This window comes from Argopecten irradians, chromosome 12, assembly GCF_041381155.1.
Source record: "Argopecten irradians isolate NY chromosome 12, Ai_NY, whole genome shotgun sequence".
Lineage (NCBI taxonomy): Eukaryota > Metazoa > Mollusca > Bivalvia > Pectinida > Pectinidae > Argopecten > Argopecten irradians.
Genome location: NC_091145.1, coordinates 4,337,668 through 4,456,740, shown reverse-complemented (window position 1 = coordinate 4,456,740; position 119,073 = coordinate 4,337,668). Strand labels below are relative to the sequence as shown.

General features: G+C 35.8%; 7 protein-coding genes and 1 pseudogene across 11 annotated transcripts in view; 3 read left to right on the top strand and 5 right to left on the bottom strand.

The window, feature by feature from the left end:
- Window positions 1–10,610: 10,610 nt before the first annotated feature.
- On the bottom strand, window positions 10,611–15,648 carry LOC138335840 (BTB/POZ domain-containing protein 6-B-like; annotated as a pseudogene).
- Window positions 15,649–17,921: 2,273 nt separating this feature from the next.
- Window positions 17,922–25,708, bottom strand: LOC138335842 (tRNA-dihydrouridine(20a/20b) synthase [NAD(P)+]-like). The gene is made up of 8 exons (XM_069284995.1): window positions 25,420–25,708; window positions 24,605–24,726; window positions 23,429–23,504; window positions 22,571–22,612; window positions 22,182–22,322; window positions 21,285–21,493; window positions 20,307–20,392; window positions 17,922–18,164 (listed from the first exon to the last, which is right to left on the bottom strand). Exons 1-8 carry the CDS (start codon window positions 25,521–25,523, stop codon window positions 17,997–17,999), a joined length of 948 nt encoding a protein of 315 aa, XP_069141096.1. The 5' UTR covers window positions 25,524–25,708; the 3' UTR covers window positions 17,922–17,996.
- A 194-nt stretch (window positions 25,709–25,902) lies between these two features.
- Window positions 25,903–43,074, top strand: LOC138335843 (conserved oligomeric Golgi complex subunit 5-like). Its single transcript, XM_069284996.1, has 21 exons — window positions 25,903–25,966; window positions 26,893–27,032; window positions 27,498–27,555; window positions 28,611–28,665; window positions 29,088–29,157; window positions 29,995–30,115; window positions 31,182–31,312; window positions 31,874–32,045; window positions 33,052–33,164; window positions 33,646–33,723; window positions 34,267–34,354; window positions 34,653–34,827; window positions 35,648–35,815; window positions 36,439–36,538; window positions 36,971–37,081; window positions 37,501–37,563; window positions 39,329–39,432; window positions 39,805–39,933; window positions 40,505–40,690; window positions 41,429–41,638; window positions 42,113–43,074. The coding sequence occupies exons 1-21, from the start codon at window positions 25,930–25,932 to the stop codon at window positions 42,225–42,227; spliced, it is 2,424 nt and encodes an 807-aa protein (XP_069141097.1). The 5' UTR covers window positions 25,903–25,929; the 3' UTR covers window positions 42,228–43,074.
- A 921-nt stretch (window positions 43,075–43,995) lies between these two features.
- LOC138336124 (4-hydroxybenzoate polyprenyltransferase, mitochondrial-like) lies at window positions 43,996–52,553 on the bottom strand. Of its 2 annotated transcripts, none has more exons than XM_069285437.1 (7): window positions 51,967–52,553; window positions 51,353–51,519; window positions 50,496–50,617; window positions 49,876–49,961; window positions 49,417–49,547; window positions 44,766–44,954; window positions 43,996–44,280 (listed from the first exon to the last, which is right to left on the bottom strand). In XM_069285437.1, exons 1-7 carry the CDS (start codon window positions 52,511–52,513, stop codon window positions 44,113–44,115), a joined length of 1,410 nt encoding a protein of 469 aa, XP_069141538.1. In that variant the 5' UTR covers window positions 52,514–52,553; the 3' UTR covers window positions 43,996–44,112. The 2 variants fall into 2 exon arrangements, with proteins under 2 accessions (XP_069141538.1, XP_069141537.1); XM_069285436.1 differs by lacking the exon at window positions 49,417–49,547 and adding an exon at window positions 46,962–47,095.
- Window positions 52,554–53,568: 1,015 nt separating this feature from the next.
- Window positions 53,569–60,871, top strand: LOC138336121 (uncharacterized). The gene is made up of 9 exons (XM_069285429.1): window positions 53,569–53,739; window positions 54,470–54,728; window positions 55,042–55,292; window positions 55,691–55,768; window positions 56,162–56,299; window positions 56,552–56,660; window positions 57,875–57,960; window positions 58,369–59,853; window positions 60,533–60,871. The coding sequence occupies exons 1-9, from the start codon at window positions 53,701–53,703 to the stop codon at window positions 60,623–60,625; spliced, it is 2,538 nt and encodes an 845-aa protein (XP_069141530.1). The 5' UTR covers window positions 53,569–53,700; the 3' UTR covers window positions 60,626–60,871.
- A 2,395-nt stretch (window positions 60,872–63,266) lies between these two features.
- On the top strand, window positions 63,267–83,629 carry LOC138336123 (universal stress protein in QAH/OAS sulfhydrylase 3'region-like). Its single transcript, XM_069285435.1, has 4 exons — window positions 63,267–63,558; window positions 81,438–81,518; window positions 81,996–82,084; window positions 82,364–83,629. Exons 1-4 carry the CDS (start codon window positions 63,483–63,485, stop codon window positions 82,571–82,573), a joined length of 456 nt encoding a protein of 151 aa, XP_069141536.1. The 5' UTR covers window positions 63,267–63,482; the 3' UTR covers window positions 82,574–83,629.
- A 1,406-nt stretch (window positions 83,630–85,035) lies between these two features.
- LOC138336122 (copine-8-like) lies at window positions 85,036–110,171 on the bottom strand. 4 transcript variants are annotated; one of them, XM_069285431.1, is made up of 22 exons: window positions 110,067–110,171; window positions 107,943–108,030; window positions 106,833–106,936; window positions 106,000–106,039; window positions 105,444–105,520; window positions 103,078–103,109; window positions 102,626–102,654; window positions 101,736–101,839; window positions 100,770–100,872; window positions 100,276–100,319; window positions 99,505–99,574; window positions 98,925–98,939; window positions 96,549–96,602; window positions 96,108–96,169; window positions 95,422–95,574; window positions 94,726–94,798; window positions 93,976–94,103; window positions 93,608–93,710; window positions 92,938–92,995; window positions 91,586–91,659; window positions 88,659–88,914; window positions 85,036–88,239 (listed from the first exon to the last, which is right to left on the bottom strand). In XM_069285431.1, exons 1-22 carry the CDS (start codon window positions 110,150–110,152, stop codon window positions 88,106–88,108), a joined length of 1,887 nt encoding a protein of 628 aa, XP_069141532.1. In that variant the 5' UTR covers window positions 110,153–110,171; the 3' UTR covers window positions 85,036–88,105. The 4 variants fall into 4 exon arrangements, with proteins under 4 accessions (XP_069141532.1, XP_069141533.1, XP_069141534.1 ...); XM_069285432.1 differs by having other exon boundaries at window positions 99,505–99,571; XM_069285433.1 differs by lacking the exon at window positions 98,925–98,939.
- Window positions 110,172–116,323: 6,152 nt separating this feature from the next.
- The window catches only part of LOC138336120 (protein SSUH2 homolog), a 15,350-nt gene continuing 12,600 nt past the window's right edge, over window positions 116,324–119,073 (bottom strand). The window contains exons 9-11 of the mRNA XM_069285428.1: window positions 117,855–117,957; window positions 117,266–117,370; window positions 116,324–116,718 (exon numbers count right to left, since the gene is read on the bottom strand). Of these exons, the coding sequence (XP_069141529.1) occupies window positions 116,572–116,718; window positions 117,266–117,370; window positions 117,855–117,957 (355 nt within the window). The 3' untranslated portion in view covers window positions 116,324–116,571. The remainder of the gene's footprint in view (window positions 116,719–117,265; window positions 117,371–117,854; window positions 117,958–119,073) is intronic.

Sequence of the window (119,073 nt, the reverse complement as noted above, 5' to 3'; positions counted from 1 at the left end):
AACACGCTTGTCAATATTTACCTTCAAGAATTTTTTGAAATTATTCCAAGATGTTTATCGAATATATTGTAGTTATTTGAAATTTTCAAAAATGAAAAAATGTCTATGAAAACAGTAACTATATTTCAGGCATTGGATTATTTCATTTAAGTAATTAATACACATTAAAAACTGAATAAAGATAGGAAGAAATTACAAGAATGGGATATACTGGGTTTAAATGATTGAATTCAACTATGATGTGCTTTATGTATTGTAGCTACGAAAATATGAAAAACAATCCTTTCCGATTGATAAATTATCTTTTAAACTAATTATTTCTCAATTGTTTATTGGAAGAACTAGTCCGATAATTAAAATTTTAATTTCGGTGATCTTCTATGGACACCTTTCTCAGCGATTTAATGGCACAAAAAGTGCAAAAAATGTGCAATTCATGAAACTTGCAAATATTGTATGATGTAAATGAAAAGTAAAGAGATTTGAGGATGATGATAGGGAGAAACCTGTTTGTCCCAGAGTTTATGTCTTTGTAGTAGAGAATACTATCTCTACATGTGATAATTAATAAATGCTGGAGATTGTACAGTTTTGTTGCTATGTTATATTTTTTGAATCTTTCATGAACAATGCAAATGGAAGCTTTTTTGCAGTAAAGAGTGCCAGAAACTTTAATTCCTGTTGTTGTTGTCTTTGATTTTTTGTTCATTTTTCATTCATTCTGTAATTGGATGGATGCAAAAGGTAGCACTGGATGGAACAGAAAGAACCCAGAATAGGAAATCCTCTTAAGAAATACTTGTTTGTAGCTCACCTGGGCCAAATGGCCAGTGAGCTTATAATTATGTCATGGCGCGGCGTCCGTCGTCTGTCCGTCAACATTTCCTTTAAATCGCTTCTAGTCATAGAGTTCTGCACGGATTGTAACCAAATTTGGTTAGAAACATCCTTGGGGGAAGGGTAACAGAACTTGTATAAATTTTGGCTCTGACACCCCGGGGGCAGGAGGGGGCGGGGCCCAATAGGGGAAATAGAGGTAAAATCCTATAAATCGCTACTTGTCCTAGAGTTCTGCATGGATTGTGACCAAATTTGGCCACAAACATCCTTGGGGGAAAGGGGAACAGAACTTGTATAAATTTTGGCTCTGACCAAGAAACAATGAACCTGTATTCAGAACATTACTTGGCATTACAAACCAGGTGATCGATACAGGCCCTCTTGGCCTCTTGTTGTTAGATATGAATTTGCTAGTTCAACTGATATTCCCTCTTTTTTAACAACTTCTAAAAAATAAAAAATGAGCGGTGGGTGACGCTTTTGCTGTTTTCGGAAGTGACCTAATCGGATGTTATTTGCTGAAAACGACATTTAAGGTTCATGTAATGGCTTTAACCAGTGATATTTTGCAAGCCTAAAACTCATTACTGTGCTGTAATTGAACAGAACTAATTTCATTAATTGTTGGTATATACCCTGGCTAACTGTCAGTCTTACTGTTGATATGTAATTTGTGAAGCTGCGTGTAAAATACAGTAAAATATGAGAAAAATGTATATTTCTGGAGAAGACATATAACTCGTGTGAATTGCATTGATGGCACCAAATAATCATGCCATCGTGTTCAGTTGTGAATATGCCAGGTACTCCAACAGTTTGTTTGACAAAATCGGACCAGCAAATAGCGCAGGAGCCTAGTGCAGTAAATGCATATGGCTGCTATAAATGGCGGATCGAAAATATCGCATATTAGAAGCCATCTCAATTGATACCAATGTTTTTATAGACACCATAAGGTACTCTGAACATAACAAGAAGACTCTTCACGGAAAACATAGTTCAAACAATCTGTTTGGGGCGAAAAATGCAAATTTCCGGAAAGAGCCTCAAAGTCCACATTTTAACTATTTTTTTTTTGTAAATATTCTTCTTGTCATGTTCAGAGTACCTTATAGTGTATATAAGAGCACTTGTATCAATTAAAATGTCTTCTTATATGCTATATTTGTGATCCGCCATTTAAAGCAGCCATTTGCATTTACAACAATAGGCTCCTGCGCTATTCGCTGGTCCGATTTTGCCAAACAAACTGTTGGAGTACCTGGCATAGTCACTACTGAACACGATAGCATGTTTATTTGGTGCCATCAATGCAATTCACACGAGTTCTATGTCTTCTCCAGAAATATACATTTTCTCTTATTTTACTGAAATTTACAAGCAGCTTCACAAATTACTTATCAACAGTAAGACTGACAGTTAGCCAGGGTATATACCAACAATTAATGAAATTAGTTCTGTTCAATTGCAGCACAGTAATGCGTTTTAGGCTTGCAAAATATCACTGGTTAAAGCCATTACATGAACCTGAAAGGATTTTTTAAGCGAACCAAACTGCCCGCCTTTTCCATTGTGGAAATTTGATTACAGATATCCGGGATAGCGCAGAATGCTTATATCATCCACCTAAAGGAGAAATCAGGAAATAGCACTGGGTTGTCTCTACAATAATTTATCAGTTATATTAACCTGAATTATTTAGTGTAACACAGACTTGCTCAAGTCCATATAGTACATGAGCGATGAATAGAAATTGTGCAATACAGAAACATATGTTTCTGGTACATTGTACCATGGATTTATATGGCCTTGATTGATTTAAATATATGACAAAAATGATTCAAGAATTATTCCAGTAATTTTAATAAAAATGAAATTTATTAATATGAGAAGCAATGATATTCTTATAAAATACAACAAACACAATTATTTATACGTTTTTAATGATCGTAGATATAAGATATTACATATAATATCAATTTAACTACTATAATACTCTAATATCGACATCATCATAATAGTAAAAAGATTCTATTTACAAATAACAAAAATAAAAGTTAAAAGATGCATCACCGCTGACAAATGGTATTTTTTCTCTATCAAACACAAGAGCAGACGATTTAGTATTTTTCTTCAGTTACAAAAGTTACTTACTTTATACCATAACCACCATTGAAAAGTCTGAGCTTCTAATTTTAAGATAAAAATATTTAAAATAATTAATTGCATTCCGAAAAAATTCCGTAGCATCATGTCCTATATAGAATGCAGTACTGATTGTGCATGCATCGAAAGCAAAATAAATTATTCTAAATTATTTTTTTGTGTAAATTAGAAATATATATACATACTTATATAATTCAATATGTAAAGAGTAAGCAAGTATCACTGTTGTTTCTAAGATTGAAAAGCTGTAACAAACCATTTGTGCTGAAATTCCCACCGGGAATCGAACCCGGGTCCCTTACCACATAGTGACAAGTGTGATAGCCACTTCACCATAGGAACTGCTACCAACACTACAAGATTTATCACATTTTTATTGTTATTTCTATCTTTTTTCATTGAATACAAATATTTCCCATCTACTTTTTTCAAGGGCTTGGGACCTTCTAGCAATGTTGCTAGGCAGCATTAAAATATTTATATCCCCCTGCCTTGCTGTCCAGCGCTTGGTATATGTATCTTCTCTACTTCTTGGGTTTTCTGGTGGTGTAGCCTTTAGCTTCATCGTCTCTGTCTATTCTTCAAATGATACTGTTGCAGTCCGCGCACAAAACCAGTTGCCTAGAAACTGGCTGGTTCTCCCTGTCCCTCTCCTTACCACACTTTCCAAACTGGGTTAGCTTCTTCCTCATAATCCTGCCTTTCTCGACCTCTTTGTTTTGACGTTTGCAGTACGACTTGCTGCTTCGGAATGGGCCTGGACTGGATGGTGACTGACGAAGTAGTGATGGTAGACGCGACATCGAGGATTCCATTGGTGCAATCGGAACAAACTACTGTGATGGAGTGGTGCCTTGTGGAACCACCTGACAGGTCTTCATTGAAGAGGGGATGGCAGTATCGGTATAGTGTCGAACTGCTGAGATGGAATGGTGCATTGAGGAACAACTTGGATGTGACTTTGTTGAGGAGGGGATGTCTCTATCGGTATTAGGACAAACTGCAGGCCTAACTAGGTATTTGTAACAAGAGAGGAACGGTTGTCGAAGGTGCAGACCCAAAGGATATTTGGTTTGGCCCTTGAGGAACCGTCAGAAGTGACAGAAACGGGCGTGGCAACCGCAGTAGATGTAACCGGCGGGGCGCTGCTCATTGCCAATATGGACTTCTGACGACACTGGTGGCCGACTTGTGATTTTTGGTGACAAATCAACCAGGTATGGCTGGCTTTGGGGTACCCTGACCGGTGAGGTTGCGGGGGTGACGTGGGGATGGGGTGGGGGCGGGACAGGAGCTTGTTCGCTCTGCTCCGAAATCTTGATCTGTAACCCTTGCTCCAACTCACTGTGATCCTGTCTCTTTGTTCTTCTGTTAAATTTGTAAAATACAGACATGGAAAATAAAATCAATTTGTTTTCATTGTAAGCAATAGTTTCACAATAAGCAAAATAAAATCTACTTTTCGCTTTAATGAACAATATATTACATACCAATGGTGACATAAATCTCCACAAGCTGAATGTGTGTCCGAGACATGACCTGCTGGTTGTCAAGGACCTTGTCGCAGATTGCCTTGTATGTCTGCATCACCATGGTCCACCTGGTACGAGAAACTCCCTGCTTCTTCACTGTGACGGGACAACCCTGCATAGGCGTATGGTGATTGCCACCACGTAACGGTTACAGCCGGGCCACTGTGCAGGTCACGCGTTCTGACCGTGGAAGGATCGTTTGGTCGACTCCAGCTCCAGGGGCCTCTTCTTCAACGTCTTGAATCGGCCTGTTGCTTTAGTCCAGTGACGAGAGGGGGAAGTGGTGTGACTCTTATCAAGGGGATAAAGGCCGTCCAACTGAAAAACGAACGTGGCCGCCTCTCGTCTAGTTTTGGCTGTCGTCTGATCCCTTAGGGACACAAGGTAATCGCCACAAAACCATCTATTCCATCATGTCCGTCTGACCCTGAAACAGAGAAAAGACACACGAAAGGTAATATACTGTCTAAATGCAAATATAGAACGACAGCACAACCATAGAATGAATGAATTAATTAATCAAGGATACTCACATCTTTATCGTCCAAGATGGAGGTGTCGTATGTTGTACTCTGCACTTTGGGAGCACTGGGTTGTGACTGACGAGGAACTGTCCTCAGACCTATCATCACTAGCGTCTTTTGTTAGTTACAGAAGTTCCGCTACTCCGAAAATATACTGGCGCCAAGTTGTTGCAAGAGTTGGAGGTGAATCTGTAACACGCAATATACAGATAGATAAACAAAGTACAAGCCAAGGCCGGCCACTCATAGATGCTGTGAATGAAGGACTCAAAGGGATAAAGAAATTGGGTTATGGGTTATGATTTATATTGAATTTAGTATACATGTTGTAGTCTATACTGTGAAATATTGAATTGTAACAGCAATAAATTCGGTAAGAATCTGAGTGCCATTTTAATAACTAATTAATCTGTTCTAGAATCTGAATGCAATTTCTTTAAACTAATCAATCATTTCGATTCCTATGTTAATTAAAACACACCAATTTTATCAATGTCTCTTCAAAGAAAAAAATGAAATAAATATCTATATCTTTATATTCACACAATTAAAGAATATTTTCGAAAAAAGGTGCATAATATGGTTACTTCTAACACTCCTTTCATGTAATGAAACATGACTGCTTGCATGTGTATCACTTTGCTTTGCCGACCTTTGACTTATAAATAATGGCCAGCTGTATTTGCCAAATAAAAGGTACATACATGTAATTTGGTTATTTCTAACACTCCTTTGATGTAATGAAACATTCTTGCAAATAATACACTGAATGTTTGTTTAAACAATGCTTAGCAATGTTACGGACGTACAATGTACCATGTTTTCGAAAACAAGAAAGATACAATTAATGAAGATTAGCGATTGACACCTTCTCATGTATACTTTCTACATGTGTTTTGGTTAAAAATGATCTTAGTTAAATTATAATTAAAAGGTAGCTAAAATGATATATTCCTATGAATGTTAGGCTAGGAGCAATGACGTTCAAAGGGAGACAACTCAAGTTACCAATCTCGGATAGTAATTTCATCAGATATAGTTCGGAACCTCAACCAGATATAAGACTTTTGCAAACACATTGTTTTTTCTATAAATCATTCTAAAATTGTTATTAAAACACCATTTATGATCAATTTTGTAACATTTTGGCCTAACACATTGTTTTTTTTTTCTTCCTCTAGTCTTCATTGTTCTCCAAAATTGTTACAGGCACACGGGCTCGTCTTCTGACCATCAATCTTCTTAGACCAGGAGTGTAACACATTTATATTGAATTTAGTATACATGTTGTAGTCTATACTGTGAAATATTGAATTGTAACAGCAATAAATTCGGTAAGAATCTGAGTGCCATTTTAATAACTAATTAATCTGTTCTAGAATCTGAATGCAATTTCTTTAAACTAATCAATCATTTCGATTCCTATATCAATTAAAACACACCAATTTTATCAATGTCTCTTCAAAGAAAAAAATGAAATAAATATCTATATCTTTATATTCACACAATTAAAGAATATTTTCGAAAAAAGGTGCATAATATGGTTACTTCTAACACTCCTTTCATGTAATGAAACATGACTGCTTGCATGTGTATCACTTTGCTTTGCCGACCTTTGACTTATAAATAATGGCCAGCTGTATTTGCCAAATAAAAGGTACATACATGTAATTTGGTTATTTCTAACACTCCTTTGATGTAATGAAACATTCTTGCAAATAATACACTGAATGTTTGTTTAAACAATGCTTAGCAATGTTACGGACGTACAATGTACCATGTTTTCGAAAACAAGAAAGATACAATTAATGAAGAATTAGCGATTGACACCTTCAAGAATACATATGTCTAACTTATCTTTCCGTCTAGAAAAGTAATCCCGCCCTATTATATACCAGAAACACCCTAGTTTGTGTTGACGCTTTTGGAGTGGTGCGCCGTTGTAAGTGACAAAAGCGATACACAATTTACCGTTTGATTGTCATAGAACCCGTTCTTCAATCAAATGAAACAACCATCAAAAAGCCTGACTGGATTATCGCTGTGATAATGATAATCATCTGAGGTTCGTCACTATCCTGATGGTTGTCACTATCCTGATGTTCGTCACTATCCTGATGGATGTTCGTCACTATCCTGATGTTTGTCACTATCCTGATGGTCGTCACTATCCTGATGGTCTATCCTGATGGTTGTCACTATCCTGGTGGTCGTCACTATTCCTGATGGTCGTCACTATCCTGGTGGTCGTCACTATCCTGGTGGTCGTCACTATCCTGAGGGTTGTCACTATCCTGGTGGTTGTCACTATCCTGATGGTCGTCACTATCCTGATGGTTGTCACTATCCTGATGGTCGTCACTATCCTGACTGGTTGTCACTATCCTGGTGGTCGTCACTATCATGACTGGTTGTCACTATCCTGATGGTTGTCACTATCCCGATGGTCGTCACTATCCTGGTGGTCGTCACTATCCTGATGGTCGTCACTATCCTGATGGTTGTCACTATGGTGTCACTGTGTTGTCACTGGGTGGTCGTCACTATCCTGATGGTTGTCACTATCCTGATGGTCGTCACTATCCTGATGGTCGTCACTATCCTGATGGTCGTCACTATCCTGATGGTCGTCACTATCCTGGTGGTCGTCACTATCCTGGTGGTCGTCACTATCCTGATGGTCGTCACTATCCTGATGGTCGTCACTATCCTGATGGTTGTCACTATCCTGATGGTCGTCACTATCCTGATGGTCGTCACTATCCTGATGGTCGTCACTATCCTGATGGTCGTCACTATCCTGATGGTTGTCACTATCCTGATGGTTGTCACTATCCTGATGGTCGTCACTATCCTGATGGTCGTCACTATCCTGATGGTCGTCACTATCCTGATGGTTGTCACTATCCTGATGGTCGTCACTATCCTGATGGTTGTCACTATCCTGATGGTTGTCACTATCCTGATGGTTGTCACTATCCTGATGGTTGTCACTATCCTGATGGTTGTCACTATCCTGATGGTTGTCACTATCCTGATGGTTGTCACTATCATTTCCTGATGGTCGTCACTATCCTGATGGTCGTCACTATCCGGATTGTCGTCTGATTAACTATGAATGCCAACGGAAAGGTATTCATTATAATTCCAACATCAATGATCTACGACTTTCTCGTGTATTGAATCATTTTATAACTTTAGAATGTAGCTGATAATTGGACCCAAAAATTGCATCAAATATGTTCATTTCGACAGGTTTCATTTTCCCTTTATTTTCACCTGTGCTTTATTCTCAGACATTTCTTTATTATTGTAATTTTCACATTTCCTAACCCATTCCTCCTCGTTATAGCAGAACTGGCCTACCTCATTATGGTATTAAAGGCTTCGTCGTTGTTATTTTTTCTTCCCTCGAGTCCTCCATGTGTTCTCCATTGTTACAGGTAACAGGCTTGTCTTCTTCGCCATCTGTCTTCTTAGACCAGGAGTGTTGGTATAGGATTTGAACATCCAAGCTGATTATGCCTCTTGTGACGTAGATACTTATCTCATCGAGTAAATGTTGTGTTGCAATTTTTGCATCTTGAATTTTCCGCTTCATTTAGCACTGGAAGCCGACTCATGCCGACTTACCAGCTTTGACTTGCGGAATTTGGGCACAGGTGACTTAATGATAATCCAGGCTTTCTGTGACGGCAGTTCTATTTTCTGATTGAAGGACGAATGTTCTACATCAATTACACAGTCAACTCAATGCAGCTGTTCTCAACAGCGCAACACTACCTTTAAAATTGTCCATATGAACAAAAAGTCGGAAAGGTTGCAGATAATAACCGGGACAAATTACTCATGTTCTGTCTTTCCGCCTACAAAAGTAATCCCGCCCTATTATATATACCAGAACACCCTAGTTTGTGTTGACGCTTTTGGAGTGGTGCGCCGTTGTAAGTGACAAACACTACCTTTAAAATTGTCCATATGAACAAAAAGTCGGAAAGGTTGCAGATAATAACCGGGACAAATTACTCATGTTCTGTCTTTCCGTCTAGAAAAGTAATCCCGCCCTATTATATATACCAGAACAACCTAGTTTGTGTTGACGCTTTTGGAGTGGTGCGCCGTTGTAAGTGACAAAAGCGATGAAATTTACCGTTTGATTGTCATAGAACCGTTCTTCAATCAAATGAAACAACCATCAAAAAGCCTGACTGGATTATCGCTGTGACAATGATAATCCACGCGGGCTTTCTGCGATGGCGGTTCAATTTTCTAATTGAAGAAGGGACGTTCTACACGAATCGCACAGTCAATTCAATGCAGTTGTCCCCCAACAGCACAGCACTACCCTTAATTAAAGTGTCCACATGAACTATAAGTCGGAAAGGTTGCCGATAATTACGGGGACGGATTACTCATGTTCTTTCTTTCCGTCTAGAAAAGTAATCCCGCCCTGAATCGGTACACCCTAGTTCATGTGGACGCTTTTGGAGTGGTGCATCGCAGTTGATGACAAAAGCAATGAAATTGACTGTGCAATTGTTAGGTAGAACATCCGATCTTCAATCAGAAAATTGAACTGCTATCACAGAGCCCGCCTGGATTATCGTTGTGGCACCTGTGACCAAAGCTTTAGTCACAAGTCAAACCTAATGGCCAATAATTCACTTTATCACCCAGCATCTAGGAAAATTCAGCGAATATGATTCCTCTTTCATAGGACTTTACTAAAAATTTCATTGCACACAAAAATATTTGCTGTTAATACCACAGGGGGCCAACTCAATGAAAATGGATGTTGTCATACATTTTTTGTATTTGGAGGATGGGCTGATGAGTAAATATGACAGTCATGTGATTAAAAAAAATACGAGATTTTAAAAATTATTAAAAAATCGGGATATTTACTATTTACTGTTTTATAGTAAATATCCCGATTTTTTAATAATTTTCAAATCTCGTATTTGAAAATACATTTAATTATTCAAGTATATCCTGACATAGCGCGTGTTTTTCTCATTACATGTTATCAGAGATTTATGTCAAGGTCAAGAGGTCGTTACGGGGTCAAACAAAGGTCCAAGAAGATCTGGAAGAGCCCAAAGGAGTATCTGATATTTCATATTATATACATTTCCTTGTCACTTCTACTATATAAACTAACCAAGGCAAAGTGAAGTATATGAAGGCACCCAAACGTCACTAATGTTGACGTGGTGACGTCAACTGATCATCGTCAAAATGGCTGTTTGATCTTGTGGATGAAATCGTCGTTGATAAACTGTTTTCCTGGTCTAACTTTAACAATGTTAATGCAGAGACCCTAAAATGAGTTGATAATATAAATATAAGCATTAAACTATCTTCCTATGGCATCTATGGTCTATATAGATACCAGAGCTTTGCCGACAATCATCTCATAATGCGCTATATTTAAAATAAATGCCATAGAAAAATAGTTTAATGCTTAAAAATGTGATAGATTACTTGTCACAATTCAAAAGGAGAGAGATCTGAGGTTTTGGTCGACAAAACAACATGGCACTAAATATTAAATCATTGACTCTGTGTGTTTTTATTTTTGCAGTGACAAAAAGGACGGTATCCATGGTCTTCCCAATAGAACATTGAATGATAATGTAGTTCTTACACAACTTTATCATATGTGATAATTAAATTTCATGTAAATATGTTTTAACAGGCAGAAAAAAACCTTTATTGCCTCATTTTGACTTAAACTTCTACGAAGAACCAAGAAAATTGTTTAATACTATAACCTTCCACACTTTATTCAAGAGTCTTCAGAGTATTTCTATACTATTTGGAAAATATGATTCCATAAATCTGTCCCCTGGAAACGTCTGTTCCATTTGCATTGTCACGTGCTGATGAGAATGTGAATTCAACATTTTCACTTCTTACTTTACTTTTCCCAGACTCTCCATAGTATGTTTTACGGCCATTATTTAGAAAAACTTTCAATGTGTAATTTTCGTCAGCATTGACAGCAACGGGTTCAGCAAAATTCACATGAAAATATTTATCATGTGATGATGACTCCACGGACCTGTCAACCATCTTCCCGACTTGTTTTATTTCTATGTGGACGTTGTATGTGGTACTTCCTTCACTACAACCAAAAAGGACCAGGCCTAATATGTACACGGGTTTAGAAACCCTAAAGTCCAAAACATCTGCCTCAGTACTGGTCCATTCGCTGTTGTGAATATCCTTTTCGTTAAACCTAAAACATTTGCTTACCTTAGCACGAACATGTGCGTGTCTCGTTTGTGACGAAAACAAAGATTTTGAAAAGTTTCCTGTGACGTAACCACGTAAGACATCCACTTGTTCCTCAAGAGAGAGCACATTTCCATTGTTTTCTGAGATAAATACGAAAGCCTTCTGGTTCATCAGCGGAAACCTAACCAGGTAAAGTAGATCCCCCAGGACCTGACGTCTGTTGGGGTCGTTCACTTCTAGACCCTTCTCAGTACATCGACAGTCAGCCCACGACAGAACGGCAGCAAAGATGTCCTCCTCACTGGCGGCAAGTTTGTCTGACCTGAGTACTTCACCAAGACTTTCCGGACCTAAATCTTTGAGGAGCTTGGATTGCATTATATCTTCACTGTGTTTCTCTATAAACTCCAAACATTTTTGATGTAATTCAGGATCGGAAAACAAATGAGCATTCTCCATTGCCGTACACACATTGACTGTGGACATGTTGTCCATCATGAACTGACCACACTCCTTGACCAGACGTCGGACGCTGTACTTGTGGGCTGTGTACATCAGACCGGTCACGTTGTCCGGTGTTATAGAACATTTGTCAGTGTACACATACCTACAATGGAAGATTATCAAAAGTTAAAAGTACAATTTGATTAAGATCATCTTAGCATTGTGACCAAATTGTAAAATTCAAGATTAAGATTCCGGACACCCAAATATTTTAATTGAATTGAAATAATGATTTACATTTGAAAAATATGAATCAATTGTGACTTTTTTTAAAATGTTACAAAGTGTGAGTTCATCAGTGAATGTACAGATCTACCACTGCTGGTTGAGTGTAGAATGACACATTATGTGTTCGTGGCGTTAATCATTACTTTATTGAGGTTTTGGTAAATTAAACTGATGCAAAGATGCTTCTTTTTATTTCGTACACGGAACTTTATCATCTTCAATTTTTAACGAGCCCCTTTGTCTTCAGCGTTTAATTGTAAATAGTGTACATAGGTGATAAAGTCGCCTTCTGGCTTCGCACTAAGATATTTCCCTTTAGTTTAGTCGGCAGTACGTCATTGGTCGTGGATTCGAACACTACTATGTTACATTCAGTGCCGTAGACTACTAAGAGGCTTCCTTGTTGAAAAACCTGTCTGTGTTCAAGGGAGACCACATTTGAAAGGGAGAGTAGTGTAGCAGGTTTCAATTGTAAATAGTGTATATAAGTGCAACGGTCGTCTTCCAGCTTCGCGGTACACTGCTCTTGCCCTGTTACATTAAAATGTTTCTGGAATTATCTTTGTCTTGTGATTGTATGTCCGTGTGTTCAAATATACGGTACGTATGTACAATGAACAAAATAATAAGCAGGTGAATTTCAATTGTACATTTAGTGGAAGCACGATAAAAACGCATAGATAAATAAGAATACTAACATAAACATTCACCATCTGGCATGTATCTAACCATACTTTATGTCGTAACATGGGGGGCAGTGGAGTACATTAGATCCCAATGAATAGGTATGTGTACGTTTTCCGGCATTGCATGGACGATATATTAGAAATATACCGCTGACGTAGCGTAGGCCAAATCTGTCTTACGATTTCACATTTTTAAGAGGTACCGCGAGCTGACTATATATTAGGCAAAAAGAAAAAAATGTCATGTTACATTTGGTGCCGTAGACTTCTCATCCTCGATACTCCAGGGCTTTCGATCACTTACGATCTCTACACCCCTGGACTATCTCATAGTAAAACTGGAGGCAACAGAATAGAACAGGTAACTTAGTCATTTGATGTACATCAAAAGAGCCGTATAACGGTACACTGTGTGACTTTGATGTTAGGCGTCGCTCTCTCTGTAGTCTTCAAAGGAAATGTTTGCTAGCCTGTGATTGGTCAAATGTTTTCCTCTGAGCTGCATTCAATTTCACTATGAGATAGTCCAGGGGTGTAGAGATCGTAAGTGGTCGGAACCCCTGGAGTATCGAGGATGTAGACTTCTAAGAGGCTTCCTTGGAAGAACCTGTCTGTGTTCAAGGGAGACCACATTTGAAAGAGAAAGTAGTGCAGCAATTTAAATTCAATTGTAAATAGTGTATATAAGTGCAACGGTCGTCTTCCAGCTTTGCGGTACACTACTCTTGCTCTGTTACATTATTATGATCTGGAATTGTCTTTGTCTTGTGATTGTATGTCCGTGTGTTCAAATATACGGTACATTGTATGTACAATCCGAACAAAATAATAAGCAGGTGAATTTCAATTGTACATTTAGTGGAAGCACGATAAAAACGCATAGATAATTGAGAATACTAACATAGACATTCACCATCTGGCATGTGTCTAACCATACTTTATGTCGTATATGCAATATATCGGGTTTTTCTGACGTCATATGATAAAAGCGACAAATATTTGTAATTTTTTGGTGTTTGCAATACACTTTTACATTAAGCCCATCTACGATGTAAAACATTTACCTGAGGAAACACCTGAAGATGTCACTTTCTACATCCGGTATGTCCACAGTTTGACCTTTCTCCGCCAGGGGGCCGTACAACATAGCCTTCAATACAGAGCTCCTATTGGCCAAGACAAACTTGTGGGCGGAGATGACCTCTGACCCTGATTTCTCCACCTTAAAGGAGATGTCACAGTCCACCCCATTGGTCAAAATATAGTCCATACTCTCCAGTAACGAAAGGTCGTCCTGCACGATAGATTCCATGGTGTTACTGTAAAATAGTCAAGAACATATTTCATCAAAACTGATAAGTATTGGTATCTTATTATATGTACTTTTTATACGGAAGAAAGAGGACAATGATTCATTATAATCAGATGTTAAATAGACAATTCTGTGAGACCAACTTTGTTATATAACCACGAACCAAAATATGGCAAAAATGCATTGTTCTTCATTCATTATGAAACATCAAAAGATAGTGACGAATTCCACGACATCGTTAAGCATTTTAACTGATACCATTGAAATTCCGAATCGTATATAGCATTGAGCATGTAAAATATATATGATGTACGCTGTACCTTCTCCCGAGCCAATGTCACGTACGTTAAACAAAGGCAATTCATAACCACTGAAGAGTTGATGATATTATTTTTTACACAAGAACATACACCTAATAAGGTAAAAACACTATTTTAAAAGCTATTTGAGTTGTTCTAAACAAACGTTGCTCCAATGCCAAAGGCCAGGGTTTCAAGCTTTGGCATACAAGACACGTGTCCGACCACAATGTGTAATGGGTACAGCGAGCGATTTTGAACATTTCACATACATTTCACCACCATGGACTTTTCTGGCATATCACAATAAAACCAACAAAACTAACTTCCATTAGAATTGGTTTGGTTTGGTTCCGATATACGTGCAAATTTTAATGTACTCTTAGCTTGAATTGTCCCTTTAATGGAGAGATGAGAACCTCGCGAAAATATGAAAACTGAATTTTAAAAGGCACTTAAATCGGATGATTTATCGATATATAGCTCGTATATCACCGCTTACGAAAACGGAATTTGTCGATAGTTTTATATCAAAATACTTTAATGTTGACTAAAACTACTTGTTTTTAATATGACGCTATCAAGTTTATGGAAGCGCAGGGATGCCCAGTCATGTAGTATTTTGTTTGCGGAACATATCTTAAGAATAAGAAAACGCGGATAAGATACAAGATACCCTAAACTCTCGATGATAAGCACAATTCGAAAATAGGCCATTCTTGAAAGTATGCCTGGGATAATAAGCCGGTATACGACCAATAGCTTGTAATTTAGATCAACATTACTTTTAAATGACAACTAGGAATTTATATATATATATAAAGATATTCGTTCATGTCTATTTTTAGAACTGTCGTCACTTTTATGATACTAGGTAACAAATAATAATAAAGTTTTTAAGGTGTTCAGCGAAAGAACAATTTCCTAAACAACGCCATACATCATCCACTCTCTCATATTAAAAATGACGCCCAAAATACAATCAGCCGCAGTAAACCAAAGAGAATCTCTGCTGAGTAAACCAAAGAGAATCTCTGCTGGCCTGTAATTGGTCGGGTTGTTTTTCTTCTGGACTGCCTTCAGTGTTACTTTGAGATTTCCCCATTGTCTATGAATCATTACTTAGTTTCATAGTGCTATTTGCCTTGAAAATGATTAATATTTGTCATTTGAAATAAATATCATAAATAACAAACTTACCTCCTTTGTTTCTCGCCTGGCTTTCCTGGTTTTACCCATTATCTACTTTCGGTTTGTGACAGGCGTGTTAACACTTATCTTTAGACTAGAAACATGTATATTTAATCGAAAAAATATTACCAAATTTCGTCAAATGGTAGAGTTGATATCCTTATGACGATATTTCTTAATAAAAAAATGTCGTACTTAATCAGGATTGTTGCAATGATAGGGGATTCCGTTGTTACGCTCTGTTGGTGCCACAGTCCATACGTTGGTAAACATCACATTATATGAGAACCGCTTTGTATATAACCTTTGACCCAAGATCGACGCAAATGCATTGTCATCTTATTTTCGTCTTTATTTATAAATGAGTCTCTTTAAACATTAGTTAAAAAACTTACTTCAAAAACTATTATCAGAGATTGGTCATATGAAAACAGTTAGGGAGTAAACGATGTAAAGTCAATTACTTGGTAATAAGCAAGAATTACTTACAGCGAACAAACAGTTTTGCACGAGACCATACAATGCACTCTACACAGGTAAGAGCGGAGCGGGTACACACGCTCGATTAAGAGGCAACTGAGGGTTTTCTCTACTTAGTAATACTTCGCTCTTTTGTAGTTTTGGCGTAGAAGTGCGTGTTCAAACTCGTCAGAATGGAGTATACAGTTCTACTAAAGTTTTGTGTTTTTATTTTGGAAAGAAGAATCAGTTTTATAAGGATGAACATTGTAAAACATTAAATAAATCTAAACGTGTTCTAAATTTCCCCGGGTACGTACAGGTACATGTAAAGGTTAGTAGTATGCAGTAAAGGCTATTTTCAGACATACACACCGACATTGCCATGAGCTCTGAATCATTACTCAACAAATTAACTTTTAATCGCTAATTAATTCTTAATTCTTTATAACTTATTGATATGCACATGAATTCTATCACAAATTGCAACGTGCTCTTTCCAATAGATACTTCTCCTTTGATTCTAATATATCTCAAATACTTAATTCACTTTATCACCCAACACGTAGGAAAATACAGCAAACATAATTCCTCTTTCATAAGATTTTACTACCAATTTCATTGCACACAAATATTTTAATATTAATGCAATCCACAAAATTCGTATAGCAATGCTATCCACACACTATTTGAAAGCTTCCAAACTTCAGAAAAGCTCACTTGCAGATAATCCTCCAGAATAACTTATTTGAATTCACACGTGATTTTCATTTTCATTTCACACAATCACATTAGATCATAAGCTAATTTTAAATGGATTTTCAAATATAAAATTATTCACACACACAACTCTCCAATATTCTTTAGAATTATGGTACATCATGGAATCCTTTAAATCCCATTGTCATGATGAGACTTGGTCTCCAGATTGAATCTGAATTCCATCTTTATACTTGAGAGAACATTTCTACACTCCCTTTAGAAGGTCAGTCAGGACAGAGAGAGAAAGAGTCAGTCAGACCTGGGCCGTTTTTTGTTTTACACTTTGACTAGTTTGACCTAGTTGTTTGTGAATTAATGAAAGACCTGGTGATTTTATATTGTTTTCGGACGAGTCTTTATAATGTCCCAATTAACACGTATTAAAATCTGCAGGTCTGTCAGGATTTTACTTACATTAATAACTATTACAAAATACATTTTTGTAATGTAATTTCATATGTTACACTCATTTCTATTGGGTAGATCTTTGAGATTATTTTTCCATAGACCGAAAAAATTGTATGTCAAGTATTATGACGTCATACATACAAAACGTTTACACGGGGAATTTTAAAAGCAACAAAGTCATTAGCCAAACTGAAATATTGGATAAGATATCAATACGCCTCAACTCAACTTGTTTTATTGTAAAAGTAAGTAAAATCACGGAAATTTATGCCTAATTAGTACCTGATTGAGTTATCTGAATTAAATTATAAGCTATGAAGATTGTCCTTCCGTTTTTTGTCTATGACTTCATAACCCCAAAAGATATTGAGAATAATGCTTAAAGGTTCCAACTGTATAAACGAAAACGGCCCTGGAATTGCACATGTAGCGTGCAGGGAGTATAGATTACTGTCCAAATGAATACAATATATTGATCTTCATTCAAGGACACACAGATCAAATAATCTGCCTTCAGACCTGATATTGTTGAAATGAATGACCTTGACCTGCTCTCAAGGTGACTGGTGTTAGACAGGCTAAAATACATTTTAAAAACGAATTGCCAATAACTTGCCAAGAGACCGGGGAATTGCTTGTTGAAATAAATGGCATGCGCTTCATTGAAGGGCTTCTAAGTTTGTTCAGATGAATAAATTTGACATTCATAAAGTTTAACATATGATTTTCACTTAGTCTTCCATGTAAGAATCACAAGATAAACTTGTACAGCAGTTAAAAATATCTTAATTTTAATCAAAAAGTTAATTATGTACATTAAATTCCGTAACCTAGATCACACTGTATCATACACTGATATCGTAGTTGTGGTTAAGATAGTCAAGCACTGCCGACGTGCTACACAGAGCATTGAAAATCCGCCTTTCTGACCGGGGCAAATCTTTCTCCATCATGTAGATCAGATGGTTATGGAAACACTGGAAAGGTGTGCCAACGGATACAGCCAGCTCAATCTGGAACAGAATAAACAACAAATACATTTTACTTTTTAGAGTTCATACATAAACCTTACGCATTCAAATATCAAAACAAGAGGCCCTGAAGGCATGTAATGCTCACCTGGCATGTTTAAAGTTGAAACCAAGCAATGTGATATTGCGAGGAGAGTAGAAGTAAAGCTTTGAATCTCCAACTCAACATTATGGTTGTACATAGATGTAGAGGAGAAAATGTACAAGATTGTTTTCCCTTACCCTTCAGGTCAAATTTAGTGCAGTAGTTGCTACATCAGAATGTGCATGATGCTGCATCATGCAGAAAATCCAAACGAAAAGCCACAGACTTATTTTCTGTGAACGCGGACCCTACGATCTACTGCCAAGCCCAACCAGTCTGTTTACCTGGGGCATCAATGACAGCGCGGACTGTGTACCTCTTGACCTGGCACATGTCCTCGCATCATGCCAAACTGAAGATACATATTGCGCCAAGACCTTAATGAGATACACTCATGCCATTATAAGACCAAAAAATATGTCAGTTTAGGGTTACCCGACCGACTCTAATTTTTTAACCCCGACCCTAATTTTTTTCTCACTTTTCTACGAAAAAATATAAAAAATTCGGGATTTTGATCCCTGGCTCCTGTTCCGGCCATCATTTTAGAGTGAAAACCACACAAAAAAAAAATTCCTCTCGACCGACCGACCCTATTTTTTGCCAATGTAACCCTAAACAAACATATTTTTGGCCTAATGTAAGAAGGAAGAAGCTAACATTAACGAAATGACCATAGGAAAACCAACAGTGATCCAAGGAGAGGAAAATATCTGGAGGTCAATCAGGTTTAAAAGGAAGAAGAGTCAAAATCGAGAAAACAAGAGGCCTAGAAGGCATGTATTGCTCACCTGGCATATTTTAAGACAAAGTTGAAAGTTAAAACCCAGCAATGTATGTGATATTCCAAGAATAGTACAAGTAAATGTCGACTCTCAAACTCAACATTATGGCTATATACGTAGATGAAGAGGAGGAAATGTACATGGTTGGTGCTCCTTCCCCAAGGAAGCTTCAGGCCAAATTTGGTATCAGCAAAAGTTGCTATAACGGCATCATGCAGAAAATCCAAATAAAAAGCCACATAGTTTCCTGCTGTTGATGTCGATCTACGATCTACTGCCAAGTCCAATTAACCTGTTAACCTGGGGCATTAGGACAGCGTGGACTGCGTACTTTGTGTGAAACCACATAACCTGGCACATGTCCTCGCATCATGCCAGACGGAAGATACTCATTGGGCCAAGACCTTAAGGAGTTACACTCATATCATGATAATGTAAGAAAAAGCTAACATGGCCATAGGAAAACTAATAGTGATCTTAGGAGAGGAAAATATCTGGAGGACAACCAGGCTTAAAGAAAGACTCTAGCGCTAGGTCAGTGGCATCAGGGCGTCTTGGCCTACGGACCAGTAATCATTGGGAAATGAATATGACCACAAGGCAAAGAAAGGGAAGCGCATACCAGTGGACAAGTAGGGATATGGCCAAGGCAGAAATCAGATCCATGGATGGGGATGTTATGAAGTGTAGAAAGTTTTTCAGAAAATTGTTGAGGAGGAGAAAACCGGTAATAGTGTAATCAAGAAATCCTTAATAAGGATGTGAAAACCAGGACTGAGAAAAAATATGTGGAGGTTGGTGGAGGCAGTGAATATGGGGGCAGCATGGTTCATTGGGAGGGATTAAAACAGCGGATATAATTCTGGAGCAATATACGGAAGATGGAAGGTCACTGACTTAGCTTGGAATACGTTAAAACTATTAGGAGTCATGGGAGCAGACCAGAGGAATATGATGAGGGCAATAAAGTATGGTTACACTTAAAATGTTCCACCTTGTCTGAACCTGGCTTTCCAGCTTCTTTCCACTCTAAGACCCCTCCCGCGAAGTTATTTGTATATGTTGTATTACTTGTTTTGCAATCAATGTTTTTTTTTTTTATGTAAAATGAATAAAGATTATAGTTAATCAGAAGCAGAACAAAATTGACATATGTGAATGAGTTATCTGTCCATTATTTAATAGTAGGTATCTATAAATGTAACATGCTATAAAGTCAAGAGGTTCATGCTGTAGAGTGATGAAGATGCCTACCCAGTCCTTGATACAAGACAGGGGTGTTGTTTCATATCCAGCAAACATGGCAGGGTTCTCCAAGATTCCTCTTGCGGACATCATTCCTAAAACAACAAGAATTATAAGCAAATTTTATATTTCGTTTTATTTGTAATTTTTAAATCAACATTTCGCAAAACTATTTTGTAAGATGTTTTGATATCAATACCAATTTTTAATTGATCTATATTACTAGTATCTGCATCCTCAATATTCTAGGGATTACTATCACTGCCGTCATATCCACCCCTAGACTATAGCATTGCAAACTTTATTTGCATAAGTCATTTGCTGTTTATTTGTAATCAATTCATTTCTATTTTTACATTTTCTTGAAAACCGTATTGTTGTAAGGTGTCCAGAATCATTGCACAAAATAAGCTACAAATATATGCAAAAAAAATGAACAAATTAAATCATGGTAGTCTATACACATTTTCAGTCTGCATAGATTGAACTTAAGGCCTTGCAAAGGGGGAGGGGCGCTTATAGGGACTATACCACGTAGTTGGTCAAATACAGTACATGTAACAATCTTTGTTCAAATGAAGGATATTGATCCCAATTCAATAATATTAAACAGCTTCAAATGACTGCTTCTATAGAATCAAGAGGTTCAGCAACCAAGACATGAGGCCTTAAATGGTAATCAATATTTTTCTAATTTATGACCTTGACTGTCATTCAAGGTTTTAGAACAATTTCTTTTAAATAACTAACAAAGAGGCTCCAGGATCATGAAACTTTCTTAGACTTCAGTTTTGTATCAGCAACCTTGAAAATCTCTATGTACATGTATAACAATTGTAGCTTTTAACTCATTTACCCCTAATACTTCATAATGAACTCTTCCAAACTTTGAATTAGATAAGTTCAAATGTGTCTCCAGGGGTGAATGATTTGATACTTCAATATTGACCAATCAGTAGCCTCTATTTTGTTTCCATGATGACATACCATCTACTCCAGTATGTTCTCTGACCATGTGACAGTCCTCGAGAGATTTGATGTCACCATTGGCCACGACTGGAATTCCGACATTTTCCTTGATGAGTCTGATGGCGTCCAGGTTGACGGGCTGTGAGCGTTGTGATGGTGTACGGCCGTGGACAGTTACCCAGGATGCTCCAGCCTTCTCAGCTCTTTGGCAAAGCTCTATTGTTTCCCTGAAACACATAACCCAACGTCTTGGTAAACTACACTCATAGGCACATACACATCAAAGAAATCAATCTAATTAAAATTGTACTAGTAATTCCGTTCCACTACGATGTTCTACGATACGCTCCAATACAAGACCTAACAACTCCCCGAGCGGGGTCATCTCAGCATGACCCCTGGCCTAAAATTGCAACATCTCCAGATGTACCATTAGCCATTTATACTTCCGAGAGAATCAACTACACCAAAGATTTTTTTAGGCGACACGCCGTTTGTCTAACCATAGGGATCATGCTAAGGTGACCCTGAACGGGGAGTTAGATCTTGTATTGGAGCGTATTTTAGAGCATCATAGTTTAGCGGAATGACAAGTCTAATTTTAAGTAGATTGCAGAGAAATCAGAAGGATTTCAAACTGATCAGTGTGGATAAAAGTACAGTCAAACCTGTCTCTAAAGACCACCGAAGATACTTCACTAGCACTGCAAAGCTCTGACCATAGATTTCATAAAAAGATAGTTAGTTTAAGGTTATTTACATTATATACTCATTTTGGGGTATCTGCTTTTTTGTTAAGATTAGATGTAGAAAACCATTAGCAACATTAGTCATGTCATGTAAACATTTGAAATACATGTACCTATATCTACAATCTATCACATTTATTATAAACTTAGAGAGAAGAAAACTTACTTATCGTTCTCTCTTAACCGGATCTTGACGGAGACAGAAAAGTCGCTGTTATTAATCCGGCTCCTGGTCTGGGAAACCATATCTTTGATCAATTCTGGTTTCTTTATCAAACACGCTCCATAACCCTCCTGCATGGCCCACCTGTTTGAATCAATCACATAAATATTATGTATTATATATCCAATGCTGAATTGTTGAGCGATAGTTTATCTTTATCTAGATATAAAATTTTTAGAATAACTGAAAAAATTTCTGACCTCAGCCACCATGCCAATCAAGAAATGTTCAAGTCAATCAAGACTTGTAAGAAACTGTAATTTTTACTTGTTATTTCGGAATATCTGCATTTTGTGTCTAAAATTTTGTGTTCCAAGGGAGTTAACTCTTACCTTTGAGGACATCCACAATTCAAGTCTACACCATCTGCATATCTGTAATGTTACAAGAAAACCAACAATTTCGTAATTTAAAAACTTTTTGAAAATTATTTAATCTTTTGACGAAAATAAATTTCAATCTTAATAACAAAACCAGTTAACCAAAACAATCCTTTCAAAATTAATTTAAAATATTTTACAATACGGGCAGACAAAACAAACCCTGTATTAGGGTAGCGGCAATATTGTAGCTCAAAGACTTTTGACAGATAATGGTGTCATCTTTAGAGCTACAATTGGTGCCGTTACTGCTAATGGAGCAATGACATGATTATGCAAACCTTTACTAAAAAATGACTTTATGCATTTTATTGTACTTGTTAAATAACCATATAAAACATCAAATTCACAGGGAGACCTGATTTTTTTCACTTATAAATATGAAGGTCTTTTTCAAAGAAAAATTATATGTCAAATCTACAAATTGTGAATTTGATGTCTTGTAACCGGTACGGTAGATATTTAGAATGGTTGTTATGTTTGTTTTGGACAAAAATAGCATAAAAAATGCATGTATACACATAAAATAATTGGAAACCTTCAAAAAAGTATATTGTTCTTCTGTTTCAACTGCAATTTATGAAACATTTACAAAAACTTTTGCACACTATCCATGGTAAATAGTTAGTTATTCAATTAAAAGTTTAATGTCTTGTAATCAGTTGATAATTCATTTTTACTGTGAGGGGTGTTTATATGCAATAAGTCCTGATTTAAGCTAATTATGTAAAAAGACATTATCATATGACAAGTTGCTACAGCAACTGTATTTAAACTTTGTTGGCTAAATTTTGTTAAAAGTGTACTTACGGTGCTATGATTTCTGCAGCGTCTGCTAGATCCTTCGCATTACTGGCGGCAAACTGTACAACCAAAGGGCGATCCTCTGTAAGACAAAAGAGTACAGTATGTACTATGACTTTCATACACCTGCTTTGAATTTAATTTGTTTTTTTACTTCAGTATCTACCTTGCAAGTAAAGCATTAGAATACAGTTTATAGATATGTAGAATATAGATTTGTACCTGCTGTCCCCATCGCATGATCATAAAAGGTGATGTTACTTTTGGAAATTAGTCTCTGTTCCCTTTGCTATGACAAACTATGGTCTAATAAAATCTGTTACCTGTAAGTGAACGAGATCGGGTTATCTCAGTCGAGGGCTAAGATTTTGTAACATAATCCCAACCGAGGCGTTAGCCGAGGTTGGGATGTTACAAAATCTTAGCCCGAGACTGAGATAACCCGATCTCGATCACTTAAAGGTAATAGATTTTTTTTCTCGCGCCTCTAAGATATAACAAAACCCATCTATATAAGCGTTCGGAGTGTAAAACTATCCCGTCATGGGCCTCCTGGTTCAAAGCCGATTAACCATTACATCTGCGCTTCGATTTCAGTCATTCCGCATAAAACTATAGTTCGGTTATATCAAAGACAAACGATGATCAATCGGTACATACTGTTTAATAATTAAAAACAACAACTAAACAATGCATGGTAAATCACTGAATGCACATATTTCTAATAATATTGATTATCTGACGCTAGTGACGTCACCGGTTCGAGAGTTTGACGTCACATGCGCGGACTGTTACATGAATGGCGTAAAATTCCGCCAAAATTCGCGTAAAGGTACCAGACAGATCGGACGAGATAGAAAAATCTAGCACCGGCTATCATGTGAGATTTCCCTGTCCGAGGTGCGAGAATATAAAAAGTGGTACATGTAGTTTCTGCTCCTGCTTAGCGCTCAGAATAAAGAACATGAGCCGGGATAACTGGTTTGTCAGTTTTCAGTATAGTGTTATCAGTTCTACATCAAAGAGCCCACAGATCTGCTTTTTGGATGTTTGATCTTTGACATTTGCAGAAGTACATGTACAGGGACCTGGCACAAATTTTCAGCAATGGTATATTATATAATATGCATGTCTGGTCCCTGTGGGTAATTAGTGAAATTTTGACAGTTTTATCTTTCTTACCTTTACATGTGGTAAATTCACTGTCTCTTGCCTTTACAGACTTTATAAAGGACTCTGATATTATCATTGGCGTAAAAGCTATATCACAGCCATATTTTCTTACAAGCATACGGAACGCTAATCTGCAAAAAAAAAAAAAAAGCATTTTTTATAACAATTGTGATAGAATTTTAACTACCGGTACTATATGCATTAAGTAAACCTGTTGACACTTGACAAAATTTTGGAAAGCCAGTTCTAAATCCAATTAAAAAAAAAGTAATTTTTTTTATTTTTTTTTAATGTATTCATACCTAGATTAACCTGAACACATGAAGTTCAATCAATAGGCACCTGGATAGTGTTTGGAGGTTCCTGGTTTGAACCTCAGTCTGTTACTATAATGTTTCTCTCCTGTTACAGAATTGGTACCAAACTAAATAGTAAATACACAAGTTATAGGGGTCTTATGAGTCTTTAAGGCCCATAACTTTGAGAAAGAAGGAGGACTGGAGTGTAGATACGACAAAGGATGGAAGACAGATGGTCATTAATGGAGAGAAGACACGATATGATTATTTTTCTAGGAGTGTAGCAGGATTGGACTCGGTCAATCGATCAAAAACGATTGGCAGAGCATCCAGCTACATGTATTGTTGGGAATTCCGGGTTTAATTCAGTTTGGCTGCTAATTTTCTCCCCTGTAAATATTTGGTGATCAAACAGGACGAGAGTATACGTAGTGTGCCAGGTTCTACATAAACCTGCTCATTGACAATATAGCCTGAATGCAAGTGTTTTTTGTGTTTTTTTGTTGTTTCCTATTGTATACTTACTTTGAATATCGGACCATTGGAGCACATATTTTCACAGGTTTTGTTTGACTTTCAAATAGATCTAAAGGCTTCTTCCAAGTACGACACTCTTCTTCAGATGCCATTCTGAAAATGGTATCAGCTGATCATTCTTCACAAAAAGATCGACATAAGTAGATTCATTGGCTCTGTAAAAACTATGACATGTATATTAAAAATCCTCACATTAAAGCATTTGTCAGTAATTTGACTTTTGAAATCCAAATTTATCTCAAAAGCGAAAGTGATACACGTGTGTTGGAAACCGGAAGTAAACAACATGAAACGATGTATTAGCATAGCGATTTCGTATTCAATATTTTGCTTATTACATTTCATAATTGATGCCAAAGTATTGATAAAAAATCTGATGAAAACATTTATTACAGTGCTCTGATTTTAAGCACAGTAAGATTATAGCAGTGTAACAAAAAAATCAAACCTTCATAGTTTCGTACGCTACGTTGCAAACCGGAAGTAGAAATATTCAAGATGGACGACAAGTTACTGCAACAACTCGAGTCGGATGGTAAATATGTAATGTTTAAGTCGGGTTATGCACAAAACATCCTGTTAACACTTTATTTTACCTCTGTTCATTCCTTTTTACAATTAAATTACATTGAAATTGATCTTTCCCGAATATATAGTGCCATTTGAGGTAACATGCACAAAGTTACAAATGCCCATAACCTGGCCATGGGGAGGCCGACTTATCCAACGATCTTTTCTGTTATTGGGATAAAGTAACAATTCCTGTAAAGTGAACCGATCATGAATCGAAATTGGGCATTTAGGGTGACGGCCCAAGACTAGTAGCTCTACTTACTGTAAAGTAAAGAAACAATTCCTGCCATACGTGATGTCAGATTTTGCTATTTAGTCAAATCTAGATATAAAGCCAGATTTAACGTAACTTAGCGTGCTACCGGACCGGATTACCTCACTTGAGTGACAGTGAGTTGATAGAACACTTTTTAACACTAACTTATTGACTAAGGTTATGTACAAACCACAGCGGCTCACTCCTTGTACCCTTTGTTTCATAAAAATGCTGTCATATTCTATACATTCTCAATATTCCAGAGGTTATTATCACGGACGTAGTATCCACCCTTGGACTATCTCAGTAAAACTGGAGACAGTTCAGAAGAAAAAACACAGTCCTGCAAATATTTATTTTGATTATTGCAGAGAGTAACACAGTCAACCACACCACTGTATACTAGCTGTAATTTGATTCTCTTGATGTACATCAAAGGACCACATTACCTGTATGTCCTGTTGCTTCCAGTTTTACTATGAGATAGTCCAGGGGTGGATAAAACATCAGTGATAGTAACCTCTGGAGTATTTAGAATGTATACATATACCATAATTCAAAAATTTTTAAATCCTCAAGAATTCAAAATGCCTGCAGCATGAATGAGTTTAAAATTCTTTTTATTTTCATAGATATTTTTAGTCAGTTCTTGGATGCAACTTTTGATGTGAAAGGATATGCCAACAAGACCATCCAGGGACAGGCTATTGCAGAACAGTTGTCCAAACTAGCTGAAGGAATTGCTCTGCTTGATAGGGAAATCCATTCACAGGTATAAAACCATAAAGATACACCACGGAAACATTACAAGATGCAAGAATATTTATTTTAAAGATGGTTTTAACTATTTATTATAATTTTCCAACAAATGTTACGTTGTGCCTATCCTCAAACTTTCAATAGGCAACGTATACATACCTAAAGCAGAAGGTGGTCACATTTTCAGTATTAGTATACAGTGTAGATCTAGTGCTGTCAGTATTGATATTGTGTGTAAAGTTTTTTTTACGACTTTATCTAATGTAAGATTGCAGAACATCGTTTAGAAATGAAAGATCGCAGTCAACAAAATTATGTCCAATAAGGGCTGGCTGACTACCAGGTAGTAGACTCTCATGTTATGGGGAGTGAGATAAATGATGACCATGGGGATATCACAAAGCAATTTTGATTTCTTTGTACAACCTTGATACTGCATTATAACTTAAGTTGTACTTGTGTATGTTATAAATTTCAGATTGTAGCTCATCATGATGACTTGCTTTCTCAAGCAACGGGAGTGGAAACACTGGAAGGTAAGCCAAGGCCAAAAATAAAATTTGTTTTACATAAGTCTGACCAAAAATAGATAAATTTATTTCATTCATATTCGAATTAATTTCATGACACAATCTGATTGAAATACAGATCCTTATAACCACTCCGTTCTTATCTAACATAGTGATAATAAGGATCTGTATTTTAATCAGATTATTAAGTGACATAGCATTTTTGCTAAATTTATTTCATTCATGTAAAATTTCAGATTCCAATTAATTTCATGACAAAACATTTTTGCTCAGTTATTTTATAAATAAATCAAATCTATTGAGTTAATTTGGTGGGACAGTTATAGCCGGAATTCTATTTGATGATCTGGCTATAGTTCTGTGAATTGCATAAGGGTTTGAGAGATGAAGATTTTACGTACATAGGTTTTGAATACATGCATGGAAATAAAAAAAAAATGAACCTCATTGACTTGAAATAACTCAAATCTTTATCAACACACTCACAATAAATTCATGGTTATAAATGTTGTACATGTACTTTTTATTCCCCGTGAAGATTCCTCTCATATGTTTTTAATACCTTAATCGCTGTAATTATAGCGCCCATGGTGCTTAAATAATTGTAAAAAAGGGGGTGCTTATTAATGAACCAAAATGTAAGTTGTGGACCAAAAAATTTAGCCATATTTTTAATTTTCTGTACTCGTGGTACATTAATCTGTTACAGTAAACTTGTATGCCTTTTAACCTATGAGACACATTGTCATGTCTTGATTCACATGTAAAAGACTCGCAAGTTCATGTAATATGGGATACAATGCTGAGGCATCACATGTTGCAAAACTTTGTTAAATCCGTGGGATGTGGGCGGTTATACAACTTTATTCATCTCTTCTCCAGAAAAAGGGGAGGGGCGAAAATTACGGCGAATGCGATATTTGTATGTTTTTATGATGTTTATAACAATGTAACATTTTGTTTGTCCTTCGAGGTTCAATATTGTTTTATTGGATTTTCAAACGTGAATATTTTAGAATCCTGTATGTTGTTAAGCTATCATGTGACTTAAACTGTTTCAGGGGTATTACAAATGATGCAGACCCGGATACAGTCACTACTTGCTGCGATGGACAGGTTTGTTGATTTACTCTTAAACCAGTTATTGGTCAATAAATCTCAATTTTCATTAAGAGGGATCATTTTGAACCTAAATGAATGGTTTTTTTTGTAATTCAGCTATAAACTTTAACAGTACATCTAACTCATCTATGTCTAAGAAAAATGATTATCTATATATTATAAATACAGAATTTGATATTGAATCAGTTTATTCCTGGCACAATACACTTTTAAGATAATGTTCTACCAAATTGATTTTCTTTTTTAGCCTTTAATAGTTTCACTATCATTTATCAGTTATATTGAATTTATTGAATTTCCTTGTGTGTAATTTCACAGTATGTAACTACAAATATGAAATTAATAAAACTGATTATAATGGTTATCAGTAAAAGAAAAAAGTGTGCATTTCATCTTCATTTTGTTTGCTCTTAAAGGGTCAGAACGAAGGTGTCCGAACCATTCAATAAGATTTCAGCCAGGACAACTCAACTGAGGAATTTACAAGTAAGAAATATTATCAAGAATTATGGAGGTGAAATATTATGCTATGAAGTACTGTTATATATTGCTTTTAAGTTAGTTTTGCTCCATATAAACTTTATAGACTTGGGTGATTTACAGGCCTTTGAACGAGCTTGTCATATATGCTATAAATACATCTGCATCAAGACTATACAACCTATTAGACAGTCTTGGTCAGCTTGATGTCTTACTGAACGAGGACAGACTAAGTAACTGTATAGATTATCTGAATTTTCTCTTGAACTTTACTCTATATAGTGCAACATTTTCATTTTGTAATGCAGTATCCTTGATTCTTCAGATTCTTGATTCTATAACTGTCACTATATCAACCTCTAGAATATGCCATAGCAAAACTGAAATCAGTTCAGGAGAAGGCAACTGACCAATCACAGGTCAGCAAAGGCGTCCTTTGAAGATTATAATGACAGTAGCGTTTTTTTGTTTGAGTTTTACGGTCCATCGACAACTAAAGTCATTTAGGGCCAAACTACAAGTCATGCATTAGCTGACAGTAGCGTCCAATTTCATAGCTAAACACTCAACCACAATGTACAGTGAGTTAGTCAATTCTTTTAATGTACATTAAAGGACCAAACTACCTGCTCATCCATTGCTGCTCACAGAGCCTTCAATTTTGATATGACATATTCCAAAATGATAGTGATGGTTACTTTTAGAATACGGAGGATGGTAATGCAGCAGTCTAATGTTACAAAGATAAATACGACAACAATATCTGTCGGCAAGTCTTTAGAGCTACAATATTGCAGCTAATTTTGATATACCTAAAACATGTCACAACTGTTTATTATGTAGGAGACCTGTGATTTATTAAGGAGGATTATCCGAATAATGTACCTCAGCAAGCGCCTTCACAGTCAGCTACAAGGAGGAGCAAGGGAGATAACTAAGGCAGCTCAGAGTCTCAATGAATTAGGTAGGCAGCTTAGGAAGGTTTTGCTTGACCTTGCTGAAAGAGGAAACACCATTTGTTAACTTGAACTGGCACATTTAGTATTTTGTTGATCCTAACTAGAATTTTCACAGTGTTTTTCTATAAACTTAACTTGAATAGTAGGATAGATTGAAGTGGCATGAGAGTCTTGTCATTTACAAGTTGATGAGATGTGGCTATAGTTTGTGCCATTGCTTGTTAAAATGTTGAGAATTTGGCATTGTGTTTCTCAAAAGTGGCATTTGAACAGATTCTATACTTATTCTAAACATACCTGTATTAACTGTCTTATTTTTTTCATGATTAAGAAGAATGTTGATAAAAAATCCTGTTGTAAATTATGCAGAGACAGGACTAAATCAAAGACAAGATGAGCGATAATGATTCGGAAACTTTTGATAAAAAGCATATAAATATTGAAGATCGCTAGGTGGGTCCCACTTAGTCATCAAGCTGAAGTTTGCTGACATTGTAACGTCGTTGCCGAGACCGTCATGTGACTACCGTTTCTGCAAAACATTTGTCCGAACTCTTCCGAGAACGGGTCATGAACTTTCTGACTTCTGTTCGGCAATAATCGTAACTTTATGGCGGCCAGTTTAAAATGAAGGCATGTTTACAAGTATCGATTTTCAACAACTGCTGTACCAAAGTTATTTAGAAATCATTATAAACATTCTTTGATATAACTGAACTTCAACTACATCTACAAATACTAACAATATCGGGGCGAATTTAACTTGTCTTTTTGTTGATAGTTACTTAAAGTGTGGCTTTAATGCAATTTGAAAAAATGATACATAATTGTTCTGTCAAAAATATTTTAAATTCTTTTTCATGATTGTAAACTTTCCTGAAATATCCTAGATTAAAGTTGAAAGTCAGATTTACCAAAATCTACTCCTAAATCTGTAGATGGTACACTAATTTAAAAATATTTTATAGAATTCAGAATAAGCCATCGTAATTTACAAGAAGTCATTGACGATTAAGTGCCTGTAATCATCAAGTGTACGAATTTTTAACTAACATGACCTAATTTTTGTAGATTACATCTGTGAAGGAGTGGATTTTGCTGGAATAGAGATAATCGAACAGGATCGAAGGTTTATCAAAGGAGCTCGAAAGGATGTAGAAACACAAGCACAGAAGATGTTGGACCAGGGGCTAGAAACTCAGGTACATTCAAACACATGGATGTATTGTAGTTATCGTATAACTTGTCTTATTCAGATCCCTGTGTATTCCAGCTTCATTTTCTTTCTTAATTAAAACATTATAATTCAAAACCTGCAATAGTGATAATTGAATTAAGTACTGTAGGATATTGAAAAAAAAAAGAATAAAAAAAGTAAAATACATAAATGAACACAGCTAGATAGATTTAAAACCAATTTATCTGCATTTACCGCCTACTAAAATTTCCTTTGATGCTTTTAGAATTTAAAAACATGGTATGTTTTAGCAACCACTTCGCAAAACAACCATTTACTAGTCTCAAAAGGTCGGTTTTACCATTATTTTTTACATGTTTTTGAAGACCACCCGGCTATGAGGACTATTGTTATGTCCCTTGTGTGGTCTCTATAGACAGGTTGACTGAATTTCTTTTCCATGGATGATTGATCAATGACGACTATAGTTTCTATATTTGATATTGTTATAAAACAATAAAAAATAACAATCATCCTGAATACTAGAAAGATACATGATGGTTTTGTGACATATTTACCTCCACAGAACCCGACACAGGTGGCGACAGCTCTACAGGTGTTTCACAATCTACGATGCCTCCACCACACCGTCGACAAGGTTGTTACAAGCTGTAAGGAGGGACTACACAAGAATATTCGCAGCTGTCTCGATATGCAGGCTCTCAGCCAACAACAGTCCTCAGCCATCGGCTCTAAAGGTATGAACTAATAAATATTAAAGCAATACGGATGTTATACTGGCTGGTCTAGGGTAATACACTCATGTCGCCTGAGGCTGTATTGCATGGCTACCGATGCAATAAAGCCTCGTGACGTCACGGCGTCAACAAAATTTCTATTTCCTCGGTAAAATTTTAACATTTTTTTTCACAAAATTGACTGGTTTTACTATAAAAGATGCAAGCAACGGAATTTGTGTTGAAAATACCACGTTATTTTTCATGTATGGACAATTGACTTCCAGTCGTGGATTTCTTCGAATTCATTTCAAAATGGCAGGATATTATAGTTGTAAAACGTCAATAAAACGTCGAGGTATGAAAGAAAAATACTCTTTCATAAGTGGATATGAAGGATAGGGAGATTCTACCCTCGGGATCACAAAATGTTGCAAAACCCTCGCCAAGCCTCGGGTTTTACTACATTTTGTGACCCTCGGGTAGAATATCCCTATCCTTCATATCCACTTATGAAAGAGTCTTATAATATTAAAGCAATAAACTGTTACTAGATTGGACATGTTGATATGAAGTTGATATGAAGCCCATCCGGAAGGAAGATAAATAGAATGACGCCTGCTAGGGCACCATGAATATTTATCTTTCTGACGAATGGGATTCATAAGAAGCGACACAATTAAAATGCTAGAAAACAACTGAAAATATTTATTATTTTTCTTCCATGTCTGGGGGAAAAAATCAAATATGGTCTCTTAAGTAGACTGGGATATCTGAACCATCATGTAAGATTTTGGATAGTCATCACTCATCAAGCTTTATTACATGGGAGAAGTAACTTGGTAGTCAGGCAGATTATGTGATAGATAGAATTGTTTTAAAAGTACAGGTCCACATAAGAATCAGACAGTTAGTATGTAAATAGTGATACATGCTGTTCGAACAAATCCAATTTTTAGTGCTTTTTATTATGAAGAAATATAACATTAAAATTGTTAATGGCCTAATTGTTTTTGATATTTTTTAGGTGGACCTGGTAAGGCAGCAATGCCTGTCACTGGAAACACGGCAGCTTTTCGAGCATTACTTTGGACAAACATGGAGAAATTAATGGACAACATATACGCTTCCTGTGCACAGGTAAAAAAAAAATCGCACCAGAATTTAAAATACTCATAAGTTTTCTGTTATACCTCTTAAAACTGCCACAGCAATGATTACATAGAATGTATATATTATGATTAAAATTTCAATAAAAATTCAAATAAATTGATTAATGAGTGAAAAGAAAAGTGTTCAGTATCTAAATAATTCGTCCACAGATAAAATCTGATTCTCCTGTATGAAACATACTGGTACACACACATCGGCTGTTGACTGGTACACACATCTTTATTAACAGACTGGTCAAGAATACATATATTTGTTCAATTATAATATTGCATTAAGTACTCATTTACCCCTGTAACTTTATAATGAACCATTCCAGCAATAATATTGGAAGAGTCCAAATATCTGTTTAGGGATGAATGGATAATGAAGTAATGTAAGTTCTGCTTCGAACAGACGTATACTTCACTTTGATCTAGGGCTGTTATTGAGATTATCGGTTTCTTTTCAGGTTCAACACCTACAGAAAGTGTTAGTGAAGAAGAGAGATCCTGTCACTCATGTGTGCTTCATAGAGGAACTGGCAAAGGTAATGATTAACCCCCCGCCCTCCCCTCCCAAGTTTTTGGGAGGGTCATACAGGAATCAGCTACATGTACGTAGTCTGTCTGTATGTAGAAAATTTTTGTCTGGAAAACATATTCTCCTGAACTAATGAATCAATATTAATGAAACTTGAAAGCAATGTTTGGGACCATATGCAGAATTTTGTTTGCCAAAAGGCAGGTGACTAAACAGATATTTTGTCAAAATGCCAATAACTCGTTAGGTGTGGCTTGGTTCTGATTTCAGTGAAATGAAAATTGGTACACAGGGGTGTTTGGAGTCACAAGTAATTTACTGCAGCTAAGGGTCATCTTTAAAAGGAGGGGGGGGGGGGGAGTAGGGCCTTTTCCAACAGATGATAGTTTTCTAGTTCTATTGAATTTCAACTGCCTCAGCTTGAAGTTCATTTTTAGAAGGTGACGCTTAGTATGAAGCACAAATAATTTTACCCCATATGTAAGCATGCCATTTTCATGCACAATTTAGAAATATCCTGTAATACATGTATCTATTTTATATTTCTCAGCACCAGGAAGGAAGGGTAAATATCATACAGGACTTTTGGGAGAGTATCACAAAGATGTTGACTACAGAATTTACGGAGGCAGCGGAAGGTAATAAACATAAAATACATCAGAGAGAATCAGAGAGCTGCTGAAAATTTAAAAAAAGCAGTTTGGTCAATATCAATATTAAAATACTGGTGTAGAAGTGCAGTTGATTTTTTGAAACAAGTTTATTATCATTACGGATTTGATTCTTTAATGCATAAATTGAAATCTGACTTGAGCTTTCAAGTTACTATAGAAACCTTAATAGACATACAACTATTTATCATCTCATTCAAGCCTACATACTTATGTAGATCTATGTTGATTTGATATGTCACTGGTTGATTTCTACCGTTTTCAGGATCAATGTTCCTTAAGCAGGCGTTTGAAGGAGAATACCCCAAACTTCTACGACTTTACAATGACTTGTGGCGCCGCCTACAACAGTTCAGTCTCAATGCTGCAGCCGACCACCTGACACCAGAAGAGGGGGGAGAGGACGACTTGTTCTTACAGGCCAACAGGAGGGACAAATAGAGTTAGTTACATTAAGTGTTTTTGGAGGTGTCAAATCAAAAACAATACATAAGGAAAATGTCTTCAGGCAATTTCTGATCAATTTCTCAGGTTAAATTGACCTTAAAGAACAAAACAGAAAATGAAGGTCAAAAACCTGTCCTGAAATTCACCTGCTATTCATCCAAATTTCACTTGACGATCTTTTCAGGTCAATTGGCTTGAAACTTTCTTCATGTGGAATTGACATGAGTTTCAGATAATTTTCAGGCTAATTTCAGGTCAAGATTTTTTCAGGTGAAATTGAGGATATTTTACCTGTATAGAGATAACATTGATTAGGTTTTATGGCTGACTGTAATGATACATTGATAACAAGTACCAGATAGTTGTAACCTTATACCTATAATTAATTTCAGCTTTTTGAACACTCAACATGCAGTTCAAATATCATCTTTAATTATTCAAGTTAAAAGTAAAATTCAATCCGTAAATATCTCAACTAATACTGTAAATTTCTTTCATAAACATATTTTGATAGAATTTGATATCATAAATCCATCCACGTACAATCTTTAAGCCATTCACCCCTGAAATTTTATAATGGACTGTCCTGACTTTTGAAGTAGAAGAGTCCAAATGTGTCTTCAGGGGTGAATGGGATGATTTTGTTAATACCAGTAGCAATGTCTGTTGTTTGACTATATCAGCATTTTGTTAATATATTCATCACAAAGTTTGCCATTCTTGATGATGAAAATATGTTTTCATTTTTTTTCTTAGTTCTTTTCATGTTAACACAATGCAGACAATTAGATTTTAAATGTTCTTTATTATTTTCAGTCCTGAGGCAGCTTTGAGACTGACTTTAGCTAAGTTTGAGATGGCCTACCTGTCAAAGTCTCTCTCACGACTCTTCGATCCCATCAACCTGATCTTCAGCAGCAGTAGCAATATGAACCCACCGACGGCCTCAGAGGTGGAGAGTGTTGTAAAAACTATTGTTAGGTAATACATCTGTAGAAAATAGTGTACAGTGGATACGCGATTATCCGGACTCCTGTAGTCCAGAAAACCAGATGTAAATATTACAAAATGGATCTGATTATTGACTAAGTAAACAGCAACCAACAGTCAAAAAATTTTGCAATCCGGACAGTTTGTGCTAGTGTTCAGATTACTGAGGGTCCACTGTACAACCAATTTTTTATCCCTAATTATATTTTGGTTAAAAAATAAGAAATTATTTTAAGCTAACACGATTTTTCAAATGCAGTAATAATGTTTCACCGATCGCATTGTAAATGTCTAGAAAAATAAGTCTTTGCAAATATATGGTAAAATCATCAAAATAATAGAGATGCAACTCCTGAATGGTATATTCTGGGTTCATCTGGTGCAGCTGCAGTTATTGCCCTTGTTGTAATATATGGTAAGCGTAAGAAATACACATACTAATTGAAATCGTCCTGACTTTAAATTTTTTTTTCTCCAAAATTCTCGGGATTGGTGATATTAGTCATGACAAAAATGTCACAAAGGTAGCTAGAAACTAAATATTCAACCACTGAGTACCTCTTGTATATGGTCAATAATAATATGTAATATCTGTTTTATCATTTTTTTTCCAGTGAATTGAATGTTGCCAGTGTTGACAACAAGCTATGTGTGACAGTATCCAAAAATGTGGCCAAGACCATTGAATTGTTCTGCAACAAGAGTGAACAGTTGGTAAGAATCACTATTGGAGATTAATCTGTTTTATTGTTTATTTTGAGAATCATGTAAGTTGATGTTGCTTTGCTTGCTGTATAGGATACAATTATGGTAGATGTAGGAGTTTGTGAACCAGTGTATTAGGAAACAGAATTTTAATGAACTTAATCCCTTATGTCTTCAAAATTTGAGTTATCTTAAAACAGATACAATATCAATACAGTGTTGGCAGTCTTGAAATTATCTTAGATGTGAAAAGGACATCAAAACCAGACCAAGATTTTGAGTATACATGTAGTTGGCTTCAGTTTAATGCTACCACATAAAAAATCCATTTTCACACATGATTTAGCTTTGGCAGGTATACTTAATAAAATGACTCATGTTTTTGATATGGCATTAAAACTAAAATCAGCCATTTTTAAATGAGTTACGTTTGACTTTTAGCTAGCGACTGACGGAGAAGCGAGTCAGGTGATCGGACTTCCTACTCACGGCCAAAGTCGGAACTGTTCAGTGGTCAATACACTCTACCTACTACATCAGTCTATCTCTAAGGTAACCTTCATAAAATTTTAGTTTTACTAAAAAATAGAGGAAAGGAAAAATGGTTTATTGTGAATTTATCTAAAACTCTTTGGACATTTGATAAGTTTTGCAAGAATTTAATTAAAACGAGTGAAACGTTTTAATGATTTCAATATACCTTGCCAAATCACAAAAAAAAGTGAATCTTAAAATTATCATTATCATTATTAATTAATAGTATTATTTAGAATGCAGATTGATGGGTGAGACCTCAGGCCTAAATAGCATAGATCTTGATCACGGCTTATTTCACTTGATAATTAATCCAGTAAAACCCTAAGCTTAAAGAGGAATGGTCTCAAAACGTTTTGTATTTAAAATATCAGAGAAAAAATATTACTGTCATATGACAAAACAATATAGAGCTGAGATATGTTTTTTAATTCCAGGTGTTAGCTGGTCTAGCCAATTATCCACCAGAAGCTATAGAAAGTATACAGAAAGCCTTAGAGGTAAGCTTTAGGTTCACGCTGCTAATAGCAATAATTATAATTTTCAAATTGATATTATTGAATTTGATATGTGACATAAAGGAGAACATGATATGAACAGTTGAGTGCATTTTCATTCATTCTCGTTCATCAAAACAGTAGATGTAATGTGATAATGCATGAAAAGTTGCAAATTAACCGATGATTGTTTTGATATAGAAAAACATATTACATTATTTTTTAATATCGTTAGTGGTTGTTTATTTTCTTTGAATTTTTATCAAAGAAATAGAACCAGCACTAATTAAGTTATAGTTTGACAAATCTCTTACCCAAGTCTCGCTCAGTTAGCCCTAGGCTTCCTTGTTTACAGTCGTAGCATCATGTAGCACTTCAACTGTAATTTCAGGTGACGGTAGGATTGATGAGTGCCGCTTGGAATCCTCCGTGATAATTAAAACTTTTGTTACAATTCCAGGTGACGGTAGGGCTGATGAGTGCCGCGGTGAATCCTCCATGATAATGAAAACTTTTGTTATAATTCCAGGTGACGGTAGGGCTGATGAGTGCTGTGTGAATCCTCCATGATAATTAAAACTTTAGTTATAATTCCAGGTGACGGTAGGACTGATGAGTGGTGCAGTGAATTCTCCATGATAAATAAAACTTTTGTTATAATTCCAGGTGACGGTAGGACTGATGAGTGCCGCGGTGAATCCTCCATGATAATTAAAACTTTAGTTACAATTCCAGGTGACGGTAGGACTGATGAGTGCCGCGGTGAATCCTCAGTGATAATTAAAACTTTAGTTACAATTCCAGGTGACGGTAGGGCTGATGAGTGCTGTGTGAATCCTCCATGATAATGAAAACTTTTGTTATAATTCCAGGTGACGGTAGGGCTGATGAGTGCTGTGTGAATCCTCCATGATAATTAAAACTTTAGTTACAATTCCAGGTGACAGTAGGGCTGATGAGTGCGGCGGTGAATCCTCAGTGATAATTAAAACTTTAGTTACAATTCCAGGTGACGGTAGGACTGATGAGTGCCGCGGTGAATCCTCCATGATAATTAAAACTTTAGTTACAATTCCAGGTGACGGTAGGACTGATGAGTGCCGCGGTGAATCCTCAGTGATAATTAAAACTTATGTTATAATTCAAGGTGACGGTGGGACTGATGAGTGCCGCGGTGAATCCTCAGTGATAATTAAAACTTTTGTTATAATTCCAGGTGACGGTGGGACTGATGAGTGCCGCGGTGAATCCTCAGTGATAATTAAAACTTATGTTATAATTCCAGGTGACGGTAGGGCTGATGAGTGCCGCGGTGAATCCTCAGTGATAATTAAAACTTTTGTTATAATTCCAGGTGACGGTAGGGCTGATGAGTGCCGCGGTGAATCCTCTGTGATAATTAAAACTTTTGTTATAATTCCAGGTGACGGTAGGGCTGATGAGTGCCGCGGTGAATCCTCTGTGATAATTAAACCTTTTGTTATAATTCCAGGGGACGGTAGGGCTGATGAGTGCCGCGGTGAATCCTCTGTGATAATTAAAACTTTTGTTATAATTTCAGGTGACGGTAGGATTGATGAGTGCCGCTGGGAATCCTCCGTGATAATTAAACCTTTTGTTATAATTCCAGGGGACGGTAGGATTGATGAGTGCCACGGTAAATCATCCGTGATAATTAAACCTTTTGTTATAATTCCAGGTGACGGTAGGACTGATGAGTGCCGCTTGGAATCCTCCGTGATAATTAAAACTTTTGTTACAATTCCAGGTGACGGTAGGGCTGATGAGTGCCGCGGTAAATCCTCTCCTGTCCTCTATCTCTGATGCAGTGGAGGCCATTATTCTCACCATGCACCAGGAGGATTTCTCAGGGTACACTGCTCACTATTTTTAAAAGATGATAACAAAAATAAGAAACCACCAGCTAAATTCAAATCACAATTTAATATTTGGTGCAAAAATGAATTTTTACAATACATGGATATCCAATGTAGCGAGGTGTAGTTAGATAATACAAAAATTGTTATTGCTTATCTGAAGTGAATGTCCTTGGTCCTTGAATAATCCTGAATCTTTCTTGGTTCCAAAATAAAAATATTCGCAAATCCACACGGAATACAACACAGATCAACTGAAAGAATCAAAAGTTCAAGGCAATTGTTATATATGTAAAAAGAGTTACCTCCCTTATCACATAATTGCCCTGTAAACTATTTAACACTTTCATACACAATTTGTCACCAGGGCGTTGCCAGCAGACAGCCAGAAGGAGGCTCAGTGTTCACTGTACATGCGAGAGCTCCAGGACTTTGTGTCTCGCTGTCAGACAGACTACCTATCTCAATACGACTGCCAGGATTTTATTGTAGAAAGGTACACATTTAAGTTTTGTCTCAATGTTTGTGTAAAAGAAATCTAGGTTTTACAGTTGTTGTATTTTTGTTATCTGAAGGAAAAATATTTAAACAAGACATATAATATTGTGTTCCAGGTGATACTTTTTCTTTGAGTTTACTACAATGCAACAAGACTTGTGAAAAACTGATCCTTGTCTAATCCCAGTACATTCCAACATCATTGTTTGGCATTATCCTTCTGATTCCATAATTATTAAAACCTGTACAATCTGGAACACTGGCTACACCAGCCAAATATAACGGTTATGCCATTTGGCTCTGATTTCTGGAAACAAAAGTGCAGACTAAAGCCAAAACTTAAGTTTTTCTCCTTTATATGAAAACTTTGACTTATGTCAATTTTGGACATAAGTTTGTTTCGAAAAATCGGGGGCCTTGCTAACAAGTTACACAAGCAAATAAAACAAAAAATCAGAGAGAGATAATTTTGAAATAGTAACATCAATACACATATAATTTACGCTATTTCATAGAATCAAAATATATGTACAGTTGAGATATAACTTTGTATTCTGTTATTTCCATAGCATCAAGCCGATAGCAAGTCGATGTGTCATGTTGTTTGTGAGACATGCCAGTTTAGTGCGTCCCCTGGGAGAAGGAGGGAAAATGAGATTAGCTGCAGACTTTGCACAAATGGAATTAGCAATCTCTCCGTTCTGTAAAAGAGTATCGGACATTGGCAAAGACTACAGACTCTTAAGAGCATTCCGGTAAGAAAATATTGATCATTGTTTGTTAATATCAGTGTCGCTTGATATTCATATGATCAAACTCTGATCAAAGGACAAAAGTGATTGTTTAAAAACACTAATAATGCAAAAGAACAAAGAAATTACACATTTCTGCCGAGTGTCCTGAACAGGAATTAAACCCAATGATGAACCAATGCCTCTAACAACTGAGCTAAAGAACTGAGTTGTGTCAGTTTGGCAACAGTCACAGATAACTTATTCAATACTTGTCAAACTTGTTTATAAAGACCACCCACGTTGCTAAGGAAAAGTAGACTCTATAGCCAAGTGGTCTGTATTTACACAAGTCAAAATGTGTTTTAATGGCCATTTGGGACCCTAAGAGAGTGGTCCTTTTATGCAGGTAATTGTAATACAGAGGTTGTCAGTAAGACCCGTTTCATTGTATGTATAAGCCACACTGACCCACTCTTTTTACAATAGAAATGTGTTTGCATATTACAGAGTTAGCTCCCTTGCCGGTAGGTATCAATTGTGATGTAATTATTTTGAGAGCTCAATTTATGTTTTCTCCGAAATAATGACATCACGCATGCAAACACATGATGTCACAACCAATATCTACTCACAATGCAAAAAACTCTGTAATCTGCAAATGCAGAATTACATATATATGTTTTAGATGAAGTTTATGGTTGATGAAATATATTTTTTATGTATATTACATTGCCATACCTTGTTTTCTTCTCTGTACAGGCCACTGTTGTTCCAGACCCCTGAACACATATCTCGCAGTCCGACTTTAGGAGATATAATCCCTTACAGTACCTGTCTACACTTCCTGTTTGCCAGAGGGGCTCCCCCAGAACTCCGATCTCCACATGTAGCTGCAGACTGGTCCATCAGTCGATACTCCCAATGGTTGGACAGTCATCCTTCTGAGAAGGATCGTCTCGCTCTCATCAAGTGAGTTCAGTTAGTTTGTGTCATTAATCGACTTAATTATCTGTTTGATTTTTACTCGTATGCCGTATAGGCGATAGTGTTTGCATGTCTGGATATATTCAAGTGGATATTCCATCTTTGCATTTTACAGAGTTAGCTCTCTTGTGGGTAGGTATCGATTGTGATGTCATTATTTTGTGATGCAATTTACGTTGTTTTCTCCCAAAAGTATGATGTTATGCTTGCAAACACATGACGTCACAATCACAATCACAAGGGCAGATAACTCTGTCATATGCAAATACAGAATAAAGAATACAAAATAAGCAAACATTTCCACGCCACATATACAATATGAAATTACATTTTTACAGTATCCATGTATTGATGTGAAAATATTTATGATAAAAAGTTTTTTTCTATGGTTATCAATATTAAATACGTTTTATAGAAAAAATCAATGATTTTTTTTAATCTTATTTTTCTGTTTTACAGGGGAAGCTTGGAAGGGTATGTACAACATGTAAAATCTCGACAGGGTAAAGAATTCACACCGTTATACCCAATGATGCTGGAACTGTTACAGAAAGGTCTGCAGTCAGCAACGTAGCAGTGACACCAGTGTGTGTATGTGTGGTGTACGGAAGATATGGTTGTGTGTCAAGAATTGTAATTAGGTGTGATTTTAGTTTACTGTCTATGAAAACTTGTAAGACAGGTATATAGTGAGAGACGTGTATATCAAAATATGCCAATTAAATTTGGTGAGAGAAAATGGGGAAATTAGCTAAAAATAATATATATAAAGAAACATTACTTTAAAGTGCTTTATTTTGTGATGGTTTAGACTTTGCTATTTTGAAAACCAGTGTAGTGAAAATTTTAGATCCCAGATTCGAAAACGCAAAAATTCAGACACTGCAAAATTAAAGCACTTCACAGTATTGTGATCTGAGGGCTGCTGCTATAAGGATTTTTCATTTTTTTAAAATATTATGATCATGATGCAAATACAAATATAAACACACAAATATGTTTTTGATGTATATGATTGTATACATTAATTTGTGATATTCCTACATTTTGCATCTCTTGTCTATAATCCTGCAAAGTCCTTTTGAGTTTTATTCAAACTAATACAAATTTAATGATTATTAATAGTGATTCTAGAAGAACACTATTATACAAAATAGAGAGCTAACTTATTAATATTCTGTATTTTCAAACTTCAGGATGTGTTATTTATGATAGTTAGGGAGAATTTGTAAATTGTACAATTTCTGAGGTTTTTATTTTATGTGCAAATTTTATGTATTAGCTGGAGTTTGCTAATAAGATTCAAGTGCTGAAAGATGTAAAATATTTGTTAGAAATACTGTGATAATGATTGAAATCATTTTGTGAAATTATTTATGAACTTTTTATGACAATAAAGGTGGGACCACCATAAAGGCATAAATTGTGTTGGGTATTTTTTAAAAGGGGCAGGAAAATTTATTTTTTTTAATCTAGAATATGGAAGCCCAGTTGACCATTATGCCACACATTACATTCATATTATAGTAACCTTTTGACAGGAACGAAAATTACTTCATTGTAATCATGAATTTGACTTCAGTATGTTCATTATAAAGATATGTTTTACAAAATTTTTTTTTCTAAATCTAGAAAGACATGTATAAATGAGACCTACAGTATTCCCCGTAATTAGCGCCCCTCCAATTTCTGGAGAAGATTTGTATGTTGTATAAACGCCCCCATTCCATGAATTTATCAGGTAACAATGTGTTACAACATGTGATGCCTCAAAAATCAGTATTGTATCCCATATTACATTAACTAGATTTAAAATATATGGCTTTCTGTTATCGTTCACGACTTACATTTTGTTTCATTTGTTACACTTATTTAAGCACCCTGAGCGCTAATTATGGCGAATATGGTATGTAAATACAGTGTAACCTGTGAAAACTGGTTTTTGTCCAATCTGGATCCATGTCCTAATTGTATGACATTTTCCTAATCAAAACCTGTATAATCAGGAAACCTGTCTATACCGCCAAGTATGCTGGTCCTGATGACATCTACTTTAGACAAGTTAAAATGTAGTATAAATAGATTTGCCATTTCACTAATGATGTGCTATGATTTGAGGATGGTACCTGGAGAAAGATGAATTCACTGTTGGTAATCACTCTACAACCCAATTTCAGGCTTCCAAGTAATTTTGAATCATAAATTAATTGATGTTCCCTCATGTCAAACATTTAGGTAATAGTTGACTCCAGCCAAGACAAAATTAAGGAGGAAAATAATAAGGTGAAGATGATATATATACTGTATAGGGTATTTTTAATCATCCTTTACATGTAAAAGTACTTATTAAATTCCCAATTATTATGGCACATCACAATCCTATATAAAATTGAATTCATATTCAAATAAAGTAAATAAGTATGATTTAATTTAAGTTTACAAAATATCACAGTTATACACTACGTGTATTTAGAAACTAGATCCCTTTTATCCTTTTCATCTTCCTCTTCTGCGACCTTGAGTAGAGTTCCCAAGGTCACCCCTAGGAACATGAGGAATCCCAGTCGTGTGTTGGACCGGAACTTAGCGGCACAGTCGTCTGCATTGTCAAGGTCAACAGACCAAATCTGTAAAAAAGAATTTACATACTATTATTTAGTAATTAAAGTAACTTATAATGAGTTAGATAAATTTTAACCAGATAAAATACATGATAATAAAGAGACAACAGGCATAAATTAATGTACTTCTGTTTCCATGAATGATGGATAGCATCCTGCTAATATATACTTTAAAATATTATTGACCTCTGAACAATGTTTTCTAATGACTCCTTTAAAATCCCTGAAGGATCTTCCTCACTGTATTATTCTGCTTATAAATATTTCGGAGTTATCTGCCCTTGCAGATACATGCAGGTATTGATGATGTGTCAAGCTAACATTGTATTTTTCAGAGAAAGCAACATAATTTTTGCTCATAAACTAAAGATGTCACAATCTATACCTACCCACAAGGGCACATAACTCTGTAATATGCAAAGATGGAATAACCTACTGTATAATGAAGATTATCAACTATATCAATGAAATCAGATTCTGGCCAAACTGACCTGATGTAGGAGATGACCACTGGTCAAAGCTACTGCTGCGTAGTAAGGCCACGTCTGGTCACACATATATCCTGTTGTGGTCAGTCCACTGACCATTATGGCAGCGAATCCAGCCAACCAGGGCTTTGTTTGGTCACCAAACTTCAGGGCAGTAGATTTCACACCAATCAGCATGTCATCATATTTATCCTGGAAATTTTAACAATTCATTCGGATTATAAAATCATATTACTGCCAGACGGTTATTTTCGCGATTCACCATGACATTGTTTGTGCGAACATTTTATCTGTGAAATACTGAAAAATTATTGAATCATATATTCTCTGAAAGCCATATTGTGATTTAAAAACTGAAAAAATTTATTTTCAGATTTTTAGTTAAAAATCATGGAAAATTTGACCCAAGTAAATAACTTCCATCGTAATTTTGTATACAAGTACGATACTATGTAGGAATTGATTTTATGATATTAAAACAATCAAATGTAAATTTAGCAATTTCTAACAAAATTGTTATGATATAAAACAAGAAAAGAGCTATTTTATTATCATATTTCACACTTTTTCTTAAGATTATAATACCAAAATCATGTTGAATAAGTTATCAAAAGTTATCGAATTAAAAGATCAAATTCCAAAGAATTCATGATCGATTGCCAAAAGATGTATTTTGATAGAATACTATTTCAATCTTCAATTTGTTAAAAAAATAATGTCAAGCATTAAAATCACAAAAAATTGTGTACAGCAACATGCAAAATTGCTTTTGTCAAAGAACAACATTAAATCAAGGCTAAAGAGGGAGGTGATGAGCACATGCTAGTACAATAATTTGAAGGGAAGATATAATGTAATCAAAGGCTTATCTAATTTCTAGATATTTAGTCATGCAAGTATGTTATATCTAATACACTAACAAAGCTATGTTAATTGACTATCTGGCCATGCCAGCTAACATAAATACATATAAATGTACAAGCATCTCTAATTCACCAACCAAGAGTTACGATACAGCAACTTTCTCTGTGAGAAGGAGAGTATCGACTTGAAACCCTTGGCAAGCGAAGATGATGCTAGTAGAAGTTGTTGTTACCGTTATAAGCTTTAAATGCTCAAGGGTCCAAGTGAAATGATGTGAACATACTACATGTATATAGCAGGTTACTTTCACGGTTATGATATATTTGTAATATCGCTGAACATTGCTGCAAAATTTTGAGAGGTGATTGAGTCATATAAAATTAAAAAATAAAACAGCTAAAAATTAAAAAATAAAACAGCTAAAATTTGATTTTCTCGTGTAATGATTATCACAAAAATTTTAACCTGTGAAAAAAACCCACAGTACTGTACCAAATTTATGCTTTCAAAGAATTACCTAAATATTATTTTATTGCAGCATTTACAATTTTACTGACAAAGCACTGGATAAATCTAATATACATCTCAGATTGTATACACATTTTAATATCAGACCCAAATCATCCAGATATAATTTGAATGTCTGCTTCTTTTCAACAAAGTGGATGGTTAATGAGATATTGATAGGTCTTGATTAAGCAGCTATTTCATGATTAAAGGAAGCTAGCAGTTTTGTTTTTTTCTTTTACTATGCACGAAAATGGTTTTATGAATACATATGCTCTCTTTAAGGAAGATACTATAAGAAGATGGTCTATGTTTTGAAAAGAAAGATTTCCTTAATCTCTTTATTTATCATAGATAATCCATTGCATGAGATTATCCTCACATTTGAGATGCTATACACAAGAAGACCAGGCCACATATCAATACTTTTCAGAGAGCTCTCCAATCAAAGAATCTCAATGCTTAAAGATTGATGTTATCCTAGACCAGATGTTTCCTTGGTAACAAATATATAAGTATGGTAAAAGCCAAAGGCAAAACCAGGACACTAATCTATATACAGGAAGTTGAACAGTTTTAGAGTTACAGAACTAACTTCTACAGCATGTTACTATCGTAAAACATAACAACTACATAATCATATGAGAAATTAATACGGTAGATATACATTTCTTCAAGTGGACACAGAAATCTACATATTCAAAACATTCAAGGAAGGAAATGCAATTATCTGTACTAGTAAAAGAGTTCTACCAAAGGGAGGTAACAAATACAGGTTATATACTGGTATATATACACAACAGGTAAAACCCCATATACATCACTCACTTGATGGGCATAAATGGTGTCGTACAAAAGAGTCCAAGCAAAACAACTTGTGTACAACGGCAGCACCACCGAGAGATCGACCGAGCTCTTCACAGCAGCCCAGCCTAACAGGGCTCCGAAATTGAATGTCAAGCCTGGCAACCAAAACAAAACAACAGCCCATTAATTAAACAGTAGAGAGATAAACCTAGATACTGCATGGAACCTTCATTGTACATCAGAGACTGGAAGGAGCTGGATTATAATGGTAGTATTCTGCAGAGTTATCTACTCTTGTTAGCAGGTAATAGGTATCGGTCTTCATCATTAGTTTTATCTCACTAAAATCATACTTGGTCTACTTAACACTTTAAATTAATATTTTTGTGTCCTACTTAATAATTGTATAATATAAGCCAGGGTTATTCATGTACGAGCCAACAAAGAAAAAACGAACAATAATCATTGCCAAGAGAATAATCTGATTATCACATGAATAATGACATTTCCATTACTTTGTATACCTCCACTGACTGAGGAGGGGTGCAAATCACGATGAAAACTATTTCTCACACCTTGAGACATTGCAGTCAGAATTTAATGACATACCCTAACAATCAATTCCGTCTTTGAATATTACAAATTAGCTCCTTTGCGGATAGGTATCGATTGTTATGTCAATAAGTGCAATTCAAGTCATTCTCTCCGAAATGTAGGGTGAACTTTTGCACGCAAACACATAACGTCACAATCGATACCTACCTACAAGGGCAGATAACTCTGACAGATGCTAATGACTTAACAAGTAATATCTGCTGACAAAGTAATATAACTCTACAGTATGGAGTTAGTATGGGATGAAATTAGTTAACAGCTACAGGGACATCACCAACAAACACATTACAATCAGACAGATTCGACCACGTAAACAACCTAGACAAATCATTTCAATTGAAAATACTGAAGGGAACACAAACCATTCCAACTACCGTTTCTACACTGGCTCCCACTGACAAAGTGTCCTACCCAATAAAGCCACAAGATTGTTATACCAAGACCTTGAAACTTACAAACTTTTGTGAAGACCAAACACACTATGGACCAGGAACTTTAAAACCATTATATGACAAACAAATGTTGTACCTAGGTCATGCATAACGCTCAATAATGGTAAACCTCTATCTTTTCAACATATTCAGACAATAATGCTGGTTAAGGCAGGGTAAAAGACTGAAGCTATCTAGTTATTAGTATTATGAATAACACTAAATACAGTAAACTAACTTATTTTCAAAGCAGCATAATCTAGAATTTTTTTAGTTCTGATTTCATTTTGCTTATTCTAATAATCGAAATCTAATCACATGCAAAAGTCAATTAGTTTCCAATAATGCATGTTATATATCTATTAGGTAAACTTACTTAATTAAAATATTTAGCAGACAAAGATGCAAACAGAGTTAAACTGAAACATTAGTGACTTTCTAAGCCTCAAGGAATATACACTCAATACTCTAGGTGTGTTTAAAATAAGAGGCCCAGAGGGCCTGTATCGCCCACCTGGTTTGCAATGTTAAGTCATGTTCTGAATACAGGTTCACTGTTTCTTTTCTGAAGGAATTTTAATATTTACCTCTTATTTTCCCTATTGGGCCCCGCCCCTCCTGCCCCCGGGGTGGGGTGGGGGGGGGGGGGGGGGATATTTGGGGCAAAATTTGGTTACAATCCATGCAGAACTCTAGGACAAGTAACGATTTATAGGATTTACCTCTATTACCCCTATCGGGCCACGCCCCTCCTGCCCCTGGGGGGGTCAGAGCCAAAATTTATACAAGTTCTGTTCCCATTCCCCCACGGCTGTTTGTGGACAAATTTGGTTACAATCCATGTAGAACTCTAGGACAAGTAGTGATTTATGGGATTAACCTCTATTTCCCCTATTGGGCCACGCCCCTCCTGCCCCTGGGGTTTCAGAGCCAAAATTTATACAAGTTCTGTTCCTCTTCCCCTAAGGATGTTTGTGGCCAAATTTGGTTACAATCCATGTAGAACTCTAGGACAAGTAGCGATTTATAGGATTTACCTCTATTACCCCTATTGGGCCCTGCCCCTCCTGCCCCTGGGGGGTCAGAGCCAAAATTTATACAAGTTCTGTTCCCCTTCACCCAAGGATGTTTGTGGCCAAATTTGGTCACAATCCATGTGGAACTCTATGACTAGTAGCGATTTAAATTAAATGTTGACGGATGGACGGACGGATGGACGGACGACGGACGCCGCGCCATGACATAAGCTCACCGGCCCTTCGGGCCAGGTGAGCTAAAACACCATCCGGAACTCGTCTGGGAATAGTTTTCCGCGATACTACCTGATGAGTTCAGGATGCAAACAAACATGCTTCATCACAACATCAAGCTGAGGAAGTTTTAGTGAAAGCATATGATTAGGGATGTATATATATATATCTAGGCGATACCTGATGGGAATATATGGTATCATAGATGATGGTATACATGACACAGGCCATATATAGGGGTAGGACTGACCAGTCGAGGCCACCATTGATGGCTGACCAGGCGATCAGAACGCCCCAATTTAACGTCACCCCTGTAAACAAAACAGTATGGTGTGATGAACACAAAGATCTGTTACCTGTTAATTGTTTCCATCTAAAACCAACTACAGTGACAGCATGCAATACAAAAATTGGTTGCAAATTTCCGGTATCTACAGTGCATTTAGACCATAGATGTCATATCAAAATATGCTTACATATCAATCTAATTTTTAACTGCTTTCATAATGTGAAAAATTGATTTCCTTTTAAATTTCAAAAGTAGCATGTACATAAAGTACAAAATTGAAACTGCTGATAAGGAAATAGGTACCAATTTTTTTTTTGTCTGAAGAAGACTGAAGAATATAGAGTACCTACCTAACATTGCTTGGGGCCAATAGGTGAACCTCTTAGCAAGTGGATACGCAATCACCAGTAACATGGAGGACGCTCCTAGTACAATGCTGCAAAAAATAAAGTAATGTGATGCTTTTGATAAAATGAACAGAATGTTTTGTTATTTGATGTTTATACTCACATAATTGAACAGTTTATCCTATTCTTACATTCAGAGCTCAACTCAATTTGCACTCTTCTAAGAAAAGTCTTCTCAGAAGATCTTCCACCTCATAGATGGAAGAGCTTCCAGGAGCAGAAGAGCTACAAATCAAGCGTCCGAAAGTTATATTCTAAAAGCATGCAGAAGAAGGCAAATCGAGTTAGGCTCTGGCTACTGTATTATCCAAAGTTATCTCCCCTTCCAGTAAAGCAATCGCCATGTGGTTGAAGAATTTATAATTTGCTTACCATACGTACACTTACCTGAACATATTGAGTTGACAAAGTATGGCCAGAGAGACGGATAAATTCTATAAGCATGCAGAAGAAGGCAAATCGAGTTAGGCTCAAGCTACTGTATTATCCAAAGTTATCTCCCCTTCCAGTAAAGCAATTGCCATGTGGTTGAAGAATTTATAATTTGCTTACCATACACTTACCTGAACATATTGAGCTGACAAAGTATGGCCAGAGAGACGGATAACATTCCACCCAGACAGACAAGTCCTTGGAACATGCTCAGCTCGCCGCTTGTCAGTGGGCGGAGTTTGGTCCGTTCTACCTGGTAAATCATACACATAGAAATTCATTTAGAGGGACCTCTAACTGCATGAACAGCACATGTTAAAAAGAAAATTTCATCAAAATAAGGTACTGTAAACATCACATTGTGTGATAAATTTATATTTTGATACTTGTTTAATGATAATATCACCTACTTTCCGGCTACACATTTATATACAATAAAACCTGTCTGATTTCTGTATAAAGACCATCTGGTAAATAAGACCATTTTCATTAGGTCCCAAATGGCCTGTTTTAATTACCACTTAGTTAAAAGTCAGACCATTTTTCTTTGTCTGCTGGTGGGTGGCCTTTATAGACAAGTTTCATTGTACTTTGCAATTTTGTACTATGCTATCCTTTTCTCACAGTTCCGGGGACTTCCTATTGCACATTTTATCAAATAGAAATTTCCAAAAAATGAAAAAGAATGTTTTGTTTATGAAATTCATAAACAAGTGGATATGAAAATTTCGGTTCCAAAATTATTAATGAAATATCTTTCATTCAAAGCCATATGGAATGCATAGAACAACAATTACAGCAAATGCTACTTTTCATTATTAACCCAAGAATAGGGAACTAGAAAAAATACATTATGGTTACCACCCCCCTCCCCCCAAAAAAATAACTAAAAGTCAGTCTGAAAACTGCAATTTATAAGCACTTGGAAAATTGCATCCTGTTGATATTTTTTAACATATCAGCCAGAGAAACTTTATGTATATTGTACCTTTCTGTCAAAATCTCTGTCCCACATATCGTTTATGATACAGCCAGCGCCTCGCATGAAGAAGGCACCTGTCCCAAACAAGGTCAGAAGCCAAAGGTCAGGAAAGTGACCTGGGCTTGCCGCCATTGCGATACTCCATGTACAGGGCCAGTACAGTAAATAGGTGCCTGGGGAGAGAAAAATCAAACCCTTGTTAACAAAAGTTCTATAAGCCATGTTATCTGTACTCCAGATTAAAGGAGCCCTACATAGCTGTTTGTCCATATTTGATACCTCTGGTAAGTAAAAATCTACAAAAGGTTAGAAATAACAGAAATTAGAGGTTAATAGAAAATATATACCCAGGTAATGAATGTGACACTTCAAATTAAACTTTAAATTAAATTGAACTTAGATTAAAAGCTGGATTAGCTCATTTTATGTATTTTCACACACTCAAAGAGAAGATGTGTTTCTTATAATTAATTGGATATAATTATGATGAAACCAACAAATTTTTTTTTTCAATAAGTTCAAAGTTGCAAAAATATGATAATAAATCTTCAAAGCAACTTACATCTTTGAACACAATCATTCATAGATTTATTGTATGTTTAAATAAAAGTTTAAAATACCTATAGGTTTATCAAATCTGATAAGTCTCAAGTATGGTTGAATCTGTTTTGGAGAGGCATCCAGGATTCCTTTCGGAGACATGGCCAGGCATCGATTGGAAGGGTGTCTCAAATATATGAATGGGTCCATAAGTTTTCTTTTGTTGAAAAGTTCAGAGTTTTTCATGGAATGGAAGTTACTAAAACCAGTCAAAGTGTTAGTAACATTTCTGGAATGAGCATTAAGTCCATTATGATGGGACCAAAGAGATGTTTTGAAAAGTTTTAAATGTTTATCTGGATTTCGTGAAAAAACATCTTCTCTATATCTGCGATCACAATTTGAGTCAACACATTGTTCGGATTTCATGGCACGATTTGGTACATCACAGGTAAGTGGTGTGTGATAATGAGATGAAACTACAGTTGTCACTTTGGACGATGTTAATGATAATCTTGATACCAGCTGTCCTCTTGTGATCACATCTTGTTTAAGGGAAAGGACAGCTCTTGCATTGGCATTGCACGAGTATGAAAGTCCCCGGAATAATACTTTCTGTAGTCTCATGGTTTTTAAAACATGTGTAATGTTTATTTCAATGATATGTATGCCTGCAATTAAGACAAAATCAATCATTAACTAAATAATAAAATTATAAATGAAAATACAAATCTCAACACAGAACAAGAGCTCTACAAGTCTGGGCCATAATTATAATCTATGTGTAACTGGATATCCTATATATGTTACAAATATTTACTACATCTTAGGAATGTTTTATGAAATCAATAGACTTAAGTCATTGTGTAGCCAGTAGCAGCATTGGTAAAGCACATATTCCAGCTAGTGTTTGGAGGTTCCTGTGTGTATATGACCAAACTCATATTCAAGCATTGGTGGTTATGCTTAATAGGGGAAGTTGTGTTGTGTGTTGAGTCCATAGGCAAAAACTAAAAGGGATGAAAGAGTGTCATGGTTCTGGGTCAGGTAGATTGTCGCCTGCACTCCGGATATATGCATAGTGTTTGGAGGGTCCTGTCACCCGGGTTCCAATCCTGCTGGGCTTGAACCCATGACTCTGCACTTACTAGTATATGTACCGATGTACCGACTGAACTATAGGAAATTAAAGTTCCCCCTAGAAGACGACAGTATACTATTTACACTATATATACAACTAAAACTTACAATTGATGAACAATATACATTACGTTTTCCATAAAAGGTGGAAAGCATAATGGGAAAATACATTCAGTCTGACATTTTGAATCTGCATTATAGAGATATCTTTTCATCTTTAAAATTATTCCTCGCGGGCCTGGTTTAAGATGATAAGGACATCAGACAGTAAGAAATTAAGAGGACGAGTTTAAAATTATTTGTCCGAATCGTCCTATATCATGGATGACCAGCAGGAACAAATCAATATTAGACAAATCAAAAGAGCAAAATCATATTTTGGCCATTTAGCGTTAGCCTTTCTATAATGCAAACTCACACATGCAAGCAAAACTATCGATATATCTGCATTTGAAGTATTTACCGATTGAAAAGAATGCTCTTTCTTTTTTCACATGGCCAAGGAAACCGGAAGTGTGAACTACTTCACAAACCCGTGACGTCATCATTTCCTGAGCTCAAATAACAAAAGGGCGCCTGTCATGAACGATGTAGATGGACAGCAAATAGCTAAAAATTAAGATGACAATGTTTGGTACCATTAATTGTAAACAGAAAATTAACTAATATCACAGATGTTCGAAATACCAGACGACGATGATAATTTCTGGGAGGTAATTATCTCTAAAATGGAAAATATTGGACTTTGCTGCAGTCAGCAGTTTGTTTACATCCCATTTCGTTTACCAGTTTACACTGTAGGCCTATTTGTTCCATTGGTTAGTCCTCCTACTATGTCTCGGCAGTTAGGATGCATCATATTCACATTGATACAAGTAGTAATTACCTATAAACATTTCGACTGGTACATTCAGTTACGTCGCTTATCTGTATTTCTACTTTGAGCACAAAATTAAAGATGGATAAAATTGTTATCTTCTTTCAATATCCCCAGATCAGACCTTCTTGACAAAGAAGATTACAATGACTTATCTTGTCTACATTTTTACAGTGCAATTTAAATACAATGCTGACTTGCAACTAGCTATAGGCTATAGAATTGCATTTTAACCACATGCAGACATGGATGCATAAATGTATAGGAAGAGACAGTTCATGATAAATAATTAATATGAACATATTAATCAGGTTTGATGCATTTGTTGCTGAAAAATTGTATGCAATACTTTGAGAAAAGTTGCATCATGTTCCTTAACAACAAACACTTCTACTGCACAAATTTTAGTAAATTGTAGCAAAAGTTGAGATTTCGGCGATTTAGGCTATTTTTAGTAAAAAGTCCATGCTCCAATGGGGCTTCAATTTATAGGTTTTGTATAATGTGAAAGTTGGTGGTTTTTCCCAACCTAATAATACTATGAATTATACTTTATCTGTTTTCAGGATTTACCCTTGAATGACATCAGTAATGAAAATGTGACCCCAGTCAAAGTTCAAGAATCAGATGTGCAGAAAAATCAACAATATAGCTTTAACCAGAATCATTTCAACAAGAAGAGATGTACCACCATCAATGATGACCCCATAAATCATCAAGGGAGACAATTCCCAAACAACAATGTTACTCCTGGACAAACCAATGTTGCATTGGAAAGAGGCCAAGATGGTGGCTGCAATGAGTCTAAAGACAACTCTTTACAAGGTTCGGATGTGATAATTTTGGGATAAACAAAATTCTACATTAACTGTTCTGTGTAAAGACTATAACATATTACAAATGAAGTCATTTCCCCAAGATTAATTTCACTTATATTCCCGATTTCGTGGAAATTTTCCCAAATAAAGCAAGAAAAAAATTGAGTTCCTTTTAAATTTCCATAAATTTATTGCAAGGTAGACAAATATAATAATTTTGGGTTTGATTTTTCCCAAATTCAAAGGTTGTCTGCGTATATGTTGTGTAAAAATCACTGGTCATGCATTTACAACAGATTAACTTTTTTTGTTTAATGTAGGAAGGCTGATTGACAGTTTGAGAGGACCATGTTTGAACATACCCCCTCAGCCATCCAGAGTGTTGGTACCATTCACTCAGGAGGTAGTGTTAAGTAGAGATCCACTTGTGAACAGTCCGAGGACGCCGTCGGGCGGTACATCAGATAGCGATATCAGGAATGGACATTCCATCTCCAGTAGTAAAAACGCAAGGGTATCTAACAAAAGGAAGAGGAAATTTCCTGGCCCAGCAGGTCTACTCCCAAAACTTGTAAGATATTCAGTTACAACTTGTGTGGCATATAAAAAAAATGTTTCCTACACCTCCAGTATGAAAATGAAGAAATCATGTCCAAATAGATACAGCCAGATAAAAGTAGAATAAGTTAACAATCTTTTTTTATTCAAATTATTTGACATGATTTGTGTTTGTTGTTCATTCTTAGAGATTCAGCGCTAAAATATGAACTTTATTTAAATCTAGCTTAGCTGCATTTACTATATTCATAACAATAAGTTTAGAAGTGTTAGGAATTGTAAGTTGGGAAACATAAACCCAGCACAAGCTTTAATAAATAATTTAGACATCTTAATTCTCATTAATAATATCAATTCAATATATTCAGTTATTATAATATTAATTCGTCATCGCTGAACTTCTCTGTATAGGGTCAAAGTCACACCCTGGACAGTCCAGACGTATCCAAAGTGAAGGAAGATAATGTCAGTCCAGAACAGGTGATTGAGGTAGGCCAGTTCTTTGAGAATATTGGACGATTTTTGCACGCTTATCATTTGATTAAAATCTTGTGATTTGCGATTGTTTATCAGATGTAAAAACAATTTATCTAGAAACCTTCCATGTTTTTAATTTTGTTTCTGTGAACCTCATTATTATCAATTTCTATCTTTCAATCTGATACTTTAATTGGCACACTAAGCCAAGCCTTTTTCACTCGGATAAAAGCAGGTTTAATTTTTTAACAATGTGTCCTTCGATCACTCATTTGTTAAAATGTTATGTATTCACTCATTTGTTAAAATGTTATGTATTTGAGTTTAGAACTGTATTCTTGTCAATAATAAAATGACAAAAAAAATCATAATAACTTGATATCACATACAATGATGTATTTTCAGAAAACAGATTTGATTCTGTCTTCCCAATCTGGTGAGGAGGTTTTTAATGATCGCCCCTGGCAGACTTTAATGAAGGACCTACAAGATGACGGACAGGACACACTACAGAGATTTTCTCTCGCTTCTAGTCTACAAAAGGTAAATCATCTCTCAGATTGACTGCTTGTTAATGAATGATAATTGTTTAAGATGCATATCATTCAGTTAAAACAAATAACTCGTAAGTATTTTTCAATAAAGCATTATACATGTCACTTTGAATTTTGGAAACATTACCCAGGTTAAAATTTTGCAATTAATGTACTGAATGTTCCATTATCTCATTAATCTCAACTGAAAGTTATGTTCAATGGTAAATCATCATCCGAAGAAGAAATTTGTGATTTATAGGCCAAGAAAAAGCAGCTTCCACGAGGAAAGATTCTATTTGTTATGGCAGTGATTGAGACACTAGAGTGGCCAGGGAAGGACGCTAGTGTCACGCTCAAGGATAAGTCAGGTAACTTACTCAAGGATAAGTCAGGTAACTTACTCAAGGATAAGTCAGGTAACTTACTCAAGGATAAGTCAGGTAACATACTCAAGTATAAGTAATGTAACTTACTCAAGAATAAGTCAGGTAACTTACTCAAGGATAAGTCAGGTAACTTACTCAAGGATAAGTCAGGTAACTTACTACAGGATAAGTCAGGTAACTTACTCAAGGATAAGTCAGGTAACTTACTCAAGGATAAGTCAGGTAACATACTACATAATAAGTCAGGTAACTAACTCAAGGATAAGTCAGGTAACATACTCAAGGATAAGTCGGGTAACTTACACAAGGATAAGTCAGGTAACTTACACAAGGATAAGTCAGGTAACTTACTACAGAATAAGTCAGTTAATTACTCAAGGATAAGTCAGGTAACATTGTTAGTAACTGGTGACCTCTGCTTGCTCAGATGAAAAACTGTTTGGTTTGATTCAGTCCCTATGGAGTAAGAATTTCTTAAAAAGCCAAGATCAAGCACTTTCCAAAAATAATGTGGATGTGTTAATGGGTAAGATACTTTTATCTTGAATACTCTGGCCCGATAACATTTTGTGTTTTGAGACAAGGTTGTAAATATATATGCATTTTGTCCTTTATTGTTCATTTTCTTTCATAGACAATTTATGGTTTCAAATTTCCCCCAATTACCATGATGCCCAGATGAAACTTGGTATCAGGCCTATAGAAGCATGTGTTAAAGAATTCAAATGAATTACTTTGAATATCATTTAAGATCACATTTGTGCTGATATTTAGCCTGTGGCCTTCTAAATTGTAACTAAGTTTGTTCGAATGGATGACCTTGACTTTCAATGAAGGTTATAGGGGTAAAATCTCTCTAATTTTAAGTTAATAATGTGTAGGCCTAGAGAACTGATATAGGGCATGTAGCCTATACTAGCATGTTCAATCATGTTGTTACAAAGGGCTACTGAGTTTGTTCTAATAAATCACCTTTACCTACATGTAGTTTCAGGGTCACAGTACTTTAGTCATATACATTATAAACTAACAATTTCTTGGTTTTGGGTAAATATTTGTTTTAAAGTCAAAGAGAAAATGAACATCTTTTGTCTACTTCTGTATACTTCTACACTGTAGAATTGTACCAATAGTCAGATTATCATTAATGCCCATGTGTCTCTTGTGTATAAAATAGTACTGTGTTTGTTATTTAGGTACTATCCAGGGCACCATACACGAGAGCCTGATGAAGGAGTATGAATGTGACCTACAGCCAGGCAGTGTTCTAGTCCTTAGACAGGTAGGTCTACAAATGATCGGGTAGCATGGTTTTTAAGCCATTTGCCTTTCACCAAGAGTCCCAGGGTTCGATTCCTGGCACAGACATGAAAATGTTAGAGGTCACCTGCCCGATCATGTAAATTCCTTTCAGGCCATCAAAAGTAATTTATATAAATTGCATAAATACAAATGTACAGGGAAAGTTTATATTCTTTAATTTCTACACATGAATTTTGAGTGTCATTGTAATAGCATGTATCAAGACTTTGATATGATAAAATTCAAATTTTGGATTTATTGAAATGTTCATGTTTCCTCTAGAAGATGAATGCTCTCAGAATACTAGTGCACAATGTTTTGTAGACTATTCTTTTGCCTTAATGAATAACTGTTATTTAAGACTGATAAAATTAATGTTTTTTCTCAGGTGAGTGTGATCAGCCCTACGTCTCGGAACCACTACCTGAACATCACCCCAGCCAATGTTGTCTGTGTCTATTGCAACAAGACAGAGGGCCTTAGTCGGCTGCATTTCGTGGACAAGTACAAACCGCTTCCATCCATTCTGAAAGATCTAGAGAGGGAAATGATGGCTGAACTGACCCCACAGAGGTCGGGACTCAACACTCCTCAGTCGAGGCTCAATATGGGAACACCCGATATCAGAAATCTTCAGTCAAGGTTCAATGTAGGAACACCAAATTTGGGGACACCCCAAGCTAGGTATAACTTAGCAACACCCAACATTAGAACTCCACAACCGAGGTTCAACACCAGCACACCAAATATGAGGACTCCTCAAGTGAGGCTCAACATGGGGACACCAAATATTGGTACTCCCCAAGGAAGGTCCAATATGGGGCCATCTGACACCAGAACTCCACAGTCAAGGTTCAATACAGGGACGTCTAATATCAGGACGCCACAGGCAAGGCTCAATATGGGGACGCCAGATGTGAGAAATCCACAACCAAGATTCAGTGTAGGTAATGTGGGAAATACAAATCTGCAGTCATCAACAGTGTGTCCTGTTAGAGATAGGGCTCCCGGTGTAGGTCTGTCAGGAGTACAGGGGGCTACAGTATCAAAGACTGGGCCTTCGTTTAGTATACCAAGTCCTGGAAATATTGTAGCAAATGATGAAATTAGAGCTAGGGCCTCAAAACCACAAATGAACCTATCAATACCAGGGTCTTCCACAACACAAACTGGCCCGAACTTTTCCATACCGAATTTATCAACACCTGAGCCGCAACAAAGATCTCTACAGAGTAACTCAAGTATTGTTCCTCAGATACATGTTCCAAAAAGTGGGAATGCTTCATACAATAGTGGATCAGCCACATTCAGTACTCCAAAGAGTGGAATGACATCTGGGAATAACTTTCCAAACTCTGTGAATCGGACTCCACAGGGTGTTATTACACCAGGTTGTGGAGTTGAGTCAAGTAGTTCTGCAGCACCTGGTGTACATAATCCCTACAGACTTCAACCACAAATCTCAGGACAACCGACAGGAAAATCTAAAAGTCCATCTGACTTTCAGAAATTAGAGTCTGCTATGGATAGTTCTGTTACTGGTCAGTGTCGTGTGTCCAGTTCAGACGGCTGTCCTGGTGTTTCCTCCATCGATTCTCCACATAGTGTTAACAATGGATCCAACCATAGTCGCTTAAATAATGATTCTGTTGCTTCCTTACATGGAAATCTGAACAATTCAGCATCATCAGCTGTCAATACACCCAATAGGAAAGGATTTAAGTTTAAATCAACTAAGTCGGTTACCTCCTCTAATAATTCTGTGAGTTTACAGAAACCAGACAATTCTCTTTACCAGGTAAAGGATCTGCTTCAAGTGTGCCTGATTCCTCCAGGCAGTCTAATGTTGGAGTGGACAGTTTATGGCAGGATGGTGAGTTTAGTTTGGGAAACTTCTTATTGTAGAATTGTGTCAAATGATAGCATTGACAATTGGTTTTCATGAATACTTGCTGAAAGAACAGAAAGAGCATATGTTGTGGTGAAAGGGCTGGCATTCCTCACAAATTCTTCTTCCAATACACTTAATACAATGTATATGATTGAGTGTTCTTATATTAAAGATGCTCCACTGTCGACAGAGCGTAAATGATGTTTATCATTTGAACAATGATTGGTGTTTAATCTTGTACCAAGTTAACACAAAAAATAATTTATTTTGCCTTTGGTGCGTGTGTAATCAGTACTTCATTCATATCCATATACCACGGAATTTTTTGGGATGCATTAATTATTTTTCATATTTTAACTGAAGTAAAATTAGAAGCTCAAAGAATGGTGTAAAGTAAATAACTTTTGTAAATGAAGAAAAATACTAATTCCGTGTCGCTCCTGTTTTTGATAGTGAAAAAATACCATTTGTCAGTGATGGAGCATCTTTAATTAAGGGCTTCTAAATCATATGGAAAAGAATCAGTAAAAGATAAAATGCATAATTTAATGTTTCTGAATCAAATAAGGAGTCTGAAGAAATGAATATTTTATCTATTCTGGTATCTAATCCTAACATGTTTGTTTGTTATAAATAATGAATATGTTTCTATTTTTGACAGATCTCAGCGATGATCTCTTGTCTCAGCTGTCAGAGGAACTTGTATAATTATATAATGGAGAGACTGTTGTCTAATGGAGAAGAAACGGTTTGAGAATCTTGCGAGAGGAAATTAAAGCATGTGGAAGTATTTCTGCTTGGATAACAAAAGGTGTCAGGAAAGATGATAAAGCTTTAGTGAACGTTTTGAAGTCCCAAGTGAGGAAAAGTGTAATTTATTATATGCTTTTGCAGTAAAATGTCATCTATATGGATTATATAAGTCTAGTTTTATATGTTCTGTTACCAAAATTTTTTTATATCAAGTTCTGAAATTGAAAAACTTGGGTAACAGAATAATCTCAAGTGTACATGACCTTTTTGTATATACTGAAGTGGATTAAGCTAATATCAGAAATCAAATCTATAATTATACATGATGGATATAGGATGAATGATCATGAGAAAATAAAAGAAATTATCATGTCAATATTCTTTGCTTTTTCCTTGACTGTTAAATTAAAACATGTGCTTATAATTAATTATCTCCATTGATATATAATTCTTGTAAGGCAGTGTGTCACCTAAGGCCAAACAAAAAATATGTCTGTTTAGGCAGAGATTTAAATAGTAATTACTATTTAAATCTCTGGTTTAGGGTTACCAGACCGACCCTAATTTTTAACCCTGACCCTAATTTCATTTTTCACTTTCTACGAAAAAAAAAAAATAAGTCTCGATTTCTATCTCAGACTCTGGTTCCAGCCATTATTTTAGAGTGAAAGACACTACAAAAAATAAATAAAAAACATTCCGACCTACTGATTTTTTTTTTGCGAATGTAACCCTAAACAGACATATTATTTTTGGCCTAACTCTAAAATCAGGTCACTATGATCTATATTTTAGGCCACTTTGTATAGGTCCATCTACATCTAGAGCACAGTGAGTCATTGGTCCTCTAACTCTAACATATATATTGAAGCATGGAAAATTAATTTCCTGAATTCCAATCTCTGAAAAAACAATGATTTTAATGAAACTAATGATTTTAATGAAACTATACTGAACTTTCAGTTATAGTGTTAAACCTTTCCACCAAAATAGCAACGAAAAACAAGAATTTGGTTTACATTATTGCAAGATCAATCCAAACTGTTCCCAACAAGAAATTGACTTTTAAACACTTCAAAACCTAAACATGTTGATGTATAAACGAGAATTTTAAGAACAATGATCACTGTATTCCATTTGTTGTTTATTATACTTTAATGCCTAATGTAACTATTCCAGCAGTAAATATGAACGTCCAACTTCAAATTAAACTTTCAACAGTAAAATTATTTATTCCAATTTTATTGACATTACCTACATACCTTTACATAACACCATGGCATCTATCAAACTTTATGAACACAAAGTGTTATGCATAGCATCACACTATGATACTTTGTTTGTTTGTTTGTTTGTTTTATGAGTTTTACGGCCCATCACAACTAAGGTCATTTAGGGCAAACTACAAGTCCTGCATTATTATCGCATATAAGATCAGGGTAAGAAAAAGCAGGTAAGGACTAAAACACAGACTGTAAACGTTTATTTGATAAAAAAAAGGTTTGCATGGGATAAAATAGTTTTGGCCTCCATGAAAACTCATGCACAAAGTTGATGAAAGGATGAAATTACACTATGATACTAACACACATATGTATGTATATAGGATAATCCTCCTGCGGCATTTTTCAACAATACTAATGTTATCATATTACAGCTCTTACAGCAAAATATCCGTCAAAACTTTTTTTTATTATATAACGAAATTTGCTATCCTGACGGAAAAGCGATAATGATCTATGAATCATCTTGTATGTTGTGATTCTATATCGGTCTCAATACTCCAGGGGTTACTTTCTCTGTCGCGTGGATGTTTAACGACAGTGATAATAGCCCATGGAGTAAAACAATTGACGTTTAATCAATTATGTTCAATAATATTTCTCATTAAAATAGCTTTGAAACTAGTTCGATGTTTTATTAGTATCGGAATTTAAAGAATGTGATAATTTTAAATTCGGCTGTTTCTTTAACGTGGCACCCATGTAAATCTGATTTCTAATCGCGGAAGGAATCGTTACCATAGGAACCGACTCTCTCGCACGTATACCATAGGCGTTTGACTTTAACAGTATTGACATATACATTGAGAGAGATAAAATGAAAATTATCTATAGAGCCAAACGCCTGTGCGTACACGGGCTTTTGATTCTAATTTAAAATACGGAGAAAAGATGTCCCTTTATTTGTGCGATACTGCATCTGTATTACATAAATAGAGATATCCGTGTAATTAGAATCAAAAGCCTGTGGTGTGATCTTTCGTTCGCCGTGACCTTGAATAAAAAGTCATGCATGTAGACTATAAATACTTCATCAAAGCAATGCAACATGCCCAATATATTATCTGGTGGCTGAACGTAATTCAAAAGTAAAGTTAGCTGAAGCAGTTTATTTGTTTGAACGCATGGTTAGGCCTTCGTTATAAGCATAGTACGTTATACATATATTACAAACTTGAGAGCCTATACAGTATGTACGAGAATGAAAAATGCTACGCGATATAGGCTGTAGGTATACAGTTTATTAGTTTTCCAAAATATCATCAAAATAGTGAATACTATAGCTATGCAACATCTTTATATATTTTAATTACCAATGCAATAGACCTCCCCTATCTGTATCGACCTAAAATTTGGAACGTACATAATCAATGCGATAGCGCGGGCCGAATGCGTCGTACCACCAGATACCGCTCGCATCATGTCTGAAGCTGATCACTGACTGTAATAGTCTCTAGTGAATGCGCAAGGCTCGAGGAAACTAGCCCTACTCTAATATTTAACACAACCGTTGGCAGCAAGTCGCATCGCTAGCGGTCATCTGCTGGACATCTCTCTGACGCTCGAGTCCCGAACATGGCTGAATCGGAAAACACCAGGGCTGTGGCTATTGCCATTGATGGAAGCCCATACGCCGAGCAAGCTTTTGATTGTAAGTACATGTAGATGTTTTCTGGCTCTGATATTTGCCATACAGTACGTAATCTTGTTTACGTTAAACCCCTTATAGTCATATTGCATGGTATCATTTGGTAGCGTCTGTTTCTCTCACCCTTTATCAAGGTCAAAGATCAACGGAGATAGACGTATGCATTGGCCTTCCCGAGATAATAGCAGAAATAAAAACATTACACACTACAGTATAAAGTGTTATGAGAAATGATGAGCAATCTTTTGTATCGTCTGCCCATTGCAGACGAAATCAAACTGCGGAAGGCGGCTTATTGTTGTATTATCGTAATGCTACACCCTTCACTCGGCTTTACAAAACAATGTTTTGGTCTTCTAAACTTGTGAATCTAAGTTGAACATAAGGGTTGACAGTGTACGGAACCCTGGAGTATCGAGGAGTTGACAGTACCTGATGTATAATCTATATAGGCACGGATCTCTGCATGCATTCGACTCGTACTGTTGTAATGTAAATACATTGTACATGTTGTACATCAACGGAGAAGCAAGCATGTTTTTTTTTTCTAGATTATATAATTGATTTATATCATCGAAAAATATGTGCAGTTACTGCAGTGTATAGATTTTTAATTATACAAATAGCCCGTGATATTTGCATTAATTTTGAGTTCCCCCTGGTGATAACGACGAGCTATGATATTGCTGTTGCTTTATGGAACATGCAGGAATTATTGATCATTACTGTTGTTCCGAGCATGTACACGAAAAATCGACTTGAATGAGGCACGCCAAGAACCAGATGCTTTATTGAATATTTGATTGTTTCAAAACAAAATTAGCAGGACACCTTACCATAAGACATGTCATTGAATATCAATTCCATCATGGATGCTAATAAAATCCTATCTTTATTGACATCACCTCTTTATAACATACAGACAAAGTTCAAAGTATACCAGTAATACATGTATAAGCATAACTCTCAATCAGGTATGGCACGTACTTGCTGCGTCATACTGTGATATACAAATATACTGTGATCTGGGGGTAAAAATAAAGAACTGTTCCAGGATTTTGCAAGTGTGAAATTTCCGTGATTTTGCGAGACATTGGTGTCGTCACGAAAGTCTGATTCACGAAATAGTAGTTTAAAGATCATTCTTTTGTACTCTTACAGCTAAATGACAAAGTTTGATTCGTTAAAAATAAAATTGGAATTTTCTTCTCTTAAGTCAAAAGTTCGTTTGACCCGCGGAATCAATTGTATGGATTGGTGGGAGAGACCAGAGACACCATTTCAGCTTTTCGTGATGGGTCTTGGGAATTGAGAATTGTGCCAAGTTTCCTGTGGTCTCAGAAGAAAATCAATTCATATACCAGACGATTTTTTTTTACTTTGGAACGATAGAAAATGGTCTTCGATAATAACAGACAATATTGATTTGTACAGTGTCATTGGAGCCAGAAAAGTTGTTCGCTACTTCCAACAGTGGGCACAATAAGTAAGGTTTGTTTATGTTTCGATCGACACACAAGGTCATTTACACGTTTAGGACAAGCTCTCTTGTATATCTGTAGTGTGGCTGGGAAATTGTGATAGATTGGAGTTGTCAGCCCTTGTGTTGGGATGAGGCATTTCCTATTTTATACTACACAAGGTCATTTACACGTTTAGGACAAGTTATCTTGTATATCTGTAGTGCGGCTGGGAAATTGTGGTAGATTGGAGTTATCTGCCCTTGTGTTGGGATGAGGCATTACCTATTTTATAGTGCTATCTCACTGAAGCATACTTTCCCGCAAACTACCCTTTTTGGTCATGCCGCTGAAAAAAAAAGATCAAGCAAGTTGTTGAACGTTTAAACTGAAACGATAACCCAGCCACGCGTCTGATAAGAAAATAGTAGGTTAAGTTGGATTAGCCTACGTGGATATGAAGGATAGGGATATTCTACCCGAGGGTCACAAAATGTAGTAAAACCCGAGGCTTGTCGAGGTTTTTGCATCATTTTGTGATCCTGAGAGTAGAATATCCCTATCCTTCATATCCACTTATGAAAGAGTATTTTTCTTTCATACCTCGACGTTTTATTGCAATTTTACAACTATAATATCCCGCCATTTTGAAATTAATTCGAAGAAATCCACGACTGAAAGTCAATTTTCCATACATGAAAAATTAGGTGATATTTTCAACAAAAATTCCGTTGTTTGCATCTTTTATAGTAAAACCAGATTTTTGTGAAAAATATGTGAACATTTTACAGAGGAAATAGAAATTTTGTTGACGCCGTGACGTCACGAAGCTTTATTGCATGGGTAGCCATGCAATACAGCCTCAGGCGACATCAGTGTATTGCCCTGGACCAGCCAGTATTACACATGTAGGTATGAAAGAATAAGTTGGATTGGCCTACGTTGTATGTTATAATTGCCAAGATACCAAACAATTTGTGATCATGTTTTGCAGATTATACTATGTCTCTCTATCCTCGTTACTCAAGCGGTTACTTACGTGTGAAAAGATTTCTAGTGCTATATGGGCAGATATTTTATTGGCCCCTGTGTTTACTATTTGAATGTAACTTGTGTTGTATGTTTATACTCTGATATGGGATATCTTGCATTAAAAACCAGTGCAGCGGAGTGCTTAGCAACTGCGCAGTGCAATGAACAATGTAGTGGCTGTGTAGTGCAGCCAACAATGTAGCAAGTGCGTAGTGCAGCCAACAATGTAGCGATTGCGTAATGTAGCAAACAATGTAGCGACTGCGTAGTGCAATCAACAATGTAGCGACTGCGTATTACAATCAACAACGTAGCGACTGCGTAGTGCAATCAACAATGTAGCGACTGCGTAGTGTAATCCAATCAACAATGTAGCGACTGCGTAGTGTAATCCAATCAACAATGTAGCGACTGCGTAGTGTAATCCAATCAACAATGTAGCGACTGCGTAGTGTAATCCAATCAACAATGTAGCGACTGCGTAGTGTAATCCAATCAACAATGTAGCGACTGCGTAGTGTAATCCAATCAACAATGTAGCGACTGCGTAGTGTAATCCAATCAACAATGTAGCGACTGCGTAGTGTAATCCAATCAACAATGTAGCGACTGCGTAGTGTAATCCAATCAACAATGTAGCGACTGCGTAGTACATCAACCGGGGCTCTCTAAGGGCCACTACTGTTCCGAAACGGCTTTTAATTTTTAAAATAGGAATGTAAAACGAGATCAATAATTTTGTAGAGTCGCAGAAGTTATTAACAATCGTAACCGTGGCTCTCTTAAAATGGATATCTTGTTTAAGTTATAGTTTCGTAATATACATGCCTGCCAATGAAAATAATACACGACAAAAGCACATTAATTATATAGAAATACATTTATAAAATACGTATTGCGTGATTTATCGTTGTTTTCGCACATGTTATCGAATATTTTTAACATTGGCTTCGGCTTTATGTTGGTAAACGTTCTATGACAGCTAAGCAGGCCTACACTTTGTACGTCATGTCTAGCGTGTGGTGAGTTGGTTCGTGTCTTCTGGTTATAGTATTGGATCCGTTTGATAGTACTATCTCGCAGCGAAACAGCGCATACATCCGGTTACATTATACGGAACACACTTCCTTTTAACTAAGCCTAAAGTAGGAGTAGATGATGCCATGCATACAGAGTATGCTCAACTAAAGGGCCGAAACACGGCACCATAAAGATACATAAGATGAGAAAAAATGATATTCCAAATATAGTTGCATTTAACGATTGATGCAAATGGAATAGTAGTCACAATTCTAATGCCGTATATCACAAGGACTTGACACGTTCCTCTATGATCCGGAATAAAACAAAATATCAATCTCCGGACACCTATATAACACCTAAACGTGCCTATTTACAATGACAATCAGATATAAGACTTAACGATAATTGGCGTTTTGCTTGTATCCCGTTTTAGGATCATAGAGTGTGATTTCAATTAGGAAATTATTTTTCTCATTTCTGTAATGGACATTCTTTAACCTTTTACCACAGAGATGCTTCACTTTTGACCTTTGGTTAGAACGTTTAACCTCTTGGTTCTGTCTTATGGTTGAGATATATCAGTCCATACAAAGTATAACACAGGACCATCGGAAAGGTCCTTCCGTTATTCCAGACTATTCAATGACCGTCTCCTCCAGTTAAGTGCTTCAAGCATTAATAGGAATTCCTGGTGAGAAAGAATACTTTCACCTATTGCATAACATTGTCCAACCTTTTGAGGTTTGAGGCTTATAACAAAATGTGATTGCAGTCAGAAAGAAAAACGGTCATTTTTTTGGAGGCAGAGCTTTTATTTTCAGCGATCACAAGTTTTATATAGACGGTAGTTATTCCATTTTGTATCAGTCATAGGAAATAAAAATATTTCCAGAAAGTTGGTTTCGCTGTGAGAAATCAGACTGTAGAATTAATGTTAATTTCTGAATAGTTAGCGGAATAAATACATGCATTGCATGCAGGCTTCTTAACATTTCTCATAACTGTCTTGACGGTAGAATCAGATAGAAAGGTTTGCTCTCGTCTCTACACAAGCCTGTCAGCGATGGCAGACCAGATAACAGGGTATAAATGTCACTAACGTGGTATGTTTTGTTATATCGGTCTGTGATAGGGCATCAACATTACTTCTCACTAGTATATGCCATATTGTCATGCTTTTGTGGCGTTTGGCCCACAAAGAGCAACCATATTTCAAGGGTGAATGCAGTGACTGTTCCTGAACTTGGTTTTTTTTCCATCTCTTATAGTTACCACCAAATGAAACAAAATGCTTGGATCGTTTTGTTTTACAAGTAGTAGCAAATTGTGTTATCTGCGACTATATTAATTCTTTACGCCCATTATTTTTTCCATGTAATGACGTCCATGTAATTTCAACCATTGATTCTAGCAACAGATTATATAAGAATCCCCAGAGATTCTATCCTAAAGCCATGTGTGTTTGATTTTCAATATGGAATCTATCCAGAACTGTAAGCAAATTCCGTTGTACGAGTTCTGCTTCCTCCTGTAGTCAACCTTCTCCGTTTATACAATGTACAAGACAGTTTTGCATCCAAGACTTCTGAAGAAGGTTTTTTTTTGTGTGTGTCCAAGATTATGCTAGTCAGGCTATAGATTGTGTGGATTCTGGTCATCAGTGTATGAAGGCGGCTATTGGTTTTGTCCAACGTGGGGTTGGTCAATGGTGATTGTTTGATAGACAGTGTGATACAATGTATGAGTTATGTCAACACATTCTTTCAGAAAGATAAATGATCTTGTCCTCGGTTGCAAAAGAAAAAAAAACACCGTTCGTGGCATATGTTATAGTGTTGTGGAATTATATAAATACATCGTTAAGTGGACCATTATGTTGACATTCATATGATAGGACACAAAGAATTATAAAGTATAACAAAACAATTTATTGTATTGATATTGCTCAATTTTATTGTGTTTGGCTATAAGATATAACACGTTTGTCTGTCAGTCGTGTGACAGTGGTTATATCATGTCTGTTTCTCTCACCCTTTATCAAGGTCAAAGATCAACGGAGATAGACGTATGCATTGGCCTTCCCGAGATAATAGCAGAAATAAAAACATTACACACTACAGTATAAAGTGTTATGAGAAATGATGAGCAATCTTTTGTATCGTCTGCCCATTGCAGACGAAATCAAACTGCGGAAGGCGGCTTATTGTTGTATTATCGTAATGCTACACCCTTCACTCGGCTTTACAAAACAACGTTTTGGTCTTCTAAACTTGAATCTAAGTTGACAGTACCTGAGAGTTACATGTATAATCTATATAGGCACGGATCTCTGCATGCATTCGACTCGTACTGTTGTAATGTAAATACATTGTACATGTTGTACATCAACGGAGAAGCAAGCATGTTTTTTTTTTCTAGATTATATAATTGATTTATATCATCGAAAAAATGTGCAGTTACTGCAGTGTATAGATTTTTAATTATACAAATAGCCCGTGATATTTGCATTAATTTTGAGTTCCCCCTGGTGATAACGACGAACCCTGATATTGCTGTTGCTTTATGGAACATGCAGGAATTATTGATCATTACTGTTGTTCCGAGCATGTACACGAAAAATCGACTTGAATGAGGCACGCCAAGAACCAGATGCTTTATTGAATATTTGATTGTTTCAAAACAAAATTAGCAGGACACCTTACCATAAGACATGTCATTGAATATCAATTCCATCATGGATGCTAATAAAATCCTATCTTTATTGACATCACCCCTTTATAACATACGAGTAAAGTTCAAAGTATACCAGTAATACATGTATAAGCATAACTCTCAATCAGGTATGGCACGTACTTGCTGCGTCATACTGTGATATACAAATATACTGTGATCTGGGGGTAAAAATAAAGAACTGTTCCAGGATTTTGCAAGTGTGAAATTTCCGTGATTTTGCGAGACATTGGTGTCGTCACGAAAGTCTGATTCACGAAATAGTAGTTTAAAGATCATTCTTTTGTACTCTTACAGCTAAATGACAAAGTTTGATTCGTTAAAAATAAAATTGGAATTTTCTTCTCTTAAGTCAAAAGTTCGTTTGACCCGCGGAATCAATTGTATGGATTGGTGGGAGAGAGACCAGAGACACCATTTCAGCTTTTCGTGATGGGTCTTGGGAATTGAGAATTGTGCCAAGTTTCCTGTGGTCTCAGAAGAAAATCAATTCATATACCAGACGATTTTTTTTAACTTTGGAACAATAGAAAATGGTCTTCGATAATAACAGACAATATTGATTTGGAGTCAGAAAAGTTGTTCGCTACTTCCAACAGTGGGCACAATAAGTAAGGTTTGTTTATGTTTCGATCGACACACAAGGTCATTTACACGTTTTGGACAAGCTATATTGTATATCTGTAGTGCGGCTGGGAAATTGTGGTAGCTTGGAGTTGTCTGCCCTTGTGTTGGGATGAGGCATTTCCTATTTTATACTACACAAGGTCATTTACACGTTTAGGACAAGTTATCTTGTATATCTGTAGTGCGGCTGGGAAATTGTGGTAGATTGGAGTTATCTGCCCTTGTGTTGGGATGAGGCATTACCTATTTTATAGTGCTATCTCACTGAAGCATACTTTCCCGCAAACTACCCTTTTTGGTCATGCCGCTGAAAAAAAGATCAAGCAAGTTATTGAACGTTTAAACTGAAACGATAACCCAGCCACGCGTCTGATAAGAAAATAGTAGGTTATAGTTGGATTAGCCTACGTTGTATGTTATAATTGTCAATATACCAAACAATTTGTGATCATGTTTTGCAGATTATACTATGTCTCTCTATCCTCGTTACTCAAGCGGTTACTTACGTGTGAAAAGATTTCTAGTGCTATATGGGCAGATATTTTATTGGCCCCTGTGTTTACTATTTGAATGTAACTTGTGTTGTATGTTTATACTCTGATATGGGATATCTTGCATTAAAAACCAGTGCAGCGGAGTGCTTAGCAACTGCGCAGTGCAATGAACAATGTAGTGGCTGTGTAGTGCAGCCAACAATGTAGCAAGTGCGTAGTGCAGCCAACAATGTAGCGATTGCGTAATGTAGCAAACAATGTAGCGACTGCGTAGTGCAATCAACAATGTAGCGACTGCGTATTACAATCAACAACGTAGCGACTGCGTAGTGCAATCAACAATGTAGCGACTGCGTAGTGTAATCCAATCAACAATGTAGCGACTGCGTAGTGTAATCCAATCAACAATGTAGCGACTGCGTAGTGTAATCCAATCAACAATGTAGCGACTGCGTAGTGTAATCCAATCAACAATGTAGCGACTGCGTAGTGTAATCCAATCAACAATGTAGCGACTGCGTAGTGTAATCCAATCAACAATGTAGCGACTGCGTAGTGTAATCCAATCAACAATGTAGCGACTGCGTAGTGTAATCCAATCAACAATGTAGCGACTGCGTAGTACAATCAACCGTGGCTCTCTTAAAGGGCCACTACCTTTCCGAAACGGCTTTTAATTTTTAAAATAGGAATGTAAAACGAGATCAATAATTTTGTAGAGTCGCAGAAGTTATTAACTATACGTTTACTAGCACACTTCTCATCACCTTCAGAACTGTTTAATTAGAATAAATAAAATGTTAATTTTCATAACGCGGGTCGTTTTATGTTTCCCGCCGTCGTCCTAAATACCGCGCGGTAGTTGACTATCACTGCGCCACACGGCAAAACAGCGAAATGAATCTCCACTGTTATCGTACATTAGACAGGAAATCTTGCATATGTTTGGTGTTGTAACCTCATCTTAATCCATCGATGTATATTTTCTTTTGGTATTAATGTTTTTAAGAAACCTTTAAATTTTGCTCCGGAAATGTAGTGGGCCTTTAAAATGGATATCTTGTTTAAGTTTCGTAATATACATGCCTGCCAATGAAAATAATACACGACAAAAGCACATCGGTCATATATAGAAATACATTTATAAAATACGTATTGCGTGATTTATCGTTGTTTTCGCACATGTTATCGAATATTTCTAACATTGGCTTCGGCTTTATGTTGGTAAACGTTCTATGACAGCTAAGCAGGCCATCACTTTGTACGTCATGTGTAGCGTGTGGTGAGTTGGTTCGTGTCTTCTGGTTATAGTATTGGATCCGTTTGATTGTGCTATCTCGCAGCGAAACAACGCATACATCCGGTTACATTATACGGAACACACTTCCTTTTAACTAAGCCTAAAGTAGGAGTAGATGATGCCATGCATACAGAGTATGCTCAACTGAATGGCCGAAACACGGCATCATAAAGATACATTAAAAAGAAGGTCGTTTGCGAAGATGAGAAAAAATAATATTGATGCAAATGGAATAGTAGTCACAATTCTAATGCCGTATATCACAAGGACTTGACACGTTTCTCTATGATCCGGAATAAAACAAAATATCAATCTCCGGACACCTATATAACACCTAAACGTGCCTATTTACAATGGCAATCAGATACAAGACTTAACGATAATTGGCGTTTTGCTTGTATCCCGTTTTAGGATCATAGAGTGTGATTTCAATTAGGAAATTATTTTTCTCATTTCTGTAATGGACATTCTTTAACCTTTTACCACGGAGATGCTTCACTTTTGACCTTTGGTTAGAACGTTTAACCTCTTGGTTCTGTCTTATGGTTGAGATATATCAGTCCATACAAAGTATAACACAGGACCATCGGAAAGGTCCTTCCGTTATTCCAGACTATTCAATGACCGTCTCCTCCAGTTAAGTGCTTCAAGCATTAATAGGAATTCCTGGTGAGAAAGAACACTTTCACCTATTGCATAACATTGTCCAACCTTTTGAGGTTTGAGGCTTATAACAAAATGCGATTGCAGTCAGAAAGAAAAACGGTCATTTCTTGGAGGCAGAGCTTTTATTTTCAGCGATCACAAGTTTTATATAGACGGTAGTTATTCCATTTTGTATCAGTCATAGGAAATAAAAATATTTCCAGAAAGTTGGTTTCGCTGTGAGAAATCAGACTGTAGAATTAATGTTAATTTCTGAATAGTTAGCGGAATAAATACATGCATTGCATGCAGGCTTCTTAACATTTCTCATAACTGTCTTGACGGTAGAATCAGATAGAAAGGTTTGCTCTCGTCTCTACACAAGCCTGTCAGCGATGGCAGACCAGATAACAGGGTATAAATGTCACTAACGTGGTATGTTTTGTTATATCGGTCTGTGATAGGGCATCAACATTACTTCTCACTAGTATATGCCATATTGTCATGCTTTTGTGGCGTTTGGCCCACAAAGAGCAACCATATTTCAAGGGTGAATGCAGTGACTGTTCCTGAACATGGTTTCTTTTCCATCTCTTATAGTTACCACCAAATGAAACAAAATGCTTGGATCGTTTTGTTTCTACAAGTAGTAGCGAATTGTGTTATCTGCGACTATATTAATTCTTTACGCCCATTATTTTTTCCATGTAATGACTTCCATGTAATTTCAACCACTGATTCTAGCAACAGATTATATAAGAATCCCCAGAGATTCTATCCTAAAGCCATGTGTGTTTGATTTTCAATATGGAATCTATCCCAGAACTGTAAGCAAATTCCGTTGTACGAGTTCTGCTTCCTCCTGTAGTCAACCTTCTCCGTTTATACAATGTACAAGACAGTTTTGCATCCAAGACTTCTGAAGAAGGTTTTTTTTTGTGTGTGTCCAAGATTATGCTAGTCAGGCTATAGATTGTGTGGATTCTGGTCATCAGTGTATGAAGGCGGCTATTGGTTTTGTCCAACGTGGGGTTGGTCAATGGTGATTGTTTGATAGACAGTGTGATACAATGTATGAGTTATGTCAACACATTCTTTCAGAAAGATAAATGATCTTGTCCTCGGTTGCAAAAGAAAAAAAAACACCGTTCGTGGCATATGTTATAGTGTTGTGGAATTATATAAATACATCGTTAAGTGGACCATTATATTGACATTCATATGATAGGACACAAAGAATTATAAAGTATAACAAAACAATTCATTGTATTGATATTGCTCAATTTTATTGTGTTTGGCTATAAGATATAACACGTTTGTCTGTCAGTCGTGTGACAGTGGTTATCTCAGAACCGATGTTTGTGTGGAGTTATCACGCGATCGACTGCCACAATCAGGGAAATGGTAAAAGGGTAATATTTCGTGTAGAGATTTACAGATAGTTCTCTAGTCCATCATCATCGCCAAGTCAGTGCGGCGTTCGCTTGTAAGCAATCATTATTGTCGCCATTCAACAGCATCAGCAGACGTCACTGGTCGTGTATCTATTACTCCGACAAGGATGTTATCGCCAAACGTGTTTGACATGTAAAAGGCATTTGTGTGCTTAATACAACATGCACACGAACATTTACGACAGGGACAATATGTACATGATGTAAGCTTTGAAATTACAGAAAGCATATTAACCATTTGATAAACTGCTAATGCCATGCACTCTGCAATACACTATTCTTCACCATTTTCAACTTCAATTATAAATGACTGCAGGACCATAAACTATTCTTAGACGTGAGGTTTTGTTTTGCTTTGCAATTAAAAATGACGTCAGTTTTCGTAACGGCATCTGCGATTGGCGTTTCTTGTGATCTGCAGGCTAATCCACAGTAAAACAGCTTGTCCCGCGATACTGAAGGTCTCGTCTGAAAGTTGTTTATTGAGAAATTATTCTTGTAATACGCAATGACAGGCCTGTCTCAATATTGATTAAAACTCTCCCACGTTACCAACTGTTAATGCCAATTTTCTTTTGTTGCACATGCTGCTCTTATAACGTTCCCAGGATGGCAGTATTAACTACTCTGTGTGGCATAGTAATCACTCCTTAGGTAAAAACTTCACAGTTAAAGGTTTCAATGAGTATGGAAAGAGATTCATAAACTGTTCGTCTTTGTAAATTCTACAGATCAGTAAGACTGTCTATAAGACAAAAATCTTAAAATGTAGCATTTATCATTTATTTTTTATTTTCTGTTTGATAATTTGTTCTTTACCGACCCCAAACTTTTGAGGACATCAAGCCCTTTGATCAAGTCATTCGTCGTCGGTTACCATGCTAATCACCCAGTGGATACAAGAAGACACAACATGAATATACCACAGTCTCCCAAAACACGCACCTCGCACAACATACACGCAACATACCGCATACATGGGAGGCCGTCCTTACATGACCATATCTGTTAATAGGACATTAATTAATCAAACTAACAAACAAAGGGTTTCTGAGGTGCATGCCATTATCTTCAGCTAAGGAAAGCTGGTACCAATCTGCAATTTCTTGTCGGGGTTTATGTCGATCAGAAGGTAAATCGCACACGTAAAAGTTGCTGTGGAGTATTCTATCGCCCATTCCGCCATTTTCCTGTTTGTTATGTCTGTGTCTGGTATTATTCCGGAACATTAAGCCCTATTGTGTTATCATTGTTGGTAGGGCCACGGGACCTGAGTGAATAATATGTCCTGGCATATTTAATTATCACAAGCCCTCTGCCTCTCATTTTCTAGGATGTCCGCCTCTATGTCACCAGTTCAAAACCCATATGGGGTAGTTGCCAGGTACTGACCGCTTGTCGGTGTTTTTTCTTTAGGAACTCCGGCTTTCCTCCACCATCTAATCCTGGCATGTCCTTACATGACCCTTGCTGGCTGTTCATAGGACGTAAAACTAATCAAGTCGAACTATAAACTACATTCTATCTTATGAGTTGACCATTGTGTGTTGCCGAGCTTACTCATGAACACGAGAAATCTTCCATCTGATGACGATAACAAGTATTTATAGACAATTATATACAATACATTATGAGTTGATATTGTGTATTTGGACGAGATGGAGAGATATCGTCATACAGGCTGTTCGTATACGAGTCGCAGAAGATCAATTCAGTTTTACACATTCATTTATTCATACATGGATTAAAAATCTCATTTAAAATTGTAATAAAACAATGAATATTTACAATGTTGACTAGAAATCGTGACAGAGCGACATTGCGGACTTAGAGAAAATTGCCTCGAGTGAATCCGTGATCTTTATACAGCATCTAATAGGATTCATATGGGTATACTTGGACGGTACATAGTTTAGAAACAGGTTAACCAAAGCATTACATTATATACGTGTATTTAGGCACACACGGTGTACATTTGTATACTTGTTAAATTGTTTGATAGCGAGATCAACAGGCGGTATTTTCACAATAATGGCAGAGAAGGGATGGATTTTCGTTCAAAAAGCAACAAGTACCGGAACAGTGGAAACAATCCAGGACAATCCGTATCAAAAATCGACACAGGGGCCAGGCAATATTAGTTTGACATATCCTTATAATAATGGGAATTAAGCATGCTATTGAAGTTAAAAAAACACGGTAAAAACCATCAAAATCATACATTTTTTTAATGTAAATAGAAAAGTAAACTGTCAAGTTCTACGTACACTACAGGTATTCCCCCTAATTCCCAAATCTCACACATCTGAGCAAAAAGACGTTAAAATTAACATATGTATAACAGAGATACCATCCTGGTATGGTAGCAAAAATATCTCCGTCAAACAGCCGAGTTTGCTTCCCATTTTTCGGACATACTGATTAAATTTCAAAATATATAAGCATTAACTTTTTGTTAACATTTCAAGCACATTAGTTTGACTTGCAACTATGTACTGTGTTTCTATAAACAATTGACTGAAATGAGTCATAAAATTGCCGTTTCCACTTTTATTCTATAAATGGTATAATGCAATTTGACCGATTCAATCGGTGTAACCGTCTAATCTGACCATACTAAGATCGGCTGCTCCCGGCTAAATTCGTAGAATTTATTCCATTCGGCAAACCTCGTCCGATTCCGGTAAAGGTACATACAAGTATAAATAATTATGTCCAACCGATCAAAGTGAACAGATGATTTATAATCAGGTGGAATCCCAATAACATGGCAGGCAAAACACCCGATTATAATTGCTACAATTCCATTCCAGGATGGTAGCAATAACACATGTACATGGATTGTATATATGTTTCTCTTAATAACAACGATTACTTTAGGACATTTTTCAGATTCCTTGTTGCTCCACCGCCAACACAGCATTAACAATACCCATCATTTGAACAATAATTGATGTATAATCGTGTTTCTATGTTTCTTATCAACACAAAAATGCATGTAAAATAATTTATTTTGCTTTTGGTGCATGCGCAATCAGTACTTTATACCATATAGGACATAGTGCCATGGATTTTTTCGGAACGCAATGAATTATTTTTAATTCCTTATTTTGAATTAAAATAAAAAGCTCAAACTTTTCAATGGTGGTTTTAGGCACTAGGTGTTAAGATAAAAATTTGGTGAAAACATACTCTACCAAACCTCCAAGACGACACTAGGATGGGTCTAAATATGTAAACTGCACCTAATTCTCAGACCCCTGTGTTACCGCAATTTTTTACGATATTAACGGGATACAGTTTTTGCCACAAAATTCCCCATTCCTCCCATGTTTTAACCCATTCAAAACGCCTATATGATGAGCTTTACAGGGAAGGGAAGGCTAAAATACACTCGAACAGTTGTTCTAATTTCCATGTTGGTAACAAATTGGCCAAGATGTGAGGAGGGGGTTGAGATGTATAGCTGCATTACATTTGTAGGTTCTGGTGGTGATGATGATGGAACGTTAGGCACATAACTATGAAAGTTAGTGTTTTGTAAATATACATTAACAAAATCGTATAGCATAATATGAAAGGGGCATTTTGATCTAAGCCAACCGTTAAATTTCGGTTTATATTGAAAATAAACCGGTTGAAATAAAAGTTTGGTATATGTTAGCATCCCTTTAGCCGTGACCATGCAGCATGATGCGATGTCCACTGCGGTTAGTTTGTGCAATACTAAAACAGTTCGCTTTCCAATTAACATTTATGAGTTGCATTGAGACCTTAATTCTAGTCAGACACATTTCAGATTGATTTTCGCCTGAAGCACCTTGATCTTGGATTTATGTACACATCGGGCGTTCGGTGTGTTTTGAGAGCACATGTGCTCAGCCTCCCCATAGGGGCTGCGTTTTGATTTGGTATGGACGAGAGAGTCTGGTGATATTGATGCTATTTACATGGAGCTTAGCATGTATTGCTTGATTTATAAACAAAAGGTCAAAATGTCATATGCGATGATGATTCTGTAATAGGCAATTATAGGCACTGAGGCAAATAGCCAGATACTCAGACACCAGACTTGAACATATTGACAATATATACTGATATAGATATATGTCTGGTGCTGGACAAAGAGGGCTAGGCTTAGTCTGATTATCAATTTGCACAGCTGGCCAATAATAGAAACTAAATTATCAGTGTATTGTATTGATAACCCTTGGCTAGCAAGTTGCAATTTGCCCAATACATTTGTATTGTTCTGGTCACAGGTTTACGAAGCGCAAAAAAAAAAAAAAACTAAAAATACTGTATGTTCTGGTTGACAATCGGTGCCAAAGAAGTGACATATTTAAGCATTTATGTTACTATTTTTTAACTTCATAGAGGTATGAAAGAAATTTTGTTTGCAAACTGTGTGAATGCGCGTAGTTCGCTTTAGTAACAAGGTCAAGCGGACACTTGAAATTATCTCGTATACGTGTTCATTTGCAAAGATGACACCTCGAAAACTGATCATTAATAGGCCTAACCATTAACCTATAACGTCTTATGGGCAGATGCTATATTAAACAAAGGCAGACCCAAAAAGATGCACTCTGAATATTGATTCCAAGATGTTCTACCTTAGACTAACAGACTTGTAAACTTGAAATAACCTTAGCCCAATGACAAATCCAAGGTGATGTCCGATCGATAGAAAGCACAGAAACACTCGGTACAATATATAAACACGTAAAATACAAAGTCAGGCGTACACTTATTATCCGGACAAAGGTATTAGGGGAGTAAAAGGCTTTTATCCAATACCATCAATTATCGTAAAGAGCTGCGTTATGGGAAATCAATTATTGTCATTCACACATGGTGGGAATGTTATGCTGGGATTTTTTGTTTTAATTTGCTCTCGAACCCAACCTGAGATGTGTTCTTTTCCTGTTCTGCTAAACACACATTTACTTCAGTCTGGCATATTGTTTTATATACATCTATGATCTATACGTGTACAAGTATTCACATTTTGTATGTCAAAAGGGAATAGTCATTATCCAAAATAATTACTACTTGTATCATATGTCTTTGATTTGATTTCACACCTCCTAAGACGATACCCCATGCAGGTTTTTGTCCACAAATTTCGGATTATGTGTGAAAAGGGAAAACTTACCTCGTATACTCTCAATATAACCTACTGGTATGGCTTGAATCAAATGCATGATACATGTACAACACGAGCGGGCACTTGCAAAGGAGGTATTATTTTCGTATCATATTCAGTTTTATTACTTCATCATTCACAAAACTGCGTTCTCGCACTTGTGTTTGTGAGCAGCAACTGAGATATGTAATTCGGATTACTGAGTCCATATTTATTTGGACTATATATAACGAACGTATCAATCAAACGTGATCATTATAAAAAAAACTGATGAAAAATTAATGAAATGGGCATAATTCTTGGATATGGAACTTGGTATGTCTGGCGTGAAGAACACACATTATGCAGTGAAACTTATTTTGAATCGAACTGAAATTCCCATCCAAAAATACGAATTCTTTCTCAGTTGTCCAAACTGCATGCTGGATGTATCCACAGGGGGCCAACTTAATGAAAATAGATGTTGTCATACATATTTTGTATCTAGTGGATGGACTGATGAATATATATGACAGTCATGTGATTTGTTTTAAAAGAAATACGAGACTTGAAAAATTATTAAAAATCGGGATATTTACTCTCTGTTTTATAGTAAATATCCCGATTTTTTAAAGTTGCTCCACCGCTGACAAATGGTATTTTTTCACTTTAAGAAACAGGAGTTGACGATTTATTATTTTTCTTCGGTTACAAAAGTTACTTACTTTACACCATTACCACCATTGAAAAGTTTGAGCTTCTAATTTTACTTAAGTTAAAAACATGAAAAATAATTAATTGCATCCCGAAAAAAATTGTATTAATTAGACATATATATACACGATTAAACACCAATTATTGTTCAAATGATGAATATCATTTATGCTCTGTCGGCGGTGGAGCATCTTTAATAATTTTTCAAATCTCAATTATTTTTTAAAACAAATCACATGACTGTCATATATACTCATCAGTCCATCCACCAGATACAAAATATGTATGACAACATCCATTTTCATTGAGTTGGCCCCCTGTGGATATATCGTACTACAGTTGTTGCAAATTACAAACAAATAATAATATAAAAGTAAAACTTGAGTCGCAAGAAATATGCCATATGATTCGTCTTTGGATTTGTGACATTATTCCAATGTGCCGATCGTCTTGAAAGGATGAAAATTCAGCTGGGACGTCGGGATCATTTTCGAAATTTAACATATCAACGCTTAATATTTATAACTTACTTTTAGAAAATTTCAACCCAATTTACCTGTTTACAGTTTTACAAATGTTGTTTGTCACTTTCTGCGTCTCTCCTTGGTGTCCATCGTCTTTAAAAACATTGCAACTAGCTAAAACTTTTGAATATGGCTGCCAATTTTGTGCAGACGACACTCTTTTTTAATTTCACGCATGCCCAACAGGCATTAAAATCTTCACGTGAAACAATACACGTGCACTCCATTGTGATTGACAGGCAATATCGATTTCATGGCATTGTTACTAGTAATAGCGACAGCAAGGATGAAATTAATGTTCGAATAAAAACATTTCAATTCAATTCAATATTATTGATTTTCTTGAGCACCAGAATTAGAAGACAATTTCGGAGGCTTTTGGAAATAAAACGTCAAGTCGAAATCGTGTCGTTCTCTGAAGTTCTCTAAACTGTTGCAATACAGCACACTTAAAAGTGCAGTGATTGGTCGGAACAATTTGATTGACACGGAGGGGTGGAGCCCAATCAGAACACCCCGCCCATTTCTGCGAAAGTTTCGGAGAAAATGGTGAGGTGATCCCACCTAAATATGTTAAGTTGATACCCGGCAAAGACTTCAAAGTTTTAAAATTTCTGGGCATATCCATGTTATCTAAGTTGTTTCGCTGTGTCCATCGTCAAGAAAAAAAACCCCACTTTGTTCGAGAGAAGAAGAAAACCACTTCGGTTTTTGTCAATTTTCTTTCCATTAATATTATTTCTACTTTCAGGGTATATGGAAAACATTCGACGGGAAAACGACACTCTAGTTCTGATCCACGTTCCGGAGTCATACGACCTTCATTTAGCTAGTAGGTATTATCTCTGTTTTACTAATGATGCTTTAAAGTGAACAGTCGGGCAAGGATGGCTAAAGTCGGTAAAAATGGTGTGAATGTATCCAGAATAATTTCTTATGGAATAGAAAAATAAACTTTCTTGTCAAAATCTGTCTGCGCACGTAGAAATTAATTTAAAGGATAGGAATCCTAAAACGTCCTCCCGGCTGACTATGCCCGTGGTTACATTTCCACGCAGCCTCGCTTTCAATGTTTTCACCTTTTCTTTATTTCAATGGTCAGAACTGGGGAACGTAAGCAGACCTTGACCGTCGCATTAATATGTGAGAACTTTTGGAAGGCCAATGAACGCATTTAGACTGGTTTTCTTTGCCCGACTATTCACTTTAAAATCTTAAAATGAAGAAAAAAAATATAAATGAATTTGCTGAGAAATTTTTAGCGTGAAAATGTTACAATCTATCATCATTTTCTATCTGTGCTATCCAGGTCCAGGTGTGGTACAGCAAATACTTGAAGAACTCGAAGTCAAGGTCAAGGCTATTGAGGATAAGTTCCGGGCAAAGGTCGAGGGCAAGGTGAGAGGTCAATGTCAAAACGGAAAAAAATATCCTTGATATGTAATATGAAATATATTTCAATGTTATGTAAAACGAAAAATCTAGGTACATGTACATGTGAATGATAAAAATAATCTAAATGAGGATTTTGGGAAAATATGATTTAAAAGAGGAATATGAAAGAAAGCAACTGATTACAATTCTTGCAATTAAATAAGTTTTCCCATGCAAATATGAATACAAAGATTACTAATACATTCAGTCCATATTTGATCATTTCCATCACCATGAAAACAGATCCAGGGAAAGTTTCGAACGGGTTGTGGAAAACCAGGGGAGGTAATCGTGAAGATCGCAGATGAAGAAAAGGCGGGAATGATTGTCACAGGAACCAGAGGTCAAGGGAAGTTCAGGCGGACTGTGATGGGCAGTGTTAGCGACTACATAGTACATCACGCGCATGTTCCAGTGCTCGTTTGTAGAAAGGAAAAGGACTTGAAGGCATAGAACTGTTTATCGATGTATTTGTTTGCGATGTGATGTTGAAGATTAAACTTTGAAAGTGGGCAGTTTCAGTTGAATGTTTTGAAAGTGACGTTACGTCAAAGGATCAAAGGTCAACAACTGGGCATTGGGTCAAAGGCTCAGAGGTGAAGACCAGCAACATTAGTTTAAAGGTTAAATGTCAACAAAATTACAAGGAAAACACATAACTATTTAATAAAAGAGTACATGTATCAAAAAAACATCAGGGATATAAAGTCAATTGGTAAGAGCTCAAGACCAAAAACAATAGGTTAAAGGGTAAATGTTGAATGTCTAGAAAGTTAAACTTGCCCTCGAGTATCACCTTGAAGTATAGATTGTGATGTAGAGTCATTATCAAATTCTCGTGAGTTGTTTATGTAATGGAATACTTATTGGGTTTTTTATGTTTCAGTTTGGGCCAAAAATTGTCAATCACAATTCTCATTATACCATTCCATAAAATGGAACAAGCTCTTACTATTTTAATAATTTAATCAGAATTACTATAGAAATAGGTTGGGAATAATTTTGATGATATAATTTTTAAAATTTGCAGGGAGAGGTGTAATGATTGAAACGTTCAAGAAACCAAGCAATATACATTTCATTATTCAGATTTAAGAAGAGCGATCAATTATCATTTTGGCTTTTCGACTGAATAGAGTTATCTCCCCTTAACTGATACTGCAAAAACAAAACCTCTTTGTCTAGTACATGCACTTGTAAAATTGATTTTAAAAAGCTAGAATTATGTATGATGTCTAACATTCAAGATTATTTGCTTTAAACTTTAGCTGGACCCAAGAGGGTAATGACTGTTATGTTGAAATCTGTGAATAAATGTTTAAATCTATTCACACTTTTCAGTAGTTATCTCCCTTTAGGCAACATTGATGCATAAAATGAAATTTCCCATAAAATGGTATCAATGATTTTTTTTCATTTAAGGTTTTTGTAATGATGTATTGTTGTCATATATTGGATCACAAATGCCATTACTTACATGTAACAATAAAGAAATCATATCTGCATAAATCATTGTTTATTTTTACATGTTTTAAGCTGAAAGGGCCACTACCTCTCCGAAACGGCTTTTAATTTTTAAAATAGGAATGTAAAACAAGATCAATAATTTTGTAGAGTCGCAGAAGTTATTAACTATACGTTTACTAGCACACTTATCATCACCTTCAGAACTGTTTAATTAGAATAAATAAAATGTTAATTTTCATAACACGGGTCGTTTTATGTTTCCCGCCGTCGTCCTAAATGCCGCGCGGTAGTTGACTATCACTGCGCCAGACGGCAAAACAGCGAAATGAATCCTCCACTGTTATCGTATATTAGACAGGAAATCTTGCATATGTTTGGTGTTGTAATCTCATCTTAAGCCATCAATATATATTTTCTTTTGTTATTAATGTTTTTAAGAAACCTTTAAATTTTGCTCCGGAAAGGTAGTGGGCCTTTAAAGATGCTCCATCGCTGACAAACGATATTTTTTCTCTATCAAAAGAAGACTAGACAAATTAGTATTTTTCTTCAGTTTCAAAAGTTACTTACTTTACACCATAACCATCTTATCTTGTAATTTCACTTCAAGATAAAAATATTAAAATTAATTAATGGTGTTCCGAAAAAAAATCATGTCACAATGTCCTATATGGAATGAAGTACTGATTGCAATGCACCAGAAGCATAATAAACTATTTCATATTTTTTGTGTGTTAATTAGACATATATACACACGATTAAACACCAATTATTGTTCAAAGGACGAGTATTGTTTGTGCTCTGTCGGCGATGGAGCATCTTTAAGTAACATTTGAGACAAATAAACTATTTAGCTCAGATATTTTCATGAGCTCTCGCGCTCCTTTAACAGCTGGTCAGCCGTTTTTTTATCCGAAGTTATTTTGCTGTCTGTCACACAACGTAATGTTTTAAAACTGTCTCGTTATGCTCATCCTCGATATTCCAGGGGTTACAATCACTTACAATCTCTACACCCCTGGCCTATCTCATAGTAAAACTGGGGGCAACAAAACAAGTAATTTTAGTCGTTTGATGTACATCAAAAGAGTTGTATAATGGTACACTGTGGTTTAATGTGTGGCTTTGAAGAAGATGGGCGTCGCTCTCTCTGTAGTCTTCAAAGGTTACTGGCCTGTAATTGGTTAAGATTTTTTCCTCTGAGCTGCGTTCAGTTTTACTATGAGATAGCCAAGGGGTGTAGAGATCGTAAGTGGTCAGAACCCCTGGAGTACTGAGGATGCGTTGTGCTATACCTGTAACATTGTTGGAGTAGAGCTCTCATAAAAATAGTTTTCATGAATCAACCATAACTCTTATATCCTTATAGACTAATGGTATGACATCAACCAAGGTTAGTTAACCAACTCTACTGTGGTGTGAGTGAGAAATGACAGAAACGAAAAATGCTCTTTAAATATTAATATTTAATAAGAAGAATTAATAAAGCTTTACAGAAACATGAAAAATTGGTCCAGGGTTAAAGTGACAACATGTTACGAAAATACACATATTATATTATAAACTTTAGATTTGCTTTTGTGAATCGATTGTATAATTTACATGTATTTAATCTTTAAATAAAAGACCAATAAGTTCACCATGCCCTTGTGCACCTTTATATATTTCAAGACAATTTGTTTTATCTCTGAGCTTAGGATAACAAGCCTAAATAACCCTGTTTCATTGCACTACACACATGCATACTAAAGGTGATTCATATATATTGCAAATTTAACTAATTCACCCCTGAAATTTCACAATGGACTGGTCTAATCTTTGATTTAGAAGAGTCTTAATTTGTCTTCAGGGGTGAATGAGTAAATTAACATATTTGAAATTATCATCAAGAAAATGTCAATTTAAAAAAAAAATTTATTTGACATCTGACACGGCGACAATTATCTACGATGATGGTAACCTAACGGCAGTGTATTGCACATCACTTGACATAAAATTTAGGTGATGCAAGTATTCTGCAAATTTTCATCCAGATATCAGTTTCATAATATGATGTGAAGGTCAATATATATGTACATTTTGTACATTTACATATCATTCAATATGGAGACAAAGTAAAGTTCTGTAAATGCATTTAAGCATTGATGTCACTATTTTTCAACTTCATCGGGATATGAAAGAAATTTTATTTGCAAACTGTGTGAATCCGCGTAGCAGATTCTCACAAAAGTTTGCAAACAAAACTTATTTCATAACCCGATGAAGTTAAAAAATAGTGACATCAATGCTTTTAATTATTTTTGCAGATTATTTTTTTCTAAATCAATACGCAACGTTAACGTCTCTATTGTAACGTCATGATAACGTCGGGTTTAGCGCCATTCTCAGATTTTTTTCTTCATAGTATATGAAGAAAAAGTATCTGCCAATCAAAAGTCGGATTTAGTATGAAAATAAATAAAAATCAATATTTCTTATTCATTCAAGATTTCCTCAAGATCCTTTAAAATGCCTCTTCCAAACACAACCCGGTTATTATATGAACTTATAGAAAAAACATATTCTGTAAGCTTTAATGCAATTATATTTTTACAGACATGATTATAAATAAATAGAATTATATAACAATTTTGTGTATAAAATGATACATGTTTGACTAACGACATAAATTGAGAAATTACAAACATAATTATAATCACAGGTAACTTTACATATAAATATATTTATACATATATTTTTAAATTGATAGTATATATACATGTAAAGGTAATACTTATCATTAAAAGTTACAGAATTCTAGTACAAATTATAACTGAAGAGCACAAGAATTTTTCAGAATTGTTCATTAGTTCCTGAATTTATATCAACAATCGGATTGGAAAAATTGACTGTATATATATATATATGTATGATAATGCAAATAAATATAAACCTGAGAAGGAGTTTTTAAAATCCATATGTATCTACATGTATAGTGTATTTATGTAAACTTATTATGCAGAAAAAACTTAGTACTGTAATGCATCGTTTGAATTTTGTGACATACTACCATTTTTTTTAAATTTTTTTTTTTTGCTTTTATAAACTCATGCCCAAGTATATAGGTAATGCCAAAGAATATGTCACTGGTATTCAACTTGTAAATATAGATAATAAATTTCATTAGTACTGATAGATTGTTTTGTATACAGTTGTTGATAATTAAACCCATAGCCAAAATTATTGTTTAAAATAATACACAGAAACTGAAAATAATACCATAATCATTATATATCTTGATATAGATATTCCCTAAAAGAAAAAATGTAAAATTTATTGCAGAAATCTATGTTTGCTGAATGAAATACATAGTGACATTACACATATATATACATGTATGTGGTATATTCAAGATTGACACCCATGTTGAGAATCTTCAGAAAGCACTTTTATATTCATTAGCCAAGGGTTGATTACAAATATAGTGATTACATGAATGTATAGATACTGACACAACAAAACAATGTAATGAAGTAAGCTAAAACACAATCATTTAGAATTATCTCCCTTTATCATTCACTTTTTGATCACAAAGTTGATCAATTTGTGCATTCCTCATTGTTATTTAACTATATAGCAGCAAGAAAATGCAAAGAAATCTTTCAGGCACTATTTAAACTTTGTATAAAAATATCATTGATGAGAATCAGTTCAATTAATCTCTATCAGAATCTCAACTCTTTATAAGCGATAAGTACCACATCCCTTTTTGCTTTTCCCGATTAAATACTGGTTCTCTGAATTAATTTTAGACACTTTCGCACATATAACAAACCAGAGGTGACATAAATGATCAGGGAGGCTTAAAACGCCTCCAGGTAAAAATAATACTGGAAAAATGAGAGATGTTTAATGAGCAAGTTATTCTACAAAACCATATTGATACAGACATTTGTGATAAAATTTACCAATGCCTTTTGAAATATTGCAGGAGCTTCCAGAGAAATTACAAAAAAAAGAAATTCTAGGCTCCTTATTTTTCTGATGCTACTATTATGATAATAAGGACAACTCAATTGGCGCTCTTCTCAGAATTAAAGGAAGACTTCTTAGCAGATCTCCAGAAGAAGACATACAAATCGAGCAAACTGACATTATACTCCAGAACAGTAGGATAAAAAAAGGGAAGTAACTCTTAAGAGCCACATGATCTGGCAGCACTTCAACCTGTTCTAAATCCATAATTATCCCCCTTTGTTATGATAAATAATGACAACACCATAGTCTATTGTTCATAATTGATGACAATAACAAGAAGACCAGTAGACAATACAATCAGGCAGACGTACAGGCAGTTGTACAAAAACTTGAGGGAAAATAACTTAATGTTTAGATACACAAAGTAATTTTGTACATTCTGGAAATACATATGGCCACATTTATGCAATATCCTTGAAGATCTCCCTCCTAGACTACAGTGTAAGACTTCCAGTAGCTCCGACAATTGGTTAGTTGTGTATTTATATGTTGTATTGTTCATTACATTGGGTAGGGTGGTGCACCACCGCTTCCTGGGGGTGGGGGACGAGGCGGTGGGTTCTGCTGTGATCCAGTCTGGGGGTATGCTGGTGGGGGTGCCTGTGGGTAAGGAGACTGTCCTGGGCCAGGCATTCCTGTAAAAAAAATTGAGAAGATCTTATAAAAAAAAGTCAAAACAGTGGATCAATAATGTATAGCAGTTAACTGTTATACAGTCTATATGGTTAAAGTCCCAATATCCGTATCGTCTGATTTTTTGGCTTTGATGGTGAAGGAAAGCCTGAGTATCCTGAGAAAAAATACTGACCCGCAGTCGATATCTGGCAAATGCCCACAGGGATTTAAACTCGTGACCCCGAGGTGGAGGGCTAATGGTGATATGTCGGAACATCTTAACCACTCGGCCACCGTGGCCCCGACAATCCATAAGTAAAGAGAGAGGAATTTATCCACAAAAATATTAAAGGAGGAGGAGTACTTATATGGATGGGGGCGCTTATTGGGTCAAATATGGTACTTGAGCCTTTAATTAACTGACAACATTGGTACATACCTTGTTGTGGCGGCATATTTGGAGCCCCCGGTGGAGGAACCCCTTGTGGAGCCCCAGGTGGTGGTGCCATGGGTGGCGCCCCCTGTCCAGGCATTCTGGCGTCTTCCTTGGGAGGTTTTGGTTGGATGTTGTTGGCCTTCATGTACTGGAGAAACTGGTCGGGAATTTCGGCGAGCACTTCCTTTGCTAGTGCAGCCTGGGATATCTGCATGTTGTTTCCGAATTTACCGCCCATAAAGTCTCGGAACGGAACAAACTAGAAGAGGAAAAAAAAAGAAAAAAATAATAAATAAAGCTTCTCTCAAGAACAAAAACATTTCACAATTTAGAATCATATGGTTTTATTGAGTCTATCCTTGAAGAGGCTTCAACGCCGACAGAGCATAAACGATACTATAATTGGTGATTAATCGTGTATATATGTATCTGATTCACAAAATTACGTTAAAAAATATATTTTTTTTTACTTTTGGTACATTTGTAATCAGTACTTCATACCATATAGGGCATAGTACCGTGGATTTTTCCGGGATGCAATTAATTATTTTTGATAGTTTTATCTTGAAGTAAAATAAGAAGCTCAAACTTTTCAATGGTGGTATTGGTGTAAAGTAAAAAACCATTGGGCCTTAACGGTCACCTGAGTTAGAATATATAATGAAACAAATAATGAAACAAATTTTATAAAGACATATAAACACTATATGCTGGGCCTTGAAGTTGGTCAGTGATTTATAAATTTGACCTTTTTAGACTATGAAGAGTATTTGCTTCCATCAAACCTGTGAACTTAGAGGTATTTTTTGAAATTTTAATCAATTTGACCCTGTTAAATTTGGTCCTGCCCCTCTGGTCCCCCAGGGGATCATCGAGGACGGATATGGATGTTAAAATGCTATATCTTAGGCTAATAATTCTAATCAAGTTTGACTAATTTCCTACGAAAATTGGGCAAATAATGTTCACAAATATGTTTTTCCTATATAAACTTAAGTAAACTTAACCCCTCCCCAGGGGGTAACGTGAGACCCCAAGGTCATATAATTCACAGTCTTTATGAAACACCTGAAGACCTTTCCATCTATAATTATTTGATTCTACTATATCCAGAATTTTAGAAGATTTTTGAAGTTTTAGCCTATTTGACCCTTTTTTAGCCCCGCCCCTCTGCCCCCAGGGGGTCGGCCAGGACCAATGTGGATATGATATTAAAATGCTATCTCAGGCTAATAATTCTAACCAAGTTTGACTCATTTCCTATGAAAATTGAGCAAAAAATGCTCATTAATGTTTTTTTCCTATATAAACTATAGTATACTTGACCCCCTCCCCAAGGGGAAACAGGAGATCCCAGGGTCATATAATTTACAATTTTTATAAACAAACTTTAAGACCTTTTCATCTATAAAGTGTATTTGATTATACCATTTCCAGAATTTTAAAGAAGATTTTTGAAGTTTTAGCCTATTTGACCTTTTTTTGGCCACGCCCCTCTGCCCCCAGGGGGTCGGCCTGGACCAATATGGATATGATATTAAAATGTTATCTCAGGCTAATAATTCTAACCAAGTTTTGACTCGTTTCCAATGAAAATTGAGCAAAAAATGCTCATAAATGTGTTTTCCTTATATAAACTATAGTAAACTTGACCCCCCTCCCCAGGGGAAATGTGAGACCCCAGGGTCATATAATTCACAATTTTTGTAAAGGACCTTAAGACCTTTCTATTTATGAACAGTATTTGTTTCTACCATTTCCAGAATTTCGGAAGAAGATTTTTGAAGTTTTAGCCTATTTGACCCATTTTTAGCCCCGCCCCTCTGCCCCCAGGGGATCGGCCAGAATCACTGTGGATATGATATTAAAATGCTATCTCAGGCTAATAATTCTAACCAAGTTTGACTCATTTCCAATGAAAATTGAGCAAAAAATGCTCATAAATGTGTTTTCCCTATATAAACTATAGTAAACTTGACCCCCTCCCCAGGGGAAAACGTGAGACCCCAGGGTCATATAATTCACAATTTTTGTAAAGGACCTTAAGACCTTTCTATTTATGAAAAGTATTTGATTCTACCATTTCCAGAATTTCAGAAGAAGATTTTTGAAATTTTAGCCTATTTGACCCCTTTTGACCCCGCCCCTAAGGCCCCTGGGGGTCAGTCATAGAAAATTTGTTAATAGGATTAAATGGCCATCTCATACTGATAATTCTGACAACATTTGACTCATTTCCTATTACAAATGACCAAATAATGCGCAAAAATGTGTTTTCTCAATATAAAGTATAGTAAACTTAACCCCCTCCCCAGGGGGAAACTAGAGACCCCACGGTCATATAATTCACAATTTTTGTAAAGGACCTTAAGACCTTTCTATCTATGAAGAGTATTTGATTCTACCACATCTGTGAGTGGAGAAGAAGATTTTTGAAATTTTACTCAATTTTACCCCTTCTGGCCCCTCCCACAGCCCCCTGGGGGGTGGGGACCATATAATTCACAATTTTGATTGGCCTTATGCCTTAGAAGGTTTGTGCAAAATTTCATTGAAATTGCTTCAGCAGTTTTGGAGAAGAAGTCGAAAATGTAAATTGTTTACGGACATACGACGCACGACGGACGACGCACGACGCACGACGGACGACGGACGACGACGGACAAAAGGCGATGAGAATAGGTCACTTGAGACTTCGTCTCAGGTGACCTAAGTAAAAAACCATTGTAACTGAAGAAAAATACTGATTCGGCTGTTCCTGTTTTTGATGGAGAAATATACCATTAATCATCGGTGGACCATCTTTAAATCATCTTCATAGCAATTGGTTTTTGTGTTTTTAATAACTTGCAAAATATATAAATTTAATTGCAAATGAAAGGCAGTAGGTTAACAGTATAGGGTTTATACCTATTGTTGAGTGATCGTACCTGAACTATATCCCGGACCGCCTGTTTTCCCCGACTAGATAATTTTCTGTCGTCTGCATCAAGTACATCCATAGCTACAAAAAAGAGATATAAACATTTTAAGATTCCAACCCTGCATACTCCTTTCTATTTTCATTAAAAAATAAAAATCACTTGGTCTATGACGCAGCTATCTCAATCAAATAATGTAACAATTATTGTGTTATACATCACAAGAGCAGATAACTCTAATCAATAAAAGAATAAAATGCCATCTGGCAGTAAGATTGGTAAGAAAACTAGTTCTTAAACTCACCAGAAGTTTAAGAATAAGGATATTCTGTATACAAACTTAGTATGTGACTCATAGGACAATTAAACAGCTGTCAGATCAAAGAGATATCATTTTTATTATGAATTCTCCTCACCAAGTAATAATTTTTTTTTCATGTTTTAAACCCCTAACAAGTACATGACTAAAATAGATTTTGCAGACAATTTTTTGTTTGTTTGATTAATTAATGTCCTATTAACAGCTATGGTCATGTAAGGACGGCCTCCCATGTATGCGGTGTGTTGCGTGTATGTTGTGCGAGGTGCGTGTTTTGGGAGACTGCAGTATATTCGTGTTGTATTTTCTTGTATAGTGGAACTGTTGCACTTTTTATAGTGCTATATCACTGAAGCATGCCGCCGAATACACCATGCAACACACCCCACCCAGTCACATTATACTGACAACGGGCGAACCAATTTTAGCTCTGCCACCAGACTACTTGCACAACAATGGCATCTGTCTTGACCCGGTCTTGGCTTAGTACCAGATGCATGTATATAGATACTAAATTCAATATAGCTTGAAGGAAAAGGTGCTGTGTGCCTGCATAAGATTCTTTGGTAGAATGACTTCAATCAAAATACATGCTGATTTATATCTAACTTCATTTTTACCTGATCCGACTCTTGACTACCAGTATGTATATACAATTTATATATATATATACCAAAATATATACAGAATTAAACCTACCTTCATTCATGGTTTAGAAATCATCAATGTAATTAAAATTATACCAGTAATTCCGTTCCACTACGATGCTCTATGAGACGCTCCAATACAAGATCTAACAACTCGCCTTTCAGCGCCACCTCAGCATGACATGGTTAGCCAATCATTGTGTTGCCTACAGAATCTTCGGTGTGGTTGGTTCATTCGGAAGTATAAACGGCTAACAGTATGTCCTAAGATGTTCCGATTCCAGGCCATGGGTCATAATGAGGAGACCCAGAACAGGAAGTTGTTAGATCTTGTTTTGGAGCAGAATTACAAGTCTCATTTTAATTAGATTGAGATATCATGTTTATAAACTTACCATCAAACTCAGCATTTCCTACTCCAACGATGATGATCGACAGAGGTAGTCCCGAGGCCTATAACAGAAACTTGTGATTACTTACTGGAAGTAATATGTAATATCTGTAATAGACGTACTATCTTTGCCTTATCATATAGTCATTCTGCATTTGCATATTACAGAGTAATCTGTCCTTGTGGATAGGTATCAATTATAATTATCCTGCTTTTATAAGAACAACATCAAAAGTATTTGTTTTAGGGTTTAGCTCACGATAAAGTTAAGTTACAATGGATTCCTACCCACAAGGGCATATAACTCAGCAATACGCAAAAGATATTAAAACAGTTTGTTTTATTGATTCAACAAGAAGTCATACTTTTTTAACCTACCCAAAAAACTACTTTGAAATTAATTATTTTGGCATCAAATATCAAAATCGACCCAATAAGCGCCCATGTCCCTATAAGCCCCCCTCCCGCATTTAAAGCCTCAGTTTCAATTGCCCAGGCATAAATTAAGACCAAAACTGTATAGGGTTACTATAAGTTTGTCTTATTAAGCAACTTAATTTTCATTTTTATCAATTTTTAAACGACCTGGGTGCTTATTGAGTCGAATACGGTATGTCCAGAAAGACAACTTATGAAGTGATTTGCAGTATAACTATAATGAGTCCATGACTTACATGTACGATGGCCTCTATCGTGTTGGGTAAATCGGTGATCACACCATCGGTCAGAATCAGCAGCACAAAATAGTTGTTTCCATCTCTCATGGACGAGGCAAATCTGAGAAAAACCAAACAAAACATTGTTACTTAAGTCAAGTACATACATTGTAAAGCTTGTAAAGGAGGACACCAACCAAATCCAATTTGAAGAGTTCTCTGCCCTTGGGAGTAGGTATTTCCCGTTACCCTATAAGTTTATCTAATAAAATTACATACCATAACAAGCGATATCCACTTACAAGAGCAAGCAACTCTTCAAAAACCGATGAAATCAGTATTTCTTATTACCGTACAACCACAAGCATTTTATCATTTAATTTTACCTCGTTACATGCGTTATGACAGGTGCAAAGTTGGTCGGTCCATAAAGCTGGACTTTCTGTAACGCTCCGTAGTACGCCTGCATTATACCTGGTATTCCAGCACAGTATGGATTAGCGGAATTAAAATTCTGCAAGACAACATGTTCTCTTTTAATCTTCAATGAAGTGGTAAAATAACTTCAGATGTTTTAAAAGTACAAGGTGCAGCATCTTGGATAATAGTTCATTTGATAACTGCCATAAAAGTTTTAATTGTAAGAATACATTTAGATGGATTTCAAATTCAAGGAGAAAGCATCCATTTTGTTCAAACAGCTTCACATGTTCTTATAAATCATAAACTTAAAATCATTCACCCCTAAAGACACATTTAGACTCTTCTAAATCAAAGACTAGACCAGTCCATTATGGAATGTCAGGGGTGAATAAGTTAATTAACTTATTACTGGGCACATACAGTATTTGAATCAATAAGCAACCCCTTCCCTATTAAAGTCCTTTCCCTCAAGTTAAATAATCTTGAATTCACATTTTGTGAAATGCAGAATGAAAATATAAATAATCTTTTTGTTTCTTTTTTTTCTCTTCAATTTGATCTGTCACTTAAGTAACATTAGATTATTGGGAAAGGTCTTAATTTGATACCATTTAGCACTCTAAAATGGGTGGGTAAGTTTTCTAAGAGCCCAGGATATTTATTGGCTTGAATATGGTAAACTATTTTGAAATTTGTATTTTTTCTCGACTTACTACTGGAAACTCATGAGATACTGAACCGTCTGGAAGTTTCGCTCCAAATCCCAGAACTGGAAACATTTTGTCACTATGAAAACAGAAAACCACAAAGCCTCAGATAGTATTTGTATTGCTTGACATCATGGAGTGTGTTACTTTAATAACCTACAATCACATTAAAGTCATTAGTCGGTCCAGTGGCACTAAAATTGTTTTTTCTTCAATACACTACTTCATTCCAGGAAAACAAAAGTCATATTCAGTATGTTGGTTATTTCTGCAGATACAAAAATTGTTGTGGTATTGACTTAGAACAGAATTTTTTTTTAACAAATTAAAATTCTCAATATGGTTAGAAGTCTATATGATTTATCTATTACTAATAATACTAATGACAATATTAACCTGGTTATAATAAATTGATTCAGAAGAGAAAGGAGTAGATACCGGTAGAACATATTTCAGTGGTCATCAGTGGTTGCAACATATTACCACAATTGCTCCATCTCTGGGTTGCAAGTTTGAATCCCTGGTGGGGCAGTGGCCAGGTACTGACTGCTGGTTTGTGGTTTTTCTCCGTGTACTCAGGTTTTCTTCCACCAACAAACCTGACACATCCTTAAATGACCCTGGTTATTAATAGGATGTTAAACTAACAAACCCAAGGTCACACAGAATGTAAAACACTCTCTGATTTACCACGAACATTACCTGTCGTAATCCTGTATGATCTCCCCGACAGCCTGTATGGCTGATCCGTACTGGTTTGGTTGGTATGGACTATTATAGTGGAGAGATGTGGGGGACGCAGGGTTACCATTGGAGGCCGTGAAATCTATTGCTACTGTAAAGTTAAGTTGTGTTCTGTAAAACGAGAGGTAAACAAAACAGTGATGATGTCAATTATATATAAAATACACCAAAATATGACAATTATATATAAAATACACCAAAATAAGAGATAAAAGGGGCAATAACTCCACAAAAAAAAAACACCGATGAGGAATTACTTGTATAATGGAAAATTACTGATACAATAGATAGATACAGTAAGAAAAATTGATACTAAGGAATTTCTCTCAAAATACTCATTTAATGTCAATAGATAAATCCTTGGAACATTCATTCTTCATGAGATATTACTGCCACATTTATTAAATATCAAAGGGCAATAACTCTGAAAAATATACCCCAAAAATTATATATTTGTGGAACTGGAACATAAACAATTGGCTATTAATGCCAGAACAGAGAATACCAAGCAGAAAAACAAGAAATTACTCACTTAAATATCATCAAAAGGCAATGGCTCTGAAGAATAATAATTCTCAGGGATACATTGAGGGAAATATATCTAACAGAATTTATATGGATACTTAGTGTGAACATACACTTACCCTCCTTTTACATAATCCAGAAATGATGGGTGGATCTCTATCTTACAATTCGTCAGAGTTACCTGTCGCAAAATAAATATTACATTGTTAAAGATGTCTGACTGTGATCAAGAACATAAATAACAAGGAAAATAAAAGGGGAATAACTCACCTGTCCAAAATAAAAGGGGAATAAATCACCTGTCCAAAATAAAAGGGGAACAACTCACCCGTCCAAAATAAAAGGGGAATAACTCACCTGTCCAAAATAAAAGGGGAATAACTCACCTGTCCAAAATAAAAGGGGAATAACTCACCCGTCCAAAATAAAAGGGGAATAACTCACCTGTCCAAAATAAAAGGGGAATAACTCACCTGTCTAAAATAAAAGGGGAATAACTCACCTGTCCAAAATAAAAGGGGAATAACTCATCTGTCCAAAATAAAAGGGGAATAACTCACCTGTCCAGAGTTTTTATAATTTTTCTTCTTTGCTTTCTTTTTAGGATTTATAACCTGAAATATAAAACCACTGTTATCATGCATAATCTAAATCTGGAACATTTATTGAGTTTAAACACACCATTAGTACCAAAACAATATGAAAATTTAAGCTACATTTTACATTATTATCTACAGGTACAATGTATATACAGGCCCAAATTTCTCAAAACAAAAGTGTGCAGACTTCAGTAAAAATTTGGTTTTGTTTCCTTATATAATGACTTTAATCATTTTTTGAAGAAATCAGGGCTATGTCTAAAAACATTTATTAAATTTGAAAACATTAATCTCTGTAGTTATTTCATTGTTTTTTCTAGAGAAACCCAATGACATATACAGTAAGACACTGCTATAACAAACCTCTGGCTGGGGACCAATGAAATTACTCCATTGTAAGCATACCTCTGTAGTTCGGTATTCTGTCTTTGCACGTTACAGAGTTAGCTCCCATACTAGTAGGTATCCATTGTTACGTCATTATTTTGTGAGCACAATTCTCGTTGTTTTCTCCGGAAAGTATGACGTTTCGTTCGCAAACAAATGATGTCACAATCAATACCTACCCGCAAGTGCAGATAACTCCTTTTTTTTTAAGTTTAAACAAATTTTATTTGGACAAAGTCAAAAGGAATTAGGCACAAGTTATACAACTTAGGTTGCCCTCTCCCAGATATATTATAGGAAACTTAGCGGAGAATGAAAGTTACTTAGTTATAACCATGAAATCATTGTAAGCATATTTGTTATAAACATGTTTTATTGTATAACGATAAGTCATAAGCTAACCTGTATTCTCTAAACAAGCAACAAAGAAAATTGAAAATGCTATATTTCAAGATTTTAAGTGTGTATACCATATATACCATATTCGACCCAATAAGTGCTCATATTCCTATAAGCACCCTCCTCCTTTTTGAAGCCTCAATTCTAATTGTCCAAGCATAAATAAAGACCCAAAACTACACAAAACTGTATAGGTTTGCAATAATTTTTTTCATTTTGTACTTTTTCATTTTGTCAATTTTTTAAACGCCCTGGGCGCTTTACTGGGTTGAATACCGTATATTGATTATAATATTATAGTATACTTTGTTTACTTAATTATCAAGCCAGTCCCCCTACTCTGTCTGGTGTGCATTTTGAAGCCGCCATGGCAGCCCCACCTGACTATAAAAAATTCAGAAATCGTAAGAAAAAATAAAGAAGATGTTTTACAGAAATCAGAATATTTGGATATTAAAGCGGTAGGCGGAATATCAGTCTCAAAAGCGGTAGACTTCCACCTGAATCGGTAGAATTAACATTTCTGATTATACTGAAGTCTATAACACATGCTTCCTCCCTTTCCCAGGCAATAATTGCAGCTTAATTAACTGCCTGATGACTAATTACCATGCAAGGGTTACTTGTACTTGCATATACATGGATGCTGAAGATGTTTTCTCTCTGATTGTCAACTTGCTCATTTCTCGATCAGTTTTTTTTTTTAATCTTTTTATGATAACTATACATAACAAATGAATATGATAATACATGTAAAAATTTCTTGGCTTTTAATATCATTAAAATCAATATGTCATCGAAAACAGAGAATATATTAAATACACATTGGACTTTTCTGTAGAAAACATCTTTTTCAATTTAAAGCTATAATACTTCACATAAAGCATGCAGATTTTACTGCTGAAGAATGAAAATAAAACTAGATACTTATTTTTGATGTTTATAACATTATAGTACCATGTAAAGTTCACCTTTGAATGCTTGTAAAATAGGTTTAGCCTCTAGACCAAAATGTTTGTTTTGAATACATGGCACTACATATTACATAGGTGATTCAAGTATATTCAAAATGCATGCTAAATATTGGTATTACAGGTGACTGGTAAATATTGTAAATATATATCTAATGATAATTATTTTTTTGGCGTTTTTTGTGCTAGACATTTTGCAATAAAATATGGTTGCGCTTATATTTTTTTTACATTACTTAAGCTATTATTATGAATGCCTTAATTCTTCACTAGAATTTGAATGCACATCAAAATAAGTACATTTACTGTAAAAGTATATAATAATCATAATTTAAACAAAATACTGAACATGCCAGGGGGAACATATACATAAAATAGAGACAAAAATTGCAAGGAAACATTCTGCCAAAGATTTCATGCATACCTAAAAAACCACAATTGCAGAAAAAGTCTTAATTCAAACCGAAATTTTAAAAGTGTGGTAAACTTTTGCTGAACTTTTAACAAATAATGCCTGCATGCATTAATATAACTACAGGTATTTGCACTGGTATCTAACTATTACATGTGCAATACATACCTCTCGTGTGAACGGCTTCACAAAAAGAAAAATGTGGCTCATGGATTTTTTGTTTTAAACACATGTACAAACACAATCTTAATAGCACTACACTGATGTTGTGAAACATAACATAGAAGAATTTGATGTTTAAAACAATCTTCCACCGTTGTGAGACTTGAACTGATGATAAAATATGAGTTATCTTCCCTTGAAATCACTTCTGTTACATGTAATACATACTCCATTTTTTCTCAATAGCTCTTTTAGTCATTATTCCTGCCAGTTTTCAGGAATAAAGGCATGCATAAATTTTGAGATAATCAATAATGAGATTTTCACTATCTTTATCAGGATTTATGCTGACTGAATGTCGTCATCAATTAGGGGTAAATGACAAATTCAACAAACATTTCTTTCTAAGATAGATCTTATGCATAAAATGATAGTAATAAAAACTTGACCAGATTTAAATCAAACTTTGTAAAAATTTGACTTTAAAATGACATTTCATGTATTTGTAATTTTCAAAATCCACAAAGATTTTGATTTTTTTTCTACCCCTAAAATACTAAATTAAAGTAAATTATTCATGATTTACCTGGTGACTACCCGAGCCTCGTGTCATCTCCCGTAAATTTGTGGTAAACTCCCCTATCAGGTCATGGCTGCTGAACAAGAAAATTACTTCTATTACATTTAATAAAAACTAAAATTGAGAGAAATGTTAAAGATGCTCCACCGCTGACAAAAGGTATTTTTTCTCTATCAAAAACAGGAACAGACGATTTAGTATTTTTCTTCGGTTACAAAAGTTACTTACTTTACACCATTACCACCATTGAAAAGTTTGTGCTTCTAATTTTATTTTTAAGTTAAAAATATAAAAGATAATTATTTGCATCCCGAAAAAATTCCATGGCACTATATCCTATATAGAATGAAGGACTGATTTTGCATGCACCAAAGGTAAAATCAATTATTTTATATCATTTTTAGTGTTAATTAGACATATATATAAAGGATTAAACACCAATCATTGTTCAAAGATGAATATCATTTAAGCGCTGTCGGCGGTGGAGCATCTTTAAGCATAACAAATATCTATTAATTCAAATTACTTTCATATGAATTTTTCTAATACATGTGTATTTTTTTTTTAATTTTGAATATTTTAATAGTTTAATTGTACTTTTAGAGAAAACATTTAATACAAGGTATTCATTTTTATCTTTTGGCTATGTATGTAGTATACAAATAACTAACTAAGGTTTAAAAATTTTAATAAAATGTGAGAAATATTATTGCCTAGAATGTAAAATGGACAGAGACCATTATAATACATGACAATTAGATAATGTAAACAACTTACCCTCCATCACCGTCCCAGTCAAAACATTCCACTTTGATGGTCCTGTATAAACAAAATAAATCAAAATGTCATGTACAATATACAGCCACGATTTGTCTTAAACTGTCTAACTCAGTAAACTGTTTCAAGAAAAAGGGACTTTCAAGAAAAATGTTTTTATTTTGCTTGTTTTATCCTAAATCTGAATTTCATAGGGTTTCCAAAAATAAATTGTTTGCAGATTCACACAGTATATTTTTTTTAAAATCACAAACTTGCCTTTGACCTTTGACATATCTCACTCACCTATCAGAGTCTGCATTACAATAAAGCCCGGGCAGTGACTTACATTTGACCTCTCTCACTCACCTATCATAGTCTCTCAGTTACAAAAAGCCTAGGCTATAATTGACATTTGTAATTGACATTTGACCTATCTAACTCACCTATCATAGTCTCCGTTACATAAAGTCTGGGCTGTAATTGACATTTGACCTATCTCACTCACCTATCATATCATAGTCCCCATTACATAAAGCCCGAGCTGTGATTGAAAATGGCCGCCACGTGGGATTAAGAGTATTTTTGATGACTTCTGTCTTATGGACTGTGGTAAAACTGAAATAAAATATAACATACTTAAACTGCATTTTTAATTAAAATTGATTGAAATTATTGTATTAAATGAATAGCACAAACACAAGGTATCTCCACTTATAGACTTAAGGCAAATAGTTGATATTTCGAATATTATTTATAAGAGTCATTAAAAAGTGCCTGTCTTGTTAGTGGTAAACACATTTGGTGCTGTAACCCAGAAGTTTAGAGCTATAGTAATGATAACTTTCGGACCTCAAACATATTTGGTGCTGTGACCAAGAGGTGGAGAGCAAATGATAGAATTTCGGACCTTAAACACATTTGGTGCTGTGACCAAGAATTTGAGAGCTAGTGATGATGATTTCAGACCTCAAACACATTTGGTGTTGTGACAAGAGGTGGAGAGCTAGTGATAGAATTTCAGGCCTCAAACACATTTGATGTTGTGACCTAGAAGTTGACAGCTAGTGAAAAATGACAGCTAGTGATAGAATTTCAGATCTTAAACACATTTGGTGCTTTGACCAAGAAGTTGACAGCTAGTGAAAAATGACAGCTAGTGATAGAATTTCAGATCTTAAACACATTTGGTGCTTTGACCAAGAAGTTGACAGCTAGTGATAGAATTTCAGGCCTCAAACACATTTGGTGCTATGACCAAGAAGTTGACAGGTAGTGACAAAATTTCAAACCTCAAACTCATTTGGTGTTGTGACCAAGAAGTTGACAGCTAGTGATAGAATTTCAGACCTCAAACACATTTGGTGCTGTGACCAAGAAGTTGACAGCTAGTGATAGAATTTTGGTCCAAACACATTTGGTGCTGTGACCCGGAGGTAGAGGGCAGGTGATAGAACATCTAGATTACCTTCAAGACTCACCTATTATCTTCGTTTGCTCTGTGGAATACAAGAAAAGGATCTGATTTCCCCAGGAAATCTTTTTTATCGAGATGGGTTGCACAGAAATGCATTGTTACACTTTCCTGTAACAAAACAGAGACATGATGAAATGTACACTGCAAGGTAACAAGTAGGCATGCTTTAATTGATTTCCATAATAGATATGAGTCAAAATGATTGTTTTAACACTCCTATCTACCTTATAAAGGTCAGAGAAATCATTATATTTGGAAGTAAACACGCAATCACGTGATCACTAGTTACCCATAATACACCTTCATATTTTGGCCAATGGCATGAATGAGGTATAAGCACATGACTTTTTTTACTACAAAAACCGCGTGTTTTGTACCATTTGGGGGAATATCCCCCGCTGATTATGGTTTCATTTCCAAAGTTGTGAAAGAGATAGAATTTCTTAAATATATATTTGCATTTATCTTTTTACCAAAGTGTTTGTTATATAAAGGCATAACAAATTTTTTATTATGGTTTTAATGGCCATGTACAATTAATATTGGTTCAATCTATGGGTGTTAATCCCCCGGGACGTGGTTATATCTCCAAAGTCGGAAACCGCATTGGAATTCACAAATATGAAGGTGTATTATGGGTAACTAGTGATCATGTGATTGCGCGTTTACTTCCAAATATAGTGATTTCTCTGACCTGTTATAACACATTCTGCGCTGAATTGTTTTATTGTACATGTAAAGAACCTATCAGCTATAGCCATTTAACTACTGTAAATAAATGCTCTTTGCATTATTACAATTTTTGTTTAGCAATATATATTTCACCAATTCAATTTTTAGCATTGATTACAATTTTAGTTCAAACACAGTATCAATATCATCATTAAACAATACCTTGCAGGAACTGACTTCTTCAGCTCTAACTGAAACAAACAAAATTTCACACATTTTACAAAGTCTTGTATCCGTTTGAATGTAATTAATTTTTAACATATAAATTCCAAATCTTTTTTTTTCTTTTTTTTTTGGCAATCTAGCTTAAAATTAATTTAAAAAGTTTCACAAACTATATTGTTTAGGTATTGTATTTCACGGGTTTAAAATTTAATGATTTACTTATTTGCAGGGGTTTATTTCCATGAATAATCTTTGAAGGCAGTTGAAAGAGTCATTCATGTGTTGGGCCAGGTATCAGTGAATATGATATGTAAAACTATTATAGTTGAAAAATGGTGTTATTATGTGAATTGAGGTGAACCCTTCCCCCCCCCCCCACCCCCCCACCCCCACTCCCCTTCCCCACCCCCAGTATTTATATTGTATGTAAAAGAAATAAAAATACTTACTTATAATCTGGCCAGGTGTTCCTTTTAAACCCCTGTAATGTCAGATAAAATAAAATACTGAGGTACATGTATTTTTCGGCATATCTATCCAACAAAGTTCATAACAAGAATGTATGTGCTTGTCACAAAATGGAGATCAAAGCCAAAAGGACTTTCTGGCTTCATATCTCACATGGATAATTCAGTGACAACCATGACATATTCTCGTTTGATTATTACAATAAATTTCTTCCTTAGAATTTTTCCTACTTTCAGGACTGTGTCTCCCACAACAATGGTTAAAATGAAATGTAATTTAAAATTCTTTTCATACATTCTTTTAATTTAAATCTAATTCCTAAATGGATCCCTAAATCCTTTCATTCTCTGCAAGTCATTATACACCCAGTTAAACAAAATTTGTTTTTCTTCATTCAAGGATGCTTTAGGCAAGATATAAACAAGAGGCCCATGGGCCTTTACGGTCATCTGACTCATGGCACAAAACAACAAAGTCAGAGTATAAAGTAGTGGTTAATAATTAATTAATATAAGCAATACAAGGAACTCCTTTGTTGAATATTTAAGTTTCTGAAATAGGTAAAGGTCATTTGTTGAACAAACTTGGTAGCCCTTCATCCATTTATAGTTGTAACCCATTCAAGGATTAAGGCGGAGTAAGATTTTAAAGCCAAATTTCAGCAAAGCTCCCATTTTGGACCCCCATGTTTGCATGCTGTTTGCCATCCCTTGAAACCCCTATAGATCAATTTTCGTTGAGATCAGAGACCGAAACCTGAAAACATGAAGTGGGCCAGTGGCCATCTTGGATAACCAAAATCTTTATATAAAATATGATTGTCCTTCCCTAATGATGTTTTACACCAAATATGGAAAAAAGCCACTCAAGAGTTAAGGAGGAGTAGGATTTGAAAGATAAATTTCATTGAAGTTCCCCCTTCTGAGCCCCACCCCTCTGTCCCCAGGGGTCAGACCTAACTCGTTCATATAAAATATGATTGTCCTTCCCAAATGATGTTTCACACCAAATATGGATGAAATCCATCCAAGGATGAAGGAGGAGTAAGATTTTAAAGCTTAAATTAAGAAAATTTGCCCTTTTGGGGCCCCGCACCTCTGCCCCTAGGGTCGGACCTATCTCATTTACATAAAAAATGATTGTCTTTCCCCAATGATGTATCATACCAAATATGGATGAAATCCATCCAAGGATGAAGGAGGAGTAGGATTTTAAAGCTTAAAATAAGAAAATTTGCCCTTTTGGGGCCCCACCCCTCAGCCCCTAGGGGTCGGACCAGGCTCATTTATATAAAATATGATTGTCCTTCCCCAATGATGTTTCATACCAAATATGGATGAAATCCATCCAAGGATGAAGGAGGAGTAGGATTTTAAAGCTTAAAATAAGAAAATTTGCCCTTTTGGGGCCCCACCCCTCAGCCCCTAGGGGTCGGACCAGGCTCATTTATATAAAATATGATTGTCCTTCCCCAATGATGTTTCACACCAAATATGGATGAAATCAATCCAAGGATGAAGGAGGAGTAGGATTTTAAAGCTTAAAATAAGAAAATTTGCCCTTTTGGGGCCCCACCCCTCAGCCCCTAGGGGTCGGACCTCATCATTTAATAAAAATGATTGTCCCCCAATGATGTTCATAACAAATATGGATGAAATCCATCCAAGGATGAAGAGGAGTATTTTAAAGCTTAAATAAGAAAATTTGCTTTTGGGGCCCCCCCTCACCCCTAGGGTCGACATGATTGTCTTTCCCAATGATGTTCATACCAAATATGGATGAAATCAATCCAAGGATGAAGGAGTAGGATTTTAAAGCTTAAAATAAGAAAATTTGCCCTTTTGGGGCCCCACCCCTCAGCCCCTAGGGGTCGGACCAGGCTCATTTATATAAAATATGATTGTCCTTCCCCAATGATGTTTCACACTAAATATGGATGTAATCCACTCAAGAGTTAAGGAGGAGTAGGCTTTTGTATAAATAGTCTTACGCACGACGCAGGGCGCACAGCGACGGCGCATGACGACGGACAAAACATGATGACAATAGGTCATCCTGACCTTCGGTCAGATAACCTTACAAGCAATATGCTTAAATTCAAACAGCATAAAGATGTGAAGGAATTTGCTATCACATTCCAGTAAATCCCTTGTAAGGCAAGGGCTATATATATACAAGTTCTATGGTCTATTGAGCAAAGATCAGTAATATACAATTAATGGTAGGAAAAAAAAATCCTTTCCCCAAATTTCTTCAGATTTATATAATCAAGCAGACATAATATCTTTCTTTCTATGCATACCACCGGTAAAATATTACATGTACAGTGCTAAACAATCTAACTCACGTCATTGGCTTTTCCAGTTTTCCTCCGAGGGCACTGACAATTTCTCCCAGCGTACATTCCAGCCTTCCTAAGAAGTCCTGAGGATTGGATTTCATCAAAGAGATGAGTTATTACAAAAGTTTTACATTTCTACTACAGGTCATATATAGATTGTAACATTTTCAAAATTTTTCGTAAAGGAGAGTACTTCTGTAGCTATACAAAATGAAATATGGAATTTGTTCTTTTCAAATTCTAAAACTTGATATCGCAAAAGTCTGTAGCAGAATTATGTTGCATTTCTTACATACATTTTGTATAAATATCTGTAAAATTTTAATTTGGGGATCTGGTGTTTACATTTAGAGGTCAATAATTCAATACGATGCATATAAGTCATAAATAATCGCAACAGAATGTTATTGTGTATATGTCGTATATAGTAAATATAATATTATCAACAATGGTTTACAAAATGCCTGAAGTTTTGGGAAAATTAAGAAACTTTTAACCATGCTTTGCTAGCTATAGTTTCTAACATTAACTGGTACTCACATTGAAGTATTTTAATACTTACATGTGCATCTAATCTTTGACTAGGAGAATCAACATCATATCTGAAAAAGAATAAGAATTACGTTACATACTTATTAATCACTTCTTCTACTGAGAAATTATATTCTAATAGAGAAAACACATTAAGAACTTTTAAGAGTCCAGATACCCTTATAGTTATGATATATATATATGAAATAGTGTTTAGTATGAAATTCCAACACCTCACAGGAGACTGAGACTCAGGACAAGATAATGTGCTGAAGGACGTAAAAAAAGGGTGGACGAAGGGACAAACAGACAAAATATATACCAAACTATAGACTTCTCAATTTTTTGCAAATGGTGGTAACTCAAACTAAGTGGATAACCCTTTTAGACATATCAAAGAAACACAATTTAACAAAGGATGACAAATTTATGTGCCCTATCCGGGACTCAACTCCACGATCTACGGCACCCAATCCCCTAGCCAAACATACCTGTGCCTTTTACCACCGCCTACATTCACGTCCCCAAAAAGGACGTTTCAATGATGAAATGATAGTCGGTTCGATATGCTGACATGATAATTATGAAAGTTGTCAATTAGATTATCTGAATTCCAGGATTGCATTGTATATACACGGATACAAATTGTACACATATTTATATAATCATCAATGGAGAACAACTTCAACAGAAAATTCAAATTAAATTAAGTGATAATGATTTGAGAATAACATATCTGGCCCAAATTTCTCGAAACAAACTTAAGTCCAAAACTGACTTTATATAAAGTCTTCATATAAATATAAGTTTTAACTTAAATCTGCACTTTTGTTCGAGAAATTGGAGCCTGATATATATACTTACACTTCAAATTTCAGCTTTTGGCTTTCTTCAAAGAAGTAATTCATGGTGAATTTCTTAACAAATTGTGGGTTGAGACAGTTCTTGACCATTTCACTTCTTCCATACTGAAAAAAGGATAAACATTGAAAAGATCTAACGTTAGAATTAATATAAATGAAATTCAATGACTGCATAACCTACACAAGATGAAAACTAGAATTGAAGAAATTTCGGATATATTAGAGGATAAACATTGAAAAGATCTAACGTTAGAATTAATGTAAATGAAAGTCAATGACTGCATAACCTACACAAGATGAAAACTAGAATTGAAGAAATTTCGGACATACATGTATTAGAAATAAATGACTTAGGGATCACATCCTTAAAATGTACTAGGAGGGGACAGCCATACACTCTCATCCCTTATTTTGAGGAGGGTAGGAGGAGGGAAGGAGGAGAGGGGGCACAAAACATAAATCTTGATTGAAGAAGCTTGTAAAAAATGTTGACAGCATTTGTTAGGAATTGTGGTGGTCCATGTGGGGCAGAACTTTGCCAGATAATGATGATTGTTCGGTGGTTTTTCTCCTAGTACTCCAACTTTACACACAGTGGTTTTTCTCCTTGTACTCCAACTTTACACACAGACTTAAAATATGGCTTACTTTTTTCAACAGTTTTTCGTCCACAATTTGCATTTTGGTTCTCTAATAAGCACCCCCTCTTTTTATAGTTTAAATGCCCTGGGCGCTAAATATAATTACAGCAAATACCTTACGTTTTATATTTCATCAGTATGAAACTACATACACATATGATATATGCAAACAAATTTCTTCATGATGAAAATCACCTAGAACAGACATGTTATGTACTGTATATTGAAGTCTGCATTAACTACTTCACTTTTTTTCTACTTTAGGATTATAAAATAAATTGCTTTTAAACTATGAATATATATTCATGTATATTCAGTGTATATATTCAGTTTTGTTGAAAACAATGGAAATTAAAGTTTGCGAAATCATCAGTCTACTTCATGTTGTATATATATGTGCACAATTATATATTGGACCCAAATAATAATATTAATTAGTAAAGCAAATAAGTCAATATTTGTTTCCTTACCTCATAATAGGAATTTGTTCGTACATCTTTAGTGAACACAACAACCACGGGATCTGATTTAGAGAAAGCATCTTTGTCTCTTAAGTTTCTGCAACAAAAAAACAAAAAAACTTTAATGTATTGTGATAATAAATTTTCAATAAACATTAAAAACACTGTAAAGAAACTTTGTATCATATTCATCCTAATAAACATCCAGGGCATTTATGAACATTGGAAAAATGAATAAGGGGTTACTTATAGAAGTATGAACCTGGACCAGAATTCAACTTGCAAAAGAAATCAAATAAAGAAACCTTAATTATAATACAGGGTTTTCATATTTTCAGTCTTCATTTAATATGAATTGAGGTAAATGAAATTGAAGCCTATCCTAAGATATAGGAGGAGGGCTACTTATTGGGATGGGAGTGCATATTGAGTCAAATAGAGTAGTTTATATTGTCAAATTTACATCAACATCAAGGCATACACAGCACTTGATCTATGTGTAATTTGCAATGTTAACATTGGTTTGCTTTGCTGTCTATAGCCTGAAGGGTTCTGAAGGGATCATTACTGCCTGATCCACAAGGTGCATTAAATATATACATGTACCTGTATGTTGATGACTAGAGATCGGTCCATCACAAGCACAATATCTCGTGAATTAGATCATGAAAATTACTCAGTCTCTATACAATGTATATTTTTTATGCATAGAAAATAAAAAGCACCCCCTTCTGTAAATTATCCATTCAAAATATACAGATTGGGCGATACATATTTACTTCAAAGTCATTTTATGTGATCCTACTTCTTCGGGATTTTCCACTTGGCAATAGAGAATGACAACAAGATAGGTGTACACGTACAGCTACAGTCAAGTATTTTTGCTTAAAGTGAAAGTAGACATGTTCTATACGCTATATATAATTTTTTTGTAATATCTTCAATGCCATGAATTTGACAAGGTTAATATTATGCTATAACACTTCTTTTTTGGTAATTCAATACATGCAATAAACAATAGAGAAAGAAACACATATTTCTACTTCTACATCTCGATCATAATGACCACCTTTAACAGAATGAAGATTATGTCATATGGTGGTGTGCTAAATACTAAGGATTGAGCGGATTTAAAAAAAAAGAAAAAAAGGGAATTTTTATGGTAGTTTTGTGAGGGCTGTTTTGAAAGATTCGAGTTTGGTGATTTTACAAATATCTGGAGGTAAATTTTTCCAATCTGATATTGTTGGTAGGAAAAATGACTGTTTTTTTTTTACTTGAGTTTCACATGAAGGGACCTGGAAGGTATGAGCGTGGGAGTGCCTGGAGAGACGAGTAGGAGCTACAAGTGTGTCCTTGGATATGGGGATTCGATCATGCACTATCTTGAAGAAAGTGCAGAGGCGCATATCCTTGCGTCACTTCTCTAAGGCTGGCCAACCCAGACTGCTAAGCATTGAGCTGACACTGGACATGTTCCTGTGTCCTTTGGTGACGAAGCGGGCTGCCCTATGTTGGACCATCTCTATCTGGTGTATGTCAGTCTTTGTGTATGGGTCCAAAACACAACAGGCATATTCTAAAGATGGTCTTACTAGGGCCTTGTAGGCATTTTCTTTCAGAGATGTGATTCACTAAATATTTCCTGATTGCATTAATATTGTTGTGCTGCGGTCTTAGGTTTTGCTTAAAATTAATTTATTAACATAAGTATGAATACAGCTATATACAATATTTCTTTGAGAGTTAAATCCCACGAGTTCACAGTTACGGTGATGTTAATCTATAACAACATTTGCACTTGATAATATTATTTCACAATACAAATTCTACCTGTCTACAGCTGTACAGTGTATGGAAACTGGGCATCCCCTCGTAATGTTTGATTTTAAGAATTGAAAATATTAGAATTAGATTTTATCTTCATCGCAGTTTATATCCATAAAAAATAAAAAGACAACTGAATGATAACTATGCATGAATTAGTTGACAAACTTCGTTGACCGCCGTCAAAACGTCGTTTCAATGTATAAGGAAAAGACGTTATGTCGTACCACTGATATGATCAAGATCTCTTTGTCGACATCCATAGTTTATTATTTTACAAAATAATGAATAAATGAAGCATCCTACTTGCAGGCGACGCTAATTTCCACCTGTGAAGAAGGAGCCACTGCAGTTCCTGCTTGAAAGGTAGCCATATTTGTTCTGAGTCTCATTAACGCTTCAATCTAAAATTAATAGTGAAAACGGATGAAGGAATATAAAAATCCGGATAGCATTTAGTACGGCAAAATAAATGGTTTGTTAATTTTAAAATTATTTACTTGAATATATCTATATGTTGGAGATAAATCTAAGAGCATTCTACATAAAGAGAAAGTACACTAAGATGTTGTGTGATATCTCCATAAACATAAAAATCATACATAAATCATTGGAACGTTTTTGATTTAAAATATTTTATTGCAAAATGTGCAATGGGATTGGGCTATCTAAGTACGGTTACTTCAGGTCATCTCCCTGGTGATGTATCTAAGTACGGTTACTTCAGGTCATCTCCCTGGTGATGTATCTAAGTACGGTTACTTCATTCATCTCCCTGGTGATGTATCTAAGTACGGTTACTTCAGGTCATTCCGTGTGTATCTAAGTACGGTTACTTCAGTCATCTCCTGGTGATGTATCTAAGTACGGTTACTTCAGGTCATCTCCCTGGTGATGTATCTAAGTACGGTTACTTCAGGTCATCTCCCTGGTGATGTATCTAAGTACGGTTACTTCAGGTCATCTCCCTGGTGATGTATCTAAGTACGGTTACTTCAGGTCATCTCCCTGGTGATGTATCTAAGTACGGTTACTTCAGGTCATCTCCCTGGTGATGTATCTAAGTACGGTTACTTCAGGTCATCTCCCTGGTGATGTATCTAAGTACTAATCGGTTACTTCAGTCATCTCCCTGGTGATGTATCTAAGTACGGTTACTTCAGGTCATCTCCTGGTGATGTATCTAAGTACGGTTACTTCAGGTCATCTCCCTGGTGATGTATCTAAGTACGGTTACTTCAGGTCATCTCCCTGGTGATGTATCTAAATACGGTTACTTCAGGTCATCTCCCTGGTGATGTATCTAAGTACGGTTACTTCAGGTCATCTCCCTGGTGATGTATCTAAATACGGTTACTTCAGGTCGTCTCCCTGGTGATGTATCTAAATACGGTTACTTCAGGTCATCTCCTTGGTAATGTATCTAAGTACGGTTACTTCAGGTCATCTCCCTGGTGATGTATCTAAATACGGTTACTTCAGGTCATCTCCCTGGTGATGTATCTAAGTACGGTTACTTCAGGTCATCTCCCTGGTGATGTATCTAATCTGAATACGGTTACTTCAGGTCATCTCCCTGGTGATGTATCTAAATACGGTTACTTCAGGTCATCTCCCTGGTGATGTATCTAAATACGGTTACTTCAGGTCATCTCCCTGGTGATGTATCTAAATACGGTTACTTCAGGTCATCTCCCTGGTGATGTATCTAAATACGGTTACTTCAGGTCATCTCCCTGGTGATGTACATGTATCTAAATACGGTTACTTCAGGTCATCTCCCTGGTGATGTATCTAAGTACGGTTACTTCAGGTCATCTCCCTGGTGATGTATCTAAGTACGGTTACTTCAGGTCATCTCCCTGGTGATGTATCTAAGTACGGTTACTTCAGGTCATTTCCTTGGTGATGTATCTAAGTACGGTTACTTCAGGTCATCTCCCTGGTGATGTATCTAAGTACGGTTACTTCAGGTCATCTCCCTGGTGATGTATCTAAGTACGGTTACTTCAGGTCATCTCCCTGGTGATGTATCTAAATACGGTTACTTCAGGTCATCTCCCTGGTGATGTATCTAAGTACGGTTACTTCAGGTCATCTCCCTGGTGATGTATCTAAATACGGTTACTTCAGGTCATCTCCCTGGTGATGTATCTAAGTACGGTTACTTCAGGTCATCTCCCTGGTGATGTATCTAAGTACGGTTACTTCAGGTCATCTCCCTGGTGATGTATCTAAGTACGGTTACTTCAGGTCATCTCCATGGTGATGTATCTAAGTACGGTTACTTCAGGTCATCTCCCTGGTGATGTATCTAAATACGGTTACTTCAGGTCATCTCCCTGGTGATGTATCTAAGTACGGTTACTTCAGGTCATCTCCCTGGTGATGTATCTAAGTACGGTTACTTCAGGTCATCTCCCTGGTGATGTATCTAAGTACGGTTACTTCAGGTCATTTCCTTGGTGATGTATCTAAATACGGTTACTTCATGTCATCTCCCTGGTGATGTATCTAAGTACGGTTACTTCAGGTCATCTCCCTGGTGATGTATCTAAATACGGTTACTTCAGGTCATCTCCCTGGTGATGTATCTAAATACGGTTACTTCAGGTCATCTCCCTGGTGATGTATCTAAGTACGGTTACTTCAGGTCATCTCCCTGGTGATGTATCTAAATACGGTTACTTCAGGTCATCTCCCTGGTGATGTATCTAAATACGGTTACTTCAGGTCATCTCCCTGGTGATGTATCTAAATACGGTTACTTCAGGTCATCTCCCTGGTGATGTATCTAAGTACGGTTACTTCAGGTCATCTCCCTGGTGATGTATCTAAGTACGGTTACTTCAGGTCATCTCCCTGGTGATGTATCTAAGTACGGTTACTTCAGGTCATCTCCCTGGTGATGTATCTAAGTACGGTTACTTCAGGTCATCTCCCTGGTGATGTATCTAAGTACGGTTACTTCAGGTCATCTCCCTGGTGATGTATCTAAATACGGTTACTTCAGGTCATCTCCCTGGTGATGTATCTAAGTACGGTTACTTCAGGTCATCTCCCTGGTGATGTATCTAAATACGGTTACTTCAGGTCATCTCCCTGGTGATGTATCTAAATACGGTTATTCAGGTCATCTCCCTGGTGATGTATCTAAGTACGGTTACTTCAGTCATCTCCTGGTGATGTATCTAAGTACGGTTACTTCAGGTCATCTCCCTGGTGATGTATCTAAGTACGGTTACTTCAGGTCATCTCCCTGGTGATGTATCTAAGTACGGTTACTTCAGGTCATCTCCCTGGTGATGTATCTAATACGGTTACTTCAGTCATCTCCTGGTGATGTATCTAATACGGTTACTTCAGTCATCTCCTGGTGATGTATCTAAGTACGGTTACTTCAGGTCATCTCCTGGTGATGTATCTAATACGGTTACTTCAGGTCATCTCCCTGGTGATGTATTAAATACGGTTACTTCAGGTCATCTCCCTGGTGATGTATCTAAATACGGTTACTTCAGGTCATCTCCTTGGTGATGTATCTAAGTACGGTTACTTCAGGTCATCTCCCTGGTGATGTATCTAAATACGGTTACTTCAGGTCATCTCCCTGGTGATGTAATCTAAATACGGTTACTTCAGGTTATCTCCCTGGTGATGTATCTAAATACGGTTACTTCAGGTCATTTCCCTGGTGATGTATCTAAGTACGGTTACTTCAGGTCATCTCCCTGGTGATGTATCTAAATACGGTTACTTCAGGTCATCTCCCTGGTGATGTATCTAAATACGGTTACTTCAGGTCATCTCCCTGGTGATGTATCTAAATACGGTTACTTCAGGTCATCTCCCTGGTGATGTATCTAAATACGGTTACTTCAGGTCATCTCCCTGGTGATGTATCTAAATACGGTTACTTCAGGTCATCTCCCTGGTGATGTATCTAAGTACGGTTACTTCAGGTCATCTCCCTGGTGATGTATCTAAGTACGGTTACTTCAGGTTCCCTGGTGATGTATCTAAGTACGGTTACTTCAGGTCATTTCCTTGGTGATGTATCTAAGTACTGTTACTTCAGGTCATCTCCCTGGTGATGTATCTAAGTACGGTTACTTCAGGTCATCTCCCTGGTGATGTATCTAAGTACGGTTACTTCAGGTCATCTCCCTGGTGATGTATCTAAGTACGGTTACTTCAGGTCATCTCCCTGGTGATGTATCTAAGTACGGTTACTTCAGGTCATCTCCCTGGTGATGTATCTAAGTACGGTTACTTCAGGTCATCTCCCTGGTGATGTATCTAAGTACGGTTACTTCAGGTCATCTCCCTGGTGATGTATCTAAGTACGGTTACTTCAGGTCATCCCTGGTGATGTATCTAAGTACGGTTACTTCAGGTCATCTCCCTGGTGATGTATCTAAATACGGTTACTTCAGGTCATCTCCCTGGTGATGTATCTAAATACGGTTACTTCAGGTTATCTCCCTGGTGATGTTATCTAAATAGGGTTACTTCAGGTTATCTCCCTGGTGATGTAATCTAAATACGGTTACTTCAGGTTATCTCCCTGGTGATGTATCTAAATACGGTTACTTCAGGTCATCTCCCTGGTGATGTATCTAAATACGGTTACTTCAGGTCATCTCCCTGGTGATGTATCTAAATACGGTTACTTCAGGTCATCTCCCTGGTGATGTATCTAAATACGGTTACTTCAGGTCATCTCCCTGGTGATGTATCTAAATACGGTTACTTCAGTTCATCTCCCTGGTGATGTATCTAAATACGGTTACTTCAGGTCATCTCCCTGGTGATGTATCTAAGTACGGTTACTTCAGGTCATCTCCCTGGTGGTGATGTATCTAAGTACGGTTACTTCAGGTCATCTCCCTGGTGATGTATCTAAGTACGGTTACTTCAGGTCATCTCCCTGGTGATGTATCTAAGTACGGTTACTTCAGGTCATCTCCCTGGTGATGTATCTAAGTACGGTTACTTCAGGTCATCTCCCTGGTGATGTATCTAAGTACGGTTACTTCAGGTCATCTCCCTGGTGATGTATCTAAGTACGGTTACTTCAGGTCATCTCCCTGGTGATGAAGACCACAAGTCCCTACCTATCAGTATATTGTATTTGCTATCCCATATGTACTCCATCAAATGCACTTTTAGTATCAGTACGTCATATTTAATATCTTTCCATTTTCCATTCTAATTAACAACACATTTTTTACAAAGTTTCAATTGAGAGTAAATCGAATTTTATATTGTCGATTATGTATTCTAGTTGTATCTGATATGAAATTGAAAAGGTATACCGTAAATTGGGATATTTTGGATGTAGTCATATTTTGGCTTATTTGGCGTTTGGCATGAATGCGCCAACATTTAACACGCCAAAATTTGACATCGTATTTATTGTTTGTATATATCGATCAATACATGGACATTGTGCATGCTATTCGTTAGGTATGTGAACTCCCGAATAGGTATGTTCTGTGAAAAAGTAAAACATTACCTGAGCAAGTCTTTTGTTTGTGCAAATATGTACATCATAAAAAAGTTGAAAATTTAAGAAAAATCGGATGAAAATTCAGTTTTGATTCTTACATGTAAAATATTTCATGTGATATTCATATGTATCATACGCATGTTTTTCACATGTAAATATAAATCATGCGATTCTCATGTGTGCAATAAATGACATGTAAGTCGCATGATAATCATATGAGAATGACATGAAATTTTCACGCGAAAATCATGCGTGTCAAAATATCATATGAATTACTCATGAGTTCATGTGAAAATCACATGAAAATTGCCACGCATGATTTACATGCGTGACACTTTTGCCTGTGTAAGACATGTGACTATTAATTACTTATACTGGACACCAATATTTCAGAGGGTTGTCTTTGTATCGATATGGCTTCAAAACAAATAACGTCAGTTTTTCATCGTTGAGGGATCTATGTGTATAAACAAAGTAAATCTTCAGAGTTTTTATGTTTCAATCAATCAAATTATCAGCCAAAAGTAACACGGCATAAGAAAACGCCAAATTTAAACGCACCAAATTTAACCATCCAATTCTGCTTCAAAAACGCTTAAATTTCCCGACGCGAAAATATACCAATTTACGGTATGATACTGATAGATATATTACTAAACATAAAGGGATTGACACCAACGCGTTTGTTGCAGTGCGTTGTGTCAGATACGTACATTGAAGTCCCATGGAATTTCTTAGAAATAACCACAAAGGCAGGCTTGAATTAACTAAAGATTTAATATAAAAATATACAGAATTAGGTAAAGTAATAACTGATTAATCATAGACTGACTTTATCAATTTTCATTTTAAAGTGGTTGGTATTAACTGGTAGGCAACGTATTTGGGTTATTATTATTATTTTTTTTTTTTACTTTTTCAGGTTTTTTGTGCTATTAGGTTCACATTTCTTCATACATATATATATATAGGTAAAATGGAAAACACCAGAAAAGAAATTGATATGTGTTATAATATTATTATGCAAGATGCAGGGAATTGTTTATTTAAAAAAAAAGTATATTCCACGTGTGATTGTACAGCTAGTAATACTGTTCGAATGTTTATGTAAACCGACATGGTCAAGGACAGCCACCACATATCAGCGACTTAATGAAACCAATACCACTTAGTCATTAGCAATATTATAGCATTCATTAATCACGATTGATCTGTTAATCCACGAATCCTTCTTTAACTGCTACCCGTACATTGCAGTACTTTAAACAATTACTATTGTTTGAGAATGGTAATCGGGTTCTAAAGGATTTCGCATCCCCAGCAACACTGTTGGGGGTAGTCCGGAGCCTCCACTTTCTTCTCTAGACCATAAACCCAGAACCTCGTCTTCACATCATTCCATTCGTAATGTGCTTCCGTTACAGGTACTGCTCTCAACTGTTGTCTCTATGAAAAATACATAGTTTTCGGTTAGTGCATTCAGTATTTCTATTCACATGAATTGTTAGTTCAATTGGAATACTAAATATCGTTATACACACAAAAATAATAAAGTGGCATGTCACACCCCAAACCACCCAACAGCTGCCTGTGGACATTGAAGAAATAATTGGAAGAAAGGAGTAATATTGAGATAACACGACAAGATGGATCCTTACACGTATTGATAAAAGTAGTCAATATGAAGTAAATACGGAGTGGACAGAAATTCTAGTGGATCTGCCAAAAAATACAAATGCATGAACATCTTAATAACGGTCACTACATTGTCCAAATTCCACATAAACCCAAACATATACATGTACATGTGTACTGGTACTATCGATATTTATCAGTGATATTGGTACTACTTTATCAGCGATATTGTCCCTACTTAATCAGCGATATTGGTCCTGCTTTATCAGGGATATTGTCCCTTCTTAATCAGCGATATTGGCTCTACGTTTAAATGAACGTAGTTTTGATCTCTCACTCACTAAGGTGTACATTTTACCTGCTGAAGTTGGCGTTCATTAGGGAAAGCTCCCTTGTGCTGATTGACTAAACGGACTGAGTTATCGTTGATCTCCGGAACTGGATAGGCAGTGATGGGCCAAACCTAGTAAAAAAAAATAGGTGTTTTATATTTATTTCGTCTGATAGTGTTTACTCAACTAATAGATGCAAACGCAAATATTTCGATGGTTCATTTAGTAATATAGTTTTTCTGTATCGATAAAGTGGATTGAATAGTAACATATTTGTCCATTAACATTTTTGAATCGTCCTTGTGAAAACATGTTCGTTATTCCATAATCATACATATTAATCCTATAGAAAATACACAAATCAAAGAAAAACAAAAGAAATAAATATGGCGTCGAGTTATACCTCTCGATCGTCATTTTAATGACAAACAGTCATAATATTGTAAATATCCTAGAATAAGTGTCTTGACTGTAGCTCAGTACAAACCCTGTCACACTGTCAGTTCTACAGACTGAAATCTGTGATTTAGCAATAGCTCAGTAAAACCGCACCACACTAAGATTGAGCAATATGTAAACTGGTAAGACTGAAGTCCACGTTAAAAATATACACACCTGTGGTAGAACCTGTTCGAATATGATGTCCCCGGATACATGTCTTACCAACTCATCAGGCATGTCTGATCGCTCAATGATATGGTCTACTTTATGATTAGTACTGCAATAAAATACAAATCAAACGGATTATATCGATGCAGGAATTACCTATTGGAGTAACCAGTTATAGGGGGTGATGTTTTCATTTTGCAATAATTGTGATATATGCGTAAAGAATTTGGCTTATAACCAAGAGATCATTTTCGTATACAATCTTTATCGATCTCTAAAATAAAAATGATAATTTGATGAGGATTTGATGTTTCGATACTTACAATGTTACTGTCAGTTGTATATAGGATTTGATGTTACAATACTTACAATGTTACTGTCAGTTGTATATAGGATTTGATGTTACAATACTTACAATGTTACTGTCAGTTGTATATAGGATTTGATGTTACAATACTTACAATGTTACTGTCAGTTGTATATAGGACTTGATGTTACAATACTTACAATGTTACTGTCAGTTGTATATAGGATTTGATGTTACAATACTTACAATGTTACTGTCAGTTGTATATAGGACTTGATGTTACGATACTTACAATGTTACTGTCAGTTGTATGTGGGACTTGATGTTACAATACTTACAATGTTACTATCAGTTGTATATAGGACTTGATGTTACAATACTTACAATGTTACTGTCAGTTGTATATAGGACTTGATGTTACAATACTTACAATGTTACTGTCAGTTGTATATAGGACTTGATGTTACAATACTTACAATGTTACTGTCAGTTGTATATAGGACGATGTTACAATTTACAATGTTACTGTCAGTTGTATATAGGACTTGATGTTACAATACTTACAATGTTACTATCAGTTGTATATAGGACTTGATGTTACAATACTTACAATGTTACTGTCTGTTACGATACTTACAATGTTACTGTCAGTTGTATATAGGACTTGATGTTACAATACTTACAATGTTACTGTCAGTTGTATATAGGACTTGATGTTACAATACTTACAATGTTACTATCAGTTGTATATAGGACTTGATGTTACAATACTTACAATGTTACTGTCAGTTGTATATAGGACTTGATGTTACAATACTTACAATGTTACTGTCAGTTGTATATAGGACTTGATGTTACAATACTTACAATGTTACTGTCAGTTGTATATAGGACTTGATGTTACAATACTTACAATGT

Bases quoted from the DNA above. Each gene is read 5' to 3' on its own strand.
- LOC138335842 (XM_069284995.1), bottom strand. From the start codon at position 25,523: ATGGCATCTGAAGAAGAGTGTCGTACTTGGAAGAAGCCTTTAGATCTA. The intron at 24,727-25,419 runs GTAAGTATACAA...TTTTTTTTGCAG, and splicing joins CCAATGGTCCGATATTCAAA to ATTAGCGTTCCGTATGCTTG. The intron at 18,165-20,306 runs GTAGGCATCTTC...ATTCTGTTCCAG, and splicing joins TGTCTTGTATCAAGGACTGG to ATTGAGCTGGCTGTATCCGT.
- LOC138335843 (XM_069284996.1), top strand. From the start codon at position 25,930: ATGGACGACAAGTTACTGCAACAACTCGAGTCGGATG. The intron at 33,724-34,266 runs GTAATGATTAAC...TATATTTCTCAG, and splicing joins TCATAGAGGAACTGGCAAAG to CACCAGGAAGGAAGGGTAAA. The intron at 34,355-34,652 runs GTAATAAACATA...TACCGTTTTCAG, and splicing joins ATTTACGGAGGCAGCGGAAG to GATCAATGTTCCTTAAGCAG.
- LOC138336124 (XM_069285436.1), bottom strand. From the start codon at position 52,513: ATGAGACTACAGAAAGTATTATTCCGGGGACTTTCATACTCGTGCAAT. The intron at 50,618-51,352 runs GTACAATATACA...ATGATTTACCAG, and splicing joins ACAGAGATTTTGACAGAAAG to GTAGAACGGACCAAACTCCG. The intron at 47,096-49,875 runs GTAGGTACTCTA...TTTGGTTGCCAG, and splicing joins TTGGCCCCAAGCAATGTTAG to GCTTGACATTCAATTTCGGA.
- LOC138336121 (XM_069285429.1), top strand. From the start codon at position 53,701: ATGTTCGAAATACCAGACGACGATGATAATTTCTGGGAG. The intron at 54,729-55,041 runs GTTCGGATGTGA...TGTTTAATGTAG, and splicing joins TAAAGACAACTCTTTACAAG to GAAGGCTGATTGACAGTTTG. The intron at 56,300-56,551 runs GTAAATCATCTC...TGTGATTTATAG, and splicing joins TCGCTTCTAGTCTACAAAAG to GCCAAGAAAAAGCAGCTTCC.
- LOC138336123 (XM_069285435.1), top strand. From the start codon at position 63,483: ATGGCTGAATCGGAAAACACCAGGGCTGTGGCTATTGCCATTGATGGA. The intron at 81,519-81,995 runs GTAGGTATTATC...TGTGCTATCCAG, and splicing joins ATACGACCTTCATTTAGCTA to GTCCAGGTGTGGTACAGCAA. The intron at 82,085-82,363 runs GTGAGAGGTCAA...CCATGAAAACAG, and splicing joins GGGCAAAGGTCGAGGGCAAG to ATCCAGGGAAAGTTTCGAAC.
- LOC138336122 (XM_069285431.1), bottom strand. From the start codon at position 110,152: ATGAGACTCAGAACAAATATGGCTACCTTTCAAGCAGGAACTGCAGTG. The intron at 96,170-96,548 runs GTGAGTTATTCC...ATTTTGCGACAG, and splicing joins ATTATAAAAACTCTGGACAG to GTAACTCTGACGAATTGTAA. The intron at 93,711-93,975 runs GTAAAATTAAAT...GGTTTTTCTCAG, and splicing joins GTCATAACGCATGTAACGAG to ATTTGCCTCGTCCATGAGAG.